This window comes from Erpetoichthys calabaricus, chromosome 10 (assembly GCF_900747795.2).
Source record: "Erpetoichthys calabaricus chromosome 10, fErpCal1.3, whole genome shotgun sequence".
Lineage (NCBI taxonomy): Eukaryota > Metazoa > Chordata > Cladistia > Polypteriformes > Polypteridae > Erpetoichthys > Erpetoichthys calabaricus.
Window position 1 is genome coordinate 69,881,899 of NC_041403.2, and position 144,179 is coordinate 70,026,077.

A 144,179-nucleotide genomic window follows, 5' to 3' on the forward strand; every position below is an offset into this window, starting at 1 on the left:
CAAATAAATTTTTATTATATAACCACAGCATTTGGATTTCTGTTACTATTAAATGAATTTTAAAATATAGCCAAGGCATTACTACTGTGTATAATTGCTATTGCTGTCTGAAATTACTGATTTTTAATTTATTATTTACACGCTAAATGGTTATCAGAGAAACCTTTCTAAATGTATTAGCACTGCTGAAACCTGTTACTCTGTTCACTGGCATGGCTAAACTTCAGTGCTGGATTCAAAAATTGCCAAAATGACATGTTAGTTAATTTTTTTTTTGCAGAATAAAGGTTATTCCTTGTGACAGATTGCCAAAAAAACTGAAGATTTCATACAACAGTGTCTTCTCTTGAGAGAAGTTGGTGACCTCGATCAGACCAGTAGAGAAAAAGAGGAGGAAGGCCCAGATGGGCAGCTGCATGAGAGGATAAGGACATGAGAGTCTGTAGTTTGAGAAACAAATACCTTACAGGTCCCCCATTGTCTTCTTCACTAAATCCACACCAAATACCAGTGTCATCAGTAACAGAGGAAAGATGACTTCAGGATGCTGAGCATAATACACATTTCCAGTCATAATGCCTCTATATCCTGTGAATCTAGCTAATCCCAATCTACATGACAGAAACAGTAGTCAATAGCAGAATTTAGGACAGTTGCATTTTCACCATTACGTCTGTTTCTGGAAAACAGGACATTTCTTATACGTAGTCTAAAACCAGCCATTTTAGGTGTATATTCTAAGAGTCTTGGGATGGCGCAGTTGTAAATGACCACCAGTGAGTAAAACAAACGTCTACAGTGCACAAAAGCATGGCACACTTGATATTTCTAACCGCAGCTTCAAGTGTCTTGATTGAAAACTCCCTCATGTAGGATTATCTTGCCATCATTAGATGCCTGGCTGCAATAAGGTGTTTAGTAGCAGCTGACATAGCCGAATATTTTGCCTTTTTTGTTTCTGTCTCTCAATATGCAGTATTTTGACCTGCTTTAGTTGTGACATAAATTCAGAAAGTTCAGGTTCTACACTGGGTGTTTCAAGAGTTGATGTGAACTCACTGAAGCATTTTTACAACTCTCTTTCTCTAAGATCTGTACTTTTAAAGCACCAGGCAAAGATAACAAAAGATAATTGTAGGGCAGCTATCCTTTAGTGTGAAAGGATCCTTCGCATTACTTTGCTTTCTCAGTTAGAAAAAGTGCAGCATTGGGGTGGGGTGGTCTGGGGATGGGAGAATGACCATGGGGGTGTTTTCAAATATATAATATGTGAAAATGTTTTCCTTTGCTTTGTCTTGTTTTCTTCCTTTCACTGAAATCCAATAAACAAATGATCTAAAAAGAAAAGAGTGCAAAATTTAGACTTACAATATTTAAGAAGGTGCAGAAGGTGTGCCATCCGCCTTAGTAACTTCCAGGCTCAATAACCAAGCAAAGCCTTCATGAAGTGACTTCAAAATAATCTGCTGAAGAGGCTTTGGTTTCTGTAAGGACTGTAATTGTGCTTCTAAATAAGACAAACATGATACAGCCTCAGACAGGTACTAAAGGTTCCAGCAACTTCAAATAATGCTCTGGTTTGGACTAAAATATTCTGCACAGGTAGTCAAGCCCATCCAAAAACTGCTTCAAAAGACTGTAATATCATAATTTTATTTATCTTATTCCAACATGAAACCCAGTCTGTAAACAACTGTATAGTCTATGTGGCCACTGAGGATTTATATAGTGTCCCAAGGATAGTACTGCAGTGTTTTGGTTGCATGTTAGCTATTTTGAATGTGAACATGTTCATAATGAAATTTTCCTTTAATCAAAATTACTCTTCCATTCATCCCCCTTGAGGTTGTATAAGTGAAATAGGTTGTATGTGTGAGTTTGTTATGTGACTCACAATTTGGGGTAAGGCACCTGCCTTAGGTCCAGTGCTACTGTAACAAGTGCTGGCTTGTGACCCTGAACTGGATAGGTTCATTAGAAAATGGATGGATAGACGGAGATGGATGGACAGCTGCAGCCTGACCTAGCATTACATGTCATTAAACCACCAAGAAGATGTTAAGAGTAATGAGGATAAAACACACAGGGAACTGTGCTAATCCAGATCATATTTTCAGAAGAACTAGAATAAAATCAGAATGGTACAGTACAATAGACTCCCAATTGCGTATTCCATTCTGTACATTAAAGTTAAAAGTTAGTGTTGACCACTGTTCTCATGGTTTATTTTTGGAAAGAATGGTTGAGTCATAACGAAAGTAGCAGATGCTCTCATCCTTTGCCAATAGAGGATTTTGAGACACACCTTCTAAAATAATGTGGCATACCTGGCTATAACCAAAATGCACTAGCTACTTTCCCAGCAGAAGTTTTGAGATACACCTTAGTAATGTGGCTACCTCAGTATGCATGGGTTATCTTGTCAATTACCAGATTTTGCAAAAATCATCTACCTGTATGTGCATGTACTGCAATGAGTAGGTCTCTGTTTTAAGACTTATTGACTGCACATAATATGGACATCTGCTTGCAGGTGCCTACACACTGCCTGCAACTCAAGTAGGTTTCAAGTTACAATTTTGCTTTTCATTTCCAAGAATAATAAGAAAAAAAAGCAAGTCTGAACTCTTACCAAAGTTAATAGCTGAATATGACTTAACCTTTAATACATTGATAATTGCAGACTTTTGAAACAAATTCCAGCTTTTAACATTTTCTTTTACATGATAGTGCACACCAGCAAGCTGAAGTAAGTTTGTAAAACGTGGATGAATGACTTGTTCTATTAAATGTTTAAATTTTAGCTGCCTCTTTTATATTCTGTTTAGGAACTCAGCCAGCAAGTTACTTATAAATGAATTCTCCCCACACACTAAATGCAAGAAAACTTTTCTGAAATACTCCTTCATTTTAGCACATTCGGCTATCATTAAAATACTTTGTTTTATAACCTCTGCATTCAAATGCACACTTTACTCTGGTCTATTCTGCTTTCGAGTCACCAAAGACCTGTGGTCTCCATTTCTCTTTCAGAAATTCTCAGATGAAAGATCATATTTTATGCTTTTCCATGTTCAAATTTGTTTCTTTAATATGTTTTAGTTTATGTTTTCTTTCATTTCAGCATTTATACTGTTCATTTATTATTTCATTTTTTGCTGTGCCAGCCAATATGTTCAGAAAAAAATATTTAATAATTTAAATAATATTTAATTTTTTAAAGCTCCCTTACTATATGAGTACTCTCCCATACCACTTCTTAAACAGACATACTGTGGCCAAATTCAAGAGCTAAGATGAAGTATGGCTTGGATGGAACCTGTGGTCAATAAATGGCATCTCTTTTTAAAGTAAGCCACAATCATGGCATTATATATTGAGTATCTACTCCTTTCCACAAAATAAACCACCCATTTGATGACAAAATTAAATATACAGACAAAGCATCCAGACAGAAAAACAGTGTGTGTGTGTAATTGAAAGGAAGAACAAACAAATCTAAAGATTCATTTACTTTGAAAACAATGCAATAGGAACTGCAACTCTGCTATGGTTTTCACACATGAGAGTATCACAAATGTGCTAAGAATGAGATACCATGCTGTGACAGACGGCTGGGGCGTTTGCGTAGCCAGGATGCCTGGAAGGTTGAAGGACTGGGAGATGACCAATACCTCCCCTGGGACATGAGAGGGAAACTTCCCTGGTTCGCAGGTGGGCCACCTGTTCGGAGCTGGGAAGCTCCACCCGATCAGGGCACTTTGCCACCACCAGGATCTGCCCAGACATTCCCGGAGACATGGACTGCAGCACTTCCGCCACAACAGGGAGTGCTGCTAGGCCAGGAGGCAAATACACCCGGTGTGCTTTCGGGTGCTCAGGCAGCACTTCCGCCACACCCAGAAGTGCTGCAGGAAGATCGTCAAGAAACACCTGGAGCACATCCGGGTACTGTGTAAAAGGGGCCGCCTCACTCCACTCGGGGAGCCGGAGTTGGGAGGGAGTGAGACGAAGCTTACGATAGAGGAGTGGAGGTGGCAAGAAAAGAATAAGAGAGAAGGAAGGACTTTGAGTTTGCTGCACTGTATTGGATAAAGGTAAAATAAAATGTGTGTTTTGGATGTAAGCTGTCTTGGTGTTTGACCCCGTCAAGGCTGGTTCTCACAGTGGCATCCGAGATGGGACTCTCTTCCTGCTAAAAAGCAGGGACCCCATATTAAATAATTTTGTGGGCAGCCCAACGCGGCAGAACCAGACACACACATGCTGCTAGATTGCGGCTTACACACACAGGAAGACCCTACCTGAGCAAATGGGGAGGAAGAAGTCCAGGCAGATCCTGAGAGCGGCTGTTTCCCAGGCTCGCACCGTCGCTGAAGACGTCTGGGTCGGCATGGCTGTGAAAGAGGCCACCCTGAGGGGAGACATTCCGGAGGATGGGATTGTGGAGGTAAGGTGGAGTTCCAGTGGCAGTCGGCCCTGGGCAGATTACCTTGCTGTCCCCTATTCGTACTTTTTGGATGGGGACTGTCCACGTCTCAGGCCGAAGCATGCCGACCCATGGAGCGATAGCAAGATGGGGGCGGAGGAGAACGGCAAGGAAGAACAACAATCGCCGCAGGAGGACGAGCACCTGGACTCCTTTCCCAGCTCGAGTGCCATGACAAAGGAAGGGTCTTGTGAGGATCGGAAAGCCCTCCCTGGAGCAGGCAGGGGATTGGACGATGTGTGTGGTGCCCCCACTGCTTATTGGTTGCAGGTGAGGTCCACGAACGTCCATTCTAAGCCCCACGAGGTCTTGACTGAACCTATCCAGAGGCTCTGCAGCTCCCAGCCGGAAGGTAAGGACGATCGCTTCACGAGTCCGCCACCGGCTGGTTCACAGAAGTTTATTATGGCCGTATCTAGGTTGGAGGAGATCCTTTCACCTATACTGTCACTTGTACAGGCTTTAGGCACCCTTCGGAAGACAATTGAGCAGCTGGAGGAGAAGGCGGGCGTACTCCTGAAGGAGATACAGGAATGGCTGCAGCAGTGCGACGCTGGATTCTCCAGCTGGAGGGATGTGGCAGTGCAGGTGAGTGATGCCTGTACCGTACATAATAAAGGAGGGCTGAGCGAAGGGGTTCCGGTAATGTATCATTCCGGTGGCCAAGTAGCCACACCTCCAACAGTGGATGCAGCGGTGGGTGCTGATTGTGCAGCAGGGGTGCTGAAGGTACAAGACGCCGGCTGGTGAGTGGCGGGTGTCAAAACACGGCGCTACCTGAACTGACAACAGCCTCTCGCTGCTTTACAGAGACGCAGATGGCACGGGGTCTCTTCTTCTCCCGTAGGGAGACCCAGACCATCAAGGGGCTCCAGATTAAGAAAAGAAGAAACCGGAAAAGAAAGGCTGGGACTCCTGACAGTGAGAGACAGGGGTTCGTGTACTCCCGTATGTTAAATAGCCGCTCTCCACAGGAAAAGAGAGAAGCCCAGAACCTAGTTAAGGTAACGATAGGGCAGAGGTACCCGCCTGGCTTTAATGTCCTGAGGGCACGGACACGGGTTGGGGGACAACCGGTGTTATGAGTGCCACAGCTTTGATCACGTGTGGAGACGGTGTCCGTACTGTAATCCGGAGGATGCCAGGGAGTGGCGTTGGTACATTTCCGCACCCTTGTCCTGATTTTCACGTGCAGGAAAAGACTGTGGACGACGATATACCGGCACCCCCGCTGTGGAGGAAACCAGCCCTAGCGGGGTGGGCCACTTCGCTCTACTTGCCTCAGCTGGGGGAGGGGCAGTGTGACAGACGGATGGGGCGTCTGCACAGCCGGGATGCCTGGAAGGTGGAAGGACCGGTAGAGGACCAGTACCTTCCCTGGGAAACGAGAGGGCAACCACCCTGGTTCGAAGGTGGGCCATCCATTTGGAGCTCTACCCGATTGGGGCACTTGGCCACCACCAGGATCTGCCCAGACGTTCCCGGTGACATCGACTGTAGCACTTCCGCCACCACAGGGAGTGTTGCTAGGCCAGGAGGCAAATACACCCGGTGTGCTTCCGGGTACTCAGGCAAAGTGTTCTTTATTATATATTATATAATTATAATATAATTCATATATATAAAGCATTTATTTATATATATATATATTTATTTATTTAATTTATCACGCTGGAGGGACTATGTCTCCCAGCTGGCCTGGGAACGCCTTGGGATTTCCCCGGAAGAGCTAGAAGAAGTGGCCAGGGAGAGGGAAGTCTGGGCATCTCTGCTCAAGCTGCTGCCCCCGCGACCCGACCTTGGATAAGCGGAAGAGGATGGATGGATGGATGGATGGATGGATGGATGGATGGATGGATGGATGGATGGATGGATGGATGGATGGATATTTAATTTATTTATAATGCACTTTAAAAACAACCTCAAGGCTGACCAAAGTGCTGTACAAAGAAAAACAACACATAAAACGCATAAGAACTGAAGAGATTCTTAATAGAAAGTATAAAAAGTATACAAATAGCCAACATATTATACAGGGTTAAAAGCCAGAGAGTAAAAATGTGTTTTTAAATAGGATTTAAAGGCAGCTAGTGAAGGAGCCTACCTAACATGCAACGGCAAATCGTTCCACAGTTTTAGGGCTGCAACTGAAAAAGCTTGATCACCTCGGAGTTTGAATAGTGCCTTGGGAACGCGTAAAAGCATCTGGTCTGCTGACCTGAGAGAGCGAGACAGTACGTAAGGGTGCAGCAGTTCCGACAAATAAAGAGGGGCACACCCATTAAGAGATTTAAAAACAAATACAAGGATCTTAAAATGGATTCGAAAATGAATTGGAAGCCAGTGGAGGGAAGCCAAAATCGTGGTAACATGCTCATGCTTTCTTGTGCCAGTTAAAAATCGAGCAGCAGCGTTTTGCACCAGCTGTAGGCGAGCCATGGAGGCCTGGCTAATTCCAAAAAGAAGCGCATTGCAGTAATCTAGACGAGATGTTATACAAGCATGTATCACTGTTTCAAGGTTGCGCTTAGACAACACAGGCTTGATTTTTGACAGCCGCCTCAACTGGAAAAAGCAAGATTTTACCACTGTGTTCACATGGCTATCAAGTTTTAAAGTGGAATCCATTTTTACACCTAAATTTGTGATCATGGATTTCTCAAATTGAGCCACAGTGGAAAGGTCGATGCAGGGGGTCCCGCTGGTGCTATTGGGCCTAAATAGCATGACTTCTGTTTTGTTCTCATTAAAATTTAGAAAGTTTAATGCCATCCAACTCCTTATATCAATAAGGCAATCAAGCAGGGGCTGGACAGAACATGGACCTTGGCGCTTCAGAGGGAAATACACCTGACAGTCATCTGCATAAAGATGAAAGGAAATACTGTGTTTCCGAAAAATAGTGCCGAGTGGCAGCAGGTACAAGGAGAACAGAAGAGGTCCCAGGATGGAGCCCTGTGGTACCCCCCAGGGGAGGGCAACAGAGGTGGAAGTAAAATCATCAATACTGACACAAAAACTTCTATCTGAAAGATAGGACCTAAACCTAAACCACTGGAGAGCTAAACCTGTGATGCCCACCCACTGCTCCAGCCTAGAGATGAGGATCTCATGGTCTATCGTGTCAAATGCAGCTGTTAAATCCAAAAGCATAAGTAGTACACAGTCACCAGAGTCCACTGTCACAAGAATATCATTAAAAACCCTTAACAGAGAGGACTCAGTGCTGTGGTGAGTTTTAAACCTAGACTGGAACACTTCCAGAATTGCATGTTCGTCCAGAAAGGACTTCAGTTGGGTATAGATGACTTTTTCCAAGAGTTTGGACAAAAAAGGTAGCTTGGAAATAGGCCTAAAGTTAAACATAACAGAGTGGTCCAGACCAGTTTTTTTCAGCAGTGGTTGCACGACAGCATGTTTAAAATTTTTAGGCACCACACTAGAGGTTAAACTACTATTAATAATAGTAAGAATAGAAGGACCCAAGGTAGAAAAGACCTCCTTAAGAAGTCGAGGAGGAACAACATCAAGTTTCAAAACTTTCTGATAACACAACCAACTTTCTCTCAATATTTCAAATGAAACCTGCAACCTGTCCTTTTTCCACCTCCGCTCAGCTCTCCTGCACTCCCATCTATATGCACGGGTATTAGCATTTAACCACGGCTCAGAGCAGGGCTTTAGTTTCCTGTTTTTTAATGGTTCCACAAGGTCCAAAGCAGTTTGGCAAGCAGAATTAAATTGAAGTGTTAGCTCCTCAGTATTGGAAGACACCGAGGACTGTGTTAATAACAGCAGAAAACTGAGCAGTAATGGAAGATTTAAGAGCACGGCAGCGCCGAACAGGTGCATACGGTTTAGTAAATTGACAGAGAGGAACAAAATCAAATAAAACGGGCATATGGTCTGAAAATACTGCATCACCAATTTCCAGATTAAGAACAGATACACCACGAGAAAAGACAAGATCCAGCGTATGCCCACATTCCTGAGTGGGACCAGTTACAGACTGAATTAGACTAAAAGAATCCATTAAATCTAAAAAGTCCTTCACCAAAGGCTTCTCAGTACAACAGACATGAATATTAAAATCCCCAACAATTAAAACTTGGTCATATTTTGGTATAAATTCTGCCAAGAAGTCAGAAAAGTCACTTATAAAATCCTTATTATACTTTGGTGGACGATAAACCACAGCGCAAAGCAGCACAGGAGAACGACCCAACTCAAAAAGACTCAGTTCAAAGCTGGAGAAAGAAACAGCTAGAAACCGCTGTTTACAATCAAAATTGGGTTTGAAGACAGTCGCTAAACCTCCACCACAACCTGAGGACTGCGGGGAATTAAAATATGAGCAGCCACATGGCAACAATTCAGAGAGGGCACTGGACTCACCTGGAGACAACCAGGTTTCAGTTATACAGAAGAAATCCAATCCATGAGATACAAAGAAATCCTTTAAGTTAAAAGTTTTGTTCGTTACAGATCTAGCATTCACTAGACCCATCCTGATGGGAGCCGGGTCCGAAGCCGCAATAGCGAGCAGAGCGCGCGCCAGAGGCCGCAAATTCTGGAGATTCACTCCTCACCAGCGCAGGTGAAGTGGACAGGGGCGCAGGGGTGGCATCGCCTGATCCGAACCAAAAACAAGCCAGGAGTCCGCAGGGTCCTGGGAGCGCCATGACGCAAAAAGGTGAGGAGCCGATCTATGTTGAGCTAGAAAAACTTTGGGAGATCGAGCCAAACAGGCCTTTAACTTCACCAACCTCCCGCTGCGTTTACCTCGGCGTTTGTGACGCTTCCTCCAACGAGGTGAACCTGGAGCAAGGTAGAGGAATGTTGGTATTCCAGATAGAAACTGGGGAGGAGGAGGATAATCTCGTCCTCTGTTTTCGGACTGAACAAGTTTTACAGCAGACAAGCAAAAATCCAGAAGTGTTTGGCGATCATACATCAGTAGAGAGTTGACATTTTGCATGACACATACAAAAATAACAACATAAGCATAAGCAAAAACAGAGAGCGGTAGACGACATGCCACACAAAGTGGCGCCATCTTTCATAGATTATATACTATAATACATTACAAAACATATAATACATTATATACTATAATATTGTTATAATTATAATTAATATATACAAAGTATTCTAAAGCTTCTGACAAAGTATTATTTCCTTACATCTACTTTATGTATTCATGTTTTGCAAATTATAATAAACTTTGTTAATAAACTTGAATAATGTGATAATTTTTTAGCATTCCTACCAAGGATTTGGGGACATTTAGTAATTGTTGTATCTTATGGTTAGGGTGCCACTTCATTCTAAGCGTAAGCAGCCCTTAGAAGAGAATTATAACAACATCCATTGGGGATTATGTGGTTAGAAGCAGACTGTCATTGAAAAGGGATAATCGAGGCTGACATGACTTGTGCCAATTAATTGAACACCTAGACCGACTCAAATAAGAGTTGAGACTCTAGATGAAGATCTTGTAGTCAGATCCCTAAAATGGTGAAGCGGGCAGCAGCCCTGGGCCCTATGCTGGCCAAAACCCCCTCAACTCCTCAGTCTGTAATCTCTCTTCCTACATGCATAAAAATACAGTAAATACATTTATGTTTAAATATTTTAATAAAGTGACACACAAAACACTTTTTTAATAATGGTAAAATCTACTTCCTGATGCCACCTTTCCTCAGACGCTGGATACACAAGACTTTAATTTTTACTCACAATGAAATCTACTCCGTCTGATCACACACTGGAACACTGGTCTCAACCAGGAACCTACTCACCCATTTAACATCCCAGTCTGTAATGCATTAAGCAAACTTATTAGGTTTATACAGGTCAAGTCACCAAATTACAACTAAGTTAGCAGCTCCAGAAGCTGTGCAGAGAAGAAGACCACATGCACTCTTGCATTAAATGTTATGTTCTGTTTTGATAAGCAGTGAGAATTAAACAGGGCTAAGTCTCAGTACTTGAGCAGAAAAACCTAATCCAGATATTTCAGTGCTCAAAGGTTTCAATAAAGTTGACCTATAATATCAATAGTGAACCACATACTCTAGGACAGCAGTAAAAATAAGTGGAAATCATTCAAGACAGAAGAAGGACGCATCTCTCCATAATAAGGGTCATCAACATCTGGAACAGATATATACCCAATACTTAAATCCTTACAATCTAACTGGATAGAATAGTGGGAAATTTGTTCCTCAGGGTGCTTCATTTGTGGCAAATAACACATTCAAAATGAACAACTTATTTGTTTTGTATGTTTTAATGGCACCAATTTAGTTCAATTGATACAAGCAATGCAACATCTGAAAGGTACAGGATATGTCAACATTATTGCTAAACATGTACAGAATGTATCCATCTATGAACGGTACTAGAATGGTTCTGTTAAGTTTTGATAGGCTAAGACAGAGTGTCCTGTTGGAGAGATTTCATTTTTTGGAGAAGTAGAGAATAGAAAACAAATAGAAAACACTACGTATTAGCGTGACAGAGGTTAGTTAGAGCTGTAATGGTGGTTAACAGAGTAGAAAATCATTGTATGCATTTACAATAATATCAGGAATAATTAAAGGTAATGGAGTAAACCAAAGAATAATTAAAACAAGAACTAATTTTTTAAATAATTAAGTTTGGATATATGCTTTAATTGAGCAGCTATCTTATACTATAAATTGTGGTAGTTAGCCCCGGACACAGACAGACAGACACTGAATGTTCCAAAATACACGGTTTATTTACAACAGTCCAGCACACAACACAGTGCTCTTGCACCAAACTTTATAAGAGTCCTTTACTCTCCCTCCAGACTTCTCCTGCCGCCTTTTCTCCACTCCTCCCAAGAGTTGACTTCTTCCTCCCGACTCTGGCTCTCCGACTCGAGGGAGGCAACCTCTTTTATAATCACTCGGATGTGCTCCAGGTGCAATCTGATGACCTTTCGGTGGCACTTCTTGGTGTGGCATAAGTGATACATGAGCACTCCGGGTGTCTCTGGTATTCCTTCCGGCAATACTTCCGGGTGTGGCGGAAGTGCTGACATTCAGGGCTCCTCAATCCTCAGGTGCCCCCTTGTGGTGGCCACGGGCCCCAATAGGGTTGAGCTTCCATGCTCGGTTCCCATGGCCCCCATACAGACCAGGGCGGTCACCCTCTTGTGGAAAGGGGAAGGTATACTTGCTCTTCCGGTCCTTCCAGGCGTCCCGATTGGGCATGGGTCCCATCCGTCCGCCACAATATTATAGCCTCCATGACATCATGTGTCATGTAGCATGTGCATCACCTTTCCAGCATCCATGCAGCATCATAGCAACCAGACACACAAAATGGTGGTGCCCATCCAAACAAATACAGAAATGATGATGTGATAGTGTCACCCGAATAACTCTAAAAACATACAAAAGTGTTAAATGCTTTGTAACAATTAACAAACATTAATGTTTCAAAGTTATTGACATGATTCCGGCAGTTTCTAGGCACACTATGGTAAAATCATTTTAATACAGCTGTCTCCTGAAACAATTATAGAACAAAGTAGAATGGACATGGACCAAAGTTTTTTTTGTCTTGGTGAGTCCACTTCTCGACCAATTCTGGTTGTTCTGAAGGAAAGAAAAGTGACAAAATCTGTCCTTTGCATGTATTTAAAATTGCATTAAAACTATTGAACAGATTCTTTTTTAAGGGGTGAATTAAATTAAATAAATTCAATACAAGACTTCATGCCCTGACATAGTTATTGAATCTGAGTTTTTGTTAATAATTCTCAACGCTATAGTGTGACTATGAAAATGACTAAAAGGGTTATACAGTGACAATTCAGTGAATTGAAATAAGCAAGAAAAAAGTAAAATATTGGTATGCAATCCATTGCTCTTAAGAGGCAGCAAGCTTGATGTAGATGTGATGGATGAGAAAAGAATTACACACTTTCTGTCAGTTTTTGAAGAAGTTCTTGAGCTACTGAAAACGCTTACACATTCTGAAATAGCAATGCAGCTTAGATTTTAGCCACCAGGTGGCATAATCACAGTAGTAAGACAGACCCTTTTTCTAATGTAACAGTAGAGTGGTGTAACGTGTTACCCATTTATGGATGAAAAACAAAGTGAAGTAAAGTGACACCTTTTATTGGCTAAATAAGTAGATTACAATATGCAAGCTTTCAATACAGCTCAGGCCGCTTCTTTAGGTAAGATATAATACAGAAACTGGTGGCACCTGTGTTTATATACACAATAGGAAAGAAACATGATTCTAAAACCCTTATGTGAGACATCTTTTGTGTCAAACATTAACAGACCTCTCCATCCCAAGATTCATCTAGCAAGAGAGGAAAACAATGTATGACCAAGATCTTATCATAAGATAACTGTCCAACAAAGTCATTTGAAAGTTTTTGATGAGTTTTCCTTACAATATGGATCTGTAATTAAATCTCCTGGGTCAATCAGAGTGATATAAATAGTCCTCATATCTGGTCAAAAACTCTTGGAGAGGACTTTAAATCAGATACCGAGATAGCAGCAGCTTATCACATACGTGGATCAAATACCTTTAGAACTAGGTGTTTTATTATTCGCTTTGAGAGATTATTATGTAAGCTAGATGTGATGGCACTCCTCAGACGCAAGCAAGAGATTATATTTGAAAATAACCACATTCGTATTTTCCCTAATTTCTCTCCCGCAACAGCTGCTAAACGTGCAGCCTTCTACAACATTAAACAGCGGTTACGGCAAGCCAATATGAAATACAGCTTCTTGTACCCTGCCAAACTGAAAGTGGATGTTCAAGGCCAATACCACGTCTTTTCAAGCAAGGAAGAAGCAGAAAAGGAATTAAGAAAGCTGATCCTGACACTTTTCTGAAACACAATAGTGACTTTGTGAGCTGGAATGTTAAAGGCCTGAATCACGAATTAAAGAGAAAGAAAGTACTTTCTCACCTAACAGGTTTAAACGCTAAAATAGTATTTTTACAGGAGACCCATTTACTAAGCAAGGATCAGTTCCGTCTGCAAAAGGACTGGACTGGCCAAATGTTCCATTCTAGCTTTACAAAGAAAACTAGAGGGGGGGAATTCTCATACATAGAACAGTCCCATTTGTGGCATCAGATGTAGTATATGATCCGGAAGGGAGATATGTGATGGTCATGGGCAATTTATTTAACTGTAAAATGATTTTGATAAATGTTTATGCACCTAATGTTGATGATAAGGAATTCATACAAAACGTATTTGCATCCATCCCCAATGTGAACACTCAAACAATTATAATGGCCGGGGACTTTAATTGTGTTTTAAATCCACTCTTAGATAGGACTCCTGTCACGGGGGGATGGCATCTAACAGTGCAAAGATAATTACACAGTTTGTAACTGACCACAACTTATCAGACCCCTGGAGGTTTCTAAACCAAAACTCAAGAACATATTTTTTCTACTCACCAGTACATCATTGCTACTCAAGAATAGATTATTTCTTTATAGATAATAATTTCTTGCCTTCGATTAAATCTTGCAAGTACGATGCTATTGTTATTTTCAACCATGCACCTCTGATCTTGGAGCTAAAATCACTATGCCCCACACACTCACCTCATAGATGGCATTTTAACTCGCTTCTATTAGCAGATGAGAACTGTACAGAATTTATATCGAAACAAATCAGTTTCTTCCTAGAGACTAACACATCCTCAGAGGTCTCCGCAGGAATACTCTGGGAAACTCTAAAGGCCTTCTTAAGTGGACAGATTATTTCATATCTTTCCTACAGGAATAAATTAGAAACCAAGAAAGTATCAGAACTAAAAAGTGAACTTACTAGAATAGATGAAGAACGTGCTAGGCTTCCAAGCGAGGCTCTACATAGGAAAAGGCAGGCTCTGCATTCAGAACTCAACCTCTTGACAACTAAAGAAACTGAACAACTAATTTATAAATCCAGACATCATTACTATGAACACAGAGAGAAAGCTAATAAGCTTTTAGCTCAACAAATCCACAAGCAAGAAGTTCGCAATGCAATCCTAGTAATCACCAACACGAACAGAGATGAAATCATTGACCATAAAAATATAATGCACACATTTAGAAACTACTATAAATCCTTATATTCTACTGAGTTCAAAGAAGACAACACACAATCTAATGCATTTCTGGATACATTACAGTTACCACAAATAGATACTTTTAGTGCAGAGGAACTGGATAAACCTATGGCGCTATCAGAATTACTAGATGCTATAAAGTCACTTCAAGGCAGGAAAGCAGCAGGCCCTGATGGCTACCCTGCAGAATTATATAAGAAATTCTCCGCTCAGCTAGCTTCCCTTCCTATTAGCAACATTTACAGAAGCTAGAGACAATCAAATTCTACCTCAAACTTTTTGCCAAGCATTAATCACCGTCTTCCCTAAACAAAATAAGGACTTATTACAATGTGCATCATACAGACCAATTTCACTTCTGAATAAAAAAATCAAAAATCATAGCTAGAAGGATGGAGAAAGTGCTGCCTTCGGTAATATCACAAGATCAAACTGGATTTATCAAGGGTCGACACTTATCCTCCAATCTTCGATGCTTGTTTAATGTAATATACTCATCAACAAAGTCAAACTCCCCAGAAATATTATTATCATTGGATGCAGAAAAAGCATTTGACATGATTGAATGGAAATACCTTTTCATTACATTAGAGAAATTTGGGTTTGGCCCAAACATTTGTGCATGGATCAAACTACTGTATACCAATCCAGAAGCTTCAGTTTGTATTAACAGCATTTGTTCAAACTACTTTAAATTAGAACGTGGTACCAGACAAGGATGCCCCTTGTCACCACTGCTATTTGCAATTGCCATTGAACCACTGGCAGTTCACTGTCGAAATGCTTCTCAGATAAATGGGATTATCAGAGAAGGACTGGAACAAAAAATTTCTCTATATGCAGATGATATCGTACTGTATATATCAGACCTACAAAATTCTGTGCCTGCAGTCTTAATAGCACTTACAGAATTTCAAAAGATCTCTGGTCTCAGAATTAATTTGAATAAAAGTGTACTCTTTCCAGTGAATTCTCAAACACACAATATTAGATTGAACACCTTCCCTTTTATCATTGCAGATCAGTTTAAATACCTAGGGGTAAACATCACAAGTAAACACAAAGCTCTTTATCAACAAAATTTCACCATCTGTATGGAAAAAATTAAGCAAGACTTGTATAGATGGTCAACCCTTCATCTTACTCTAGCTGGAAGAATTAACGTTGTTAAGATGAATATTCTTCCTAAGCTTCTTTTTTATTTCAAAACATTCCAATATACATCAATAAATAATTTTTTAAGCAATTAGATTCAACTATAACCTCATTTATTTGGAACTCGAAACACTCACGTAGCCGAAGAGCGACCCTACAAAGACCTCAGGCAGAAGGTGGCATGGCTCTACCTAACTTTCAGTTTTATTACTGGGCAGCAAACATACACGCTATAAAAACCTGGACACAAATAGATGAACATACACAGGCCTGGTCCGCAATACAAGTAAAATCCTGCAGTACTTCTTTATATTCCTTGCTTTGTGCCCCAATAAATGCAAGATATCAGCAATATACTAATAACCCAATTGTGCTTCATTCACTCAGAATATGGAACCAATGTAGAAAGCATTTTAAGATGGAGAAGCTTTTATCTGTGGCACCTCTGCAAGAGAACCACCTCTTTCAACCCTTGCAAACATATGCAGTTTTTAATATCTGGAAAAGATTTGGGATTAAATTGCTCGGAGATCTGTATATAGACAACATCTTTGCATCCAATGAACAATTACATTCCAAATTTAACTTTCCAGCTACACATTTCTTTCACTATCTTCAAATTAGGATCTTTGTTAAACAGAACCTGCCCGATTTTCCTCATCTTGCACCCTCGTCTACGCTGGAAAAAATATTGCTCAATTTCAGGACTTAGACACCATCTCTGCAATATATAAAATTATTTTACAGTCCCTCCCTTTCAAAGATCCAAGAGGACAATGGGAAAAAGATATCTTAATCAATATATCAGAAAAGGAGTGGAAAACAGCAATGAAGAGACTCCACTCGAGCTCCATATGCGCAAAGCATACAATTATTCAACTCAAAATTATATATCGAGCACATCTGTCTCGCCTAAAACTGTCCAAAATGTTTCCAGGGCAAGATCCAACCTGCGAACACTGCAATCAAGTCCCAGCCTCACTGGGTCACATGTTTTGGGCATGCACCAAATTAACATAATTTTGGACCAAAATTTTTAAGTGCCTTTCAGACAGCCTTGGTGTCACAATCCCTCCTAACCCATTAACAGCTGTGTTCGGTGTTCTTCCAGATGGGTTTAAAGTGGAGAAGGACAAACAAACTGTGATTGCATTCACTACACTTTTGGCAAACAGACTTATTTTGCTAAACTGGAAGAATCGTAACGCTCCTCTTTTAAGTCAGTGGGTAACTGATGTTTTATACTATTTGAAATTGGAAAAAAATCAAATATACAGTTAGAGGTTCTGTACAGAATTTTTTAAAAACCTGGCAGGATATAATCAATAAAATTTTAGAATAAGCTCTTAAAGCACAGAGGAAACAATTATCTCCGCATCTCTTTTCCTCTCCATTCATCTCTACTGGCCTATTAAACTCATCAATCTAGGTATGTCTACAACCCTTAATTTTTACTTTGTTGGCCATGCTCTCTCTCTCAGGGGTGGGGGTCGACTTTTTTCTTTTTTTTCAATCCTATTATTTGTAAAAATTGATTGACGTGTATGAATGATTACAATAAAATTAATTTAAAAAAAAACTCTTGTTTCTATTCAAACCATGTTGTAGTGTGTTAAATTTTACTTCCCCTCCTGTTGGGTCTTGAAATTGCCTATAAGCACTGAGACTTTACAGTATATAAACATTCTTGCAGTGCCCATTGCTGTGTGAAGTGAGCTCTTACAGAAACATCTCTGTTGTCACGCTTAATGTGAGACCTGTGTAAATTCATTCTTTGGTGCAATGTGTGTCCAGTTTCTCCCACACAGTCTAGTGTTGGGACATTTTGTGTAGAGATCTAGGAAGACCACATTAGATGATATGCAGGAAAATGCTCCATTCATCTGATGTTCATCTGATCTCAACTTGTTTATCTTATTAGCATTTATAAAGTATTTTTTCCTCTCCCTTTATTGGTTAAATGGGTGTATATCAGTACCAAATCAAGTCCTAACATGTCTTGATTAGGCAATATGACTGTGTATCCCCACATTTAATGTCATGCATGCAAATTTTCATTATATTTGCCTACCTAATATGGAAATTACTTCAGTAAAATGAAGATACTGATAAAAACCTGATGACGTTTGTGAGTAGTAGTTCTTTAACAGTGAAAATGAATTTTAAAATTATATGGCCTAGTGGACCCTGGCCTAATTATATAACCTTTGTGACAGTTTAAGGTCTCCGTGACCCCTTGAACCCTCAGACCAGACGTCAGACACCAGATAAAAGTCCAAAGATGAATATTTATTATAATAATAATGTGCACAAAGCACCACTACTCCACATTACTCTAATAATTAATAAACAATAATCAATCAATACAATAATCCTCCACACTCCCAGATGCGTTGCCACCCTTCAACCCAGCTCAGCTCAACGTCTGGGCTTTCCCATGGTCCTTTTATATTCCCTGACCCAGAGGTGTTCCTGTCCAACAATCCACAAGTCCTTATGACTTCCGGGTCAGGGTAAAAGTCCTCTTCCTCAACCTGGAAGCACGTCGTTTCTTCTTGTCATGTGATCATGACGCACTTCCGGGTTATAGGGCACGTAGGAGTTCTTGAGCTTCCCTGCAGCGTCCTCTGGTGGGCCCCACGGTGTCCAGCAGGGTTGGGAATAAAAACTCCATTGTCCATAATTCCCTGCTGGTCTTCAGGGCACTTCCATGCTACAGGGAGGGCTCCATCTAGCGGCCTGGGGGTATTGGCCAGGGTAAATGGCCGGCCATCCCTCACACCTTCCAGGTGTCAAGTTTAGGACTATATTAAAACATTTAAATGTGTAAACCACTTACACTAAAAGGGTAACATAAAGAATCATAAAATATCCTGATAATTAAGTAAATGCAAAGTATATAAACTTTTTTGTGAGTTTTCTGTGAGAAACAGAAAGATAGAGAGAGATGAGGAATCAGAAGAGACAAAGACAACTGCAAAAAAACTGAACTCCTGCAAACTGGCACTAAAGTGCTACTTAAGAAAATGAGCTCCTTTTCAGTCACTCTTGACGGTGATCTCATCAGACCTTCTTCTGATGCAAGGAAACTTGGTGTCATTTTTGATTCCTCCCTTTCTTATTCCGCCCACGTAAACTACATTAAGAAACTTTCTTACTTTCACCTCCGTAACATATCCCATGTTCGCTCATTCCTCTCCTTTTCTAATGCTGAGAAACTTGTCCATGCTTTTATCACATCCCGCATCGATTATTGTAACTCGCTGCTGGCAGGTGCCCCTTCTAATCTTATCTCACAGCTCCAGTTGATTCAAAACTCTGCTGCAAGAGTCCTTACATGGACCAGCAGCAGCGAGAACATAACACTCATCCTGCTTCGCCTTCACTGGCTCCCTGTGTCATACAGGATTGAATATAAAATTCTAATAATGACCTATTATTGGCTAACTAAAAAGATTACAACATGCAAGCTTTCGAGGCAACTCAGGCCCCTTCTTCAGGCAATACATCTTGAATGAATGAATCTATTAATTTTTTACATTTAAAGTTTCTCATTTAAAGATTTACCAATGTTGTTTCTTGTCCTAGAGTGGGCATATAAACACAGGGAACTCCAGTTTCTGTATTACATCTTGCCTTATGAAGGGGCCTGAGTTGCCTCGAAAGCTTGCATATTGTAATCTTTTTAGTTAGCCAATAAAAGGTGTCATTTTGCTTGGCTTTTCTCTACATTCATAATGGCTAACACTGTACAACACCCTAGTACTAAAGGTTTCTAGTAAACTAAGCTTCTCCACAATATTGTCATTCTGCATTCAGAACCATTATTAGCACTGTATTTATGCTCTTTTACAGCAACTGTTCAGCAAATGTAAATTTTTCAAACTGAGTAATATTGTCAAATTACTGGTGTAATCTACAGTAACCACTGCCACTAAGTTTAATTGAAGGTTACAACACAATTAACAACAGTATATGGCTCAAAGTATGTGGACACTTCTACATATTATTGAGTTTCAGTCCCATTCATTGTTAGCAGATGCATAAAGCCAAGCACATAGCTATAAATATTGGCAGTAGAATAGGTCATACTGAAGAGATCAGTGACTTTAAATGCAGCACAGTCACAGCTTAATTTCCCGCGCATCTTAAGCACTGCTTAATATGATAAAGAAACTAATTGAAAAAAAAAACATATGAGCAAAATGTATCAGAGAATCAAGTAGGTTTCAGAAAGGGAAAAGGAAAAACAGATACAATTTTCCAAATATGAATGATCTGTGAAAGAACTTTAGAAAGAAGTACAGCCTCACACTGATGCTAAATCAATTATAGAAAAGCTTTTGATAACATAAAATATAATAAATTACTGGAGGTTATGCAATAGGCTGACATATCAGAAATTAAAAGAAAATTAATCAAAGCCATATATTGGAATGAGGAGGCTTGTGTTAAAACTTCAAATGGAAACTCAACATACTTTGCAATGAACAAAAAGGAGCAAGGAGTTTATTGTTCAATTTATATAAAGAACATGTAATAGCATCTGCACTGCAGGAGGATAAAGGAATAAACATTGGGGGACACAAAGTAAACAAAATAAGATATGCAGATGACACAGTACTGATCACAGAGAACAAATTTGACCAACAGAAACAAATCAACAACATAATTAATTTAAAAAGAAATGGAATTTAACCTAAACAAGACCAAAGTAATCATAATCTCTAAGATGGCAGGAAAAACCTGTGAGATACTGGACAAAGGTACTGTATGAAACTGGAGAAGAATAAAGAGCATAAATATGTGGGAAGCTGATAAAAGATACTAGATAAAATATAAAAGAAGTAAAAACACAAACAGGAATGGCTAAAAATGCCTGTTAGAAACATAAATGACTAATGAAAGGAAGTTTAAAACTTGATCTCAAAAAGAAATGGTTAAAGTGTAACACTCTGAATTTCGAGCTATGGGTGTGAAACATGGACACTAAGTAAAGATGGAAAAACAAGGTAAATAACAAAGAGATATTATTAATCAGAATGAAAACAAAGAGACATCTACAAATAGATTTAACGCAAAGAAAGATGAAGTATGCTGGTATGTGATGAGAGAATTGGCTGAAAGACTGAAATTGAATATCTTAGAGGCAAACACAGATATTAAAAAACAAAACAAAAGAAGACCAACAAATATCTGATTAGATGGAATCAGGGAAAGATCATGGGAAAAAAGAGACACTAGCTGAAAATAGAGTAAGATGGAGAACCATGACAGTCAGCTCTCTGATAGAGGATGACCCCTGATGACGATGATGACTGCTAAAAGATGCCACCTTTGCCACAAGTCAGTATGTGACATTTATGCTCTGCTAGATATGCCCTGGTCAACTGTAAGTGCTATTATTGTGAAGTGGAGAGGGGCTGCCAAGTACTAAAATACAAAGCGCCAAACTGTCTCTGGCAGCAACATCACAGCAAGAACTGTGCTTTGGGAGCTTCCCTCAGCTGCACACAAACCTAAAATCATTATGTGCGATGCGCCGCGTAGGGTAAAATGGAGTAAAGCACAACATCATTTGACTCTGGAGGAGAGAAAACATGCAGTCTGGAGTGTGTGACAGATTAAGGTCTCCGTGACCCCTTGAACCCTCAGACTAGACGTCAGACACCAGGTAAAAATCCAAATAATGATTTATTAATAATAATAATTGTGCACAAAGCACCCTCCTCTCCACAATACTCAATAATAATAATAATAACAGCAATAAACAATAATCCTCCACACTCCCAGACGCGTTGCCACCCTTCCACCCAGCTCAGCTCAACGTCTGGGATTTCCCATCGTCCTTTTACACACCCTGACCCGGAGGTGTTCCCGTTCAACAGTCCACAGTTCCTTTTCCCTTCCGGGTCAGGGTAAACAGTCCTTTTCTTCAACCCGGGAGCACGTCGTTTCTTCCTGTCACGTGACCGTGACGTACTCCCGGGTTATAGGGCACATGCGAGCCTACGAGACCCCCTACAGCGACGCCTGGTGGCCCCCAAGGTATCCAGCAGGGCTGTGTATAAAAACTACATAGTCCATGAGGCCCTGCTGGAACTCGGGGCATGTCCACGCTGTTGGGAGAGCTCCTCCTGGTGGCCTGGGGGTGAGGGCCAGAGAAAGAAGCCGGCAATCCACCACAAGTGACAAATGTGATGTTTAATGAACTCACATGGGTGTGATGCTCAGGTGTCCACCAACATTTGGTCTTATACTGTACATTGTGACTTTTGGTCACAGCAGATTATGGTAGCAGTTTATGAGGTGAACACTTCCTACATTATATACTGTATAAAAAGAATATCATCTAAATATTAGAAAAGTTGCCATTGTTTTTAGAGAGTGAAGGGCAGCTCACAACATTTAAAGGATAAGAACAATCATTTTGTAATTTTCTAATCTGCCTAATCCAGATAAGGGCCGCGTTGGGGTTAAGGATGGTGTTTAATGGGAATAGTCTGGAGCATGTCCCAGCTGGCATAGTGTGCAATGCATGAACATACACTCGAATGGGCACCAGAGGATAAGAACAGTTACAAATAAAATTCCCAAAGCATTTTGTATTCCTAACACATTTCAGAAAAATATGAAAATGCTGCCATCTGCTGGTATTAACTAGAGAACTTTTTCAGGTTCAGTAAAATACAAGTTATTTTACATTTACTTTTACTTTTATTTGCAGATGCTTTTATCCAAAGCGACTGAGTAACTGAGTAACTTCCATCTGGGGACTTGTCTGATAACAAGTGTTACAGGACAAGGCTGTAAAATTAATCACCACAAGTGCAGAGCTGGGAACAAAATACAAGCGGGTTACAATTCCAAGATTGCAAAAACCCTAACAACAAAAATTCGCCAAACAAGACAGTCTTCAAACACTTCTTTTTCTTTTTTAACAAAACAATGCTTGTTATAAATTTATTATTAGGTAATCAGCTCACTGACACATATATTCTGCTTCTCAATTGTGTTTGAAATTTAAAATATCAACCATGCAAAAATGTTGTTGCTTGACCAAACGATAGAATGGGCAAGACCAGAGGCATAGCCAGGAAATAATTTCAAAAATGTACATGAATCATAATTCCATCTATAATTAATCAGCTTGTGCTAACCCTAACCCTAACCCTAAAATGATGATCTAAGTGACTTAGGCCAGGATATGATTGTAGGGCTAGATACATTTGTTACACAAACTCATAAACAGTAACCTTACTGGGATTTTCACATAACACAGTCAGAGACAGAAACCACTTCTTAATGAGGGGGATCAGAGAAAAAAAATGTCAGAATGCATTAAAAACAGCAGAAATAACGAAAATACTTTATAATAATAATAATAATTCATTACATTTATATAGCGCTTCTCTCAGTACTCAAAGCGCTATCCACAGATCTTTAAAATAGTGATGTGCACAATGGCATCTCAAAATGCATGTGTCAGACCTTAAATCGGGTTCACTCCTGTCAGCTAAGAATAGGAAGGTGACGCTAAAGTGGGTATATGATCATGAGAATTGCAAGACTGAACATTGTAAAAATATTACCTGGTCTGATAAATGTCAAATTTTGGAACAAAAATTGTGGTCAGAATTAGGTTATATCCATGAATTCATTCTGTTTATACTAGTCATGTAATTACATTTTGCCTGAAGAAGGGGCCTGAGTTGCCTCGAAAGCTTGCATATTGTAATCTTTTTAGTTAGCCAATGAAAGGTGTTATTTCGCTTATGGCTAAACAGAAAGCATATAAAAGTGGAAATAAGCCTGTATGTAAAACAATAGAAAATTACTACACCTGCTATATAGTTTGTGAATTCTCTATTTCAAAGTCTGCTTCCATAAATATTTGTATATATGGAAAGAAGAAAAGAAAAACAGTTACTAGTTAAAAGAAATTGAGCACAAAAATTATTGTCAAAAATGTTGTGCTTTCACACACGTGCGATTAGGAGGCAAAGAGCCTAAAGGTGAGTGAACTATCGCGAGATATGGGTTTGTCACATGGTACTTACCTGAATCTCTTCTTTCCACAGAAAACCAGAAGGAAAATAATTACCTCCACTTCCAGGTATCAAAATGTCCGCGACAACGTCACTTCTGGCCATCATCAATGACATCACTTCCGGCTCTTTCAGATCACGTCACTACCGGCTCACTACGATGACGTTGGTTCCGGTTCCTATCTCTAACATCACTTCATGCCAACCATTTCCTGTTCCCATAATCCTTCTTGTATAAAACCACCATTTTCTCAAAAGTAAAACTGTCAATTGTGCTTTAAAAATAAGACTTTTGACCTGTTTTTTTCATATTGTCTGAGTACAATATACGGGGACAGTCCCCAAACCTTTTTCTTGTTTCAAGACTTGTTTTTTCACAGGGATAAACTCCCACAATTGGCATAGTCGGTAGGATTGTTTTTTTCAAATTTTACAATGTCAGAAGAACAGGACCTGAATGTGCTGACTACTATCATGGGTGAGCTTCGCACCCTAAAAGATAGATAGATAGATAGATAGATAGATAGATAGATAGATAGATAGATAGATAGATAGATAGATAGATAGATAGATAGATAGATAGATACTTTATTAATCCCAAGGGGAAATTCACATACTCCAGCAGCAGCATACTGATACAAAAACAATAATAAATTAAAGAGTAATAAAAATGCAGGTAAAAACAGACAATAACTTTGAATAATGTTAACGTTTACCCCCCCGGGTGGAATTGAGGAGTCGCATAGTTTGGGGGAGGAACGATCTCCTCAGTCTGTCAATGGAGCAGGACAGTTACAGCAGTCTGTCGCTGAAGCTGTTCTCCTGTCTGGAGATGACACTGTTAAGTGGATGCATTGGATTCTCCATAATTGAAAGGAGCCTTTTGAGCGCCCGTCGCTCTGCCACAGATGTCAAACTGTCCAGCTCCATGCCTACAATAGAGCCTGCCTTCCTCACCAGTTTGTCCAGGCGTGACGCGTCCTTCTTCTTAATGCTGCCTCCCCAGCACATCACGGCGTAGAAGAGGGCACTCACCACAACCGTCTGATAGAACATCTGCAGCATCTTATTGCAGATGTTGAAGGACGCCAGTCTTCTAAGGAAGTATAGCCGGCTCTGTCCTCTCTTGCACAGAGAATCAGTATGGCAGTCCAGTCCAATTTATCATCCAGCTGCACCTCCCAGGTATTTATAGGTCTGTACCCTCTGCACACAGTCACCTCTGATGATCACGGGGTCCAAGAGGGGTCTAGGCCTCCTAAAATCCACCACCAGCTCCTTGGTTTTGCTGGTGTTCAAGTGTAGGTGGTTTGAGTTGCACCATTTAACAAAGTCCTTGATGAGGTTCCTATACTCCTCCTCCTGCCCACTCCTGATGCAGCCCACGATAGCAGTGTCGTCAGCAAACATTTCCACATGGCAGGACTCCGAGTTGTATTGGAAGTCCGATGTATATAGGCTGAACAGGACCAGAGAAAGTACAGTACCCTGTGGCGCTCCTGTGTTGCTGACCACAATGTCAGACCTGCAGTTCCCGAGACGCACATACTGAGGTCTGTTTGTAAGATAGTCCACGATCCATGCCACCAGGTATGAATCTACTCCCATCTCTGTCAGCTTGTCCCTAAGGAGCAGAGGTTGGATGGTATTGAAGGCACTACAGAAGTCCAGAAACATAATTCTTACAGCACCACTGCCTCTGTCCAAGTGGGAGAGGGATCGGTGTAGCATATAGATGATGGCATCCTCTGCTCCCACCTTCTCCTGGTATGCGAACTGCAGAGGGTTGAGGGCGTGGCGTACCTGTGGCCTCAGGTGGTGAAGCAGCATCCGCTGCATGGTCTTCATCACATGTGACGTCAGAGCGACAGGCCAGAAGTCGTTCAGCTCACTAGGACATGATACCTTTGGGACTGGGGTGATACAAGATGTTTTACAAAGCCTCGGGACTCTCCCCTGTTCCAGGCTCAGGTTGAAGATGCGCTGTAGAGGACTCCCCAGCACCAGCGCACAGGCCTTCAGCAGTCTTGGCGATACTCCATCTGGACCTGCTGCTTTTCTGGCACGAAGTTTCCTCAGCTCTCTGCTCACCTGCGCTGCTGTAATTGTGGGTGGACAATATACGGGGTAAATATAAATATATAAATTGTACAGTAAATCAATAGTCTTATTTCCCCAGGTGTTACAGTCCACATACTGGGAGAAGGCAGGTAATGTTTTGTCCAGCATCACATAGTTAAAATCTCCAACGATTAGCACAAGTGCCTCAGGGTGCTGCGTTTGTAACTTAGTAACAGCAGAATGGATGATGTCACTCGCTATCTCCACGTCCCCCCAAGGAGGGATGTAAACAATAACAACAATGACATGTCCAAACTCTCTGGGCAAGTAGTAGGGACGCAGACTTATGGCCAACAGTTCGATGTCCCTGCAGCAAGTGGAGATTTTGACGTTCTGGACATCAAACATGGACGTTAACATGTCCAGAGTTGCACCATCTTGTAGTGACATAGAGAGCTAGACCTCCTCCTTTGTGCTTCCCACAGGTACTTGCGTCTCTGTCAGCTCTAACTGTGCTAAACCTGGGTAGCTCCACGTTAGCATCTGGGATGTTAGTTGTTAGCCACGTTTCACAAAAACACAACAAACTGCATTCACTGTAGGTCCTGACATTTTTCACCAGCGTAGCTAGTTCATCGATCTTATTTGATACTGATTTCACATTTCCCAGGATCACAGAAGGCACCGAAGGCTTAAAACTCCACTTTGTCGCAAGCCGCTTCATTTTTAGCTTAGTGCCGGCTCTGCTGCCACGATACCGCCTTCTTACCTCGTCGGATAAATAGGGAACCACACCGACACTGGCATTTGTTCTCAGCGCTTGAAGTTGACTACTTGAATAGACGAGTCTCGGCGTGTAAAAATCCATGTCCACGTTATAAAAGTAAAAGTGTCCAGGGGATGAATTCACATAAAAGAAAGTGATAGGAGTGATCAATTAAAAATAAAAAAGAGAAAAAAGGTAGAAATATAAAGTCGTACACAGAGTTACTGAAAAGGCTGCCACTCTCGGCGGCGCCTGAGTCATAAGATACAGAAAAGTAAAAAGAAAAGTACAGATGGGCAAGACCAGGACACATTAATCAAGATTGCGGAGCGTCACTGGGCGGCTTGTAAATTGGGGCGATCAGAATGGTTTTCTCGTCGCACCCAACAGGCACGTGGGGCAGCCCCTGAGCCCACCCAGCAAGCTCCCGTGCCTACCGTCCGAAAACGGGACAGACAGGTCAACCTCCCTCGCTGTTTCAAGTGTGGGGAGATTGGACATCTGTCCCCTAACTGTAATTCGGAGCCCATGGATTGTTCTTTGGTGAAGGGGGAAAGGTATTGTGCCACTGTGACTAACCCTTTATCTCTTCCATATACAGGTGCAGTTATTATAAATGGCAGGAAAGTAAGGGCAATGTTTGATTCTGGGAGTAACATTTCTATTGTTTGCTGCCCGTTTCATTTAACTGCAACAATGGACTAAAATAAAAACTAGTCTGAAATGTATTCTTGGGGACATCCGGTATTATTAAACAGCTTGATGTGTGGTATCAATGAATCACAACGTAGTAGGAATGGCCATGGCTGTATTACCGGATCCCCCTTTTCCAGTCATATTGAGTAGAGATTGGAATAAAATCAACAGTGGTAATAACGTAACTGTACCAAAAAAGAATTTAGGTTTAGTCATGGAGAATGATGCTCCGACTGCCTCCACGCCGTGTCCCTCAGTAGCACGGACCCATACGGGTACTCAGTGTGAAGAATTTGATGTCCCATCGTCCTCTGCTGGAACTAGTACAGCTAACGTGGAGGCAGATACTCCGACCCGTTGAGGTCGGTAAAGACCCAATACAAGATTTACCTTCTCAATTTCTGTTAACACCTTCCTCATTTAAACGAGAACAGTGAAATGATGATTCCTTAAAATTTGCAAGGAATGCTATAGTATCTGCCGAGGGTTATACAACCCTAGATCCCATGCCATCGATGCCGTTCTTTGTAATTAATTACAAATTATTATGTAGAGTGGCAGAACACGGGGGTGAAGTGCGAGCATTGCTGCTAGTCCCACGCACTTTTCGGCGACAAGTGTGTGAGTTAGCGCATGCTCACCTTCTGGGAGCCCATTTAGGCTCTGAGAAAACATTGGAGAGAATAAAGCTTTTATTGGCCAGGAATTAATGAGGAGGTCCGACGATTTTGCGCTTCATGCCCGGAGTGTCAACTTCGCCAGATTCCAAGATGGACTCGAGCTCTTCTTGTTCCCCTTTCCCTTATTGATATCTCGTTTGAGTTGGAGTTGATCTCATAGGACCTTTAGAACCCTCAGTAAAGGGCTTTAAATATATTTTAGTCCTAGTAGATTATGCCACTCGATTCCCCGAAACTGTTCCTTTGCGCTCAGCTAATACAAAAAATATTGCACGGGAACTAGTAGGGATATTCGCTCATGTTGGGATCCCCAAAGAGATTCTAATGGATTAAGGGACTCCCTTCACTTCGGAGATGTTCAGGGTGGTGGCTAAATTACTCCGAATAAAACATCTGAAAACGTCAGTCTATCATCCGCAAACTGACGGATTGTTAGAACGTTTTGATCAAACATTAAAACAGATGTTACGCAAAGTAGTTAACGAGGATGGGAGAAACTGGGATCAGTTACTTCCTCTCATTTTGTTTGCATACCGGGAAGTCCCACAGGCCTCTATGGGTTTCTCTCCTTATGAATTATTATATGGAAGACAACCCAGGGGTTTATTGGATATGTTAAAAGAAGGTTGGGAAGAGGAGGTCCTTCCTACTTCAAATATTCTCGAATATATTGTGCAATTACGCGATAGATTAGAGAAAATTAGGCCTATTCTAAAAGAGAATTTGGAAAAAGCACAAGCAGTGCAGTTGCGTTATTATAACCGTAACACCACCATCCGGGAGTTTGTCCCGGGTGATCGTGTAATGGTACTCGTCCCAACTTCACATTCTAAATTATTAGCCCATTGGCAGGGTCCCTATGAAATTAAGGAAAGAAAAGGACTCGTCAATTATTTGGTTCAACCCAATCGTCGACCAAGTGAACATGTGTATCATATTAATTTGCTGAAACCGTGGAAGGATAGGGAACTTGATCCCTCCTCCGGCCAGCCTTGTTCTCTGTTTACGTCTCAACCCAACCTTAATTTCGGTCCTGACTTGACGTCAGAACAATGACAAGATCTCAAACAGGCTATCTTGTCTGTACCCAAAGTTGTGGATGAGATTCCTGGACGTACTGTGCTGATTGTTCATGACATCATTACTGACACTGGAGTGATTGTCAGGGACAAGCCCTATAGGCTCCCAGAGACAAAGAAAGCAGAAATAGAGTTGGAAATTAGGCGAATGCTAGAATTAGGGGTTATTGAAGTAAGCTATAGCTCTTGGTCTAGTCCAATTGTCCTAGTTCCTAAGCCTGATGGGTCATGGAGGTTTTGCAACGACTTCCGTCGTCTTAATCAGGTCTCTAAATTTGATGCGTATCCCATGCCACGAGTAGATGATTTACTCGATCGACTGGGGAACACACAATTCCTAACTACTCTTGACATGATGAAAGGGCATTGGCAAATTCCTTTAACAGCCTCCGCTAAAGAAAAAAACGCATTTAGTACCCCAAGTGGACATTGGCAATACAGGGTCCTTCCTTTTGGTTTACACGGGGCACCAGCTACCTTCCAATGTCTGGTAGACACACTGCTATGGCCCACAATTCATTTAGTGCCGCTTACCTGGATGATGTAGTCATTTATTCCGGCACATGGAAGGACCATGTAGTGTAGGTTAAAACAGTACTCTCCACACTAGCGTCACGAGGGCTTCGTATTAATCCAAAGAAATGTTTTTTTGGATTATGTGAAGCCAAATATTTAGGCTACCTGGTGGGTGGAGGTATTGTTAAATCACAATGTAGTAAAGTTGATGCCATCATTAATTGGCCCCGCCCAATAAATAAGAGGCAAGTTCAAGCATTTTTTGGGGTTGGCAGGTTACTATCGCCATTTTGTACCTCATTTCTCAGAAATTGCTGCGCCCTTATCTAATCTCACAAGGAAACGAGCACCTTCGAAAGTGGTATGGGATGATTTGGCTGATAAAGCTTTCGGTGACTTAAAGCTGGCCTTTACCTCAGCACCTATTTTGAGATCTCCTAATTTTTCTCTTCCGTTCATCCTCTAGACCGTCGCATCGGCCACAGGATTGGGTGCCGTGCTGAGCCAATGCGTCGATGGTGCTGAACACCCCATTATGTACCTCAGCCGGAAACTGCTGGGTCGGGAGACCAAGTATGCCGCGGTGGAGAGGGAAGCCTTGGAGATTAAGAGGGCTATAATGTCCTTAAGGTACTATCTGTTGGGGCATGAATTTACTCTGGTGACGGATCATGCCGCTTTACAGTGGATGTCCCTTCATCGGGAGTCAAATCCATGCATCACTAGGTGGTTTTTAGATCTTCAACCTTATCGTTTTAGTGTCATTTATTGTAGAGGTTCCTTACCTCTAAAGTAAAAGTTTATAAATAGCACTGCAACCAAAATAGGTAAAGATATAGCATAAGGTAGCAAATGACAGTTTGTAAGGAAATAAAAACAGATTCAAACAACCCTCTTCAAAAATCCTACAAAATACCATTACATAGTTGAAACCTTTTAAAAACCACAAAGAATAAACAGAGATGAAATGTACTCAGAAAGGCCTATATGAGTTCTTTGGCCTAACAGCTTTACATAGGGCAATGGTTAATTGTGCTTGGGATTACCAATAGGCAATATTCTTACACTTTCACCTTCACATTCATTTACACATACTGTGATTTGGCAGGATGTCTTGTTGACCTAGGGTGGGGACACAACAGGGTAGAGCATCTCACCATTTAGCATTGTTACATTGGTTACCTGTGTCCTTCAGCAGTGCTCCGCAACCGGTGTGCCACGGCACACTGGTGTGCCTTGAGCCGATACAGGTGTGACGCGGTCAAATAAGACAATTTTCTAACTAAATAATATTTCAACGGTCCTCCTTAGAAACACAATAACGAGAATACGTGCAATGAAATATTCGCGTAAATAGCCTTTTAAAGGTTTCATAATTTTATGTGTCATTTCTCTGAAATAATAAATCCCATCGCCTGGCGCCTGTCGCCTAAGACGTAGGCCCTACGTAGTCGCAAGACAACTCCGTAGTACGCTTTGATAGGCAGAGCGCTCCGTACCCTCACATAGATTCAATTCAAGCCGACGTATTAGTCGTGCTACGTCGCATTCACTTGTCTTGCGTCAGTAGTTATCATTCATTACTATTAGTTGTGTTGCTGAATGTGTACGGTTAATGTTCTTCGTGTGATTCATATTTAGTTTTATACCCCTTTAAATATGGATACATTTTTACGTGGAAAAGATTCGTCTTCACGTACAGATGATGAAGAACCCAGCACAAGTGTTGCAAAAAAAAAAAAAAAAAATTGTGAAAAGGAAGTACAACGAAGACTACATTCGATATGGATTCTCTTGGGTGTTGTGACGAAACGGCTGCAAAGCCACAATGCATCATTTGCGGCGATCAGCTATCAAACGAGAAATGGCACCCAGTAAACTAAATCGCCATCTAAATCAAGCCATCCCAGTTACGCCAAAAAAGACAAACAACTCTTGTGTTAATTAAAAATGATAAGCGTCATGCTTAAAAGATCTTGACCAAGAACTTCGGGTTGCGCTGTCAAATATTGAGCCGAATATAAAACTTTGTGTTCATTGAAACAAGCTAAGGTATCACATTAATCAGTCATTATGTTATAATTATTAAGATTGCATAAAAGTAAATATAGTATAGTTTTTTATGTATGTATACTTATAATAAATGTATACATATAATAAAAAATGAAAATTATTGTAAAAATTCGTATATTAAATTAATATCTATATATCAGTGGCGTAGCTGGAGTTCATGTTGTCCAGGGGGGTGAAAAATTGTGACACCCCCAACGCTGAAAGAAATTTTTTTTGCGCCTCCTCAAGGAACAAAAAAAAAAGGAAAGTACCGTAGTTTGGACGCCCCTAAATAGCTGGAGCTCGGAGCGGACCAAGCCAACAACCCAACCCCCCCCCCCCCCCCCCCCCCCCCCACCCATAGCTACGGCACTGATATATATTTTGGCTTTTGAAGTGCCGCGGAATTCTAGAAAGAACTTTGGTGTGTCGTAGGTGAGAAAAGGTTGCGGAGCACTGTCCTTCAGAACTGATTTTAAAGCACTACTGATGGAATGTAAAAAGCCATAAATAATCTTGCTCCTTCCTCTATTTTGGAGTAGCTGTACTCTTATATTTCCAGTCATTAAGTTAGAACTTCTAAGCGGTCTACTTATTATGCCAAGAACTAAAAATAAAAGAAGTAATGAGGTGGCCTTTTGCTGTTATGCACCAAAAATATGGAATATTTTTCCAAAAGATATACACCAGACTAACACCATGGAACATTTTAAAAAATTAATAAAAACCCACATTGTTAAATTTCCTTTTTCATGGGTACATTTTAGTACTACTCCTAATACATATTTGATCCATATCATATTTGATCCATATTTCATGTATTACACATATTATTCATCTCTTTCTGGTTTTTCTGTGGTGGCATATTGTGCCACTACCACCTGAAGAAAACACTGTGCAGCCACTGTTGATGCTCAGAAGAATATGGGTGCTCCAACTGTCCATGGGACCCACTTCATCTTCCGGGACGAAGCCTTAAAAACAATAAGGAACAACATAAGTACATTTAGGTTAGGTAGAATGTCCAGAGGGGGCTGGGTGGTCTTTTGGCCATGAAACTACTCCAGATTTTCTCTTTCTCTCCAGCTTCTAGAGTTTTCTAGAGTTTTTTTTTTTTCTGTTTTCTCTGGTCATCTGAAATTATCATCAGACTCATCTTTAGAGACTTAAAAAATGCTTCTATAGATAAGGAGTCTAATTTTCCATTAATTATGTATTTTATCTGTGTGTATTGATTTATTTTTTCCATATTACTTATTCTAATTGTGTAATTGTGCTAATGTATCTAATTACATACAGCAAATAAAACTTGGGCTATTTCCAAATATAATGACCTTCATCAGAAACTCTAGAAGCTACACCTGTAAGACTCTGTTCCTTTAAAGTGTACAGTAAGCCTCCATGGCTGCACTCTGAGCTGCCTGCCCTTTCTTTCTCTGAGTAGAACCCCTCCAGTCCCCTGGTGCACTTACCTGCCGTCATTTAAGGTACTGGATGGATAATTCAATCTTATTTCCAGTATACTAAAACCTTTCTGTTGCTCCTAGAAAAATCCCTTCTAGAATGTTCTATACTATCATAATGCTTGCTGCATCATAAGTGAACAATGTATACACTACCATGTAACGGTGCTTTGCTTCTAGCAGTCAGGTTTTGTCATGCTAGTTGAGAATTAACATAACTCCTAAGGACAAGTCACAGCCAGACCATCTTGTTTACCCAAGGACTTGTTTCCCGGTTGAGGGTACTAAAATGTGGAATATGCTTATGAAACAGGCAATTTATGAGGCTGTCAAGAATGCAAATGCTGGTGGGGATCACTTTACACCAGGGTCCCCAGCTCCAGTTCAGGAGGGCCCCAGTGGCTGCATGTTTTCATGCTAACCCTTTTCTTAATTAGTGGTCTGATTTTGCTCCTAATTAACTTCTTTTGAATTAATTTTATTTGACTTGCTCTTGAAGACTCAGACCCCTTAATTGTTTATTTTTTCTTAATTAGCTACCAAGAAATAATGAGATACAAAATGAACCAAAATATGACTAGTAAACTGTGTCGATCATACAATATCTGAAAATAAAGAAAGGTGAAGGTCTCAGTAATGCTGATCTGCTCAGATCTCCAAAACATTTTAACAGTGTACTTAGAAAAGAGAAAATCAAAAATTTTGGAAATGTATGCATCGTATGGAACCTTCACATCAGTACACATACATCATTTCATCTTTTTGACCATCAATATAGAAGTGATTTTTAATCGATTGAATGTTCTATGCCTATTTCAGTATCCCTCATGACTCTGCAATCATTGTTGTTACTCCCTGACTCTGAGACATCTTTGTACAAAATGTCAGGCACTTGGGTGATAATTTTGCAATAGTCTGATGAATAGTCTACTGTACAGAGCAGTGATATTAAGAGTGACATTATTACATCCATTGGTAAATATGTGTTATTGTTATTATTTTATGCCCTACAGCCTTGATTAAGCAGGCTTGATTATAAAAGGATGTATACAAATAATTTGTATGTGTTTTTGCAAACAAAAATTACACAAGCTTCCAAATAGAAGACAATAGCAAAATCATGAAACTGCTCACATTGAAATAATAACTACTTGATCAAATGTAATGCAGTATGACACACACTGGCTTACATATTCAAGTCGGGCATCGTTTTGCTGTTCTATGAGGCAAACTGAGACACCAAAAGAGACATACAGTTAGGAGATTAAAGTAAAACTCTGCAATGGGAATAATTTACCAAATATGAGATAACAAAATAATAAAAAAAAATGTATGAGCTTGCTGCTAATCCTTTCTATACAGTCCCACATTTTTCTTTTTTTTTACATGCTGTGTGCCTCAGTCTGTCATCTTTTGCAATCTGTGATATCACATTCTGTACTAGTGTCCCCACTGAACAAGAACAAACATACTTTTTTTCAGTGAGACTGAAAATCATATTCACTTAAACTGAAAAAATAATAAATCATTGTGTTAACACAGTATATTACCATAATTGCATCTGTGGCTTGTTGTTTTCTCCTTATTAGTAATCAATATGATTAGAAGTACATTATGCAACTTAAACAACTGAATCTAATATATTGTTTAAGACTTGTAGCATGTACTTTAAGTCAGAAGCTTGGACACTGCTTGCCTTTTTCTTTTCCCTTTTCCTTTTGTATTAGGAAATTTGATTTTGGCTTTATTTAATAAAAGACTGCCCTCTGGCAGTCATAAAGAGAGTGTAGTTGCAAATTCAGGCTATCCAGATTTTTTAAAACCCTCAAGTCATTTTCCAAGAGTGAACAAGTAAACAATTTGTAAATAAGTGTGCATAAAAAGATAATATTTAGTATTATTCATTACATTTACAATAAGCTATCTTTATCTGAATGATTAACACATTTATCAATGTTTTTTAAACCACCATCATGAAATTCAGCAAATTAGTTGGTTACCTTCAGCTTTTATGTCTCATACACTAGATGTCTTGAAGGATATAGGTGTTGTTTAATGCTTATCTGATATAGGAAGTTCAAGTTATATTTCAGTAGCTGCACTTAACATGCAATCAGAAATCAAAGATACTATTATTGCCCATGGTTGTTTTCTGCATTGCACACAGAACTGTTGGGATTGGTTTAGGTCCTCCTTGACCCTGAACTTGATTAAGCAGGTTTAGAATGTTATGTCATGTTACATGACAATGAGACAAATTACTGCGGTGGGTTGGCACCCTGCCCAGGATTGGTTCCTGCCTTGTGCCCTGTGTTGGCTGGGATTGGCTCCAGCAGACCCCCGTGACCCTGTGTTCGGATTCAGCGGGTTAGAAAATGGATGGATGGATGGATGGATGAGACAAATTATAATTGTCAGGTCCCTCCTTTCAAATGCTGACTGCCACTCCTCACATGCTGTCTGAACTTTCATCTGCCTTTAGGACTAAAAAACTATTTGTATTAGTTTCCTCCCATCTTTATTTGTCTTCCTTATCTTATGTTGGCCTCTAAATTTTTCCTTTTAAATCTACCCTTTTTGCACTACTTGTGCAACCAGCTAACTTGAAATGGAGGCTGGCCTGCTCACTGAGCAAGTTTCACACGGGTTGGTTTAACAGCAAACAGAAGTGTAGACAATATAGACTAAACAATCAGATGAAAAATATGAGCCCAGCAAGCTGCCATATTTTTCAATTTTAAGCACAGTTCTCCAGAATCCATCACAGCTTCTCAGTTCTAATGATATGAAATTTCCTTTTGATTATTTTATTTTAAGGACATCAGGAGGGTCATTTATAGTTAAATCTTTGTCCGTATAAAACAGGATTATTTTCCTTTAGGTCAGGGGTGGCGAACTCCAGGCCTAGAGTGCCGCAGTGGCTGCAGGTTTTCATTCTTACCATCTTCTTAATTAGTGACCAGTTTTTCCTGCTGATTACTTCTTTTAATTAACTTGACTCAGGCCCAAGAGTTGTTTCTTTTTCTTTAATTAGCAGCCAAACAATGATGAGACACAAAACAAGCTACCACATTACCAGCTCCCCTGTGCCCATTACACAATATCTGAAATTAAAGAGAGGTGATGGTCTTGGTAAAGTTGATCTCTCAGGTCACCAAAACATTTTGATGGTGCTCTTAGAAAGAACAGAAAAACAACAGTTTTCGAAATGTGTGCTGTGGCAGAATGAGAGCAGCAACAAGCCATGGAATTAAATAACGGGTTTAATTAACAGCAAGAATTAGCTTCTCATTAAGAAAGTGATTGAAGTGAAATTGGTTGGAGTTTGAAGCCCCAGTTTAGCTAGTCATCTGTTAGATCATTTCACATCTCATTTCTGCTTGGCTGTCATTTAATGAAGAAAGGAATCAATTCAGACGGCTGAACTCTTCTAACAGGGCTATTAAAGTGATGGGGAAAAAGTTAATTAGCAGTGAAAACTGGTCACTGATTAGGAAAAGGGTTAGAATGAAAATCTTTAGCCACTGCAGCACTCCAGGCCTGGAGTTCGCCACCCCTGCTTTAGGTGAATAAAGATATTTAAATTTTCGATTAACAAATAATAGTAGAGGACAAAAAAGTTTAAAGAACATATAGAGAAACAAATTTGGTAAATAAAGGATATTTAAAAGTCTGGAATTACCAATATTAAACTGTTAACTAAATATATATTGTAGAATATGAATTACGGTTGGAGAAATATCTGTTAAAGTGACCAACCCAGTAACCCTGCATAATTGGATCGCAAGCAAATTGAAAAAAAAAGCAGATAATTGCAGAGAGGTCTTTTCAACATATGTTCAGGTCAGAACTGGCAATGATGGCAGAGCTTCTTGTTTTCAGTCCTCTCAGCAGGAAGAGGCGGGTCCAGGTGGATGGACACTGGACGTGACCTCGGAGATGTTGTAGCCGTAAATCATTTGGTCTGCAGAGGAAGGAAGTGAGAAAGGCATTTAGACACAGCACCAACCCCATAGTGTGGCGGTAGAATTACAGTCACTATAGCCCTTCAGCTGTCCCCTATGTGCACGCATGTGACAATATATATACTACCAAGTAGATGTGTTACCAAGGTTAATGATAGGCATTTTGATTTACTTTGCTGTTTTGATTCTTTTGAACTACCTGTTTAAGTAAATAAATTCTTTATATAGGAAGTCTGAGGTAGGGGATATCATTTAATAATTATTACATTATTTTAATATATGTGTGTATATTTAAATAATATCATTGTTTACTAATTTATGTATAACAACAACACCATTAATTTCTATAAAACATTTTTATACAAACGATGTAGCTCAAAGTGCTTTACAAGATGTCAGAGAAGTAGATGCATGCAAAAAAAAAATTAGATGAGAAATAAAACTGCATAAATAGTATACAAAAAATAAATAATGCACACTTACATAAGATAAATATATGTAATTTAGAGAAATAGAGTCCTTACATATAGAATTGTCTTTTAAGTCTTTAAATAACAGTCTGATGAGTTGGCCATGATGGACAGAAAACATTAAAAAAACATTCAAGTTAAGATGGAAAAAAAAAAAAAAAAAATCTGTAGGGGTTACAGGCCCAAAAGATTACCCATCCCTCATTGGGTATTCTGCCTGACATAAATGTTCTTAAGTCATACTTTATTGTTTTTCTTTTTTTTTTAAGGCTTTGTCTCAGAGGGTTCAATGCAGTGGTATTGTGGCAGATTGGGTATCCAGTTTCATTCAGACTTAACAGGCAGCTGCACAGGACTTTGATCAGATGTTGGCAGCACAAAATGCTACCACATTACAATTGGAATAGAAAAACTTTATTGTGAGGAAATTACTATTCATCTATTCAGAAATACAAGACAGACATTAGGTCGGAGAGCCTATAGCATCTGGGTCATCAGTTGCTATAGATAGATAAAGCTACATGTCATCTGCATATCTGTGGTAGTCCACCTTGAGCTTTGAGATAATCTGGCCTAATCTGAGCATATATATTGAAAATAACAGTACGCCCAGAAGAGATCCTTGTGGTACACTGTACACTATATCATGGATCTCTGAAGTACAATCACCACAACTAACCAAGAATTTTCAGCCTGTTGAATAAGACTGAAACCCATTTAAGGCATTGGCTAAGATGACTGATTAGAATATTGTGATCTATATTTTCAAATTCTTCACTCAGGTTTAATAGAAAAGATACGTGACCTCTGTCAGTATTAACCTGCAAGTCATTTACTACCTTAACCAGTGCAGTTTACGTACTACAATTTATTCTAAATCTTGACTGAAATTTATAACCAATAGAATATTTGATTAAATTATCATTTAACTGCTGAAAAACATCTTTTTCTAGAATTTTACTAAAAAATGGCAGGTTAGAAAAAGGTCTAATGTTGTCAAATACAGAGGATTTGAGATTATTTTTTCATGAGCAGCACTTTAACTACTGCAGTCATTAGACAACCTGGAAAGACCCTTGTATATAATGACAAGCTAAAAATGTTGAGTACACTATCAATGAGCATGTTTGAGACTTGCTCCAGTTGGGACTGGATCAAGGACACAAGTGGATGGTTTAAGTTGAGAAATTATTCTACAGAGTTCAGGTAAATCTATTTCAGTAAATGAATTTTGGTCTGCAAAAAGAGGAATCTGGAGTTCAAAAGGATTCATTTTGGACAGATGTATTATCCATCCATCCATTGTTCTTACCTGCTATATCATATAACACAGGGTCACAGGGGTCTGCTGGAGCCAATCACAGCCAGCACAGGGCGCCAGGCAGGAACAAATCCCTGGGCAGGGCGCCAGCCCACCACAGGGCACACACACACACGAAGCACACACTAGGGACAATTTAGTATCGGCAATGCACCTAACTTGCATGTCTTTGGACGGTGGGAGGAAATTCACACAGACATGGGGAGAACATGCAAACTCCACTCAGGAAGCAAAGCAAACCCAGGTCTCCTAACTGCGAGCCAGCAGCACTACCACTGCACCACCATGCCGCCCCAGTATTATGCTACTTCTAATATTTATTTTGCGTTTTAAAAAGGTGGCAAAAGCCTTCCCAGTTTTGCTAGAAGTAACACGAGTTTTGCTAGAAGTATTCATGAGACATTTCATTGGTTGAACAGGGTTTAGAAGATGTCCAATAGTTGAAAATATGACCATTTATAATTTTAGAAAAACAGGAATGCCTCTCAAGATGAACTACTTTATTGTATTCAGATTTATTTCGTAGTGTATTATTAATGTTTTTTTTTCTCCATTTACACTCAGCCCTACAAAATTTTCTCTTGAAAAATATGTATATCAAGCATATCAGAATAAAAAAATAGCAGCCATACCACATGCACTTCAGAACAGGTCATCCACCTGAAGCTAAGCATGTTTGGGCCACACCAGTACTTGGATGAGAGGACCTTCTAGGAAAAGCTTGGGTTGCTGCTGGTAGAGGTGTTGGTGAGACCAGCAGGGAGCGTTTACCCTGTGTCTGTGAGTGGATCCAAATGCCACAGTGCAGTGATGGGAAATGTGCTGTAAATATGGCACCATCCTTTGGATTAGATGTAAAACCGAGGTCCTGACACTCTGTGGTCATTACAGATCCCTGGGCATCTTTCGAAAAAAGTAGGGTTTATCCCGATGCCCTGCGTGGGTTTTCTTCCAGACCATCCAGGTTTTCTACAACACCTAAAAAATATTCAGAATAAGCAAACTGGCAACCCTAAGTGTCATCTGGTGTGAATGAATGTGGGTGTGAGTGAGTGTACCTGCGATGGGCTGGCACCCTGTCCAGGAACAGCATTCAGTGCTGGTGGGATAGGTTCTCAATCCCCTCCACCTCCTGAATGACTGATTTACAGTAAGTGGGCCTGTGCATATTAGGGGTAATCTTTTTTTAAGTGTAATTATTTATTGACAAAAATTTACTCTTGCATTTGAAACAGCATAGCACTAACTGTTCTCTAAACAGACATACCATATATAATGTTATCTTCGTCTCTTGCTATGAGTTTATATGTAGAATATTATACAGTACAAGTAATAATTCTAAGAGCACCAGAAAATAATAATTAATGATTTATACTAGTGAATCCATTGTACATTTACTACAAATGTCATTTAGCCAACCCATTATAGCATTTAGAAATCAATTATTGCTTACTGGGAGACAATTTAGAGAATCATATATTTTGAAAGTTGCCAGGCTATAGAGGATGTAATGTGTCTAGTATCTGGGTCTAGTTTTCATTTAATAATGATTTAATTGTTTGATCATTTTATTTAAAAATGTTATGGATGAGGAAGGTGTGATGGTTTCAATTGCAATACCCAAGTAATCTGAGGCCAAATATATTAGTTTTTGTTGAGATATTTACTGTAAGTGATGTGAAAAATTTTATTTAATCAATAGCGTTTATAATTAATAGATTCTGATGTTAATGAAAATACACTGCAATTGACTCAACCAGAGTATAAGGGTTTATAAATCAGATATTCAAATCAAATTACAAATAAAGCAAGTGATAGTCTCCAAAACATGGTGTGTTACTTTATATACAATGGGTTTTGAATGATTTTCCTGACAGCATGGTCTTTGGAATGTCGTCTACTTAGCAGGCTTTAATTTAGCCCTGGAATTTCTCACTTGTATCTTAAAATTTTTAAATTATCTTGAGAAAGAACGTTTGTTAATGCAATGCTACTAACAGTAAACAAATACATTATTTAACTTCTAGGTATCAAAAATAAGGGTAGTGTGAAGCAAAACAAAATACTGTACATCTTTTTTGTTTATCACTATTACTACTACATTTCATTTAAAATCTGTTACTGTATTCTTAAAAAAAGCAAAACAATTTGATTATATTGACCAAATTATCTTTGCCATGATTCTGTAAAATAATAAGGTAGGCAAACTTTGTTTTTTTACAACCTGGTTTTCCCATTAAAAGGTGGGTATTCCATTTGCATTGGAACGTTCTTTTCCATTTCAAATTTTTGTGTTATAATTCATTAAAAAACTAATCAAAACTGATATTTGGTCTTTACTTTCACAAAAATATAAAACTGCATATTCAATCATACTCTGTTATGCTCAAGCATCTAAGGGCATAATCAGATATTTTCGAATTGCAACTTAATAAAGAAAGGGGGGACAATCTTCACCAGTGTAGACCTATTTCTTTAAAGATGGTAATATGGAATGTGCATGACCATCAGAAGTTCAGATGCCAGTTTTCCAGCTATTTAGCTCTTCTCCGGCTTGAGGCAGTAGAACACATTCAACAGGAGTTTTTATCTATGTAAACTACTTGGGACTAATAAAAGCCAAATTGATGAGCAGATACTGCTATTTTTCTTTAAAAATATGACATTCATGCTTTACTGGAAACATTTAATTTTCTGCCATTTCTCTCACTTTCACAAGGATGGATGTTGTGCATGGCTTCACAATGCTGATTATTTTTACAATAATTATTTCAGTGGATGCTGATGCCATATTTGCAGTGTTTTTAGTAATGATTTTTCCAAATACATAATAAAAATAACAATAATGTTCCATAGAGAAAAGCACCCATTTTAATTTTTAACTCCTCCACAAAGTAGCCTAGATGTTTAGGGAGATCACAGGAAATGCAATTTGTTAATTAGTCAGCTACAAAATAACTATAAGGCTGTGCCTAAGCACTGGACATTTTAGTACCAGGATGTCATTGGGAATATCAGGGTTAACAATAGAAAGCAACATGTCAATATTTACCAGACAAGGACATTTTCAAGAGTCTTGTCTCCAGAAGGGAGCAAAAAATGCAACAAAGCACAATGCCTTATTAACTCTTTTAGGGCTAATTTTTTTTTTGTTTCTTTTCTCCCAGGGCTGAATATTTTTCCAAAAACTAACATTTTTTAAAAAAGAACACAAAGCAATTGTTTAACATATCAAATCAACAATATTTACTTTTGACAAATGTTACTGTATTGCATGTTGTATGAGCCTGAATTCTCTATGTGTTGTTTTGATGCCTATTTTTCAATTGTCTGTTGCTGCATTTTCTCACATATATTGTTAGTGTGTACTGTAGAGAGACAAGTCACCCATTTGCCATCGTGCCATGCCACTGCCACCAAGTTTTCTGCCTGCATGAAAACCGTATTGTCACCTCTTTTCATCTTCTGAAACTTTATGAACTTTATGTATGGCATTATAGCCTGGCTCACCCCATGGGATTTGCTTCTGTTTATTACAGAAGTGAATAAAACTTTGCAGCAGCACGTACCTAAGCCACCAGGGGACAAAACACGTTTGGACCAATGCTCCCTGAAGTTATCTCACCAGTTCTGTCCCATCTCTATTTGTAATGCCACAGCGCACTTCATCTCGTCTTTCGTTGTGGGTTTCCACTTTGAATAACGAGAATGCGATGCAAAGGCAGCCCGCGATTCAAAAAAAAATGTCTGCCTACCTGTTTGTCTCGTCTGACAGTAGCTGAAAAGCAGCATCAGGAGAGAGCAGCCTGAAGTACAGTAGCTGGTGATCTGTCGTGTCCAAAAACAAGCCATGCCGTCTTGTAAACTCCGGTAGCCATATCGGCTCTCAACGGATCAATGTATGTGTATTTATCCCATGCGAACCTTGCCGTACATGCATCGGCTGCGCGAAGGCACTCAACTGGCAGCAGATCCGCTCGCGCGGCATCGGCTGGTGTCTGATCAGCTGATGCCTGCTTCCAACTCTCTTGCTCGATCTCCTGATCACTGCCAATAAAGTCCGATTCTGAAAAATCAAGAGTCCGACTCCGCGGTAATGCGCAAAACAACGTCTGCCAAGTGTTTTCTTTTCTGCACTTGCTTCGCTGCCTTTTCACATGTCGGTGCCATCTTGCCATTGTTTACATTTCGCAACTCACGCACACGCAATGTTTATTTGCCGAGTCAACGAGTCTAGCATTCCTCCAAGCACAGAGGGAATGCCTGTGACGTGACAGTGAGATTTGTCGCCATTAACAGCTGATTGTCGCCCTTTATCCCTGGATGTCGACTTTTGTCGACATTCGCCTTCAACCCCTCCTGTCGACAAAAGTCGACATCCGCCCTAAAAGAGTTAATTGACAGATAATAATGACTGGTCAGGGACTGTGGAAATAGTCACCCAGAAAAGCCAAGCATGGACACAATCAAATTAGAAAACTACACACAGTTGCTTTAAGTGTGTGTAAAATAGAAAGAAACAAGACAGCATGGAAAAGCTATAAAGACAGAAACAAGCTAAGGACTGAAAGTAACTGATGCCATAAGGAAAATCTGTTGGTTGTTTCAAAACTTTGTGATCTATCAGGGAAAAAACATGATGACAATGCCTGTTCAAAACGTTTTTCAAAAAAAAAAAAATTAATGTAAGAGAGAAACTATCCGGGCAGCACAGTGGCGCAATGGGTAGCGCTGCTGCCTCGCAGTTAGGAGACCCGGGTTTGCTTCCCGGGTCCTCCCTGCACGGAATTTGCATGTTCTCCCTGTGTCTGCGTGGGTTTCCTCCAGGTGCTCCGGTTTCCTCCCACAGTCCAAAGACATGCAGGTTAGGTGCATTGGCGATCCTAAATTGTCCCTAGTGTGTGCACGTGCGCCTTTGCGGTGGGCTGGCGCTCTGCCCAGGGTTTGTTTCCTGCCTTGCGCCCTGGGATTGGCTCTAGCAGACCCCCGTGACCGTGTAGTTAGGATATAGTGGGTTGGATAATGGATGGATGGAGAAACTATCCAAAAAGCAAATATTTTTAAAGACTATCATCGAAAAGGGTGCGAGGAACATTAATCTTGACCATAGCATATAAAACATATAGGTTTATACTTCCTGGACTGTTCAGAAAAAATACCACTTGCAACATGATTGAAAATAGAGATCAGATATCATGGGCTGAACTGTATAGGTTTATTAATAATAGATAGGTAAACTGCTGATATTTATTTCTTCCCTGTACTTTAAATCACTATGGCCTGAATAATTAATGCTGACACAGAAGAAACAATTTCCATTAACTAATATCCACCCTTAAGTATTAAGTTATAAAGAGGTTCTTCAATTTGCCAAGACTGTTCACAAAAATTTCTTCCATTGTTCAAAACATGTTGAGAAATTAATAAAAAAATACCATACATATTTTACGCCCAACCGTTTTCATAAATTATTTTTGAAAGATTGTGCCTTAAAAAAGCAATGGGACAATGCTATAGACAGTAAAAAGTTTCACTGAGGAAAATATAAAAATGTAAGATTCACAAATTAAACCATACATGTAACAATTAAAATATTTAACAAGCACTTAATATTTTTAATCTGTATGTCATTGCAGAATTTGGGATAATATTATTTTTTTTTTCTAATCAAGTCACGAGAGTTAGTTTTGTTTTATTCTCCTGAGACCCCAACTTTATTTCTGTAAGCAATTTTAATTTCTCCCAGCTATTTGTAACTAATAGCACCCAGTAACAATGTAAACTAAGCAGTATCTTCAAACAAAAAAAAAACACAATGTCCTGAAATGTCCTCCATATAATCTTCTACAGCAAACAAAAAAATATGTATTCGTTCCAAATTATGGTCAAAATATTAAAAGTTCTAAACTTGCATGTAAAGAAAACTGATAACATCGTTCAAATGTACAACCACAATGTAAACATTCACAAACTTATAGTGTAAACAAGAACTTAAGACATCATTCAAAAATTCATTTTGGAACAGCTTGGGACAGAACCCATCCAACTAGACAACTAACATACAACATGTTCCCCTGCATCTCCAATGTTTCCTAGCTCACTGCCACTATCATCACTGATATGATATTCAGGTTCCGGGGAATCTGCTGGACAGCAGTCATCTGTTGACAATTTAAATTGTAATAATCTACTGGCTCAACATCACCATCCATCGATCTTTCAAACCCACTTATCCACAGCAGGGTCATGGGGAAGCAGGAGCAAGGTAGAAACAATTCTTGAATATTGTACCAGTCCATTGCACGGTGAACACACACATACACACAGGCTCACTAAACATCACAATCCATCTATCCATCTTTCTAACCCACTTATCCAGGGCAAAGGTGCAGGGAAGCTGGAGCCTATCCCAGCAAGATCCAACATCAGGCCTTGATGTAGCTTCTTACCATGACAACTTCTGTTTGCACTCTGTCTATGAAAAGTGTTTACTGACATCAACACCATTCTTCTTGCTCACCTTACAGCATAGGTATAGTCCTGGAAGTCGCACAACTTTATAAGCTAATACCACAGATCCATTACAATCTGAGATACAGAATAAAACAAAAAAATAAAACAAAAAAAAGTTTGTGTTACTTTACTGAAATCTGTTACTGAAAACTAGGCAATTATTTTTGATTCTGGGTTGGCGTATTGGCTTTAGCAAAAGTTATAGTGACTTTCTGGTTAATAACTAATTTCTGTCTTGTGACTTAGATTAATTTCCTACTCCATTTAAACAATTAGATACCTCACAGTTTGCTGTTAGTACAATACCTAAATAGGCTAATGATGAATGCAAAGCACACATTTATATGACTAGGTAATTATAATGAGTACACCTGATGTGTTTCTCTGTTTTGTGGTGTTTTTGGCTTCATCTCCATATATTCACTGACAGTTCTTTAAACTATAACATAAAACCTGCTCTCCTACTTTCTTCACCCACTATCTTTACTGGCAACCTAATGTGCTATTGACTCCATCACTCTTGCATACATTCTCTGGCTATAATCTTTGTGAACAATACTTTCAGCCTTAAGATCACTTTCTCTCTCTTCCTAAAATATTCTTTCTTAGCTCTCTAACATATTATTCTTTTTTCATGACAGTTGTCACTAGGCTAAATAATACCTTTTATTCACATATCCATTGGCGTTTTAATTGTGATTTCACAAAGAGGCACAGACAGTAGTCAAGGGTCAAGGTTAGTTTCATATCACTGTACTGTATATTGTAAAAGATCTGTAGTTCAACATTCTTACAAATATGGCATACTAGGGGGCTTCGCTCCCTGCTTGTTTTGCTCGCCAATCCCCCTGGCCTGCGCTTCGCGCCAGCCACTTCAAGTCTCTGCCACTCGCGTATGTGGATTTCACTTTCACCAAACAATAAATCTTTTAATTCTTGCAGATACGGCTCTTCATTGGGAACAAACACTACTTTTCCCTGATGACTACACGAATTAGATGATCTACAAGTCTCTGACTATAAAGTTTAAATCTGAACAATATATTTGATCTCTCTTCGCTGTTCCGTTATTTCACAGAGTAATAATTTCCGTTTGTTTGCGCTAATGCAATCTTTACTATCATTTTTTGAGACTTTCGAATTTTAGTACTTTCATTATCTCTAACCAGCTCTGCATGTGTATTGTGCCAATGCTTTTTAATTCTTTATGACGTTCTACTTTGTCATCTACTCTTTGTCTTTTATTTCCGGCCCCAGGCATGGTTAAATCTCTTGGCACAAAGTCTCATCTCGCGGGAGATAAAAGTATCTCTCTGAAAAAGTCACGTCTTGTCCCAGGATTTTTTTATTTTAATAGAGAGATAGTTTACTTTGTATATATGTTACACCCATAACCAGAAATCGGCCAAAGCGGGAAGTGTCCGGCCAAATCGGGAAATGGCCAATGTCGATGTAAATTGACCGGCCAGTGTCCGGTCTTTTCCTTGATTTCGGGATTTGGCCAGCCAGTTTGCGAAATGGCATGGGGCGATTGGCCAAAGTCGGAAGAAAAAGGGCATGAGCAGTGATTTGTTGCACACTTAGTACTGCAATTGCATCGAGTGTAGCTTGACGGTTCTTGTTCAGAAAGCAGACGCCACTTGGTTGTTTCACAATAATTAAGATTAGGTATATAAGTAGGTTTCACATTTCTGTTATCATTTTAGCCGTAAAATAGTGACTTAACATCAGGGACCTATTTTATTGACCTTAAGGTTAGTGTTTGGGCAAGGGGAAGGCCATCTCAAGTGACCGCCTTGAGCAGTTTCTCATGCAGAATGGAAAACTCACTTCTGAATCTGCATCTAAAATTTTTAAGTTCTCGCCACTTTGCGAAATGGCCGGCCAAAGTAGCATATACACTGGTCATTTCTAGTAATTCGGACTTTGGCCAAAATGTGAAACGGCCGGCCAATTCGGGAACTGGCCGAACTTCGGGTTTTGGCCGTAACACACACATATATAGTAACAAGAAAGGCAAAGAGGGAGAGAATAAAGTGTTGGAGACCCCCTTTTACCCCATTTAGTATAACCTAAAAACTGGGAAGAAGAAAACAAAAGCTCCAAAAGAATTATTGCAGATGTTGAGTATCTTCGGATGTCCTACTTCAGGTGTTTCTTTTTTGTGGAGCTCAGTGCTCTCTGTTCTCTGGTTCATAATACACACTGACGTTTAGCAACATGGTTCTAAAGAACTATGATTTAAATTATTTAAAAATAGGCCACAGGGCAGAAAAGGCGGGACCTCCAGGCCCAAGCCAAAAGTGAAGTAAATGAGCTTTCTCCTCCTGGTGAAAGAAGAGGATGTTAGAAATCATGTTTCTTCCAACACTGGCATTTGTCTCCTTACCTCCATATTGCCACATGGAAAGGCCTGACTTACTCCCATGCAAATATATATATATATGTATTGTTTTTAATGTAGATGGTTGAGCCACATTGTACCATCAGACATGCCTTTTAACCCTTTGTGATGCTGTCCTTGTCTTTCTGTTTTGTGTCAACTATAGCAATTTAACAATTACTTGAGACTGTTCACCCTGATTTGTGATGTTTAAATAGGCTCCTTGCATGTATTCCATACTCCATTATTAACCTGCTTGTTGTTTCTTGATTAATCTTTATGTTGTTTTATGCTTTGGACCTTTAGCCTTCATCTGACTAGTTGTTTGTTAATTCCTATTGCATATACCAGATACCAAATTCACAAATAAGAATTTGGATTTACATCAAATATTTCCACTTTCCCCAAACTGCCTATTGTGCAGTGAAAACCTATCACTTATGTAATACTGCTTCATCTTTATATTGAGAGCATTAAGCATTAAGAGAGCATTAATATCAGCTCTGGTAATAGCATAATTTATTCTACACAGGCAATATAAGGCCAACATTTCTGGCATTGATATAAATATGTATACAAATAGACAAAAGAGATATGATTTGATAATACTGATATCAAGTTTAAGTAACTCTGAGGCTTGCGAAAGTATTTTATTCAAGTCGAGTCAAGTTGGGGAGCATGCACTGGTACAGTGCGTTGCCGCACCCACTACACGACGAAACAACTCGGGATCCCGGTTTGCAATCCCCCAGGCAGACACGCCAGTCCAGTCCCACCCTCCGGAAATGACCCTCTATCTGCCGCAGCTAGGTGTTACGTGGGCAACCCCTTGTCCTGGTCCAGCCACTCGGGTCCCCAACAATGAGGATCTTACGAGCTGGATCACCCTCAGGGAAAAGCGTCAAATGGCCGTAGTGCCGTAACTGATGCTCCCTCACATTGCAGGTAATGTGCCTCATTCGGGACTCCATGAGCAAACGCTCATTCGACACAAAGTCAAACCAACAGTACCCAAGGATTTTCCGGAGAGACACAGTACCAAAGGAGTCCAGTCTTCGTCTCAGGTCACTGGATAGCTTCCATGTCTCACAACCATATAGTAAGACAGGAGGCGCCAGGACTCTAAAGACTTGGACCTTCGTCCTTTTGCATAGATATCGGGAGCGCCACACACTCCTTTCCAGCGACCTCATGACCCCCCCATGCTCTCCCAATCCGTCTGCTGACTTCATAGGAAGAGTCACCAGAGACATGAATGTCACTGCCAAGGTAAGTAAACCTCTCAACAAGGTCAACACTCTCTATACAAACAGACACACTGCTGATGGCTGTGCCCAAGAGGCCTGGATCTTGGTTTTTATCCAGGACACTCGCAAGCCCAGACACTCAGACTCCTCGCTCAGTCTCTCGAGCCCCCTGATCAGAGCCTCCATTGATTCCACGAAAATCACAGCATCGTCAGCAAAGTCAAGATCCGTAAATCTTTCTTCACCAACAGATGTCCCACAGCCGCTGGACCCTATGACCTTGCCCAACACCCAGTCCATACAAGCATTGAACAGAGTAGGAGCAAGAACACACCCCTGACGAACCCCAGAATCAACTGGGAAAAACGCAGAGGTCCTGCCTCCACTCTGCAAAGCACTCACAGTACCAGTGTACAGGCCGGCAATGATATCTGGCAACCTCGAGGGGATCCCGCAAACCCTCAAGATGTCCCACATGACAGATCGATCAACTCAGTTGAACACTTTATGAAAATCGACAAAGGCTGCAAAGAAACCCTGCCAATATTCGCGTTTGCATTCCATGAGAACCCTCAGAGCCAGGATGCGGTCAATGGTAGACTTCTTAGGCGTAAAACCAGACTGTTCCGGTTGCTGGTGGGTGAGCAAGTGATCACGGATCCTACTGAGGACGACCCTAGCAAGGACCTTGCCCGGCACCAAGAGCAGTGTAATCCAGGCGATCACCCTTCCCTTTCCAGATAGGGATGACAAGTCCCATTTTCCAGTCAGTTGGGATGATGCCAGTCTCCCAAATGGAAGCAAAGATTGCTTGCAATGCCAGGAGGACAGCCTTACCACCAGCCTGGAGAAGTTCACCCCGGATATCACAGATCTTTGCAGCCTTTCCCCCCTCAGATGGTTCACCACCTGTGCAATCTTAGTGAGACTGGGTGGTTCACAGCTAATTGGAGGAACCGTGGACCCAGAGATATCCAACGTCCTAGCCAGAGGATCAGCTTTGAACAACTGCTCAAAGTAGCCAGCCAGGTGGGTCACAACTGCAGTGTCATCCGTAAGGACTGTTCCATCAGCTGCCCTGACTGCGACTCTTCGAGGAACAGATTCAGATGTGCATAATGCTTTGATTAATCTGTAAGCAGGATGTGGGTCGCTAGACCACAGATGGTGTATCACTTGATCACAGATTCCTGTAGCAAACGCCTCTTTATCTGCCCTCAGAGCTTCTCAGTTCCTGGTACAGACCAGAGTTGCCATTGAGCTGTGCGCTGTGACTCCTCTCGATAATATCCAGGGTGCCCTGCGAGATGAAACGCCTCCTTCTGGGAACACCAGTAACACCAACACAACCCTCAGCAACCTTCAGGGTCTTGTCACGGAAGGTCTCCCACATCACATTAAGATTGTTATTTTTGGGTATTTTATTGAATAAAAATAAATCCAGGAACCTCACCTTTTTCTGGAATTTTATTCCCTATTGTTTACTGAATGATGTAAGTCACAAACAGTTCTTTTTTAGATAACTTATCCCTTCCAATGCATTTAGTGGATGATGCCCCCAATTACATCATCAGAACTTAAGGAGGCTCTAGACACTGTGTGTTCTGGAAAATCACCACAATGTTATGGTTTGCCTCCTGAGGTCCTCACTGTCTTTTGGAATCAACTATCACCCTCTTACATGCAGATGCTAAACTCTGCTATTTCCTTCTATAATTTGAAGACCTCAATTAACTCTGCATTGATTACTCTCATCTTAAAACAGGGCAAAAAGCCACCTGACTACTGTAATTACTATCCAATCTTCCTGGTGAATTCTGAAGCAAATGTGTTAGCAAAGCTATCAGCATACTGTCTGCAGATGGTTATTCATTAATTAATGCAATCAGATCAAACTGGTATAATCTACTCCTGCCAGCTAGCAGATAACATGTGTTGTCTTCTACATATTATAGATATTGCAACCACTCTATCCCATCCTGCACCTCTGATAGCTCTTCATGCAAAGAAGGCTATACCAGTTTGATCCAGATATACTCCTCCTTCATGCCATTTATGTTCACTAACTAAAGAATATCTGAACCCTTTCAGATTTAAAAAGGTACCAGACCCTGCTGTTCATTGTTACCATAACTTTTTAATATCTCAGTTGAACCACTTGCTACAGTATTGCGTTTACAGTCTTGATTTGACTGAACCTATTGTAGGGGACAGGGGTGAAGCATTGCACTAACAAACTTGGCTCATATTATAAAATCTCTTCATATCGTTTTTTCACCATATGCCCCTTTGGCTAACTCATTGAAATATTAAAATATTTATGCATCATCATTTCTGCGTCACTGTAGGACATTGGTTTATTGAATTTCTGTTGTATCTTTAGAAGTGTCAAAAAATGCTCCTTTCTCTCTCTTTCCATTATATATTTTCAAAATGGACAGTCTAGTATTTCAATTTTCTTACTGCCATGTTCCACCTCTCTCCCCCTATAGAATTTTGGTCAGGAGTTAGAAATTTCACTAAGCACTGCACATTGATTCGTGATAAGTCTAAAGGGGGATGTCTGTACCATCTCTTATATAACACGCTACTGTGGCTGTCCGTTTGTCTGTCCAGGATTTTAAATCACCTGTAGCTCACAAACTGTTTGAACTATTGACCTGAAATTTGGTACACATATACTGCGTGACGTCTACTATCCACTTTAGGGGTTATGACTGACATCCAAAGTTATTAATCTTTTTATTTTTATTTTATTTTATTGTACAATCAACTATCGGCAGTGTTCTCATCCCTACCACCTTCGCCGTCACTTCCCCTACCTCTTCATATCTTAAATCATTATTGAAGCAGATTGAAGACTTAAGTGCCAGCTTAAGTAAAAAATTAAGGAAAACGCACTAAGTACAAACACTGACTTAATCAGTTTTAATGCGAAAAGATGCCGATGAAAGAAGAGAAGAAGCGGGGTGCTAGGGTGGAGAAAAGAAGAGCTGCTCAGGAAGTAGCAAGTGCATCAACCTCTGAGCAAACAAATGTACAGAGAAAGAGTGTGAAAACTATGAATGCTCAAGTCAAATGTATTCACTGCATGTTATCGTGCAGTGTGCCATTACTGGTATCTAAAGATTTATCATTGGGCTTTTACCCATAAATCAGTATGGAACTTGTTAAATCCTCGCAAAAGCCTACACTCCTGGTTCCCGACAGATTCCAACCTAATCTCTCCTATTTTATATTGCTTTCTGCAATTTCTTTCACTTCCTTGAAACTAAAGTCCAGTTCCTCTACTTTAAGTTGTTAGTCTTATATGTTCTCCAGATTTTGCAGAAAGTCGAGATACACCTTCTCAGTTGTTACAACTATAACCCCATCTTCCAGAATCTTGTCCTTTGTAATGGTGGCAAGCGCATCTCTTTTTTAGCTCTTATGCCTGAATGAGGCACAGGTGTTTGAGAGTAAGTTTGGAAAAGAGGCATAGATCCAATCCTATTTTTCACCAAAACCAAATCAGGAAAACAAAAATTGTAATGTTTGAAGCAAATGGTCTATAATAAAGAAACTAGCCAAGTAAGCTCACACTAACAAAAAGCATTTTTTTGGTTTTCAACCGCAAACTTGGATGACCAGGACGTTTACATAGCATACGCCACCATGTAGAAGCATCAAACAATATGTACGGCTGGTCATCTGTCCTAGTAAGATTGCAGGAACAGAAGTCAAGATCGCTGTGTCCATGAATAATAAACATGACATTGTAAAAAAAAAAGTGAAAATATTTCTCAACCGGAGTTAAGTTCTGAAAATAAATGTCAGACCTGAATTATTTACAAAAGAAACCCCCCAAAACAAAATTTATCAAAGACTAATGATAATAAAGCCATAAATAAAAACAATGCACACATAGTACAACATCAGCCATGGGTTGGTTGAGGCATCAAGACACATTAATGATGAATCTGGACTTAAAACGTTCCATTTACTGAGGTCCCGGTTTTCTGTTCTTCCTTCGATTTAAAATTAAGTTTGTCCATAAAGCAAACTATGTCCCAATATCCTCTGCACTTCCTTCCAATCCCCGTCTAACTTTTTCTTTTTATCTTCAAAATTTAGTTGCATCCCTATTTGGAAGTCTACATAAGACATCTACTAGACCTTTACTTTCAGACTGGCATCATGCCCTCCCTTCTTTTATCCCCATCTCACGAAAAGTGATACTTAACATTATCTTTGCATACTCAAAAACCCAAATTATCAGCATACTCATTTTATCTTTATTCATTGCCTGTACCACCTAACTCATTAACTTAATGCTGTGCATTTTGTCATGGATCCCATCTGTAACTTGTGTACTTTAAAAGTCCCTGGCAGCTTATTTAATACGTATTGAGGTTGTCCTCCAGTATTTTCTTTCTAGAATGATGTGTGTAAATGCTTATCTTCTATTTTTTCTGTTCCAATTGTGTCTTATATATTGTATTTCTTTTCATGGACTTCTCTACTCTTTCAATGATTTTTATCTGGCAGAGGTCAAAATCAATGCTAAAGGAACCTTAGGCCCTTGCTGAAAATCCCCAAACTCTCTCTCTCTGTACACTTCTGGAAATCTTCTTTCTTTAATCTAGTTTTACTGTAACCTTTGGCAATGCAGGTCAATAAATAATCTGGCTCCAAAATAGGGAACACATTTTCTGTAAATTTTAGTATCAAAGTAACATATGTAGCAAGTAGCTGTAATAGTAAACATTGCATTGTAATTGCTCCAAAATCAAATATTCTAAATTTATTTCTACAAAAAGAAAGTAAAACAGGGGTGATTTAAAATAATTCTGGATAGGTTATGTCAACTTGACAGTAATTCAGGATGTCCAATACTGGCATTATTTAATATTTTTTATAATGATTAATAATTGTTTATATAGTGATTTTCTCACTGCACAAAGCCTTTTACAGAGTTGGTGGGGAGCCACTTCAGCTGCCACTAATGTGCAGCATCCACCTGGATGATGCAACGGCATTCACTTTGTGCCAGTATGCTCACCACATATTAGCTGTTAGGTGGTGAAGGGATGAGAGATAATTAGCCAATTAGAGACAGGGTATGATTAGGTGCCCAGAATGACTAGTCCATGGTGGGCAACTTAGCCAGGACATCAGGATACACCCTATATTTGCCTTTTACAGAGTTGGTGGGGAGCCACTTCAGCTGCCACTAATGTGCAGCATTCACCTGGATGATGCAACGGCATTCACTTTGTGCCAGTATGCTCACCACATATTAGCTGTTAGGTGGTGAAGGGATGAGAGATAATTAGCCAATTAGAGACAGGGTATGATTAGGTGCCCAGAATGACTAGTCCATGGTGGGCAACTTAGCCAGGACATCAGGATACACCCTATATTTGCCTTTTACAGAGTTGGTGGGGAGCCACTTCAGCTGCCACTAATGTGCAGCATTCACCTGGATGATGCAACGGCATTCACTTTGTGCCAGTATGCTCACCACATATTAGCTGTTAGGTGGTGAAGGGATGAGAGATAATTAGCCAATTAGAGACAGGGTATGATTAGGTGCCCAGAATGACTAGTCCATGGTGGGAAACTTAGCCAGGACATCAGGATACACCCTATATTTACAAAGGATGCCCAGGGATCTTTTATGACAGAAAGTCAGGTCCTTAATTTTACAACTCATCTGAAGGATGGTGCCATGTTTACAGCACAGTGTTCAACTCCTCTCGCCAACATCTATTCCAGCAGCAACATAAGCTTTTATAGGTTTGTCTTCCATCAAAATACTGGCCAGGTCAGACCATGTTTAGCTTCAGGCAGACGGCCCATTCTGAAGGCATGAGTTAATGTCTATTTCTGTATTCTGTAGTAAACTGCAGAAAATTCCATCCAGTTTCTTTCACAATCAAGCCAATTTGTGCTTTAACTATATAGTTATTTTGTATTACATTTACCACAGATAGCTTTGCGACCTGGTGCTGGATTAAGTAAGTTCATACAGCTGTATGGATGTCATATATATTGGCCAAACTGTGTTTTTGGAATTTGTTGTTTCCTGATATGTCTGGAGGCGTTATTCCAACATTTACGTTAAAGAGTTTCACTTTTAGTCTTAATGGGACACGCTCTCCCCCTCTTGCTTACCCACACGAAAGTCCAGTTTAGTTCGCTGCAAATATTTGCACATTTGGAGCAATTTCAATTACTCCTAAATAAAACTGTCTTCATTTCAATATGTAGACACCGACTTAATTAATTGTATCCATCCGCAATAGTGAACAAAATAAAAAAAAAGGTGTCACCCCTACCGTTTTCGCTTTCTCTTTTAAGGTAAACAGAAAGTGTGTGCTTAAGAATTTAAAAGCGCAGACATCTGGACAGTGCGGAGTTTATGTGAAACGCACAAGTCTTGAGCAGCCCCATGACGTCATTTCCTATTATGCCTTCGTAATTAAGGTGGCGCGTTAGACCGCTCCCAGAATTTACTTTAGTTAGCCATGGTTCCTCCTTTTCCTGTCGTGGTTACAGTTTAATAGACGCGTACAGTTTTGTGGGTTGTGTAGGTTTTGTTGAATGTACGGATGTACTGTATGATCACTGATTCTAAAACGGAAAAGCGTGGGACAGAAAACAAGAAAAAAATACAACCAGCAACACAGTGTTATCTTAATGGATCGGCTTTAGTTAAATTCTTATTATGAACGTCATGGACTTCAACGTCAAGAGGTTTGCTGCCGACGCCGGTACTTTCCTTAGCCGAGCAGTGCAGGTAAATAAATGGGGTAATTCAGTACATTACTTGGGACATTGTAAAAGTTGTTTCAACACCTTTGAAATCGGTGCAGGTTCTTTTGTCGCTGACAGTAGCCTCGTGACAATGTCTAAATTTTTACTAGAAAATTCAGTGTTTCTTGTCTAGGCCCGCGATTCTTGTAATGTTGACCGTATTTTAGAGGAAGCGGGCCCCAGGGCGTTGTTTTTATTGTTCCTGTGAGTATTGTGCTTGTGTGTGACAATATGATAAAGTCAAATTAGGGCAGCATTTTCCCACAATTCGGTTGTATCTGTGAGAGGGAAACGGTCTGAAATCGTATTATGTCTCATATATACATTTTCATATCACAGACGAATGATTTGATTATTTAAGGAACTATACATTTTTAAGTTCAACGAGGAAAAGTACAGGCAAACGTGAAAGTCGCATACGTGACGTATTCATTTGAAGCACAAGTTCGGTTTGAAGAGGACACATCGACGCCCCTCTTTCTTTTCTGGTTGTCTAAAGGGGCCTTTATGAACGGGGATTATTGTGCTTTGACGCAGTGTCCCAACACGAGTCCATGAATGAGTACCTGGCTGTCATTAATGCCTTTTGAAAGAATGCTGAACCCAGCCTATATACAGCATAACTGTCCTCCACAGCCTCAAGTCCGATGAATTTAGATCAGCTTTTTGAATACATTAAAACCATCCCATATAACAAACGTGGACCTCGCCTAGTTTTTAAGATTTGCAGATCCTACTTTCAGTTTTTCTCTTCAGTCTCGTATAATTTGAATGAATCCACAAAGTTGTTAATGATAAAGAAACTTGCATTTGTTATCCCCAGATGAAACTCGCGTGTATTAACTCCATCTGGCTGTAAGTAAGCGGGATATTTTCTGCTCTCCCTCAAGTGACCTTGCAGCGTCAAAAAAAAAAAAAAAAAAATTGAATGGTAAACCCTGGGGAGACTGCATTAAGACAAGTATTTCACTGACATTTGATCTGTTGCAGAAAGCAAAAGTAAATGTAACCTTGCGTTAAAACTGAACCAAGAATATTGTATTAAATTGTATTACCTTCCTTTAGACTATACTTAAGATTCTTCTTTTTCAGAATATGTGTATTACAGGTGATTTTTGTGACTTTTAATTTCGTAGATGGATATATTCAGAACTATTTACATTGACATTTCTTGCCTTGGCTCGGGGTCATATGTCATCAAGCAAATTCCAACTGTTTATTTCATCTGTGGATTCATGAATGTTATTGCCAAGTTACTTTCTTAGATAGATACTTTATTAATCCCAAGGGGAAATTCACATACTCCAACAGCAGCATACTGATACAAAAAACAATATTAAATTAAATATTGATAACAATGCAGGTAAAAACAGACAATAACTTTGTATAATGTTAATGTTTACCCCACCCCCACCCCCCGGGGTGGAATTGAAGAGTCGCATAGTTAGGGGGAGGAACGATCTTCTCAGTCTGTCAGTGGAGCAGGACAGTGTCAGTAGTCTGTCGCTGAAGCTGCTCTTCTGTCTGGAGATGACACTGTTTGGTGGATGCAGTGGATTCTCCATAATTGATAGGAGCCTGCTAAGCGCCCGTCGCTCTACCACAGATTTCAAGCTGTCCAGCTCCATGCCAACAATAGAGCCTGCCTTCCTCACCAGTTTTTCCAGGCGTGAGGTGTCCTTCTTCTTAATGCTGCTTCCCCAGCACACCACCGCGTAGAAGAGGGCGCTCGCCACAACCGTCTGATAGAACATCTGCAGCATCTTATTGCAGATGTTGAAGGACGCCAGCCTTCTAAGGAAGTATAACCGGCTCTGTCCTTTTTTACACAGAGCATCAGTATTGGCAGTCCAGTCTAATTTATCATCCAGCTGCACTCCCAAGTATTTATAGGTCTGCACACAGTCACCTCTGATGATCATGAGGTCCATGAGGGGTCTGGGCCTCCTAAAATCCACCATCAGCTCCTTGGTTTTGCTGGTGTTCAGTTCTTGTTAGAATACTTGGAGCACTGACAAATGAGGTGTAATACTGAGAGGTTTCATATCTCATTAGAGAAGGGGGGAGAATCTGTAAGAACTCTGTCTTGTAGATCTATGTTATGTATGTATTGATTTTTCTTGTTTACTATTTTTGGTATGCCATTTATTAATTCCTTTTCTTATTTGTTTTATGGAAAGATTTTTATCCCCCCTTGATTTCTTGCAAAGCATTTTGATCTACATTGTCTGTATGAATACATGCTATAAAAATATAAATGGTGTTGTTCGGTCATGTAATGAGCCTCTAGTAGGAATGGCACAGGCAATCAGTGTGGGATTTAGCCTAAATGCTTTAGCTGCCGAGCACAATGTGTTTTGAGTGTTTGTTTCCATGATTGCATTTTCTGTGTCATTTTAAACAAGCAGCTAATGTTCACTGACTGTGCACTATTACGCATCAATCCATTGAACTTTTGTCAAAAATATTAAGCTGGTTTTTAAAAGACTAGTCTACATAAGTATCCACATACTACATTTTCTATTCATTTTTTCTCACAGTTTACAGAAGAAAAACTTGGTCAGGCTGAAAAGACTGAATTGGATGCTAATCTGGAAAACCTTTTAACCAAAGCTGAAAACACCAAAATATGGACAGAAAAAATAATGAAGCAGACAGAAGTGCTTCTGCAGCCAAATCCAAGTAAGCAAGCATAATTTTTGTTTCAACTGATTTAATTACACATATACTGCATAAAGCTGCTTATATAGTGTTAATAGCCAGACTTTATAGATCTGCTCCTGACACTGGAAATAGACCTGGTGTTGTATTTAAAGGTTTTTAAAAGTATTTAAAAGTCACCTCTTCTTGGAATAAAAAGGCATTGCAGTCATAACTTAAACTGGAACAAGTGTTCGATTGCAATAGGTGAAGGTACCAGCAAACTTCAAGGTTGGCGTGGATTTACTATATGAATTATATTGGTTAGCCAACCACAGTGCCTTTTTTGTGATTCTTGAGACCATTACTTCCTGATCTCAGTTTTTTCACAAATGAGACAGGCTGGTCCATACAATTAGCCCAGGCCTCTTACCATTTAGAAATGGGTAATTGATTCACATAGGAACAGTAGTGGCTCAAAGTGGCTTATGCGGATTGTGTCAGTCTTTGTCATGACCACAATTTCTGTGTCCTTCACTGGTGTCCCTGTAAGTCTAACATTTGGGCAGCAAACACACCTATTCTCCCTACTGCTTTCTGATTTTCCTCCATTGAGGTACAGTGATATACTCATTATGGGTTACACAATGAAGTACATATTCCAATGTTTTGATTTGTTTGTGTGAGCCCCAAAAAGAGACTGTTTAGTAGTTTATTATACTTTGTTTTTTATTTGTGACACTTGGCTAGGTTTAAATTGTTCAAAAATGTTATTAATATTAATAACTTATTGAGACGCTAAATCTTATTGTGCATGGGGAATTAACTTGTGTGTCATCCATAGCTGGATCTATCCTTTGTTCTTTAAATCCGAGAATGGTTCCAAGTCCCATTATTTTCATAAGTAAGACAAGACCATAATTATTGTTTTACATTAATGCTAGAATCCTACCATGATGTATTATGCATAGCATGTATGTGGATATATGGCACACACACTGGAAGATAAAGTGAGAGTAGGCTAGGTGTTTCTGGGAAATATCCGTTTTACAAAGAAATACGGTGACTGTTTTTTGAAATTGGTAACCTACTTAGCTATTTATTTCCCCGCTTCAGATGACTTATTTTGCTCAGTATTCATTGTGTTAATACAGCAATTTTTTTTTTTTTTGTGTGTGTGTGTGTGGCCCTGAATTATGCTTAGAATGGACTTAAAAGACTTTAGAGAGTATGTAGAATTAACATATCATTTGTCTTGAACCAAAAATGTAGCCATAAATTATATATTTTTATATTAACTACTTGTTCTTTTTTCCCCCTCAATGTGTTTCTCATTTTGTTACTCTTTTTTTTTCTTCCTGTTCATAACAGTCTTCATTCATTCCCATTTAAAAGCTACCTGTATTTTTGATTTGTTCTTAATTACTGTGTATGCATGTTTACTACTAGCGGTTGTGTGGTGTTTACTGGCAGTCGGAAGAACCGCAAAATGGTTTTATATCAATTTATTGAGATAGAGTAAAGAGGCTGAAAATTATCCAACAGTGTAATGACTCCGTCATAAATTCATTTACATATCCATTTGTCTTGCAGAGTTGATATGTTTACAAAACTTGTGATCACCTTTGTGCACAAACTGATTGCAGCTGCAATATGTGTGTATCACTTGAAGGCAGACCTTTCAGGGTAATGTCTGTCTCCCCACTGACCTTAGTTTGTCTATGCAACAGTCCCTTTGTTTCTCATAAGCCATTTCGGTGATATAGTACAATTATTGATGACATTAACGGTGCTTATATTATGTTTGCAAATTCTGTACAGGGAACAATATAACCCAGTGTGTCTAATACATAGTGTTGTAAAGGTAATTTCTTACCTCATGCTGCTCTTCCAGTCCACTATAAGTCAAGCTTTTCTTGGATCCTATATTGAGGGTCTTAAACAGTGTAATTATTACATTAAAATATTATATCATATTTCCTTTTTGTGTTTAATTGAGCCTCTGCAATTTTGGTATAGGAGATTGATTTTCTATATAATAAGTAACAATAAATGCTATATCAGGTCTTGTTCCATAAGCGGCACCATTCATAAACTTCCTAATGACTGTGGCCTTGCTTTCTAATTAATAAATAACAGTAAGCAAACACTGTAATTGTCTTTTCTAAATTAAAAAAGTTAACCATAAAAAATAATCGGCTTTATTTGCTCAAATGACAATTGGATATATACACATAAAATTAGCACTGTAAATAATAAAACAATAAAATAATAAAAGTAAATGTCTGTGTGAAAGTGGTGTCTCTTCAGCTTATGATTGGATAAGATTATCCTGAAAACATAAGAAATCTATGTGCCCCAGTGAATACAAACTGTGTCTAAAAGTCTACATCATCTGAGAAAAGCGCCGGTCACTTGGCATATGTTTTCCCTAATATAGCCAATTAATTTCCAAAAGGTGCTGTTGAGATTCAACTAAATAATAGGAGAAAGCAGACATTTCCAGTACTGAACTTGCTGCACTTTCCAGTTCATGAAAGAAATAAAACCTATTGAAAGACTTTTCAATAAAGTTTCATTCAAAGATAGTTCTGAGTTTTCTTGTTTATTGTTCTAACCTGTTAGTATGTTGGTGTGATGTAAATTGACTGTTGTGATTTTTACTCGGTGATGATGTGCATTTCCTTCGTTAACCCCCTTTTTTCTTGACTTCAGTAGTTTTCTTTTTTAAGCTCCTTTTGAAGTTGTAATAAAGATTAGGTGCAACACAAATTTAGTCTGAATTGTTTTAAACACCAAAAAGGACAATTTTTATATTTAATTGCATCCGGGATCTGTTGCAGTTTATATAATGGGTGACCAGGGGGGTATTTTTCGTACGTGGATTACTCATTCAGCCGGATGTAATTGTTGATGATTTGGCATGATCCTGGATCTGTCGGTTTTTCGAAAACTTGCTGGAAGTGTTGTCATAGCAACACATCCTAATCCTCAAACCTGCTTGGAGCAGGTTTGTTTTCTGTAAACAAGGATTAGCGCACATACTTAATCAGTGTCCGTGCATGGAATTCATTAAGACATGGCTTCACCGTTCATGAATGAGCAACCAATTGATATCGGTGCGCAAATTATAAGAAGAGAATTTCATATAGAGAGGGTTTTGCGCGATCGGCAAAACAGAATAAAGATCCTTTATTGCTCTCAGAGGAAATTCTTTTCGAAAGATACCGCTTTAGCCGAGGGGGAATATTGTGCCTCAAAGATTTATTAGCACCTTATATTCAAAGTCAAACTAGGCAAAGTCGGGCTCTCACAACCACACAGACGGTATGCATTGTTTTGAGGTTTTTTGCAAGCGGAACTTTTTTTATATACTGTAGGCGATGTGGAAAATCTATCTGAAAGTGCAGTTTGCCAGGCAATTCGTAAAGTCTGTTTGGCTCTGAAATATTTCCTTCGGGTTTTCATAGTGTTTCATGGACACCTGTGTGTGCAGACAATAAAAGAGGCGTTTCATGCCAAAAACATCCATAGTTCCATAAAGAATCTCACAATCAGCCTAACATTCTCATTACCCAGGATTTCCAAATGTGATTGGAGCACTGGATTGTACGCAGATCCGAATAATCAGACACAGTGTCTTAATCAAATATTTGACCTTCGTCAATATCTCGTTGGTCAGACACAGGTTCTAGGGATATGACATTATCTGCAACTAACCCAACAAAAAAGAGGGCTTTATGGAACATACCTATGGCACACATTGATGACAGATATATGCAATGACCATCCTTTACCTGAAATGAAGTGACCACTGCATCCTGCCACTGGTTCTGAGGAGGAGCTTTGCCCTGGAATGCCCTCAGAAACAGGGCGATGGGCATTTTGCTGGATAGCCAACTCTTCTGCAGGGGTTAGGTCTGGACCGCGTGGACCTCCACCTGTTTTTTGCTTGTCTGCCTTATTATTAGCTTTAGAATTAATTATGATTCTTTATGTCAACAATTCTTTAAATAGTTATATACCAATATTTACCAGTTTGAAGTATATTCTTGTACTTCACTTTAACCTGTTCCCATGTTCTCCTTGTGCTCACGTTTGATCTGGAATTATGACATATTAAATATGAATTTACATGCATATTTAATATATTAAATGTGAATTTCCCCTTGGGATTCATAAAGTATCTATCTAGCTATCTAATTAATCTGACACATAGGAAATGAAACGCAGCATTCAGTAAGTACAATGCACACTACTTAGCGTTTAATTTTTTGGCCACATTTTGCCAGCCGTCTTTTCTGGTTTGGGCTGCTTTTGCAGTGTTACTTACCCCTTGTGTATATTAAATCTTGAAATTCTTCATGTCCTTCGAATAAAAGGTCTTGCTCCGCTTGTGTGAAAAAAAAAATGTGCCCGTTCTTTCGTCATTTTGTTGCAGCCTATCAAAGACTTGCTGATCATGTTTTCTAGACGCCGTATATATTGGCTTTTCAATCAGCGCGGGCATGCGCATTCATCTCGAATGATTAGATCCAGCTAGACTAATCTACTACACGGCTACGTTTGAAAAACCGACATATCCATGATGAGTTTCACTGGCATTAACTCATCCAAGATGAGGCATCTGATCTCGGATGATTTAAGCGACGTACGGAAAATAACCCCCAGGTCTAAGCCAAGCTGTGTTTACTTTTAAAATGGCATGAAACCTCCCATAATAGCTGTTGCTTGTGCTCAATACATGCTTCAGAAAAATGACTGCATGGATCATTCTAAGCACTTCCTGCTTCCCATTGACTGGAGTGTCAGGATAACTGGCTGGGAATATAATTGGATAATTTAACCATCATCTACTTTTGACTGAGGCTCCTCTTGTTGTCTGAGATGTTATGGCTAATTATGATCACCCAATAGAGTGCATTATCGAATACTGCTTTACAAAATAAATGACAGTTTATGTTAACATTCACAGAGTTAGTCTGGAGTCTCAAGGGAGTACAGGCAACCAGGATGAAAGAAGGAGCACCCAAGGGGAATGAAGCTAAAGCTCTTAGTTCATTGCCATGCAAGTTAAAGGTCATGATACATGTACATGTGTATATTATACATGTATTGTTTTGTGATGGTTCCAAAGTATATATTTGCATGTAAATGCCTTTTTCCTTTCTGTAACAGTCTGTGTGATGTATGCAGATGTTTATTTTTTTTAACAGCAGCATAGTAAGTACTGTATTTGCATCTGGGCAACTTGTTTTTTACATCCAGTGATCTTTACAGCTTATTGAACTCTTACATCTCTACAGTGTAGATAGGTAATTCACACAGCAGGCACTAGGGAAGAGTCTGTAATAGGGCGCTTGAAATACTGAGAGGTTTGGTGGTCCTCTTATTTCGGTGGACACAGAGCCATTTGAACTATCTGAAAGTTTGATTTTCAGTCCCAATGAATGGTGAAGTAACATTATCTCTATTAAAATTTGACCTGATAAAAATCACATAGATTTATTTCATATTTAGATCACTAGGACAATGTATTTTATAAATATTAAACCAAAATGAATACACTGTACCTTGTAATATGTTTTATCTTTTAGATGCCGTACTTCTTGAACTGCCATCCCAGGGAAAACCAAACTCTTTCTAAACAGCAGAGCTAACCCTACCTGTGTTAAACTCCTCATCTTCTAATCCTCCCTCTATTTTTTTTTCCTCTCATAAAAGGCAAAAGCAGCATTGGTGGTGTTGACACAAACATGCTTAGAAAGAGCTGTGAAGACTGTGAATTTTATTTAATGTTCAGAACAATTCGTAAAGAAATGCTGAATATAGTAATATTGGTGTTTGCATATTTTGTTCTTAAGTATCAGATTGAAACACAAATTTGATAAAGTGCTCAGCCCTAACTGTACTTACATGATTTTAATATGCTCCTTGAGTGTTTTTTTTTTTTTTTGGTTCCTTCAGATGCCTAGGCTGACTTGCATCTGTTGGTGGATTGAATCCACCCAATTTGACTATTCTTTTGGAGAATCATGCTAAGGTACAATCCAGATGTAAATGGTGTTGGGAAAATGTTCTTTCCTTGTAGCCTCTGTTAAGTTGCTTAAAACAGGCCTATTGCAACTGATTAAGGTGCTCTGCCTCATCGTGCAACACAAGCAAAAGGTGTTGAGAAGCACTAGTAAATGCACCATCCTAAGTGGAGTGATTTTAGATTTTTGTTTTTTCATATCCAAATCAGTTAGGCCACCTAGCATAATGAAGAGTTGACAGATATGTGCAGAAAATATTATCTTTCATTTTTATTCAAAACCGCTGCATTATCTATTTTTTTCTTTCCTTTTTATAGTGTATTACAAATTTTGCTAGCTATGTTGTTCATTTTTGACTGTCTTTTATCAGGCTTTATTTTTGCTTAGTGTGATGCAAATTATTTTAACAACAAGATTGTTTGATAGATGATATTTTTGACCAATAGTTTCCTTTGTTGAGTAAGCAGTATGATTATCTTTAGCTTGCTTTGTGTTCTAATCATCAGACTGTATGTATTTCCTGCTGACAGTGGTGTTTGCCAGATTTTTTTCCTCCTTCATTGAGCTGTGGTAACCCCATGAGCTATACACACTGCTGTTATTGCATCTGAGAGGGTATAAAAATTTATGTTTTTCCACAACATTGATAAAATGGTGTTTGTTCTGAAGTGTTCTTAGTCATTGCAAACCATATACTACAGTGTGTCTTGAGCCTGCTAATTTAATGTTGATGATAAACTTTCCATTCTTTATCTTCTGGTTGTGGACTGTGAATTACCTGCATGAGCACTTGCTCATCACACAAAAATTAAGCGAAAGATAATTTTAAATCCTTTTGTTTTAGGGAACAAGTCTGCTTAATATACAGTACATTTTTTTTGTCTGTTGTATCCATTAATTGTTTTTTGTTTTTAAATTGTTTTATTTTTGTTTAAGATTGTTTGTGCTATAGGGGTTATTGAAATCTGCACTAATGCAAGCTACATATTTACAATATTTTGATGCATGGCCTTTTGCTCATGTTACTCTTAACATATGGTTCTTCTCGATTTATCTGCTGCCTTCGACACAATCGACCACGACATCATGATCTCCCGACTCGAATCCTGGGCTGGTGTATCTGGCTTAGCCCTCGACTGGTTCAGGTCATATTTCTGCAACAGGACTCTTAGAGTCATGCTAGACGATTTTTCGTCTGAATCAGTCCCACTCCCATGTGGTGTCCCCCAGGGTTCCATTTTGGGGCCACTACTTTTTTCAATTTACATCCTGCCTTTAGGTGCAATTTTTAGAAAACATGCAATCTCGTATCACCTATATGCTGATGAATGCCAAATTTATTTCTCCCTCAAGTCAACTGACTCCACTAAACCTCTTCTCGACTTCTTATCTGACATTAAGGACTGGCTGGCTGTAAACTTCCTTCACCTGAACGATTCAAAACCCGAGGTCATTGTTTTTAGTCCTGACCGCAAACAGACCTTACCCCTTGGCCTCGACTTTCTTCCCATTCCAGTAACTTCATCTGTTTCCAATCTTGGAATCAAAATGGATATGGTCCTGAAAATGGATGCTCAAGTCAACAGCACAGTAAAATCCTGCTTTTTCCATCTCAGGCGAATTGCCAAACTCAAACCAATTCTGTCTTACCACCTCCTGGAATCAGTAATCCATGCATTCATTACGTCCCGGCTCGACTATTCTAATTCCTGCCTATATGGTATTAGTAAAGCCACTCTTTCTAGACTCCAATTGGTTCAAAATGCGGCTGCAAGGCTTTTAACTGGAAGCAGCAGAAGCCGACACATTACACCGATTTTAAAAACCCTACACTGGCTGCCGGTTAGATTCAGAATTGATTTTAAGATACTCCTCTTAACCTATAAGGCACTAAATGGTCTAGCCCCTGCCTATTTGAGTGTCTTCCTCCATCGTCACAATCCCCCTCGTGTTCTTAGATCCGCAGATCAGCTGCTCCTAACCGTTCCCAAGGCACGTTTTAAAGTTCGTGGTGAAAGGGCTTTTTCCGTCTGTGCACCTAGGCTCTGGAACTCCTTACCTTTAGTGGTTAGGCAAGCCGCTTCAGTCGCCACATTCAAATCACACCTAAAAACGCACTTCTTCACATTGGCTTTTAATTCTTAACCTGTCTTATTTCCACTTGCTTTTTGCTATTTCTCTATTTTATTGGGTCCCCTGACCTGTTTTTAGTGTCTCTGTTTTAATTCTCTCTTAATGTTTGTTTTTAATATTTTGCTTTTAGTCTTGCTTGTTTTAACTGTACAGGGCTTCGGTCAGTTGTAATGCTGTGTTTTTAAGCGCTTAACAAATAAAAATGGTATGGTATGGTATAAGTATTTAAGTTCAACAACTTAAAAAAAGAAACTGCAGATAAGTTATCTAAAAAATATGCATTAACAAAAGTTTTAATTAAAATTGGCATAATTGCAATATACAGATATTACTTAAGGTGGCAGTAGGTAGTACTGCTTCACACCTCCCAGAGACTCTGTATCTAAGACCTGGTCACTGCTACGTGAGGTTTCTTCCCATACCTCTGTGGATTTTTCTCTAGGTACTCGGTCTCCCTTTGATATTCCATGAAGTGCATTTTACACTAACTATTGTGTGTGGTGTGTGTGATAGACTGGCTTAATTCTGGACAATGAAATGGGTACAAGTAATAAGGGTGATATACATCACTTTGGGATAGATCCCATTTTTTGCATTCTTCCAAATTATTTCATGAAACTGTCAGCATAAAATGTCAAAACAGTGCTTATCAAGCAATTATGTGTAATTTCATTAAAAGTAAATTGATGAACACTTTTAGCATATTTGTTGATGTTAAATAAGTGTTCACGGTAGCATATACACAAAGCAAAAAGTATTTATGAAAAGATTTTCTGTTCATTAGGTATTTTCACAAGTACATTGCCTTTCATTAGTTACTATTGCAATTTTTTTTTACAAAGCAAGGGATTTGTAAAGTATGGATCAAAATGGGTGAAAGTGCTTAATTTGTAATCTCTTTTATGTTGAACACCTTTTAAAGTAGAATTCATCTTTCACTGTGTTCTTCATAGTATCATTTGGCAATTGAGTTTTTGGTGATTTCAAGCTGTAGAAAAGTGTTTTGCTGCTTCTGTGAACTATTTTACCTATTCAGAATTCATATGTCTTATACCTTGCATATGTGCTTTCTTATCCATGATGGTTCATAATATAAATGTATAATATGGAATAAGGTGCCTGTGACGGTGTGGGTCGGCTCCTGGCTCCCTCTTCTGTTATAGGAGCCTCTTGAACCTGACACAGTCAGTACCGTAACCGAAGTGAGCTTGGCAAATGAGGACAAACCACACTTGGAGCAAGGAGATGGTGTAAAAGGGATCAGTGCTTTTATTTAAAAAAAAAAAAAAAGAACAAGTGTTCAAAAAGTGCAGTGCTTAAAAATAGTTCAGTAAATAAATCCATAAAAATGTGTATATATGGAGGTTAAAATCAGAATAAATAAATCCATTAAAAACAAGGAAACTGTCTTTACAAAAAAAGAACACCACAGTGACTGCTTTCTCACTGGCGGTTCCTCTGCTTATCCCATACGGGCCTTGCAGCAGAGTAGTCTCCCTACTGACAAACACAGTTGACCTTCCACAGGTTAATGAGACCTTCCAAATGCAATTCAAAGGTATCATATCTGGCAGGAGAGTGGGAAAGGTAGCTCAGCATGTAAATCAGCTAAACCCTCCCAAAGGAGGAGAGTAAATCCAATAAAAACAGGAACTTGGGATGTGAGGACATTACTAAGTGCAGAAAGTGCAGGGATATTAGAAGTGAAGTGGAACTCCAACTTATTGGGCCTGTGTGAAACTTGATGGCAAGGAAATGGAGATCTCTGGGTTGAGGTTTACAGGTTGATGTATGCAGGAGGAGAAGAATTGAGTATACTGCTGCAGGGAACAGCAGCTAGAAGCATCATAAGGAAGATAGCAATTTAAGGATAGACTACTGGCGCTGAAACTTAAAGGAGAACCAGTAGACGTCATTGTTATACAAGTGTATACAGTGATCCCTCGCTATATCGCGCTTCGCCTTTCGCGGCTTCACTCCATCGCGGATTTTATATGTAAGCATATTTAAATATATATCGCGGATTTTTCGCTGCTTCGCGGGTTTCTGCGGACAATAGGTCTTTTAATTTCTGGTACATGCTTCCTCAGTTGGTTTGCCCAGTTGATTTCATACAAGGGACGCTATTGGCAGATGGCTGAGTAGCTATCCAGCTTACTTTCTCTCTTTCTCTCTCTCTCTCTCTCTCTCTTGCGCTGACGTAGGGGGGTGTGAGCAGGGGGGCTGTGTGCAGCTGCTTCCTGAAGGACATGCTGCACGGAGCTTCGCATACTTAAAAGCTCAAAGGGCACGTATTGATTTTTTTTATCTGTCTCTCGCTATCTCTCTCTATCTCTCTCTCTCTGTCTTCCTGCTCCTGACAGAGGGGGTGTGAGCTGCCGCCTTCAACAGCTTTGTTCCGGCGGTGCTTCGCATACTTAAAAGCCAAAAAGCCGTATTGATTTTTTTTTTGACTGCTTGCTTTGCACTCCTTTGAAAAGGAAGATATGTTTGCATTCTTTTAATTGTGAGACAGAACTGTCATCTCTGTCTTGTCATGGAGCACAGTTTAAACTTTTGAAAAAGAGACAAATGTTTGTTTGCAGTGTTTGAATAACGTTCCTGTCTCTCTACAACCTCCTGTGTTTCTGCGCAAATCTGTGACCCAAGCATGACATTCTAAAAATAACCATATAAACATATGGTTTCTACTTCGCGGATTTTCCTATTTCGCGGGTGGCTCTGGAACGCAACCCCCGCGATGGAGGAGGGATTACTGTATGCCGATCAGAGGGCAGGAAGATGAAGAAGTAGAGAAGGCATATGACAAAGTAGATTGTATTTTGGACCACGAAAAGGGATGATTATAGAATTGTAATAGGAGATTGGGATGAGGTGGAAAGGATGTGGGATTTTTGGACTAGGAAGAAGGAATAAAAGGGGAGAGAGGCTTGTTGATTTCTATAGAGGAAATAAATACTTAATGTTTGCTAATACATGGTTTAAGCATGGGGGAAAAAGATACACTTAGGAAGTGCAATGAGATGCAGGATGATTTCAAATTGGCTATATTTTGGTAACCCAGAATTATAGAAATATTATAAAGAATGCTGGTATTCTAGTAGGGGCAGATGTAGACATGCACCATAATCTAGCTGTAATAATTCTAAGATTAATACTCGAGAAATGTAAAGTAAATAATAAACATGAGATGGGACCTTAAAGTTGAAAAGATAAATGTTGGAGAAATTCATATTAGAGATGGATAAATACCTAGAAGATACAAAAGACACCCAAACAGAGAGGACCAATAAGAAATGTACCCAAATAAAAACAGCAATAATTATAGTTGGATGGAACAATATAGGAAGAAGGTTAAGAAACCATATATTACATAGGATATGATTAAAAAAAATAGATTAAAGAAAAAGGTGGAAGAATTGAGGAACAGAAGAAGGAGTAAGGAATTTATAACCAAGAAAAAAATGAAACTGAGAAGAATCATTGATGAAGTAAGAACTAAATGGTGAGATAAACAGTGCAAAGAACTTGAATCCCTGGAGGAACAGGGGAAAAAGTGATTTGATGTGTGCAAACGTAAGAGACATCACAAAAACCTATAGCAATAGTACACAATGTAAAAGGACAACAGTAAATGGTTAAAGTCAAGAACCACTAACTGAACCAGTAAAAGTGAAGGAACGATGGATCTGTAGAAGAATTGTATGATGCTAATAATTCAACAAAAGAAGAGAAGGCGCTGTAAGAGGCAAAAAAAGTAAAAAAAAAAGACGAGATTGGATTAGAATTGAGGAAAGAAGTAGAACATGGGATAAAAGAACTGAAAATGGTAAAACAGACAACATACCAGCAGAAATGATTAATAATTTTGGTGACACAAGAACTGAAAAGATTGCATAAGAACAATTATGAATAAGGAGAATGCCCAGATTACACCAGGGTAAATGGTATTAATACCAATACCAAAAACACATGCAACAAATAGTGAAGACTATCGAGCAATAAACTCACTGTCACATGTGTCAAAGGTAATTTTAAAGTTGATACCAAAAAGATTAGAAACAAAGTCATAAAGCAATATGGAAGAAGATTCATTTGGATTCAGGAAAGTTTAGGCAATGAGAGATGCTTTTGGAGTGCTGAAGATGCCGAGTGAAGAGGTCTAGATTATATGTCAGTTTGTTGCTGCACCGTCCACAAAACAATCAGTGCATGCTCCCAACCGCTCTCTCTTTGTAGACCTGGAGAAAACATTTGACCGAATTAACTGGGTTAAACTGCTGGAATATTGAGAGACATAGGAGTACATTGGCATGACTTAAGACTAATTAGGAACTTATACATGAACCAGTCAGCAAAGATAAGAACCATATGTGGAATAACAGAGCCATGTCAAATAGGAAGAAGTAATAAACAGGGCTGCTCACTCTTGCCAATCCTGTTTAACATTTGTGAGAGAGTAATTAAAGAAGCACTGACAAAACAGCGAGTCAGGGGTGAGAGTTGGATGAAGAGGGATTACATTGGTAAGATTTGCAGGCGATAAAACGATAATATCAGGCAATGAAGAAGGACTACAGAAACTAATGAACAAATTAAATTTACGGTTGTAAGATGTATAGGATGAAAATCTTTATAAAGAAAACAAAAATGTTGTGTGTACCAAAGGAAAGAACAACAAAACCAGTAGTATTATTTGTAGAACACATTTTTGAAGACGTGGGCAGCTTTAAGTATTTGGGAAGTATGTTGTCATGGGATGGGTGAAGTGAAAATGAATTAAAATATGTATAGCAATGGGAAAAGCAGCCTTCAATGCAAAAGATAGTTAACAAATAGAATGAATAGAACATTGAAGAAAAGAATAATAAAAACAATCTGAAGTGTTGCATTGTATAGAGCAGGCACATGGACAATGAGGAAAAGGGATAAAAATAGACTGGAAGTGTGTGAAATGTGGCTATTGAGAAGGGTGGAAAAGATTGGTTAAACAGAAAAATTATCTTAATGAAAAAGTGCTGGAAAGGACTGGTATAGAAAGGAGCATGCTTGAAAGATTGAGAAGAAAGCAGCAAAACTGGATGGGACATGTACTAAAAGGAGACAGATTGTTGAAAATAGTGCTGGAGGTTAAACTGGAGGGAAAGAAACCGAGCAGTGCAAGGCAAGGCAAGAAGGTAACTCGTACCAAAAAATGTAACGAAGAGCAGAAGATGGAGTACAATGGAGGAACTGATGGCCAAAAGGCTTGCCTTATGACTGATAACTAAAGAAGAAGATTATCTTTATTAATTTGTTCATTGATCCCTTATTTTTTTGTTTTGTAACGGATCCTGGTTGAATTACAAATAGGCCCTGTAGTTGCATTGTAATATGATGTTTAAATGTGAAGGTAAGTAGATAATAGGCTAAAGAATGCAGGAAAAAGTGAAATGGAGCCCATTGTACAGTGTTGCAGTGGAAAGCCTCTTAGCATAACATAACATTGTTTGCAGTAATGTTAGGAAAAAGATTTAGAGCCAGTGGATTGTTTTAAACATTTGATGTCATGGTATTAATGTGATATTTGCTTGTTGCTGTGCCTGTAAGTGTTCCAATTATAGCAGTATCAAAGAACCCCAAGATAAGTTCTTAAATGATTGTGAAAATTTGATTTGCTGTATGGTGCAGTTTTAAACAAAGAATGACTTGCAGTAAATAAATTACAGTTTGTCAGTTATCACTAGAGTTCATATGTATCTGCCCTTTAGGCATATCCTTTAGAAATGAGAGGACTTTTAGTTGTCTAATGCCTTGTTTACACCTTACTTGGAGAGCACAATTGTTGATATTGTTCAGCAGCTCAAGCTCAGTTTTGCTGTATTCTTGGAATAGTTCACTGGACTGCACTGCTCATAAGAACTGGATAAACAGGTCCATATGCCCTTTAGGGAGATAATACACTCCCCAAATGTTTATATAAAATATTTCTGTGGAAGGGGAACATTTATATGTGATACAGATTGTTTATATTGTGTTTATATGCTTATTTATACTTGTAGATGTAAGAATAGAAGAATTTCTGTATGAAAAACTGGAAAAAAAGGCTCCAACACGAATGAACAACCATGAACTTTTGGGACAGTACATGATCGATTCTGCAACTGATTTTGGACCAGGCACTGCCTATGGTAAGCTTCAGTACCAGAACATTTCTCAGATTTTATTTATACTTTTAGTACGGTATTTCTCGCAGGTATATGCAATGCTTTATTTTCTATATGATTTGTATTATTAGTTTTATCAAATGTATCACCAGTCTTACAGCTGGCATCACTTTAATCGGCATGAAAGTTTACAGATCTGCTGATATTTTTGCTCAATGTATACGATAATGGTAAGAAGAAAATAATTTTTTTCCCCAAGGTGATATGCTCAAAATGGTACAACTGGTTTTTCTTCCTTTGAATATATGTCATTATGTTTGGGAACAAAACAGAACTGTACAAGTTAGGTGAGACATGTCTGCTGAACCTCAGAGACATAGGAGTCGATTGGAACGACATAAAACTAATTAGGAACCTATACATGAACCAGTCAGTAAAGATAAGAACCATATGTGGAATAACCGAGCCATTTCAAATAGGAATAGGAAAGCTTACAGTACATATGTTTTCTCCACAAGTACATTACTCCCCAATAGCCTTCCAATAAGTAGGTCATGTATGCTGGAAGACTCTTCCAATATGTTTTATACAATCCTGGTTAACTACTGATTTCATTATAGTAAAGTAAACTTATACTGTTGTATCTCAGATAACAACACCCCAAAGCCCAAACTCTTTAGCTTGGATATATGCTCATTCTCTCAGTGACTACAGTATATTGGATTTCTCCTACATCCCAAGTTAAGTTGATTGGTAACTGTAAACTGACCCAGTACGAGTGATCTTGGATGTAAGTATACCCTGCAGTGGTCTGGTGCTCTGTTCAGGGCTTTTTCATGGTTTGCCCCAAGTATCACCAGAATACTATAGTCTTACTATCACTCCCCTTTCCAAAACCACCAACCCCTCCTCAGTGTAACAGTGTGACAGCCTGTGGTAAGCATATTTGGAAATTGAAGACATTTTCAGTATATTAAACTAGCAGTCAACCAACTCTCTGATGCTGATTTATGAAGGCAGTGAGTAAAATTTAAAACGGCAAGTGTTCTTTATCAAACTACTAAGGAATAGACTAAAGGCGATGTCAATATTAACTAAAAGCAAAAAAAAGATATTTGATTGCGGTATTGTGATGCATATTGTATTATTATTCTCAAGCCCGATTTAATTCAATGTTAGGGTTGTAAGGGGCATCTCAGCAGCACTGGACACAAGGCACGAAAACAGCCTTGGACAAAGTGCTATTCCGTTGCAGGGCCCACATACACACACTTAGGTTCTCACACACAGGAGTCAATTTATAATCTCCGAATTACTCGGAAGGGAAAACAGAAACCATGGGGACATTGACAGAATATACAAGATCCACCCACAGAATGTCAGGGTATAACATTTGAACCTAGTATGTTAGATCCATGAACAGGCTGCATTAACCACTGTATCACCATGTCACTTTTTACAAAACAGAAATAAATCTGTTAACACAGAGAAAACAATTTTAATTATTTTTTTTCCATTGATAAATGTTGTATGTTGTGTTATTTTACTATTAACTTAATCAAGAACTAGGTTGACTAATAAAGGAAAGTTTTTGTCCTTTTGAATTCAGTTACAATGTGCTTGTTATAATGTGAATATCACCTTTATTGACAGAGATTCTATCTTTGCTGTAACATGGATGTCCCTTTCTTTTATGGCCAATATGTAAAATATGGTTGTGCTTTGTTTTGTTTGTTTTTTTATGTGTGTGAATAAAGGAAATGCTCTTGCAAAATGTGGTGAAACTCAGAAGCAAATTGGAAGTGGGGAAAGAGAATTTATACAGAGTACTGCGATTAATTTTCTGACTCCATTTCGAAACTTCCTGGAAGGGGATTTCAAAACAATTTCTGTAAGTTTTCTAAACTGATAGTTACATTTTAATTTCTAGCAGATTCAAGAAAATTTGTACAATAAATTTAAACAGGAATTTAAACTTCTGAGCTATAGTTTTAGGTATACAGCAACTTGACTGCATGTAAAACTTTCTATTGGTCTAATTTGCTGTTCTCAACTGGCATGTTACTGCCAACTTTAAATCATAATTCCTTATGGATTGTTTTGGTTGTAAATGTTTGGATGTAGAATTGTCATATTAAAACATAACACTTGATATTTTAAAAAACTTTTGAATTGTCGGACTTGCCTATCTTTTCAGACAACAGCTGCCATGTTTTTGGTTGTTTATCTTGGTGCTTTCAGACTGTTTTACTTGTAAATTTGCAGATAACACTACATGTAGATAAATATTTTGTTTTAATATTTACTTAATTGTACTTAAGAAAAAATTCTTCAGTTTTAGAGAAGATTGTATGTCTTGTTTTTAACAATTAATTGCAACAAATAAAGACTTTGTTTTAAGTATCAATAACTCCTTCTTGAGTTTATACTCGACGGTACTTTATGTTTAGTTTTTAATTTTTCTACACCATTTAATATACATGAAACATAAGAATGAATGAAACTGACCTTATGTTGCTAGAGTAGCTGATTTTCATATAATATTTCTTAGAAATTGCATTTTTATTTGTCATATTCCTTCTCCAAAATGCTCTCAAATGTTGAGTTGTTGGTGAGCGTTTTGTGTCAGTTTCTGCAATTATACCAATATTACTGGTTGCCATTGCTCTCTTTCTACAATTAAGTAAAAAATGTTCATTGCGGTTTCTAAACCCACAAAAAGTAAAAGAGTTTAGTATATCTTTTTAAGAGATTTTAGAAACAATGCCTTTTGTAATGCAAGTACCAAAAGCATACACAATATGGGAAATTGTGTTTTACTGTGAAATAAACACATGTTAAATTGTAAATTATATTAGAGTTTGGAGTTATCCAAAAATTAGCAGATGACACTGGTACATGGTGCATAATGTTCATTGAGCAGCCAACTAAGAACTTTTGAAGGTGTCTGCTTTTCAAACTATGGACTCTTTTATACCTTTGTGTTTGGGCCTTTCGTTCCGTTTTCTATCCTGGTTAGATCTGGTTTGCTCTCTTCTCTCAAGATATAGTGGACATATGAAATCTTTGTTTTCTTGGTAATCTATTGCATGAAATAACCTTCATTTTACTCAATAGACTGATGTGTTTAACGAGAAAGCTGTTTTGTTTTGGCTATTTTTCATTCCGAAATTAAGCTTTACGAATGCTAGTACCTTGCAATTCAAGGAAATTCAGTTTACCTTATTCATTGAATGGAATAATTGGTTTTGTCTTTGTTAACACAATTGTAAAGGTTTCTTTAATAACCAAGTAGCATTTACACATGATCGATTTAAGGATTAGCTAAGATTGTGTACTATTGTGACAATGGAGTAATGGCAATTGAAAGTGCAGTTTTGCAATAATATGTGAATAATTTATAACTCCATTTGCAACTCCATCTTTAAAACAATTTTAATGGTACCTTGATTTAAAAAAAATAAATAAAAAAAAACCAGTATCAATAACTATCAAAAGCATGAACATTTTTGGGCGATTCCAACCTCTTTAACATTAGTATATGCAATGGAAGATTATTTGCAGCAAAAAGTGTTAATCTATACAATACAAGCCAGTTTCTGTCTGTCTGGCAGTTACAATATGTATGTAGTATTCAGTGTTAATGTTTACAATGCGCCTTCCATTGGAATATACTTAGTAATGTATGTACTGTAGTAATACAATGCAATGCATTTTTCACTGCAACAAATACAACAACAACAACATTTATTTATATAGCACATTTTCATACAAAAAGTAGCTCAAAGTGCTTTACATAATGGAGAGAAGAAAAATAAAAGACAAAATAAGAAATTAAAATAAGACAACATTAATTAACATAGAAAGGAGTAAGGTCCAATGGCCAGGGTGGACAGAAAAAACAAAAAAAAACTCCAGAAGGCTGGAGAAAAAAATAAAATCTGTAGGGGTTCCAGGCCACGAGACCGCCCAGTCCCCTTTGGGCATTCTACCTAACATAAATGAAATAGTCCTCTTTGTAGTTCGGGTTTTTCACGGAGTCACTTGATGCTGATGGTCATACAGATTTCTGGCTTTTAATCCATCCATCATTGTTGGAACATCATGGTGCTTTGGGTAGATGGTGGTGGCACACGCCACAAATAGTGCATCACAAAAATTATCACTTCTATTTAGAATCATATAACAAATGTCATACATTTGAGGCAGTTGACAAATTGACTCTGTAAAGAGTACTAATGTCATTCGAGTCCATTAACCTTATTGGTGTTAACCCCAAGTGTTACTCAGGATCAGAATTTTATGTAAATATGGTTAAGCCCGAGTCAGATTCGGGGTGATCTGTAATGGTCTATTTTACAGTGTTAAGACCAAGTAACTCTCAGGACAGTATTCTGCTGCCAATTAGTGTATAAAGTAACATTATGCTGCAAAAAATGTTGAATATTTCTGTTAACTCCTCAATATTCACAACTGGGGCAAAGCCTTCAGTCAAAACACAATTCCATGTAAACAAGAAGCTGTAAAGCCAGTTTTAGAACAAACTGAAACCGAACCATTAGTTGAATCAACCGATAGTGATGACAATGTGAATTGGTCAACAGGTGTTAACATGGATAGTAAAAGTGATATCAATATACAATATACAGTCACCTTGATATACCTGGTGAATTTGGTTGTTTGAAGATTAATCGTGGTGCAAGTAGGTGCATGGCAAAAAGGCTAAATTATTGTTATCAAGAAGAAAGACATTAGCCCCCTAAGCACTTTTCAGTAAGCCTTGTGCCATGTTAGCCTACAAAAACACGAGGTGCATCGATTGCGTGGATCTTGCATTGTCATTCAAACCTCTCATGCTCAAGCAACAGAAAAAATATATGAAAAATGTGCAAAGAACGATTGCAACATTGGGCTGTATGATGTTGTTGTTGACCATTTCAAAACATGTCACATGAAGAATGTGTACTAAATCTGCATCAGTACAGCAGTTAACAATAGACCTACTTTACATGTTTGTGTTACATGTAATATGTTTTCTTGTTGAAAAAAATTCTATGTTTTAACTTGTTCTTCCTGGGGTAAACGTATACAGTAATGCTGAGGAAGTTCTGGTAATCTGTCCTTATTGATGTAGCAAAATAAGAGAAAGAATAGATCATGTAAATAAATTAATGAAATTCTTTTAGTTGCTATAAAAGAGAGGCACGGTAGCCTGCAAAGACCCAGGTTTGACATTCCCTCAGTCATACCATCAGCTACTTCCCTCTGTGTGATAGTGGAATTTGTACTTCCTCTCCCCAGTCTTTTTTTCATTTTACACAATTTTTTTTTTTTTTTTATTATTATTATGTTACGGTGTCAGTTGTGTACAGCATCTGCTGGAATAAAAAATTGCAGTTGTATTAATACACTTGACGGGCACGTTGGGTGTGTCAGGAATGACACCCTTGAGTGAATGTATCACTAGTGACATTGTATGTATTGTGAAATGCAGTTAGGCTCCGTTGAATTCATTTCAATATGATGACGCTTCCATTTACAGATTTAAGCGCTGGACTAACAGTCCCAGTTAGTATTGTACAGTATATATTGTTTTTCATGCAGGGCATTCTAAAATGTCCAGAACAAGTAGAAAGTTGCCAAGACAAGTATTCAGGGATGGTAAAAGTGCAAAATCAGTATTTCTAAAAAATGTATGAAAATAATTGCCAATTTTAAATATCCAAGATTTTGCTGGATTTAGCTTTTTGGTGAAGTTATTTATGATATTACTAACAGAGATACAAATCTAATTTCCTTTAATTAAATGTTCATTCTTTGTCACAATTTTATTTCTCGCACTAAAATAATCTGACGTAGACTTATTTTCAAGCACAATTGTATTTTTATCCATTTTTAAAATTAAGTCCTGTTCAGGATATATGAAGCAGCTTTGGTGCATGTTAGGAACTTGACCTCTGTAATACATTGATTCATTCCAGCAACATGCAAAAGTACAGCCACATTCACACTTGCTTTTGTATATTATAAGCACACTAGTTGATGAGATGTTTATAATGTGCATAAAAAACCTATATGAAAACTCTGTAGAGTTGTTTAAATCTTAGAAATGAATCCATCCACAAGACAAAACAAAATTTAGTAGTAATTCCTAGCAGGCACACCTAGCAGTTAAAGTCATGTTTGTTTCCAATCTTAAATAACTTGTTTTACAAGTACCATTTTAGGTATAAAATTCTAATTTAATGAGGCAAGTTGCAACTTGTATAGATTACAGTATTTTTTTTACTAAAATACTTTTTAAAATGTTGTGTGACAATATTGACAATTTGGAACTGAAAGAGTACAAGAAAACTAAAATCTAATTTTATTTATTATCACCTGATTGTGTTTTCTCCTTCTACTCTTTTTAGAAAGAACGCAAACTTTTACAAAACAAACGCCTGGATCTTGATGCTGCCAAGACGAGGTTGAAAAAAGCTAGAGTTGCAGAGGCCAAAGCAGCAGTAAGTAAGATTCACAAACTTTAACATGTTTTTGTAACTGTGATGATGTTGTTGTTTATAATATTCTGCTAATTTTGTATGCAGTATTTGAAATAACATTAAGATCCATTCTTTGATTCATAAAAGCAAGAAGAATGTGTAAACAAAACTATAGGTCACTTTATTCTTATAAAACACATTTATATTTAATAGTATAATGAAAACACCAAATGATGTGCAACTAAAACATAAAACATAATGAAGTATATACAATGAACACCAGATAGATGCATTTCATCACTCCCAGAAGACCTTACAAGGTAACCGGCTCAGGCAACAAAAAACTTCCCCATATTGGATAAGCAGAGGAGGTTCCACTCATGTTGGTGACGTTCAAAGCCTCAGAAGAATTAATGTATATTTGAATAACCATGGTGGATGTCTACTACCCAGAATCCAGTTCCAATGAAAACAAGCCATGACTGTCTATTTACATATTTGATGGAACTTGACAGTGCAGAAGTATAGGTGCATATTTCCAGGATCATAAATCCGGTGCAGAATCCCCAGAAGTGGATGTGGCTTCAGGTTGAGGTTATAAAGCCACCCCATTTCGACCAGTTAAATGAGCCTGGAGTTATTGCCACATTTACGTAGTACAGTGAAATTTTTACCTGCATGTGACTAATCAATATGCAACACATATTCTCTAGTGCCAGGATTAGTGATTATAACTACCTTAACTTATATAAAGCATGTAGTGATTTCAACCGAAGAACAAAGACATGAAACTTGTCCCCCAGTGTTCTTTAAAATCACCAGTTTTGTTGAAGTCTGTTTCAGTCCTATTTGCATGTCTTAGTTGTTGATAAAACAATAGCAAGAAAAATTAAATCCATAGAAAGCACATTTATAGTTTGCAGATGACAGTAGAACAAAACTTCTTATTCAATATAATTACTGCATATGTGAGGACACTTGGGTGTATTATGTCTGTTTTAAAAATTGGTTGCACAGTTTTACCACAGGTGTCTTATGGCTACTCTGGACCTGGGTTTGTTTCCCCCTCCAGCTACTGTGAATGCAGAGTTAGCACATTCTCCTCATACCTCCCACTTTACAATCCAAGTTTACTAACAATTTTAAATTGGTGAAAGTGAGTGTGTCCTGCAATTGACTGGCATCCAGTCCGGTGTTGGTTTCCACTTTATCAACAGTACTGTCGTTGTAAACATCTGTACTCCATTTCTTTGTGATTTAAAAAAAAAATGGATGGATAGAAGTGTTGAAGTGTCTTGATATTTGCCAAGTCAATAAAAAACAAGTGGAACAATTAGTGAGATGATAGGTAAGAACAAAGTGTGTTGGATAATTGGTTTAGCTAACTCACAAGGTGGTCAGATTCTTTGCCATATATATGCAGACCCCTAGTGGCACTGTTTTTATTGTTTTTACATCTTTACCTTACTACATGTGTCATTGACCTTCACCTATAATAAAATGTATTATAATACAATGTGTTTTTTAACTGGAAGCAAAGGCAGCTTAAGTGACTTGTTTAGAGTCGCACAGTGGTTCAAATGGGGAAACTGAGTAGGCAACTGCCCATATAAATTCTAGTTCATTAGTTCCTGCAGTCCATGTAATGCTGAAATTATTAACCTCTATGAACAAAAATAATAGTCTGTTTCTGATACCATTCAGTAGTATTTTCACAGGGTTTTTTAATTGTCTTAAATGATCTCATTTTTGGTGGTGGAATGGAGAAGTACAATAGAGTATACAGAGAAAGAGGTTGTCGAAAAAGAAGTGGCATAGATGCAGAAAGTAGACAGGAGTACAAGGAGATATGGCATAAGGTGAAGAGAGAGGTGGTGAAGGCTAAAGAAAAGGTGTTTGATATGTTGTATTAGAGGTTGGATACTAAGGAGGGAGAAAAGGACTTGTACCGATTGGCTGGATAGAGGGACCAAGCTGGGAAAGATGTGCAGCAGGTTAGGGTGATAAAGGATAAAGATGGAAACATACTCGCAAGTGAGGAGAGGGTGTTGAGCAGATGAAAAGAGTACTTTGAGATGCTCAGGAAGTGCAACAAATTAACAAGGAGAAAGTAGGGACAACTATGAAGAATGGCGAAGGCTGTTGGTCCAGGTGATATCCCTGTGGAAGTATGGAGGTGTTTAGGAGAGATGGCAATGAAGGTTTTAACCAGATTTTTTAATGCAGTCTTGGAAAATGAGAAGATTCCTGAGGAGTGGAGAAGAAGTGTACTAGTACTGATTTTTTAAGAATAAGGGGGATGTGCAGGACTGCAGTAACTACAGGGGAATAAAATTGAGCCACAGCATGAAGTTATGGAAAAGAGTAGTGGAAGCTAGGTTAAGAAAGGAGATGATGATTAGTGAACAGCAGTATGATTTCATGCTGGGGAAGAGCACACTGCAGTGTTTGCTCTGAGGGTGTTGATGGAGGAGTATAGAATAGGCCAGAAGGATTTAATTGTGTTTTTGTGGAGCATATGACAGGGTGTCTAGAGAGGAGTTGTGGTACTGCATGAGGAAGTTGAGAGTGGCAGAGAAGTATGCAAAAGTGATACAGGATATGTGCAAGGGAAGTGGGACAGTGGTGAGGTCTGCTGTAGGAGTGACGGATACATTCAAGGTAGAGGTGTGAATACATCAGCGATCAGCTTTGAGCCCTTTCTTATTTGCAGTGGTGATGGACAGGTTGACAGACGAGATCAGACAGGAGTCCCAATGGACTGTGATGTTTGCCGATGACATTGTGATCTGTAGCAAGAGTAGGGAGCAGGTTGAAGAGACCCCAGAGAGGTGGAGATATGCTCTAGAGAGGAGAGGAATGAAGGTCAGCAGGATGAAGACAGAATTCATTTGTAAGAATGAGAGGGAGGTCAGAGGAATGGTAAGGATGCAGGGACTAGAGTTGGCAAAGGTGGATGAGTTTAAATACTTGAGATCAACAGTACAGAGTAACAGGGAGTGTGGAATAGAGGAAAAGGGAAGGTCTACAAGACTATAGTGAGACCAGCTATATTATATGGGTTAGAGACTGTGGCACTGACCAGAAAACAATAGAAAGAGTTGGAAGTGGCAGAGTTAAAGATGTTAAGATTTCCATTTGGGTGTGACAAGGATGGATAGGATTGTAAATGAATAAATTAGAGGGTCAGCTCAGGTTGGATGGTTGGGAGACAAAGTCAGAGAGGCTAGATTGTGTTGGTTTGGACAGGTGTAAAGGAGAGACACTGGAAATATTAGGAGAAGGATGCTGATAGAGCTGCCAGGCAAGAGGAAGGCCTAAGAGAAGGTTTATGGATGTGGTGAGAGAGGACATGAAGGTGTTTGGTATAATCGAGCAAAATGCAGAGAACTGGAAGATATGGAAGATTATGGTCCCCTGTGGCAACCCATAACCGAAGCAGCTGAAAGAAGATGATCTCATTTTTTCCAAAGCCTTAAACATAAATCCAGAAACCTAAATAAATTTACCACAATGCATCTCTGTCTGACAAAAGTGAACAATTGACTCAAAATCATGTTAACTTTGCTCATAATGAAACATTGCCTGCTAAACACACTCAAATCCATTAGTGCAGTCAGTTGAAAACAGTGCCTTCAGAGATGAGATGACCTGCACAAGGACAAAAGCATACATTTTATACGAGTCCATGTAAAAAAAACTAAGTGCAGGAAGAACGACACAATTGATATAGATATATATCTAAACTGTTAACTTTTAATTTTGGAGGCGCATAGGTGTTTTTGGGAGAAATAAGTAAAAATCAGACTCTCTATAAAGTTCTATATGAAGGAGACATCCATAAAACAGAAATGGAAAAAGTGTAATTATTCAGCCTGGTTCTCCAGTCTCTGGGCTGGAGCAGGCCATAATACATTATCTACATCACATGCAATATCTTTCCTGTGCATATGGCTTAGAAAATACCGCTTGCTGTGGTGAATCCACAGCTGTCATCACTCACAACTATCTCATCACAAACCTTTAGCATAGGGTATAGAAGATTTTCCTTTCCATAGATAATGAAACTGTGCCTGCAAAACACAAACAAATCCTCTAGTGCAATTAATCCTGAGAAAAATTATTCCAAAGGGCAAGGAAATGGGGAGTAATGAGGAAAGAAGATTTTTGAAAATTGTATAATTTCACTGAATTTGAATACCACAATAAAAAACATGACTTTGTCCCAAGTAATAGTGTAAGAAAGATGCTCTGGTTGTTCCTACTCTCTATGCTCTTATTCGATTAGAGCATCTTGAAGACCAGGAGAAATGTCATTAGACACGCTGGTCCTAGAGTGGCACGGCCATGGAGGACTCCATGAAGTTGCCTTTACACATGCTAGGCATATCCACAGTGGCATGGTGGCCAAATATTTTCCATCTTCTACTCATTCTCTTTGAGTCTCTAAAGCCTGCTTCATCAATAGATATTAATTCCTTTGGAGTGTCAGTAGCTCAAATATTCCCTAGAATAAGTTTGTGATAACAAATGTAATTGCAATTAATGCAATGTTTTACAATATAATAGAGTGAAACCTAGCAGTTGTCAGTGAACACTATACAGCACAATAATGTCATTGATGCACTTTAGATGACTCTGATTTTTTTTAAATAGGTCTGTCTTGTATTTTTTTTTCTGGCAGCATTGGAGTGGGACACAATAAACTTGCTTCATTTGCACTATGTTGCGGTAAAGAACGTAATTGAAAGGTACTCTGTCTGTCCGTTTCAGTACCTTGGAACATGTTGTTATCCTTAGCTATAAGAGCTTGTCTGTCTCTTAACCTCAGACAATTTCTGGCATGGGCAGCGTCTGCAGTAACATTCTCCTGATCTTGTGATGATGTGGTCTGCCACCATCGGCTGGCTGCCTTTCTAGCCTGTAAAAAATAAAAATGTGTGCGTCTTTTTATAAGGTTTTCTTGTATTTTCTGTTCATACCTACTCTTAATTAGTAACATTGAAATGGTAGTGAAATGCATCCTTATAACTGGATGCTAAGGATTTTTTCCAGTAAAGTCTTCCTGCAGCAGTGTTTTTAAAGTAGGCATCCTTATTGTGAAGGATGCATTTTTATCTTTATGTGCATCCGGCACTGTACTGTCTGTCACAGTTGAGTGATTTCCTTGCGTTTTAAATTATAAAATAGTTTCTTTGAGATTTAAAATCATAGAGGGGCCTCTTTGCCTCACCAGTACAAATGAAAGAGTCAACAGACCTAAGAACAATGTTGCACTCATTGGAAAGTCACATGATCGCTAACCACAGACGCTCTGAGAGGTGGAGGCCCCTTGAGTCGTGCATGTTTGCCTGCTGTGATCGTGCATGTTTGCCTGCCACAGCAGCTGTGACTGGAGAATTGTCTATGGAGGGAGCTTTACAAATGTCAGACATGCATTCAGTTGCAAAGGTATATACGTACCTCTGAAAAATGCAAAAGTGGAATTGTTTTTTTTTTGCTTTCTTTCCTGTATGGTTAACTGTAGTAATACAATGTCTGTTATTTTATGTCATTGTACTGCCAAATTCTTTAATTATTTTTTAAACATCAATACTTACTAAGGTGGTCTGAATTAGAGTAGAAAACTACAAAAGAAAATGGAATAGTCTTCAGCAACCTAAACACAGAGTTCTAATAAATAATAATTGCTTATTATTTTTCATTGTCATAATGAATACTTGAGTAGGCTTTTCTTTAGCAAAATATATTACAAATAAACAATTGATAGTGTCACATAGAAAATTTAAATAGGTAGCAAGGATAATTTGGTGAATACTGGTGGTGTCACACATTTTCAGAGACTAGGACTTAGTTGCTGCTTCTAGTCATGATCTATGACGAGTTTCCGTGTTCTCCCTATGTCCCATGAATGTTCTTTACGTAATCCCATATAACAATTTATGTATTTTAGTTTAGTCGTTAATTTTAACTTGGCTTGGTATTAGTGCATGTGGCAACCCATCCCATTTAAGTTTGGTTCCTGACTTGCATACTATGCTGTTGATATATGCCTCACCTCAGTACTCTCCTAAAAATATAAATACCCTCTGTAAATGGATGAATAAGCGATTTGTTTTTATCTTGTTATAGCTGGGTGCTAAATAAATGTAAACACTGTTTTGACTGGATATTCTGTAATAACATAAATAGAATACAGTGGTTGTGGAACCATTAAGAAATGGCTATCCAAATGTAAAAATTTGGTATATTGTTTGCCAAAAGAGAAACTACTTCCAAAAATTATAATTATTAATTTTGAAAAAATTATGAACTGATATGAGAGAGCTTTAAGAAATAGAACTGGATGAATGTAACCAGGCTAAAAAAAAACATTGAAGTAAAGTTGAATTCTGTATTTGAAAAGAGTGAATTATGTAACAAAATTTTATTTAAAAAATACTGAAGAAAGGATACCTTTGAAATCTGTACCAGTAGTTTTTAGCCAGTTGCTGCTTTTTATTTAGGACAGTGACTTTAGCATGTAATTATGAGCACACATATGATGTTCCCGGTTAAAAGCAAAATAAGAACTGCTATAATTCAATCAGCATAGCATTATTCATAGGATAAGTATTATAACAGAAGTGTGCAGGACTAGATAAAATGTGCTAAAGTAGGCTGCAGAGGTGTGATACAATTACTTGTTTGTTATAACCAGTTTTAATTTTGTACATACATAACATAAGAACATATTGTCCTAACCCATGTTTGACCTTCCAAACCCGCTATTTGAGCACTGCATGACAAGCAAATCCTTAAACCTTAGCACTGTTATTCTTTTAACAAAGGATATGGTATTTTTTCATTAATCATTGAATAGTATGTATTTATTTAGTTTTAGTAATAATCTGTATTAAAGTGTTTGGAAGAACATGAGTTACAGGATTAACCATCTGTGATGAATATTATAGTTACATCATAGATGTTACAGGAGTACAAATGCTCAGGACCAGTTGTTCTAATTTCACACTGAATGAATTATTAAATAAGTGACCTTTTATTGACAACTAAGAGTTTCAAGGAGATCTAAACTGTTTACTGGAAACGTTCAATTAAAATAGGTTAGATAATACACAATATGGTCCCTATCCAGAGATATTCCTCCATGCAGCCATCCGTTCCTAATACACTTGGACTGCCAAGTGTTAGGCTATAGAGTTGTTTGACAGGGTTGAAGAGGATCACGATGGGGAACACGTCTATGATATAAAACTCTATAGGGTCTTATTAGTATGCAATGAAAGTTTCTGTCTTAAATGTTAGAGACCTATACAAAAGCAAAACAGGCAGCATTTTTTTTCTTTCATAATTGTAGATAACAGCCTGGTACAGCAGTTGATAGATATCTTTATTTATAAATGTGTATTTTTTAATCCATGCTTTTGCTTTGTATTAGGGAACACAACCTCATTGTTTTGATCATTTTATACAATCCCTCTGCAGTTTTACAGTGTTAATTTTTAATTAAGCCAGTTTAAACCCTTTATTATCTTTTATATACCTTTTTAGCACAAACTGCAGTACAAACTGTTCTGTATGTAAGCAAGTATGTTTTGTTTGTGTATGCACTTTCCTTACACTTAAAGTAACTACATTGCAGGAAATTAAATATTGTTATTTGCAAAGTCAGATGTGGGATTGCGTTTGTTTGGACATGTGCAGAGGAGAGATCCTGGGTATATTGGGAAAAGGATGTTAAAGATAGAGCTGCCAGGCAAAAGGAAAAGAGGAAGGCCTAAGAGAAGATTTATGGATGTGGTGAAAGAGGACATCCAGGTGATGGGTGTAACAGAGCAACATACAGAGGACAGGAAGATATGGAAAAAGATGATCTGCTGTGGCAACCCCTGACTGGAGCAGCCAAAAGAAGATGATGATCCGCAAAAATGGGGAGTTTCATTCTTAGATCAGTGAAATAGGACACTTATTAATTAATCATAACCAGACAACAGGGAATTTTAGGATTTTGTTGTTGTTAACTTCCACCTTGAATCTTTACGTTTGACATTTGTGACATTGTGGTAAACAGTAAAATTAATAATAATTGATCACTTTGTTACTACTTTGAATCTCCTTTTTTACATGTTAATTCTCTTTGTTTCAAGCTACAGTATTGCTTTTAGATAGTTGTTTACTATGTAAGTGCTTTTACTTTGTTTTCAGAAGTTCTGATCCAAAACCTGGTTAGGTGTAATTAAGAATTTCATACTCCACATGGGAAGATATATTTTGTACTTTTTGTACTACACCAAAACCTACAATCAGCATATTGTACAGTATTTAGGTTTAACTTGCAGAAATAAATAAAACTGTTCATAAAATAATTGCTCATTGATGACCTTTGTTTATTCTGTGACAAAAGTGCTTTACCTAGATCATATCCATCCTAAAATATTAACATTTTTAAATTTGTCTCTCTTGTATGACCTTTTTTATATGTTGTAGCAATTAAACCAATGTCAGCCAAGTGGGGAAAACCCAATGGTAAATTTCTCTTACATGCTCAACTACCTGCATGTAAAATGGCTAAAGGTTTGTTGGCCTTGTTCTGCATTTTCCTGTTCCATTGAAATGCTATCTCTTGCTATTATGTTATTTGGCTGATTTTTCTTTTGGATGGATTTAATCTACAATTTCTAGAGTATGTTAATTTGGTTACTTTAGTATAGCCACAAAGTTGAAAGTAAAGTTAGATTTTGTTTATACTAGAGACAAATTATTTAAAATTTGACATGTTTGAATTGTATATATTACATATTATCTTGCATTATTGAAAATTATATTCTAATAAGTAGTATTCAAGTGTAAAATTATAGCAAGAGAAAGTGTCTCCTCTTCTCACCTATTTCATTGTAGCTTTTTTGTCATCCTTGTGTGTGTCTTGTGGTATGTGGATAAAATGCATAGCTAGAACTTTTTTTTTTTTGCAATGTGAATCAAAAGGAAGGTTGTAGAGTAATTTCTATGAGATGTGTAATGCCAGAATTACAACAAGAAAGTAATGAGAACAAATTTAAGTTGTGATATCTTATTTTTTGAGCATAATTTACTATGGATGATGGTCTTGTTTCAGATGTAACCATTTTATTTATGCATTTAATTTATACTAAAGTGTTATGATTCCAGAATAGAGTATTTGTGAAAAACACATTTTAAACAAAAGAGACTAATAGAAAATTGTATTTTTAAATAACAGATACCATCTATTTTAAATATAGCGAACCTAAATGAAGATGAGTTGAGCCACTTTAGCGCATTAATATTTATAAAGCTGCTCAATCAAGTTGTATTAAAATGCAAAATGTAGACCTTGTTTCTTTCCTGATGATAAAACAATTGTGGTAATTTGTTCCAGTACTGTACAGTTTTTCTCATGTCTTTATACTGAAAATCTATATGTAGTAGTGTATTTGAAACATTCAAAAAAGCAGTCTTCATTATATGGTGTTAAGTATTTAATAACCATGAAATATTCCGATCAAATTCCACAAGGGAGCACATTTTTTTGAAAAAGAATATTTGCATTTATCAATTTTACTGTAGATGCTTCCATCTTTTAATTTTTAGAATTTGTGTCCTGCTTCATGATGGGTCATTTGAATTACTTTTCATAATTGTAATGAACACACAAAAAATTACTTTTTTTTTATTTTTAAACTATTGCTTTGTTCTAAATATTATCACTTTGCCTCTTCTGCTGTCAAGATGTGGGCTGAAGAGGTGACCAAAGTAAGTAGGCTGTTTGCAAAATGTATTTTAAAAATGTTTTTTATAGTTAAGTAGGTATCTACTTAAGAACTACTGTTCTTACCTTTAATACAAAATAAAGTTAAAATGTCTTTTGTCTTTTATTAAAAAAAAAAAAAACAGTAATTTGGAGATTCAGAAATATCACAGCATTATCATTGTTGTTCCTTTTTCACTAAAACCTCACTAAATTGAAAAAAAAGTTGTGCTATTTTGTTTTTCCCTTTTTTCTGCCTTTCTATCCGCGAGGATTTTATTCCAAATATTTAGGATTTTGGATATTAAGCTCATTTGCACATTGTTTTTCGCCATTGTTATTTGCTAAAAACATTTTTTAATGAATTTGATATGCAACATGTGATACACAACCAGTGCAGTTATTAATGTAATAACTTAAAATAGGAAATGCAGTGCCACAGATTTTGTCATTAAGTGTGCTATATGCTATTTTGATCCTTTCCTTTATGTCAACTTTTGCAGTGTTTCCAATTCATTGATATTTTCAGGAAAGTTACCTTTTCACTTGTGATACTTATTCTTTTTTCGTTTTAAATATAATGTATGTTGAATATTGCATGCATAATAGTGCAAAACAAAGCTGCACAAACATTATGCCTACTCGTCAAGTGTTGGCTGACTGTAAATGGAATATTTAATATCTCAAGGATAAAGAAATGACACAGTTTAAAAGTTTGTAACTTTAGCAATCAGAGTTTAAATTTTCCCCATATAGTAAACTTCTTTGATTTAAAAAAACAAAATAAGATTGCACAGTAATAAGACATTCATGTTGCTTGTCAATATATTTCACTAGAACTAACCAAACTCGGTTGTTCTTTACTCTTTACACCTTCATGAACAACATACACAGCCTTTGGACTGAAGTCCCAATGTTTAAAAAAAAAAAAAAAAAAATCTTGTCTAAATCCTTCATCCATAAGCAAAATCTCGCAGCTCAGATTAATTTTAGTACAGTTGGTTCAGGGATTTTATGTTGTTACCTCTCATTTATTTTCATTTAATTTGTGTGTCGTGTGTTTTGGAAAGCTACAAATGCACTCTTTAGTGTATTTACAGGGAAGTGAATACTAGGGTCAGTATAAACATGAGCATGTACCTTACTCTTTCTGTCTAAAGTTTGTTTCAGTTAGAAGTACCATTTCTAAAGACAGGCTTAAAGTATATCATAATACACAGCACTTGGTGTCACAAAAACCACCCCTGTGAGTTGTTTAAACAGCTGCAAGAAAAGTACTACACTGCAAAAATGTATATGCAGAAACTAGAAGAAAAAAACCTTAAAAACAAGAGTTGTTTTGCCTTTATTTAATAAAAATATCTGTCAGTAGAGTAAGCAAACCATTCTTGATAGGATTTTTTAAAATAAACTCAATATTAAATACAAAATGTTTTTGTAAGTCAGTAAATCTTACAGTAAGGAAGACAAGCTTTAATGACTATATATAAATAAAAAAACTTTTCACTTGCTTAGATTTCATTTTTTGCAGGGAGCTGTTTTTTTCCCAGGCTAAAACTGAATGGTTTATTTCTGTGAAAAAGCACATTAACATGAAGATTATGGTTAATGAGATATATATGATATAAATATTTGGTAGTGGCTGAAATTTAATTACTAAATTTGAAGATATTTGGTCAGACACCTTGATAGTATTTACTTTAAAGTTCTTTGGAAGGTTGAATGTTATGAATTTGGTATTAATGCTGCGTTACATTTTTTTCTAGGCTGAGCAGGAGCTAAGAATAACTCAAAGTGAGTTTGATCGGCAGGCTGAAATAACCAGACTTCTCTTGGAAGGAATTAGCGGTACCCATGTAAGCTGTTTCCTAGACATTTTCACAGCTCTTTATAAACCTGGAGACCATAATGTTGTATGTCTGTGTGTGGTGTTGTCAGGGGTGGATCTAGAGAATTTTAAATGGGGTGGCAGGAAGATTTTTAAGAGGGTCGCAATAGGAAAACATTCTTTCAGATGTACATACTGTATATGGCTTACATGTTCGAGGTAGGTGTATTTATGAGGTAAATAAATCAATAATTACAAAGATAAGTCCAGCCTCACAGTACCAATCAGCAGTTTGTTTGATTAGCATATTTTACAATTCTCACCCAAAAGAAACTACAGAAAAATGTGTTCAACAATGTTCATGTACAATTTTAAAATTAAGTGTCATGTTGTTTTTGAAACTATTTAGATGTAAAGTATTTTCAGCAAAAGACCTTTCTCAAGAACAGTGTTCCTTTTCATCTGATAATTACAGCTACAGAAACTTCAACTATAAGATCCTGAATATGACAATTACCATGTTATCCAGCAAAAAAAAAAAAAATATTTACTGCATTTGGACTCAAGGCTTAGTATAGCTAAATTTGATAAATCTACTTTCTGTCATAGTAGATTGCAAATGATTCTTTTTTAGCTTTAGGGCTGAAAAACATAATTCACAAGAAGCACTGCTGACTGGTAATACTACAGCTATCTTATACAACTGTAACATCTCAAAGAACACATCCCAGTATGGGTCCTGAAAATGTACAAGTTCCAATAGAGAGGCAGGATTTTGTTCACCATTCATTTTTTGTCTGTCTAAGACATGTTTCACGTCTTCAATGTGGGACTCCTAAACATTTGCCAAAAAATAGAACAGCCTCCTCTCTTAGAAAGCTAGAACTAGATGGATTTAGAGCCGGAATACCAATCATGATACGGCAGTTGGTATTACAAAAACACCTGTTCATTTCCTCAGTCATGCTATCAATAACTGGGTAGTATGCTTTTACTTGAGAGGGATATTTGTTGTCTGGTTGTCCTTGCTGTCCAAGGCTGGTGGTGACAACATAATCTTTGAGTTTTCCTGTTACCTTCATGAAGTGCTTTGAGAAGTACTGGGTTGTAGAAATACCACTTCTTTCACATGTGTCAACTATCTCATTCCAGAGCTCATCAAAATCAGTGATTGAATTAAGTCAACAGCCTTAGAAACATCGTTTTTGACTGCAGCATGTCTGACAAAAATTTAGAATCGCCTAAAACCTTTCAGAACACTGCAAGACACCCTATAGTATTTGAATCAAGTTGACCCAGTATTCTTCGAGCTTCAATAGTTCTCTGTGGATTGTACTCGCATTGAATTTCCTCAAGCACTTTAAAAATAGCAGGCAGTCTGTCCATTACATTGTGACATGCTACATGTCTGCAAGCCCAGTGTGTATCGCTAAGGTGCTGAAGATACCTTGGCGCCCCTATAAACATACCACACATCTACACACTTGCCAAAAAGGTGAGGTATGTAAGACTCAACACACTGTTTCCACAGTTATGTCTGTATCACAAGTTTATTTACAAAAGTACAATAAAACAATGCTTTCAGTACTGTATTACCCATGCAATTTATTTTCAGCACCTTACGGGCTTTATATGCATAACTTTAACCAATTTATAAACATTAGTTCTTATATTTTATCCTTCATCTCTGTCTCTTAAACTTTATAATTATTCCACACTTCCTCTTATTTATTTATTTCAGGCCTCTTTCCTATTTATCACAAACAGTAGTATGTATTATTATGCATAACAAAGCCATAATAGGAATGTAAGAAATTCTGCATATACAAATCATACATAGAAATATACTTACATTAAGACATATAAATACATATACACAAACATGAGCATAAAGAAATACTAAGGGCATTCTGTCGTTGTTATATCTTTAAAAACAGACTGCCACTTTTATTTTACTTAATAAATTGCTCAGTTTTGCTGTCACAATATTATCACAATATTACAACAGTAGATCTTTAAAACCAACCCACTGCTTTCATAACAGGCTGAACAGGTTCATCTCCCATACAAACTGAAGTAACTTTACGAGCACCCATGTACAAACAATGCACATTCTGGAAACTTCTAAATTCCTGACTGGTAGCGTTACAGACTCACTTGACATTCTTTTTTTTTTTTTTCCTTTACAAAAGTGGAAGTTTACACTTTTTCCTATATTACAACTAAAAGTGTTCCATGGCAGCATGTATAATAACAGCAGTGTTATCAAACAAGAAACAAAAGTTGCTGTTATATTTATAGCCACACCAATAACAACAAATGTATAAAAAATGCAATGTGCAATGTATAAAAATAAAGTATATAAAGCTGTAAACATAAAACATGGAATTATAATGGATTTAATTCTTTTTTGAGTATACAACAGTCTTTAATGCTAACTTTAGCTAAGCACCTAGCAAATGTGAAGGAGAGAATTTAAGAATTATTTCTAACATTACTTCATTCTTTCACCCAAGACAGATGATCTCAGTCTCACAAATTGCACACCGTTAAATTCTTGGACAGAAATAAAGGATGAAGAGACAAAAGTCATATGTGGAATATAATATATATAATATAAAACTTATTTATTATCATGGGAGTTTGTTAAACCAACTGTATGTACAGTAGATCCACCCCTGGGTGATTTGTTGTTGGGTTTTTTTCTTTTTTTTTTTTTTTTAAACCAACAGAAAGGTGAAATATGCTACATTTAAATCAATACTTTGCTGGATATTTGAATTTTATTTATTAGTGTAGCATTCACTTAACCTTCTTAATGTTTTCTCTGTTAAGGAGAGAATTAATTATTTAGCATCTATATATATAATTCACTAAGCCGGAAAACAAGTATCCACCCATGGAAAGCACGCCGGAAGGGGCATGGATTCACTAAGCCGCCGACAAGTAAGCCGCCAATGGCGCACGCAGGAAGGAACCACGCCCACCAACTCTAAGACCATTGGATTACGACGACAACTCGCAGAGCCGCGCCCACCAATTCGGACGCGTCGACTGGGAAAAAACGCCGTCATTTATCTTCATCTGGGCTACAGTACACGTGCACCTCTGAACCACGTTGACTTTTCGCTTACAATGCACGACCGCGTGCACCATAGCAAACTGTTTTACACGCTACATGCAGCAATTCGTTTCCGCGACAAACATGCATCTTCTTAGATGGTCCTGCAGGAACAGGGAAAACGTTTCCCGCCCACCAATGCAGGACCATGTAAAAAGAGGCATGTTTGTCGCGGATGTCAATTGCTTAATGCAGCGTCTAAAACAGTTAATAGGCTGTACGAAAGTCTGGGCGCATTTTTTCACACAAGCTGTGTGTGGGTGGGTTGGTGTTAGTTAATTAGTTCCTCGAAGGATTTCAACATTTAATATGCACAAGCGGTAATACTACAAAAGCAGCCCAAACCAGAAAAGACGACTGGCAAAAAATGGCCGACAAATTAAACGCGTGTGCATTGTACTTACTGAAAGCAGCGTTACGGATTTTGCAAATGTTCATTTTTTTCCCTCTGCTTAAAAACATTTAAAAAGCGGCGTGATTATGCAACGTATACTACGCCTCGGCTTGGTATGCAGCATTTATAACAGTTTGTTTGTCGCGGATAATTTACCTTTTACTATATAAACGCGTGTGCATTGTACTTACTGAAAGCAGTGTTATGGATTTTGCAAATGTTCATCATATATAATCCACCAAGTCGTCCGACCGTGCGGGCACATTTTTTCACACAAGCTGTGTGGGTGGGTTGGTGTTAGTTAGTTAATTAGTTCCTTGAAGGATTTCAACATTTAATATGCACAAGCGGGGTTGGTGTTAGTTAATTAGTTCCTCGAAGGATGTTAACATTTAATCATCATCATATATAATCCACCAAGTCGTCCGACCGTGTGATACAAACGACAGAGCACCGCCCAAGAACTCGAACCGCTAGAGAGACACGCCCACCAATTCTATACGCCTGCCCGCCTGACTGTTACCAGCGTTCACCGCAATGTGCTGGAGTGTAGAACCATCACAACTATGATAGTTGTATCATCAGTTGAACTATCAGATGCTGTCTATATCTAAGAAGATATATAGATACTCATTATATAGATATATATATTATATAGATACTCATTCATCCGGCACGCGTCCACCCACGCTCTCAAGGCATTCACAGTGCCTGCTCATATGCTTGAACACAACAACTCGCCACACACAAATCTTGCTTCATTTGACTCAACACGGGAAACCTCACCCTGCCCGGACACGGAGAGGATTGACAGATTGATAGCTCTTTCTTGAATTGTTCCCCACGAACAAGGAATACCCACTGAGTGCGGGTTATACGCTCCTTCTGAATACGTCCCTGCCCTGTGTACGCTCACAACAACTCGCCACACACAAATCTTGCTTTATTTGACTCAACACGGGAAACCTCACCCTGCCCGGACACGGAGAGGATTGATGGCTCTTTCTCGAATTGTTCCCCACGAACGAGGAATACCCACTGAGTGCGGGTTATACGCTCCCTCTGAATACGTCCCTGCCCTGTGTACGCTCCCCACCCCCCTCCTACTACTGTGGTCGGGTGACTTGGTGGATTATATATACAAAAGCAGCCGAAACCGCAAAGAACAATGAAAGGACAACGTGGCTCAGAGGTGCACAGACGACAGCGACTCAGGTGAGGAGCTGGGGGCAGCAAATCTTTGATAGGCTGCAACAAAATGATGAAAGAACCGGCGCATTTTTTTCACACAAGCTGGGTGGGTGGGTGTTAGTTAATTAGTTACTCGAAGGATTTCAAGATTTAATATGCACAAGCGGTAACACTGCAAAATAAGCCCAAACCTGAAAAGACGGCTGGCAAATTAAACGCATGTGCATTGTACTTACTGAACGCACCATTACGGATTTTGCAAATGTTCACTTTTTTCATTCAAAGCGCTATCCAGACAGGGAGGAACCAGGAAGCAAACCCAAAATCTTCCACAGTCTCCTTACTGTTAACCAGAAACACTACCACTGCGCTAACAAGGCAGAAAATGCAGTTAAACAATGCACCGGGCTCAATTTTATTTTCACTTCTGTTTAGACAACTGTGTCGTTCAGGAAGTGTTCACCCATCAATACATAATTATGCGGCGGCATACGCCGCAGGTTGGCTAGTATTATTTTAATTTGCGTCCTTTGTATTTACAGCCTGTTATTTATAATATGACGTAGAGTTACTTTACTAAACAGGGGCAGAAAGTATTTAACAGATGTTCTAAGATTATGTGCTGCTTTGGGCACTATGACAAAATGTGGTACAAAGCCAGTAATAAAGCCTTTAACTAGTAACAGATTTTTTTCCTGAAATTTTTAATTTTTTTTTTATTTTACAGCAATCTGCATTTTTTTTATTATTGTACCCCCATTTGTAAAAGTTCAGAATGTATAGTAGTAAGCATAATAATTCACGTTTCAGTGCGAGTGAAAATTTCTTCAGTTCTCTGAATACCCACACACTCCCAGCTAGATTTATCAGTGTGTAAGAACTACAGTGTGTATGCCCCCACTGTAACAGTTTCAGGTATGCTTACAGTATGATATACCATATAATAAAAGAAGAGTTCACGTCATATAATAATTTATTTTTTGGAATGTAGTAGAGAAAAGCCAAGCAAAATGACACCTTTTATTGGCTAACTAAAAAGATTACAATATGCAAGCTTTCGAGGCAACTCAGGCCCCTTCTTCAGGCAAGATGTAATCATTACATACCAGGATTTATTTTTTTTTAATTCAAAAACCAGACCTTTCTAGACGGCTAATGAATTGTTAAAATTCAGTATTTTCTATTGACATCAAGCATACTCCTCATAGCTTGATGTTTTAAGTAGTAAAAGGCAGTCTTATCAAGTAAAATGTTTTTGACTTTTGTGCAGGTAATTTTGCTTATTTCAAGCATTTTTTTTCTTATATCAGTGTTTTTCTTATTTACTTAGAAGAATGTTTTACTTTGGTAAATATTAATGTTTATAGTTTTATTCCTAAATTATTTTGGTTTTTTGACTACGTACTAATTTTTATTATATAAATTTATATTTCATAGACAGAAAACTCAACCTATATAACAGGGTGAACTTGGGCAGTGTTTGTATTGCATAGTATAAACCACATTTTTGTAAGTTAGAAACTGGTCCGAAAAAAATTCTGTAAAGAGTGTATATTCAAGATTTATAAATGATTTTACTGTATTATCATGTAATTAAATTTATTTGTACATTGTATTCTAAATAACTTTAATCAGTTTTCTCTCTGAAACAATCTATGGCAGCTCAGTAGGGAAAATATTAAAAGATCAATACTGTGAGGTTAGCACTTATTGATGGTATGCTTTGGAGTAACATCAGATGCGAGGTTAAACTTAGCTGATGAATTCTAAAGAATATAAATTAATTCTTAAATTATTATATAATATCTCTTTCAAAATATTTATGAATAAAAGCTTATTGTTACTAAAAAAAGAGAAAGGTTCTATTAGTGCTGGGCGGTATGACCAAAGTTCAATATCACGGTATTTTTCAAAATTAAACCGATTTCACGGTGTTCAACGGTAGTTTTTTCCCCATGCATGAGTGGATGTTAACCACATTTTCCACTGTAATTACTGCAGTAGACTGGCTAAGAATAACCTATTCTACTGTCATGAGAATTGTACATTGTACAAAAAAACATTTTAATTCGCACATAAGTATTAATAAGTTTTCATGGCCCCATAAAGTGATAGTTTTCAAGGGGGTGACACTAATGAAGAGAAGGAATCACACTGCATGACAGTTGTAGTCAAAATATAGAACCTTTTTATTGAACAAATTTTTCAAACTATAATTTTGACAACATATTTTCAACCATTCAAAGAGGCATTTAGACTTAGTAAAATATCCAGAGGTGCTTGTCAAAATTTATATTGCACTGAACCTATCTTAGAAAAGGAAAAAATAGTAAATATTTTTTGTAAACCAACTACACTTTCTGTTAATGTTAACAATCTCTGTCCACTGACACATTAAAGTGACTTTTTAAACAACTTTACCATCATTAAACTGCATAATATTTAAACTAATAAATAATAACAATAAAATAAATAGTGCAACTGCCAGTAATAATACTATTATAGTGCTTCAAGCCCAGGTACATTACACAGTATTCACCAAATAAAAATAAAATAAAAACAAGTGCAACTTGGTGATGACATCTTTACCAACTGAACCATCATATTGCAAATTGCATTATGGACCTTGTTTCAAGCTAAGCTATATACATAAATAATAAAAATGCAGCTTGCATTTATAATGCTATTTGTGGTATAGCGGGTCCGCGGCTTCAAAAAAAATATGGCTAGTTTTTAAGTCCAATTAGCCGTTTCCGTGGTATGGTTGCACAACCACGGGGAGTTGATGAGGTAATTGGGGTGCAGGTGCGATCATTTTCAATTGCTTCACCAGCTTCCTGCAGCATGTGATTAAAGCGCTGCGCCCACGGAGACGTATATTTATGGGCCGGCAGGATAGGGGGAAGGAAAAAAGAAAAGATAGAACAGAAGGAGGTTAAAGAAGGGAAAAGGCAGTCATGTCAGAGGATCCAGACACCAGGAAGGAGAAGGCAGCACCAGCTGGGGCTCCATGAGGGAACGCAGGCTGAGGCGCTCTTGGGGCTGGTTCGCCCTACTGACTAAGCGTGTAGAGTGGGGCGAACAAGATTTAGGACCTCCCAATGGATCCGAGGAGCGACTGAGTTAGCGTGAAGGAAGACTGGAGGTGTGCCGACTTCGGACGGTCTAGCTGCGCAGTAAGGTGGCAGCCAAGACAGGGGTCGGCAAAAAGGAGTTCATGTTACAGAGGCTCCACTGGCAACACTAGTGATGGGTGAGCCGGGAAGACAGAAGGTGGTGGGCTGCGATCGGGTGAAGAGAGAGACTGCATTTTAACCTCTACCATGTTTCACTGGTTTTATGGATTTTCTATTTATTTGGGTACTGTATTTTTTTTAACACTGCACAGTGGACACCTTTTTGGTTTTACTTTTGACTGTTTTTAATAAAAGCACTTGAGCACTTTCCACCATCCCCTGGTTTCAATGAGATTTGTCAGCTCATCTCGGTCATAACTATCGACGGTGTTGGTTCAACAGACTCCCATGCGGGAAGAAGGAGAAGTCTGTAGGGGACTGGCATCATCACACTATTACACAGTACCCAGGTACATTACACAGTATTCAAGCATTGGAAAAAAATAAATAAATAAAAGAAGTGCTACTTGGCTTGCAGTATTATCCAGAACTATCGTAACAGTATTCACACATTTGAAAATAATAGTTCACATCTGACCTTTTAAAACCAAAGTATCTCCAGGCATGACTCCTTTTGTCGGCAAAAGCGGAGTGGTGGCTCTGAGGCTAAGAATCTGTGCTGGTATCCAGAAGGTTGCCAGTTCGAATCCCCGTCACTGCCAAAAGAGATCCTACTCTGCTGGGCCCTTGAGCAAGACCCTTAACCTGTAATTGCTCCAGGGGCGCTGTACAATGGCTGACCCTGCGCTCTGACCCCAAGGGGTATGCGAAAACTAACAAATGCCTAATACAAGAAATTGTATAAGGCGAAATAAAGAACAAAAAAAAAAAAGTTCTTCTGTGTCATCATGTTCAGTTTTACCGTCTGCTACAGCTTCAGTTTCGGAATATTCTCTGTCCATTTTCACTGCACAATACCTCCACTGTTGCAGTGTTGCAGTATAAGAAAAATTCATATCATAATAAAAATAAACTGGTATACCTCTCAGCACTAGGTTTTATCTTTAAAGGAGTATCAAAATGAAATGTTTATACTGTAAATGGCATGACAAAGTCTTGCTCTGTTTTAGGCACATCATTTGCGCTGTCTGAATGATTTTGTGGAAGCCCAGGCAACTTATTATGCACAGTGTTATCAGTACCTCTTGGACCTTCAGAAGCAATTGGGAAGGTAAATTTATAAACTTCAAAATTGTTATTTTATTATGTTTTTTAGGTAAAATAGTTTAAACTAGTCCTGTTTTCAGCTTTTTCCCATATAGTCAATGGTACTGTTAAAACTCTGAAATGAAATGACACTTTAGGTTATAAGCATTTTTGTTGTTGCAGTATGGTGCTTTTGACCTACTGTAATATAAAAACAGCCTTTACTTACATAATAGTGATTTCATTAGATCAGTTAAAATGTAATTGTGTTGTTCCTGAATTTTGATGTCAATTTCTTTTAAAGAATTGACAGCTCTTCATTCATTCTTCAGTATTAAGTAAATATTAAGAATGTACTTTGTACAGTTTTCATCTGTATTTATAAATGCATGTTTTATATGGTCTTACTAGTACTATTATATTTTAAATGCTGTGTACTGTCAAGTTTTATCATCAGTAATAATATGCTGTAGTGTTCAGAGTTCATTATTTTAACATAATAGCATTAAATTATCTTTATGCATTTGTATTTCCTTTATTAAAATTTGATTAAAACTGCATAGTAAATGATCATTGGGATTTAATAATTGCTCAGATTAGTTATAAATTACTTTATCAATATGATTATGTGCGTTAGTATGTCCTTTTAAGGTATTATGGGCTTCCATGGTGGATGAATGGATGAAGCAGGCAATACTGAAAGTGAAGATTATTACTTGAACTTAGTCTTAAAGGCGCCATCTTTGGTAGAATAAAAAAATATAGTCACTGTATATGAAAAGTGTTGTAATCTTCAGTCCACAAGCCGCATTTTGTTACCAAAGACTTAGCATTTACTTTTGAATACGTAATTCACTATTAAATTGAATATTTTTTTGGAAAAACAGTGCTGCGTTTTACAGACTTTTGAATGTCTAGATTAGTTCCATATATAGCTCCAGACTAAAGAGATTTTGTTCACTGTAAGTAGTCATAGTAGGCCTGTGGTACAGTTGGTTGCTTTATTTTTTTTTTTCTGAACCATTCCTCAGTTTACTAAGTCTTTTTATTTTTAGTCCTTTAAATGTGGTCTCAGTAGCTTGTGCACAATATTCCTTCGTATCTTTTGAACAATTTTTTAAGATGCTGTTTAACATATTGCCTTGTAATACTATGCTCTCAACATTAAGTCCTAAATCCTTTTTTAGAGTTTGCTTATTTTAATTCCTTGTCTGCCGTCTTAAGTTTATAACCTTTTCCTTGCATTTAGGACATTGTTTGCCAAGTTAAAAAAGTTTCTCAGATTTTTATGTACTTTGTTATCTCATCAATATTTCCTTTGCCAGCAAATCATGGTGGCCGCAAATTTCATCTGCGAACTTGCTATATCCGAATCCATGCTTTTTCCGAAAATCAGAAAACTTATTAGGCAGGTACCAATATCTGAAATACTTCCATGATAACCTTGAAATGTGTGGATCATTCCATTATCTTTACCAATTTGTTTTCTTCTCAACTGTCTTAACATCTGCACTGGATACGAAATATTTTCCTTCCCAAACACTTTTGGGTGTTGATCACAGAAATCGCCTTTAAATTTTCCTTTCACATTCAATTTTATTGTAATCTCCTAATTTTTGTGATTTCCTCTAAGTATTACATATACAGTACAAAAGCTACAACTGGAACACTTGTGGTGATCTAAAAGTAGTGGCAGTGCTACTAGAATTTGCAGCTTGGATATTCCAAGTATTGTTGTTTCATTTGTGAATGGGAAAGCTATGCAAAGTGTCTAAACTTGATAGGAATTTAAATTCAGAACAGAAAAGTTTGGCATTTAAACTACTTGTGAACCCAACAAAGATGTTCTTGTCTCCTCTTCATATGAAGCAATGATTTTTCTATTGGGGATGTAGGAAATCACATGGAAAGGCATTCAGTAATGTTATACATTTTTTGGCAACTACAGAGCACCAAACTACATCCAACTGGTTGTCAACATGCTTCAAACATATAAAACCATGAAGTGTAACATGTTGTTACCTGCTCATCTTGGTGCAGTCACTGACAAAAATAGTGATAGTCTTTAATGGGACATTGTGAATAATGGAAAAACTATCAGGGCAAGTGGGGTCCATCATGCTGTTAGATGTTGCAGCAGGAAGCATCCATGTATATATGAAAATCAGTAGCAAACATTTTTTTTACTCAATTGTACTAATGCAATGTGTCAACATCATTAAGCGAATAAACATGCCAAGTTATGTTCATGTTTCTCCAAATTACCACATGATAAAGTAAATCTGAAATTACATTTGTGTTCCACTTGAAGCTGTATCATAACCACAAGACTGTTTTCTGGAAGCAAAACTTCTGAAATAACATATGTTGTTCAGTGCAAGTTTAAAAACAGGCTCTGTAATTTGCCTGGGGTACCTTTGATATTTTTTACAGATGGATCAATCCTGATATAAGTGTTTTTGAGGTTAAAATTTTTGCCTTTAATTATGAAGTTTTATCAGTTCTGTTTACACTTTTGTGAGCATGGGAGTCACCTTCACAACATTCCATTTATCGGATATTTCTTGCTTCTGAAAAGAGGTTTTTAGAAGTGGGTTGAACTTTAGCCCAAAACAAATGTGCCTAAAAATCCCTCTGTTAAAGTTTAATTTAAAAGTATTTACTTTGTATGTTTTGTGGCTTTCCCCAGTAAGCATTTGTTTAATATTTACCTGTTTCTGTAGTCATTGCCACTATACAATAAAAGATTGTACAGGGGAATGCGGTCTTAGGCCTAGTGTAGCTTTTATGTCTTTTTTGCAGGGCTCTATGGCTTAGAAATATTGCAGTTCATTTGCCAGACTGTCAGACTGTTATGTGTCTGGTCAATATACATCCATCCATTTTCCAACCCGCTGAATCCGAACACAGGGTCACGGGGGTCTGCTGGTGCCAATCCCAGCCAACACAGGGCACAAGGCAGGAACCAATCCCAGGCAGGGCGCCAACCCACCGCAGGACACACACAAACACACCCACACACCAAGCACACATTAGGGCCAATTTAGAATCGCCAATCCACCTAACCTGCATGTCTCGGGACTGTGGGAGGAAACCGGAGCGCCCAGAGGAAACCCATGCAGACACGGGGAGAACATGCAAACTCAACGCAGGGAGGACCCGGGAAGCGAACCCATGTCCCCAGATCTCCCAACTGCGAGGCAGCAGCGCTACCCACTGAGCCATCGTGCCGCCCGGTCAATATACAGTCATGTGAAAAACCCACGCCTCCAAATTATTAGGTTCACTGTTTTCAGCCACTCACATTGTTCACAGCTACCTAAAATCAAGCACATAGCCATTCGATCTCAATTGACAATATAATGGGTCATGCTCAAGAGCCTCAGGGCCTTTAAATGTGGCCTTGTCTTAGGATGTCACATTTGCCACCAGTCAGAAAAAGTTCTGCTCTGTTATTGTGAAGTGGAAGCATTTAGGAACTATAACAGCACAGTCATGAAGTGGTAGATCATGCTATAACTCACAATGCGGGACCATAAAGGTCTAGAATGCATAGTGTGAAAAATTGCCCATCCTGTGTTGCATCTATCATAACAAAGTTCCAAACTGCCTGTAGAAGCAGCATCACCACAAGAACCATATATAGGGAGCATCATGAATTGGGTTTCCATGGCCAAGCAGCTTCACACAAGCCAAAGATCTCTATGCACAATGCCACTCTGGAGCAGTGGAATGGTTCTCTAGAGTGAATCATAATTCACCGTTTGGCAGTCTGAGCGACAAATCTGGATTTGATGAATGCCAGGAGAATACAGTAAGCACTATGCAGTCTGGAAGGTTAACTACATATTAATGTCCATGTTTTTAAATGGAATGGTCAACAAGCTCATATAGGTGTAATGGACAGTTGTCTGCAAACTTTTGGCCATATAGTGTATTCCCAAATGTACCAAAAGATTACTGGTGAGAGTATGTTTTGGGCTAAAGTTCTGACATATGTGGTTCAGGAAAATTATTGTTAAACTGTAAAGACTTCCAGGGCCTCGTGTATAAGCGGTGCATAAGCACAAAACCACTGTGTACGCCCATTTCCATGCTCACATAGAGATTTATAATAACTAAACTTGATGTAAAGCTACACACATATTCATGGCAACCTCTGACCATGTGTATGTATGTTCCAATTTGGTTTTGTAAACGGGTGGCACCCATCCTCAAAGCAGTGGTACTGTTTCTGTGTAGTTTCCTTTTCTTCTTCTTATTTGTATCCATGACGTGGCCTTTATCAAATACACCAAAATTATCATTTACAGAATTAGAATTATCATTTACAAAATTTAAGGACCTTGACTGTAATCAATCTGTAACAATACTGTATAATGGTGCATGGAATGGCCAAACTGTTCCAACTATCATGGCTGTTTTAGCATTTTTAGAAGACATTGCAAATAGAAGAATTAGAAGAGAGTGCGTATTTACAGATCATACTGACTTCTTGTCACCTAATGATGACTGGCTTCTAAGTCGATTTAGATTTCCAAGAGCTACCCTCTTGGAGCTGTGTGCTGTTAGAATATTAGGATGTATACTTGATATCATTTTTATAATGAAATGCATTAAAGTATGTACTGTATATTACATTTTACAAATATATTGTTAAACTTCATTTAAATAATGTATACTTGTAATTAAACGTAGGGGTATGGTGACATGGCAGAAGTGCCTTGAAGTAAGGGGGTCAAGTCCTGGGTGTACCCTTCCTGGAGTTTTTATGTTTTCCTGGTGGGTTTCCTCTGCGTGCTTCGGTTTCCTTCCAATGGTATGCAGGTTAAGGGATTTTGGGATGCTAAATTGATGCTACTAGTGTATGTGTGTGCTTGTATTCACCTTGCGATGAGCAAGGTGATCATAGACACAAACACAGAATTCAATGGATGTTCTTTTGAGCGGGCTTTCTTCATTGCAACTGTATTGTTTTTATCAAACGTACCAAGCCCTAGTTCCTATCCTTCTGTTTTCTTTCCTCACATAGCCAATCACCACACAATAAACATCTTTATGACGGTAACAGAGTGTTCATAAATTTTAAGGAACATTGAAAAATCTTCGTTATACATGTTTAATTTATACCATCCAGGGTCATGCCTGTCCCAGCAAGCATCATCTGTGTTGCAGGAAGAATCCCTGGATGTGGTGTCAGCTCATTGCAAGCTGAATGTGAGCACATACATACACTAGTAGTGCCAATTTAGCATCATCAAATCCCCTAACCTGCATGACTTTGGAAGGAAACCAAAGCACACCGAGAAAATTCACCAGGCAAACATACAAACTCCAGGTAGGATACACCTGGGTTGTGACCCCCTTAATGCGAAGCAGTAGTGCTACCCACATGTTTAATACATGCTTTAATTTCATCATTAAAATGATATCAAGTATACATCTTAGTATTCTAAAATGGTTAGGGAGCTGTAATTTCATGAATGTAATGGATTCTGTGTGGCGATCTCTGCCTGTACATTCAGCAGCGTAAGTGAAAGGCTGTTCTAAGAAGAACTTAATTATTAACGACTGGGTCGGGAAACTCTTAGAATATGAATTATTTAATGTGCTACTTTAGTTACGATGGAGTTTGAGAAACTCTAGTAAGTACATCGATTTTAACATTAAGATAAAGTTTATGATCTAATTTAATGACAAAATAAACAGGTTAAAGTCGATATTTCAAGATTAAACTTGACATTTCGACTTCAGTCTTCACATAGGCCTTTTTTTTCTTTCTTTTTTTCTTCACTGTGTCCCGACTGTGTTCACTTCCTTGTGGTCCTAATATGCTTTCGTATGACACTCGGATGGTGAGGTGCAAATTGCCTTTTCAGGTTGACTTTGATATCTGACCACTCCTTTTTTTTTTTTTTTTTTTTTTTTTTTTTTCTTTATCTGAACACTTCTCATCCCGTTGTGCCTCTCCATCAATTTCATTTTGTTGCTTATACCACTGCTTAAGCCACCATATAGTAACATTTTTCTTTGCCTCCACTTCACTGAGCAAGACCTTCATTTTGCATTTGCTGAAATTTTCTTTTTACATGTGTTTTTTCCATTGTCTTTTAACAAAACACTGAACATAAGGGACTTTTTATATTGATTTGCATATTCAAATAAGTGAAATTCTGGGAGGAGTTGGGGTGGGGCTGTAGGTGTGTGCATGTGTGTTAAAATTCATGTTGATTGGAATTATAAAGGGAAAGTGCATAGAACTTATGCAGTTTTATGCATCTGATTTTTTTTTGTCTGTACATAATGGTTTAGTTTGTATTCTACGCAAGGTGTTATATGTGGTCTTTTATGTACATGGGGAAAAAATGACTTTGATAGCCATACAAGAGGACTTTTTGACCCTAAATAATTGTGGTTAATATTTGTAAGAGTTTTGTTAGACTTTCAGTGGTGCATAAGTCCTCCCCTAGAAAAGCTGCAACTCCCTGACCTGTTTTCCAAGACCACATTGAACTGGGTGTTAAAAAGATTCTGCAGCTATACAAACCTATGGTCAGTTTGGCTACTAAGTTTCATCTGATAACAAGAACTGTTAATTAAAGATGAAATGACATCTCCGCAGACTCCTTTCAGGGAAAAGAGATTATTCATCTTAAACTTTTAAATGTAAGCTGAACACATTGGAAGTGGACTCTTAATAGAATGCAGCTCGTTGCTACAGACTGGAAAATTTCTGGAAGCGAATTCACTTGCTTTGCACCCAGAATGCTGACTCTTTCTCTTGGGAAGCCAAACAAGTTTACCATTATTTCAGGGAAACTGTATTCACTTGATATCTTTGGGGCTGGAAGGTTTGGAATTCCTCTGAATACTTTTTCGACAGTGCCACTAGCTCTTGGATAATCTGTTCTAGTAACTAAGCCTAAATTGGGAAAACTGAGTACAAACCTTAATTCAAAAAGAAAATGTCATCACCTACAAAATCTTGGTAAGAAGAGTCACACTTTTCCATATGAATTTGCAAAACATACAGCAAGAAACCTAACATTCAGAGAGAGCTAAGGAAGACCATGCCATACCATGAAGACTGACAAGGTATGATGTGGCATAGACCACAAGCAAAGTTTAGCTGAACTTGGAGCCACACCATGCAACTCCGCACAGCATTGGACTTAATCCTTAAAGGCTTGTTATTGTAAACCTTTGCCAGTGCTGTGGCTGTACATTAGAGCAATAGTAGACTAATTGTGGCATCACACTAGAATTCCAAAAGAGAATAATAAACGAAAAATCTTATAAAATTAGAAAAAACAGAGAACTAGTAAATGAGTTAAGAACTGCCTCTTCTGTGTTATATATGTTCAGAGAGCACATGAGAATTCCTCAGAAGGATCTAGAGATAGAGACTTGCAGGGGAAAAAAGAAAGTCTGGTCTGTCAAGCTTATAGTCTATCAAAAATGTAACCCAGGAAACACAAAAATTGAAGGAAAGTTTCTGTTGTTTCATTATTTATTGCTAAACTTGGTATTTTTATTAGAATAAATAAAAATATTAGGCATCAATAAAAGTAAGCTCTGTATTGGATATCTTGAACTGAAAGCCATTTTATGGTATTTCTAATTCGCTACATCATCAAAAATATATTTGAAGGTATTTTATAAAAAAATTTAAAAGCTATGTTACCATAAGTGTACAGTTGTTAATCTAAATTAGACTACTTTTTTAATATATAATTTCTTTGAACATAATTAATGCATTACTGTATCTTACTCATTCTCTTGAGCGGATGATCACCACTTCTTAAAATAAATTGAGTAAACAGTTGTGTGCTGCACAGTGTCTGCATCTTCAGATTACCATCATTAATTACAATGTGAGCCAATGTTTAAATGTAGTCTGCTATTACTACAACAGGTTTCTTTTCTTCATTCAGCCATTAATTGAATGAATATGTGGCATCCCTAAATTCTGATTTGTTGCATATTAACAGAGTAACATATCATTGGACATAACCAACAACTAAGTCACAATAGAGGACAGGCACAATTGGAAAATGTTAAGTCAATTACAGCCTTTTTAGGACATGTATTTTCTTAGTCTGTTAATTTTATTACAACTATGTTATTCCCATAGGTTTAACAGCCATTTTTTGAGTGGACCTAACCAAACCATTTTCATTCATTCCTTGCACTCCTGTGCATCCTTTGGGGGGCTGAAACCTGCTTCTTTCATCATCTGACTCCAGCTTCAACAATGTCGTCTTCAGCCTCCCTCTGGTCCTCATCCACTCTATTATGGTGCTCCTCTTCACTACATCCTCATCATCTGCTTTTTCCTTAAAATACCCAAAACATCTTAGTCTGTTTCTTCTTAGTAAAACCCCTATCATATCCACACAGTCTTTCTTTTTCTCTTCCTCTCACTCCTTGACACTCCACACATCCATTGGAGAATCAACATCCATATTCTTTCTAACCATGCATACTTCATGTTCTGCCTTCATTGGCCATGTGTCACTCCCACAGAGCATACTATTTCCCACACAGTTTTCATACACCCAACTCTTTATTACCAGAGATTATCCTTTAAAAGTCAGAATGGGACACAGTTCCTAGAATTTACTCCAATACACCTCTCACCCTCTCTATCACTGCCATTCCTGCATATCTGTCTGTACTCCGTATATTACCTTAACCTGCCCTGTGACACTACACAACTTTTACAGAGATTTTTTTTTTCTTTTTTTGGTTGCAGACTTTATTTGCATAGTCTTGGCAAGTCTTAGGCAGTGGAATCATGCTCGGGTGACCTCTACTTGTGTAGTCTGACATACCAAGCAACTCAGTCCAGCCAGTCTGTGACTTGCCTCTGACAAAATCATGCAAGTTTGATGTTTAAAGTTGAAAACCATTGGGTGCTCAACAGGAAGTACAATGCATATAATGCAGCTTTGAGGAATAAGGAACACAAGTGTTTTTGGATCTCATAAACAGAAGAAAGGCTTGTCTGTCTGATGTCTCATGCTTTATACACTGCAACAGAATGGTAAAAGGTAAAAAGGGCCCAGGTTGGGGCTGACCTCCCTTGACCTAGAGAGCATTTGTACAACAATGGCTTTGTCAGGCAGAACATGATTGGCTGTCAGTAAAAAGGATGAACTCATGAAACATTGGAAATGATAAATTTGTCCTGGAATTGTCAAATTTCTCATGCCCTGCATTTTCTAGTTGTACAATCTAATTTCCAGTAGTAAGATCAACAGGTGCAGTAGTCAAGTCTGACATTCCCTACAGCTAGAAGTTCTCTAATGTGCCACAGCTGCAAGTAACAGAAATTTCCTACTTTCTCCAAAACAATTCTGTTGCTGATGCTTAAATTTACACTTGCTTAAGCAATCTCTAACTGTGGATTACCATCTTCACACTACCACATCTTTTATGTACCCACTTCTGACAGAACTTAGAATTGGATTGAGTTTCTCGCAACGCCTCTTTTGTGCTTCCTGCCCCTTCACCTGCATTAATCATCTGTGTCTCTCCTGTATTTACCTTGAAGCCTTCCACTCCTAAACACCTTTCCATTATCGGTATCTTCTCCTTTAATTCCACTTCCCTTTTTGCCATCAAAACAAAAGCATTGGAACACAAGTGCTCCCTTGGCAATCCTTCACAAACTTCTGTGGCCACCACCTATGTAGCTGTTAAAAAAAGCAACAGACTTTGAACAGACCTCCGTGCAGACCCACCATCATCTTAAAAATTTTACTACTTGATTTTTTGATTTGACCACTGTTCAGTCTTCCTCGTACTTTGACATTGCCACACACCACTACCCATATATATCTAAATTTGTCAATCCTCATCTCAGCATCTCTCATAACTTCTGTCTAATGCCTTCTCCTGATCAACAAATGCATAATGCTTTTTTCTTTACCTTAACCAATGTTTTCTCTGCATTTGCATGACTGCAAAATTCCATCTGTTCCCCTTCCAGTTGTAAAACCAAGCTAAATTGTGCCAACATTCCTCCAATCCTAAATTATTTTCTATAGCACTCTCTCAACCAATTTTATTACATGGTCCAAAAGCTAAGTAACTCCGTATGACCTGCAGTCCCAATGGATCACCTCTCCCATTCCCTGTGTATACTAGAATGAGCACACTTCTTTCCCCAGTCTTCACAAATGCTTCCTGCACACACAATCATGTTGATAGGTCTGTCAACACATTTAATACAGGACCTTCCACTGCCTTCAGCATTTTCAACACCACTCAAGTTGCTCCCACCTCTTTACCTATTTTCAACTTTGTTAGCTTTTTTATGTCCGTCAATCAAACTGGTAACATTTTTAAAAGCTATAAAAATAAAGCTGTATAAGCCAATGGCAAGCACACTACTGGAAGTATAACAATAACAATGTTCATTAAAGGGCGGCACGGTGGCGCAGTGGGGTAGCGCTGCTGCCTCGCAGTTGGGAGATCTGGGGACCTGGGTTCGCTTCCCGGGTCCTCCCTGCGTGGAGTTTGCATGTTCTCCCCGTGTCTGCGTGGGTTTCCTCCGGGCGCTCCGGTTTCCTCCCACATACCAAAGACATGCAGGTTAGGTGGATTGGTGATTCTAAATTGGCCCTAGTGTGTGCTTGGTGTGTGGGTTTGTTTGTGTGTGTCCTGCGGTGGGTTGGCACCCTGACCAGGATTGTTTCTTGCCTTGTGCCCTGTGTTGGCTGGGATTGGCTCCAGCAGACCCCCGTGACCCTGTGTTTGGATTCAGCGGGTTGGAAAATGGATGGATGTTCATTAAATATGTGCATTATATCATTTGTATTATCTCCTAGAATATATATGTGTGCACTACTTCATGTTTCAATTCATTAATCCCTTAAAAATTATTTTATCATGTAATCATCAATGAGAGAGCAGAACATTATATTTAATTCTACACAGTCTATTTTATTATCCTTTTTAGCATCAGTTTAATTAGAGGTGTATGCTCACACCACCTGCAGTGCACCCTTAAAAGAGGGTGACAAAGTTTTGTCTTTTGTGCTTTGGGTTCATTACCCCCAAAAAATGTAATTTAACCTGTTTGAATGTTGGATTATAATATGTTCATGTGAAACATCATAAATGTAATATTTTTTCTTTTCATTTACATTTTTTTTCCAGGAAAACTTCATACTTAAATACTTATTGGTAATATTTACTGCACAGGTATAACTATATTATTATATGTCTCAATATTTATAAAAAGTTACATTTTATTAGAAGTCAGTCAGATTTTCCTCTCTTAGGCCTTGTTTTGGAAAGTATGGATGTGGCACATTTGGTATCTGATTGTTGGTTGATTATTTTCCTTTTTTTTTTTTTAATTTCTCCCAAATTATGTATTCTACAATTTGAAACTCAAGAAATACAGGAAGCATTTGCTCAGTTTCCATAATGGGGATGTTAATGGCCCAATTGAAGTTTATAGTGACAATATAGGTAAAATTATTCAATATAGAAACTGTAATGAATGGTAGGTGAGCCATACCAGCTGGAAACTGATGAATTGTGACAGTATTAACAGGCCATATAATGCCCGTGATGATCAAACACTAGAAGCTCTGCAGTCTTTTTCTTTGAAAGACATGCATGTGGCAGATTGACTGGCAGGACAATGCCCAACCTGTTGCTGCATCCAAACGGTGCCATCTTTTGCCTTTACGTCTGGTGCAGCAACGTTGTTCTTATGTGTGAGTGGGTCGGGGTTAATGGGATAGCAGGCTGCTTGCTGCTTGTGCTGATCGACACATTTACAAAACAAAAGACGCTGATGGAGAAGAGCGAATGAGTTTAAGGTGGGCCAGGATTACAAGTTATTTCGTACGCTTCAGGGATTCAAGTGTTAAAAGGAAGTCTTTCATTATGTTTGCATTATGTATTTATTAGGGGCTGAAAACAATATTACCAGCTTAAAAAGAAACTCTTGTTTTACATGTATATTATATGTCTATGATATCATGCTACTTCTGAGATAATAATTATGAAAAAGGTGAAAATGGTACAAGGAGAAGCATCAAACTCCCACCACTGACAAATACAATATTATCAAAATATATATATTTTATGTATAAAAAAGTCAATTTCCATTCTGAAACAATAAGCAAAAAATAGTTGGAGAATCAAGGTTTTCGCTGTATAGCGTTCAACAGCTGCTAATAGTTGCATTGGTGTATGTGTTGGAAACAGCTTGAAGAAATGCTTAGGAGCCAAGTTAAATAAACCCATTGGTTTCCAAACGCATTGAAATAAAGTAACCTCTTTCACTTTAATAGTACCAACATTACCACCCAACATTTATTTAACAAGTTGTATAGACAATTCATAATGTAAATTAACTAGTAAATCAAGTCAAGTTTTGAAAGTCTCCAACTTTTTACTGTCTACCACACTACTTGTGGATGTGAATGTCATGGCTCAGAAGTCCTTGGCATACTGTGTGAAAGTGGATCGAGCCCTTACAGTAGCAGTTTGAAGAATTACAGTATTAACAGAATCACACGTTCTTTTAAGTACTATTCAATATATAAGCCAGCCTAAAATTTAAAAATATATTTTTTGTTTTGCAGTTTATTTAAAAAATTAAAGAGCGTAACTTATTTGAACAAAGATTTCTTGGTAATGTGTTTTGTCTTATTTGCACTGCGAAAGCAAACTTACTTAAATATTTGAATTATGAACTATGTGATGCATGAATGTTGTACAAAATAGTACAAATAATTGGTACAAGTTTATTAAATAATACAATTTAGTCTTGTACTTTTAACATACTCCTGTAATGCTCCCAAATAAGAGTAGTAACCCTAAATAGTCTGGACTTGAGCTTATGCTTATTGCCTTGTCATCCTTTTTAACACTGTATTGTTTTTTTGTTTGGTGTTCTAGCTTTCCATCCACCTTTTCCTCAAACAACAATCAGACCTCCACAAGTTCGCTTCCCAGCATTTCTGTACCCTCCATTCCAATTTCTACTTCTCTTCCCACTCAAGCAAATTCTGTTGTCACCTCAGGCTTCAGTGAACTGAGAGCTTCAAGTGGCAGCAGAAAGGCTAGGGTGTTATATGACTATGATGCGGCAGACAGCAGTGAACTGTCCCTGCTTGCAGATGAGGTGGGTACATGTGAAATGTGGTTATGGTTTAAAGATAAAATAGGAATTAGTATTATTTTTATCCTGTCATCCAGAGATGAGAACCTGATGATTTTAACTTCCTGTGGTAGAGATTTTATGTAGTAATACGATTATGTACAATATTCAGTATTTAATGAAATACCTTAAACTTTTGTAAAATTTCTTAGAGAAAATGATGTTTGCAATTTGCTAGCATTGGGCATTGATCACTATTATGCAAGTTTTATGAGTTCTATCCCATTTTATGTGCATAGGATGACATTTTATTTGCTTGTATTAATGTCAAGTTTCTCATAAAACCCTCAAAATATCAACATTTGATCTTATTTTAAATTAATTCAAATTTGGCCTGTAAACAAGTAATGTTAAGAAATGTTTTGTTTCAACATTAAAATAATCTTGTTCTTTTATGTTATTCTTTTCTTAGGTTATAACAGTGTACAGTGTTCCTGGAATGGATTCTGATTGGCTGATGGGCCAGAGAGGAAACCAGAAGGGCAGAGTGCCTATTACCTACTTGGAACTGTTAAATTGATCAGGCAAGAAAAAAGGCAGATATCTATTACAGCTGTGATTTCATATTTATAAGCATTTTCTTTCATCTAAACCAAGTTAGATGTCTTCCACATTTATATGATGTTATTGATGCCACAGCACAAGTGCCCGTAATGATGGAAATATCATTATAAATATCAGACTTCTGTGTAATTCTGATTTGCATTTTGTTAAACGTTTTTACAGTCTCTGTGCCAATAAGACTTCATGAATTTATTTTCTTCTAAATTTTTCAACAACTTCAAGCATCAGCTTTTATGTACCCTAGTGCCTAAAATAAATTTTTTTGCCATATCATTCTTGTTTATGTTTTTTAATGATGGCTGCAATTGTAAATAAATCCATTTAATAAAACAGACTTTAGAAAAATGGTGCTTTAAATATGCATTTAAGAGTAAGTATTAAAGTTTATATTCTTGTTTAACACTGTCATTTTTTGTTTCTACTATACATAAAATGTTTTTTTGTTTTTTTTTTGTCATTCAAGAGAATTACTCGTCTTCTTGGTATATATTGTGAGAATAGTTATTGGATCTATGTACTCTGTGTGTGTGTGTGTGTGTGTGTGTGTGTGTGTGTGTGTGTGTGTGTGTGTAGATATATATAAAAGACCTGGGAAAGTTAATGGGTTCATTTTTATAAATAACGTGGCCTGTTTAACGTGTTAAGAACTATTATCGCATCCAGGTCGGGCAATGAGTCGATTTTAGGCAGATCTTTGGTCAGGGCGGTATTTTCATGTACATTTTTTTTAATAGTACAAAATAATATAAAAAATTTAAGTCTGTACATAAAGAATAACATACAACATCCAGTACCGTGTGTGTATATATATATATATGTTTTTGTAACCCAGAAAATTCCAAGGCGCACTACGATTCTGCCAACCACAAAAGCATTCTTTACACTTGCTGAACCGAAAGTGACGTTCTTGGGGCCGGAACCAGAAGTGACATCATCAGGCCTGAATCAGGCAGAATTTCCCGTGTCCGGCCTGCAGAAATTAAAAAGAAAGAAGGTTTAGTGCACCCTGCCACCCCCTGGCCTGGCATGGAATTGTCATCTTTTGGTCCATTTAGCTGCCTCCCATGCACGTGTGTGTGTGTGTGTGTGTGTGTGTGTATGTATATATGTACTGTATATACATACAGTATAGAGTTTAGAAATTAGAAGATATGGCCAGATGACTGGGTCAGAACATTTCCAAAACAGCAAGGCTTGAGGAGAGGTCAAAGTCCTCTGTGGTGAGTACCAATGAACAGTGGTCTGTGTAGTGGAAAAAACTACAAATGTACAACAGGGTATTGGAAGGTCAAGATTTATCGATGCAAGAGGTCAACAAAGGCTATCCTGTCTGGTGAAAACTAACAGGAGGGCTACTGTGGCACAAATAACATTAATTAGGGTTATGAGAGTAATATGTCATAACACACAGTGCATCAGGATCAGTGGAAGAAGGTCGCCTGCTCCAGTGATTTCCCTTTTTCTGTTGCATCACGTAATGAGTGTGTCATTTACCTGGGGAAGAGATGGTAACAGAACGCACCGTGTAAAGAAGACAAACCAGTGGAGGGATTTTGATGCATTTGTCAATATTCTGCTGGGAAACCCTGGACTTTAATTTGATCCATACTACCTACCTAAATATCATTGCACACCACAAGTAGGTATACCTGGATAAAAGTGGTGACTTTGTGCAGTGTTGCAGGGTGCATTATCCTGCTGAAATTGTTTGGTAGCCATCGCCATAGCTCTTCACACGGCCCTGAACCATCTGGAGCACAGTGGGACATATGTGAGGATGCTTTTTGTTGATTACAGCTCAGCATTTAACACAATCATCCCAGACATCCTTGTCAAAAAGTTATGTGATCTCGGCCTATCCTCTCCTATCTACTGCTGGATTAGGGACTTTTTGACTAACCTCAGACTTCTTAGGAAATGCAACTTGTGCTCAAGTCTGCTGGTGTATTTCTATCGTTCGACCATAGAGAGCATCCTGATGTACGGTGTGAATGTGTGGTATGCTGGTTGCTCTTCAGCAGATAGAAAAGCAATACAGAGTGTGATTAACACTGCCCAAAAGATTTTCGGCTGTCCTCTCCCCTCTCTAGAGGAGATTGTCAACTCTAGACTGCTCTCTAGAGCAATTAAGATCACACAAGATCGCTCTCATTCTGGATGCTTACTGTTTGAACTTTTACCTCAAGAAGGCATTACAGATGTCTCAAAACAAGGACCAGTAGATTCAGGAATAGTTTTTTTCCTAAAGCAACAGCAAACCTAAATGCTGCTAAACTTTCTGATTACAAAGTACAGTATATACTGAATCCTAGCACACTATCCATATTATTTATAGTGTTTTTGTTTTATGGTATGTGTGTGTTCCAATAGGATGTATGAGTGGTATAATTAGGTGTGAGGTGTCTTTATGTTAGTATGGGTCTGTGGGTGGCTTTGATGGGTGGGTGTATTTGCATTGTATAATGTGGGAAGTGTGGTTTTATTAAACTTAGGTGTTGTGCAATGAGGCACCATACGGAAGAGGCCTTCCAATTTCGTTGTATGTGAATATAGTGACAATAAAGGCATTCTTATTCTTCTTATTCCACCTCTTTCAGCCTTTTTTCCTAAAATACATGATTATACGACATATTGATGTATTTTGTATAATGTGAAACAAATCTTATTATGATCATCACCCTGTCTTTATTACCAAATCCAAGAGAGATCTAAAAGTATTTAATATGCGTGTCAGTCAGAGAATTTCTTATGTGAATGTCAGCATTGATGCCAAACCTGGGAAACGAGCCAAGCGCCATGTCTCCATTTCCCAGCACTCGCATTTTGTCAAAATACTGTAAGGGATATTTAAACGGGCTAAAATATGCACGTAATCCCATACAGGGAGTAATGGTGTAATACCAAATATTCACAGCTTTTTATATATTGTCCTTTTGTAGATGAAACAATCACAAGTGCCCCTTCTAATCTTATATCACAGCTCCAGCTTATTCAAAACTCAGCTGCAAGAGTCCTTACTCGAACCAGCAGCAGCGAGCACATCACACCCATCCTGCTCTGTCTTCACTGGCTCCCTGTGTCTTACAGAATCGAATATAAAATCCTACTAATAACCTACAAAGCCTTAAATAACCTTGCGCCAAAGTACATCAGTGACCTTCTCCATCATTATGTGCCTGCCCGCCCACTAAGGTCCTCCGATTCTGGCAATCTTGTTGTGCCCCTCACTGATCTACACTCCATGGGTGACAGGGCCTTCAGCTGTATAGCGCCCAGACTCTGGAATGACCTACCGAAATTAATTGGATCAGCTGACTCCATGAATTCTTTTAAAAAAAAAACAACTCAAAACTCATCTGTTCAGGAAGGCTTATAGCTCTACTTGACTTTATTACCCTTCTCTCAGTGTACCTCTCTGTCAAGATGCTCATGTAACCTGTATGTGTGTGTGCTGGACCATCAATTGTGTAGTCTGTTAGGCTTTTTCTCTGAATTCATTGTCGTAATCTTCTTTATTTATCTGGTTTGTACAACGCTATATACTGTATATTCTGCCATTCTTTCTTACATTCTGTAAGTGCCTTGAGCATGGGAAAGGCGCTATATAAATAAAATGTATTATTATTATGATTAAGAAAATAGCACAAAGAAACAGTGCAGTGGTTTTGTGAAAAGATGCTTTAAGGCCCTTAGAAAATGTGTGCTAGTATTTCAGAAAAGTAAAATAAAAAGACCCAAAAAAAACTTCAGGGATGGACATTCATTGGATATTGCTGTTCGTCAATCAATTAGAGCATACAACCTTTTGTTATCTTTCAAATATCTGTCATTTAATTTATTTTATTGGCGTGTCTTGAAATAAAGCAGTTGTGGAGATCGTGAGTGAATCTCGGCTGCATTATCTTTTGGAAGCCGTCCTCATTTCTAATGAACAAAGGTGTTTAAAAAGCACCTGGGGATGGCTGACTCCATTGGCTGCGAATGCCCTTAAAGGCCAGTACACAAAGACAGAATGTTTTCTCGCCTTTGTGATAATAAAACAAACATATCTAATGATGCCAAGGCCAAGAATCCCTGTACAGCCTGTGCTGATTGTCTGCCCTGTAATTCAATGGAATTCCCAATCGTGGATGTTTGCAAAGTGCTGCTAAATGCAAAAACATTCCATAACATTAGACAGCCTACCATGCTTTACTTCCAAATTTCAGAGTTACGCTTAAAAAAACCACAGCTGAATAACAGATGTAAACAAAACACCATGAAAGCAATGAATACCTGAACATTTGACCGTTTTACTCAAATCTCCAAATGTTAAATCCACGAATAGAGAGCCGTGTTGCTTTTGTTTGTGTGATTACGATTTTCAAACTTATGAAAATGATTGTTTTGTAATAATGGAATAATCTTAACAGCTATAACAACTGCAAAAAAAGTGACACTTCATATAGAGTGATATGCATAAATGAGATGAATTAGGTTAATTGGTCCATAGGGAATACAATATGTAAAGAAAATATAAACTAGAAGATTAAAGAATTAAGCTTGCCTTTACAGAAGTGGAGAACGTGGAATCGGTGTTTGTGCGCAGTGATATTTTCATAATAAAAAAACGAGAACTAGAAATAAATATTGTTTTTCGAGTGAGAGCTGAAATTAAGGCAGAGAAACTAAATAAAAATAAAAATTAGTGATATGTGAACAAACAATAACGAGAACGAAAATTGAGTAAAAACGAAAAAAAAGCAATAGCATTTTCGTTCAATCCGGTTCAGTCGTGCAAGGGAGTTGTTTGTAGGTTGCCCCGAGCCTTTAGTTACATTGCACTGTTCACTATGTGGTGATCTTGTAACTTGAGCTTACTAGAGTCACGTGGTGCAACATCCGCAAATGACCGTTGTTTGTTTGTTGAACACATTTGGCTCGTCGGGTTGAAGCAATAAGCACTTGAGGTTGACGATGGCAAGTTTTGCACAGATGTTTGCAGGAAGAAAGCGAGAAAGTAACGTATGGAAATACTTCAGTTACAGTGCAGCTGATAATAAAAGCAAATGTAGCGTGCGAGAAGAACAAACGAGTTTCAGTGCAGGGCCAGCTGGATCAGCACTTAGTGGAAGTCCAGCACTTCTCTGGCACCATGACTGCACTTCATACGGGGACATGCGGTCTCACCTGTCATCATGAAAAGTAAAAAAAACTAATAATGATACCATAAAATAAATTTGTCCACTGGTCTGTGCGATAAATTTGTTTTCTGTATGATTACAGTAATTTTGATCATTTTTATGGTCAAAATCTCTGAATTTGCGCATTACCTGATCAAATATATAGGAGAAACGCGAGGTGTGGCAGCGGCAAGACTCACTTCAGACTGTGCCGTCCCACACACACTGGGTTGATGGATGCGATTGGTGCTGTCTCTCTCTATGTTGCCAATATAATGTTTGCAGACACGTTTATATAGACCCTGACTTTCCACATTCTGGCTAATATCTTTAATGAATGTGTGTGACATATTTAGTCTTGCTGATCGGACATAGAACCGCAGTGAAAAGGCACACGGTGAGGCAGATGGTACCGTGCTGCACTGAAGGGGGTAGATGTGAGCCCAACGGGTGCTTGTTGCTGCTGCTGTTCTACGCAGAGGCTCTCGGCGCCAATAACTTAGTGATATCAGAAAGTCAAGTGCACTGCAGAGGTCTGTTTATTTTTATTTTTTGTTCCGAATGACTGCCAAAATGGAAGATTAAGACTTTAAAAACTAATGAAATCAAGGAGGACTTTTACAAGAAAGTGACAAGAGATTTTCGTGGAGAAGGATAGGCGCATGGGCTTCATTTACAAAGAAAGGTAAGACCATAAATGGTTTTCAATTTTATGAAAAATGGGATCAGACTAAGAAAAAAGTAACAACAAGCACTTATCCTCCTCTCTTCCACCACCACTCCTCCTCCTCCTCCTCCTCAGCAAGCTTTGTCCAACTTCGCCCAACTCTGGCCGCTGAGTGGTGGTCACTGGCTCCCTTTTATTGGGTACCCGGAAGTGATCCAGGTGGTTGATTGCCGACATCTGGCTGCACTTCCGGCTAAGGCGAAACCAGTGCCCAAAAGTGGCCAGCAGCTCCTGTTGCAGCACTCCCTGGTGGTACCTGTGGAACCCCACAGAACTGCACAGAACTACATCCCCCATGAAGCCCCGGGGGAGTCCGAGGCACCACTGCAACCCAGGGAGGCTGCCATCTAGCATCCACGGGGAGATTCTGGGCTTCCCACCCTTGTCCCCCTGGCAGATGTGGTGAAGGGGCGTCCCGGCCAGGCATGGGCACTGGCCATCCGTCACAATATATATATATATAATTATATATATAAATATAAATATGGTTGAAATAGTTTTACTGTCAAATAATGCAAAGAGTACGCAACATGTGTTTCGCCCTAATTCTGGGCTCATCAGGCGTACACACTCAGTGGAACCTCCTGTTTTACAAGACAAGCTAAAATTTTTAATAAATTTTGACTTGATAAACGAGCGAGGTCTTGCAATACAAGTAGTATGTATACGCTTTGTCTGCTGAGCGTCATGTGATCACAACTGAGCTGATGGTTCTTCTCTCTCTCTCGCTGCGGGATTGTGGGCAATCGTCTCCTATTCTCCGTCTGAGTCGGTGTGCCTCAATCATATAGTCAACATCCGTACAAGTGTATACTGTTTACTACAGCATTGTGACTGTGTGTGTGCGCGGTGACGTGCGAGTCTCCGTCTTGCACCCCAAAACACAAAGCTGAGTCTCAGTACTTTAGCAGCACCAGCTTTATTCAGCTTGAAACAGCAACAGCGTGGTTATTTATTGTAGCGGGATCTGCCACTCTCCTATACACAGGCACAGCAGTCAGGTAGGGTCGTGGCCAAGCAGTACTATGCTCTGCGCGTTTATAATGTTCCTTTTTCCTTGTATCACCCATTGACGGCAGTTATGTATTTTTACTTTATATTTTGTATTAATCATTTTTATATGAATAGTTTTGGGTTGTGGAACGAATCATCTGAGTTTCCATTATTTCTTATGGGGAAATTCACTTTGATATACGAGTGCTTTGGACTGCGAGCATGTTTCCGGAACGAATTATGCTTGCAAACCGAGGTTCCACTGTATATATATATATATATATGTGTGTGTGTGTGTGTGTGTGTGTGTGTGTGTGTGTACAGAATGCTGATGAGATATGAAACATAACCAGCAGAGCAGACAATGTGCATGCTGCCAGTTGAATAGTGAATAAGCTACCCTTTTGGCTTCTTGTATTTGTAACTCTGACTCTAAAGGAGTCAGTGCCTAACCAGCCATGAACCTCACTGCACGTCACTGGTTCAGTACTGGCAGCAGAAATCATCAACATACAGTCTGCTGGTGCCAGTGACCGAGGACCTTGTCTGTGCCACCTGCATTACAGGCGCACGTCAAGTGAATATTTTCACTGTGTGGCGTCACTCTGCATTTAACGACATTATGAACTGTGAGAGTATTTTGTTGACTGAAACATAACTTGCATTGAAATATGTGTAGGCCAGCATTCGTGGTCTTGCAACAAAAAAAAAAACTAAAATTGTACTAATATTATGTAAAAAAGCCAGAACTAAATAAAATAAAAACTAAAATTTTAAACACATAACTAAATAAAAATAAAAAATAGTTGACTCCACTGAAAACTAGAACAAAATAAAAATTAATTTTATAAAATAAAAAGTAAAACTACAATTAATATCAGAACTGAAATCTCACTGGCTGTAGAATGCTGACTGGGTTTGGGAGTCTGGTTGACAATGAAATGCTAACTAATCCATGCATGATACATGTGCTCTGTATGAGAAGGGGCTGTTAGGGCTGCTGCCTTATCATTCCACAGTTGTGAGGTCATCTCCTAACCCATCCTGTTCTTTCCGTGTCCATGAGAGCTTTCTTTGACTACTCTCGGTTTCCTCCTGTTTCCCATAACTATGCATGTCATTTTAGCTGGCGTCTCAAAGCTGGTCAGTGTGAGAGTGGCACCCCATCCAGGGTTGGTTTCTGCCTTACACCTAGTTCTCCTCAGATAGGCTAAAAGAATTTTAAAAAGTTTCACATTTACGAGACATGAGGCTTCACAAGCTGCCATGTTCTTTCTGCCAGTATCAGTTTTCTCTGCTGGTGTCAATATGTTTGCTCCAATCCAAGGATGACTGCCGAGCAGTTTATCTCTGAGACGGAACTAACAGCAAGAAGCCTAGAGGTAAGTGTCCAAATTAGGAGCAAATAACTGGCTGTTAAATTCTTATCCTGTATTTTTAAGTGGTATGGTGGCACACCAGTTAGCAGTCCTGACACTAAACTCCATGGGCATGGGTTCTGTTCACAGCCCAGTTACTGTATATGTACAGTTTGCATGTTGACTTGGTTTCTGTAATGTCTTTTCAGACATGCTGGATTTTTCTCACACACATGTTAGGCTGATTGGCTACTTTAAATTGGCCCAGTTTTGGCTGATGCTTGTTTATCACCTGACAACTTCCCACATCCTTGTACTATAAGAAAAAAAATGTTAAAAATAAATGAATTTGCATGAATTTTGTAAACTTTGAGCCATCATTCATTCATTCATTTTTAATATCTGCTTAATCCAACACAGTATCACAATGACTTATGTTGTCATTTTGTTTATTTTCTTGATACTCTGAAGTAATGGTCCTGCTGTTTAAAACTGGTAATTGCATTAATTTCATCAACAGTGCTATGTCACACCCTACAAACTGTTTCCATCCAGTCCCTAAGTGAATTCTTGCTGGGAGCAATTATTTGTAGTGTGCCGTATGCTTTATGATCACCAGAGGGCAGCATCAGCACTGTGAACTCTTCACATCCACTCACTCAGAAACATTCAAGTTCCATGCTGTTCACCATCCTGTCAGAAGATCGAAGGGGGTATGTCACATCAGATTCAATCCATGTCAAGTTTGTTTTTTAGCATCTTATACAAGGTAGGGCAAAAGTAGGTTTACAGTTGTTCATATGAAAAAGACATTCAGGTATTATTACAGTAATGTTATTAACTCAAAAGAATGTCAGTGCACTTAGGTACAATCTCGGAAGTGCTCAAATTACTGGCCTTCATTATTTACACATTCTTGTAGTCTACTTGCTACACCCAAACACACTTTAGCAATAAAAATAAGATAACAAATAATACAATAATTAATAACTAAATAAAAAAATAATAAATGAATAAACTGTTTTGTGTACTCACAAATGTTAATTTACTTTTGCTCACACCTGTATATATGCAATTTATTAAAAAAAAATCAAATTCAATATCAATGTCAAAGTCAAATTCACAAATAGAGTTCAGGATGAGTAGAATGCCGTTATTTGAACACGTGCAGAAGGAGCTGACTGAATTACAGCTGTTGGTTACACTTCTTAAATGCACTGTTAATTACGGAAGTACATGATTAGCTTCATTTCTCATGTCCTTGCAAGTTACTGATAAATGGACCCTCAGAGTCAGAATTCTGCTACACTAGATTATACTGGTTCTCTTATCAAGACTTAACCTTGTAGAGAAATAGCAGCGGGACTGGGTCACACATCAAGAGGCTTTAATTAAAATGCCTTCTATGAGTGCCTAAGGCAAAGGTTAAATCAGTCAATTAACAACTACAGGTATCAGAAATATAAGTCATGCTATGTGATCAATATATAATCAAAGAGTAATAATCATATTTAACAGTAAAAATCATCTCTAACTGTGGTTCAAGCATCGTTTACAATTGGTATAAAAATTTAACTCAAAAAACTGGCACACCTTAAGAATTATGCTCAGCCCTTCTTTCAGAAGACATGGTGTCCACTTCGGCATACAAATCCTCTTCAATTTTCATCTCTTCATTTTATAAATTGGAATAAATGGTGACTGATTGTTGGATCCAATTCTGGCAACACTGGATGCAAGGCAGGACTCAACCTTGAATCTACAGTAGTGCCAGTCCACTGCAGATCACACTGCTGAATACACGCACAGTCACTCACACAAGCCAGCGTGGAGCTGGCTATTTGGGATGCACAAGCAAATTAGGGTCTTTTCCATGAAAAAAGTTAAAATAGCAGTGAGGTTGTTTTCTTAACATTCTTTTGCAGGATCCATAAAAAAAAAATAACAAAAGAGTGCAACCAACAATGACAAAGAGAGGACTGCGGCTCCACTTGCAAGTATAGGACAGCAGGGGACAACAAATGGTTATGGTGTGAAGAATGTTTCAGAATGTAGTGATGTTAAAAGTAGTGTCCTTCAGGGTTCAGCATCAGGACTGCTACTCTTTTTATAATATATTTAAATAATCTTAATAAGAACGTAAATAACAAGCTAGTTTAGTCTGTAGATAATCTAGAATCAGCCTCCTTAATGTAGAGGGACCTGGATAGAAGACAGACTTGATCAGATATGTGGCAGATGTAATTTCATATAAATAAATGTAAAGTATCCATACAGAAAGTAAAAATACCAGATTTGAGTGGTCTGAATCTTGAAAGTACACATTATCAGAAGGAGGTGGGTGTCACAGTGGAGTCTCCACTTTCAATATCCAGACAGTGCAGAGAAGCCATTAAGAAAAGCTATAGGATATTAGGTTATGTAGCAGGATGTGTGGGGTTCAAATCAAAGGGGGTTATGTTTAAGATAATGTATGCTGTATAATGAGGTGGTGAGGCCTCACCTGGAGTACTGTTGTGCAGTTGTGATCTCCGTATTACAAAAAGACATTATAGTTCTAGAGTAAGTCCAGAGGGGGGAGAGACTAGAGTAGTTCATGGACTTTGGTGAATGAGCTTTGAAACATGATTGAAGGAGTTGAACATTTTCAGTTTAAACAAATGCAGATTAATAGATGATGGGATTGAATTGCTTAAAATTATGAAGGGAAATGACACAGTAAATCCCATCTGTTACTTTAAAATTAATTTATCAACAAGAGCACCAGGATACAGTTGGAAACTTAAGGACAAATTTTGTAGTTTTTTTTCTTCTCACACAAAGAATTATAGACACATGGAATAAATTTATCAAGTAGATTAGGTCTTTAGGAACCTTCAATTCTTGACTTGATGTTATTTTGGAGAAATTGCATGTATAGGTTTGACAAGCTTTTTGATCTGAATGGCCTTTTTTGTCAAAATTGTCCTAATGTTTTAAATGGCAGTAGTATTGCAGTGCAATCTTCCACCCAGTTTTGAAATTTGGTGGCATCAAAATAACAAGAATAACCCATTGTCTTCATTCACTCAGTTTTCCCATAGCACATTTTTTGAACTTAGTGCTGAAAATTCCTGAAGATCATTTTCAGCAGATGGCTCAATTGCTTTTGTCATTTGTTTCCTAGATGACAGTAATTAGCCAAATGCAGTGATCATCATTTATTTGGAAAATAGAAACCAAGGTTTGTGAAGGTCTCTTTTAGTGTGAAGGTCACAAAGCCTGAGGCTCCAGGCCCTTTCAATACTTTTATTCATGGTGAATAAAACAAATCACTGTATTTCTGATGTATTTACATGTAAGCATGCTTCCAACCTCTCCCTAATTCTATAAGAGTCCTCAATCCATCATTGTAACATTTTACAGGCTACATTAACTGATATGAAAATTATTGCATTTCATTGATCATCCACTAAGGGATTGATGTTCATTTAAAACAAATACATTGACAGTGTATAGTAACTCTTCATCACTATTAGGTTTTTATGGGACTGATTGTGGAACAAAGATATGAACATAAAGAAACTAAAAGGCATAAGGCAATCTAACTAAGTGAGTACTTTTACCAACAATGTAAAGTCTGAATTAACTAGAGAAAGCGGTCTGTAACTAACTGTTCATCCTCGAATCCTTATTCCATTTAAGAAGGAGAAAGATCGTTGACATTAGGTGGGCCCGTAAGAGTTATTTGGAGACCATGGTCTCGAGCATTACAAACAAGGTGGGGAATTTCGTTCCAAGTGGCTAATAGGAACTATGAAGGGAGATTATCCCAACCCCCAAGATTTACCATTATTTGAATATTTTAGGGCACCAAAGAGCTCAAGCATATCCACTTACTGAGCCTAGTAAAACAACATATTAATTTCAACCAAGGGCATCATCTTTGGCTACAGAGAGCTGATTTCAGATTATGAAGAAACAAACCGTGGTGAGAAATTTTTCTACGTCTATTTTTGTACATTATGGTGTGGAGTATTTAGAGAAGTGTTTCTTTAACTTTATTTTTCTATCAACCTAGTCTTGCCCTTCTTACAATCCATGCTGACCATTATATCAGGTGGGGGTCTCCTTTGGAGAATCTCCGCCAACAGTCAAAATGGAGCAGTGTCGATTGCTTAAACTGCCAATGGCGACACATCGCAAGACACTTTACAAATTGTCTGAATGAATACAACAGTGAGTCACGACCCAGAAGGTGGCAACCTTTTACGGAATTGTAGTTTAGATAGCTTAGCTGTGACCCACAGCTAAGCTTATTTGGAATAGAAAATGTTGAATGTGCAAAATACAGACTGACCAAACCTGTTTTTAAAATAGATAACAATTTCCACATTTTGATCAGGTTTTGTAGTTTACAAAAACAATCAAGGCTTGTCAATTTCTAGACATTTGTAGACTTCATTTAAATAAACCACTGGAAATAAAAGTATGTCACCTATGCCAGAGAAACTCCACAAATTGAATTTTCATATGACAGGGCCAAGGTAGGTGGCTCTATGGTGTCCTGCATTTTACTGATCAATAAAAAAGGTAATAAAAGCAGAGACATAGTGTTGAGGCACAGCTCATAAAGAAATGTATTAACATTTAGATTCGGAGATCTTAATAAAAAATTCCTAGCAGAGTTGTGGATGTTCCCACTTAAGTGGGACATTTTGGTGTCACATTAATGGTAATAACGGGTTGGGGGGGGGGGGGGGGGGGGGGGTTTGACACCCAAAAATTCCCAGAATTAGTCAATAGCACAGGAGTTGGGTGTAGTTATCAAATATGTTGCTAGGTATCATATGCCCACAAGTCTGGTTAATCAGTCCACCAAGTGGCATCATGCTGCGTTGATCGAGTGTGTGTTTCTGGCATTTAACTTATAATCATGCAGGTGACTTGAGCAAGTTTTTTTTTTTCCTCCGAGCCACCATGGCAGGTTTTTTAAGAGAAAATAATGAGCCTGCTCTTCACCATTGGCAGACATTTTTGTATCCTGTGATCAGACTGTTAATCAATAATATGATGAACTGCAAAGGTGTCTAGAAGAAAGCATCAGGGAACAAATGTCCGGAGATGTGGTGTACCTAAAAGTACCTTCACACAACACAGTGCCAGTTACAGGAGTTTTTCACAAATATACAATATGGTGATTTTCCCACCTCTGTATTTAACAGATCTTGCTCCCTGTGACTTATTTTTATTCCGGAAATTAAAATTAAGACTTGAGTGAAAAAGATTTGCTGCTATGGAAGAAATCCAGAAAAAAAGCACAAGAAGCAGCTCTATTTGTGATAGCGAAAGGTGAATGTCGGAAATGTTTCCAGGAATGGGAGAGGTGCTAGGACAAGTGTGTTGCATTTCAAAGTGAGTATTTTGAAGGTGAATAAAATAGAAATACTGTAAGTTTTATTATTTGTTTTAACAATTCCAGGGATTTTTGGAACCCCGGATGTATAGATAGTTAAGAAATCATTTTTACTGATGAATGGCACTTGAGAAAAAGAAATATATAGTTTCAAATGGCTCTGTGAAGATTTATGACAGTTGATAACATACATTTTTAGTAATGTCTTCACTTCTTAGACCTAAACTAAGAATATTATTTCTGTCCCAAAGCATTTTTCAGAAGAATCGTCATGATCAGATTATCACGGTTCCCTTTAAATAGTTTGTGCTCAAAGTGCCAACAATTTACTCAGAATACGCTCAGAATTTTGGTTCTTGAATCTTCAACCAAGACAAGCACCATAATCACTTTGCCCTCACTGCCACTAGATTTATTAGAATATTTGATCAGTCTGGACGAGAACAGGCCATTCAGCCCAACAAAGCTCGCCAGTCCTACCCACTTAATTCTTCTAAGATAGCATCAAGTCTAGTTTTGAAAGCCCCTAAAGCCTTACTGTCTATCACACTACTTGGTAGTTTATTCCAAGTGTCTATCGTTCTTTGTGTAAAGAAAATCTTTCAAGGTTTATGCAAAATTTACCCTTAACAAATTTCCAACTGTTGATTAACTCATTTTAAAATAAGTCTCAAACCATTGCACTAATTCCCTTCATAATTTTGAACACTTCAATCATGTCGTTTCTTAATCTCCTTTTGTGTTAGCTAGAAAGGCTCAGCTCTTTTAATCTTTCCTCATAATTCATCCCCTGTAGCCCTGGAATCAGCCTAGTCGCTCTTCTCTTGATCTTTTCTAGCACTGCTGTGTCCTTTTTGTAGCCTGGAGACCAAAACTGCACACAGTAGTCCAGATGAGGCCTCACCGGTGTATTATAAAGCTTCAGCATGACCTCCTTGGACTTGTACTTCACACATTAGCTGCTTTATAGCCTAAAATTCTGTTAGTCTTCTTAATGGCTTCTGAACATTGCCTGAACGTTAATACCGTAGAGTCCACTTTGACTCCTATATCCTTCTCATAAGGTGTCTTTCAATCTTCAGACCTTCTATTGTGTATACATTTTTACTTTATATTTACTGACACTAAATTTCATTTGCCACAAATCTGCTCAAGCCTGTATGCAGTCCAAGGCCTTCTGTAAAAGATTCAATAGATTCAAGATTATATGCCAATCTACCTTGCTTGGTATTATCTGCAAATTATCACATCCAAATTCTTTATATATATTAAAAATAGCAGTGACCCCAGCACTGACCCCTGAGGAACACCACTCTTAACATCCCCCAGTTGTGATTCCTGTGTGATTGAGATGTATCTTTAAAACTCTGCCACCGATTAAAAAAGCTGCTTGCCTCACGTGCCTTGGCCCAACTGCAGCACAGATCTGTTGAGCAACTGTCTAACAGCTGAGCCCTTGTAACACTGGCTTGGTCACAAAACTCTTGACAAGTGCTTATTCAGCTTTGTGGCACCCCCCTGTCGAGGTCAGTTCATGACCGACCCTCAAATCCACAGTGAAAAGCCGCCCACACATTCCCACTGCTGTTAGAGACTCTCCCTTTTCCCCCGTTATAATGACACCATTGTCTTGTATAATGCTATCCTTGAAAGATTACCGTAAGTGCATCTGTTTTTATTACTGTGATTGACTTCTAAAGTTCTTTTTGCTATTACAATTCCTCAAGTGTCCCTACCCTCTCTCTTCATGTTAACTTTCCGCATTGTTCATTTCAAAGAGCAGATAAGATTATCATACATACAAACTAATAATTACAAAAATGTCCAGAGTAAATTTGCCTTGTGATGGTATTTATTCTCTAATGGTGCCTGACTGACTGCTACCAGGACACAGATCGCCATCCCCTTTCCGGCAAATCTTTGCCATCAGCTGCTTTTAAATTACTTTTCTAATGATTTTTTTCAGTTAAGTTAAGCACCTCAGGACAACCTTGGGCAATCCAGGAGAGTGAAGCTGACCCGAGCTGTTGTGTCTCGCAATGATGAGTTCAACTATTAGTATCTTCTTCTTCTTAAGTGTCTTCTTCAAGACAAACCACATTTCAAGAGCATTAAGTAATAATAATGAAAAATAAAATGTGTGCATTACTTTTGTGAAAATGATGAGCTGGATTATTTCACCATTTCTTTAGTTTTTAGACTCATTATGCACTCGCCTTCACTCTCGTATCTAAGACTAATAGCCGTAACGTATAGCAGGTCGACGCTGAAGCAATTACTCAGGCCAAATGTTAAAGTCCCCCGCTCGGCATTAGAATGTTACATGATTACTATGCAGGAGACAACGTGTGTAGGTCTGGCAGGTTAGCTTTAGAAAATAAATCACTGCAATTTTGTGGGCATTGCCTCAAGGAGAGGCACTCTTCTCGGAGGCATGTTTTTCACCTGCAGTGAAGAAGCATCCATCCATTTTCTGAAAAGGTTCCCAGGCAAACAGCTGAAAAAAAAGACAATTAACTCCAATGAAGCTGATTTTATTAGTTAAAACCTGAAACAGGGCTGGATCAATCTCAGTAAAATACTTGCTTTCCATGAACTTAGTATGCATGTCCTATAGGAGTCTCAGCGACACTCTAATTTCATAGACAGGCAAGAAGCCGGATTTAAAACTCAACTGGGCACATTCGTATTCTGTCATGGGACAGCCATGAGCGAGACAAGTTAACCTGCTTAAATGTGTCCTACTGTACATGGAGAGCATGTAGCAGTGGTGCTCCATAGTGTGTGTCGACATGCTGTCAAATCCCTCTCAGTACAGTTCAAAGCCACTGCTCGCCAACTAAGAGAAAAACCTAGTATGTCACATCTTTCAAGCTTTCGGCAAATTGAGAAAATAACATCACCCCTATAATTAACGATCTCTAGGTTTCATTTTTCCTGAGCTTCACGCACACAATGTTATTTTTTTCATGAATCAACAACACCTGCCATTTAAATCACTCAGTCGCAGTATTTATATCATGTGATCGTAATCCGACGTTTTCATTGGTAGGCGGTCTTTCCTCATTGGTCAGTGGAGTTGCTAGATTTTTGTCTTGCAGTATGTAAAATACTGTGTGCATACTAGCTTCTTCCATCATGCTATGACCGGAATGAAGACATATCCGGCCGTCACCACTACCTTATCACATCAGGAAAGACATAACAACTCCAGAAACTAAAAATAAAAAAAACAATTTTGAACAAAATGGCACTTACTAGGTTTTTCCATTGCACATGAGATTGGGGCTAGAGCATCTGGCACAGGACAAGGGTGCCAGTCCATTGCATGGCACACTAATGCCCACACCCTCAGAACTGCCAATTAACTTAATATGCTCATGGTTTTAGGGTCCTAGATGACTTTATTTTCCGCTTTATACTCTTTATTGTGTAGACAAAATGCCCCAAACCCAAATCCCATGCACTTGCCACTCTGGGGTTAGGTTCTGTATTTTAGCACTTCTTCCCTCCTTCCCTTCTACATCTCTAGATAGATAGATAGATAGATAGATAGATAGATAGATAGATAGATAGATAGATAGATAGATAGATAGATAGATACTTTATTAATCCCAAGGGGAAATTCACTTACTCCAGCAGCACCTTACTGATACAAAAAAACAATATTAAATTAAAGATTGATAATAATGCAGGTAAAAACAGACAATAACTTTGTATAATATTAAATGTTAACGTTTACCCCCCCCCCCCCCCCCCCCCCACACACAAACCCCCAGGGTGGAATTAAGAGTCGCATAGTTTGGGGGAGGAACGATCTCCTCAATCTGTCAGTGGAGCAGGGCAGTGACAGCAGTCTGTCGCTGAAGCTGCTCCTCTGTCTGGAGATAACACTGTTTAGTGAATGTAGTGGATTTTCCATAATTGATAGGAGCCTGCTGAGCGCCCTTCGCTCTGCCACAGATGTCAAACTGTCTAGCTCCATGCCTACAATAGAGCCTCTAAGGCTTATAGTTAGAATGAAAGAACTTTCAGCCTTCATATGTTGCACTGCCTTTTATAATTTTGTCCTCAAGCAACAATATAGAGCAATAGAAAAGACCGAGTTACATGTTAAATAAATTGTATTATAGATAACTAGAGGGCTTTGCCCCCTGCTCGCTTTGCTCACCAACCCCCATGTTTGGTTTTCCGGACACACTTTTAAGATTTTTTTTTTCTTTGAATTGTTGCTATTTCATTAGTTTCACTTTTATTTCAGAACTTCTGTAAAAACAATATTTGGAATCTTTCAAGTCCAAATATGCTGAATCTTTTAAATGAGGTCAGTGAGACATGTGTTTAATGACTTTGTCAGGTTAGAGATAATGAAACTTGGAATTCAAAAGACCCCAAAAAAACGTAGGCGCGAAACACATGCAGAGCAAGATACAGAATATGAAAGCAGAAAAAAACGACAGTGTCAAAAAAAAGAAAATAAAGATCGCATTAGCGCAAACAAAGAGAAATTATTACTCGGAGGAATAACTAAAAGGCGAATCGAGATCGAATATATGGACACAGGTGATATGTCAGAAGTATGTAAATATTGTAAGGCTTTGAAGTTTAAATCAGAGAATTTCAAAAACGTGTTTACCTCGCATGCATTTATTGGTTACTTTGCAAAAAAAATGATTAACTGCTGATGATGTCGATCGCTTTGTCTGTGCTGAAATTCCAAACAGAGAAACCTATCCTGAATTATCTCTAACCTGCTCTGCTGGTGTTTGGCCCTTTTGTTTTGTAACCTCTTTATGACGTTTTACTTTGTTTTCTACTCTGTCTTTTATCTCTGACCTTGCTTTGTCCTGCTTTTTTTTCAATGACACCTGGTCCATGGTGATTATTTTCCCTTTTTCGAGTATTAATTTCCATTTGTTTGCGCTACTGCGATCTTTACTTTCTTTTTTTATACTTTCTAATTTTCCTACTTTCATATTCTTTAACTTTTTTCACATTTGAATCGCGCCTACGTTTTTTTTTTTAGCATTTCGAATGCTCTGCTTTCATAATCTGCTCTGCATGTGTATAGCACCAACGTTTGTGAACATCTTTATGAAGTTCTACTTTGTCTGTTACTCTGTCTTTTAATTCTGAGCCCGATTGGGTGTGCTTTGTTTCATTTCCACTTGTTACGGGCTGATAATTACTTGCCTTATTTTCTGAATTTGCACCTAGATTATTTTTTCTTTTTCCTTTCCAACATTTTTGAGTCTCTTTTCTCCGCGCTGATTTCTTCTTCGCTTATTCGTCGACGTTTCATTTATAATGTTTGTCCTTATATGCTTTATATGTACTGAGACCCTGCATCTGTGTGTGTTGAAAGCCTTGACACAGCTGAGTGTGTTGCTGCCCATGCTCTTATTTGGTTGTAAGTACGGCGTCTCTTGCAAGAATCTCATGTTCTACGTCATCGTGAGATGGTCCTGGGTCAATCTCTTGGCACAATGTCTCACGTTTACGGTGGCAAGTCTCTTTGGTCTTGCGAGTCTTTTAAATGTCTTCCGAGAAGATCACGTATCGTAGCCTTGCTTTTGTTTTCCAGGACAGGATGTCTTTTTATAATAGAGAGATATGCCCAAATTATTAAACAAAATAAATAAATGATCCCACCTTGGAGAATCTCCACCGACGGTGTCGCAGAAAATCTTTACGTAACAATTTCTTTCTGTTAATCTTTTTAGTTGTATTGCCTTTTGTCTAACTGTTGTAAGCAGGACAAGTCCATTTTAGTGTGCATAGATTCAAGGTCACTCCAGATTTGAAATGAACAACAACAACAATTTATTTCTTGTATAGTCCAAAACCACACAAGGAAGGTAGGCTGGGTGTGCAATGGCTGTCAAAAAATGGGATAAATACAAAACACAAAACAGAACACAAGTGATGAAGTATCAAGTGTCTCTGTGTAACCGAATATACTGTAGAATGATCTAATTTTCCCAATATGGATCTGTTTGTAATAGATTAAAATGTTATCAGCTATATACTAAATATTCAGTTAGATATTCCTATTCTATAAAGCCTTTGTCTAACAAAAGATTATCATATCACAATTTGAATAATCTTGTATTGGTGTGCTTGAAAGATGTCATTGTCAAAAATAAATTTCTTATACACTGATGAAGTCTAAAAAACATTTTATGTAGTGTGATAAGCTGCCCGGACACAGACAGACGGACACCATATTCAAGTCCACCACACGTTTATTTACACTAATATACAGTTCAATAAAGTGCACCAACCCAGTGCCAAAGCACCAATCTCCCCCAAAGTCCAGGCTCTCACTCTCTCTGCCTGCTCGTCAGGCCGCCTCCTCTCTCCTGCCTCCAAAACCTTTTCCACTCCTCACCCGACGCCAGTCCTTCTTTGCAGGGAGGCGGCCCCTTTTATAAGTGCCCGGATGGGCTCCAGGTGATCCCCGACACTCCCTAGACACTTCCCTGTGTGGCGGAAGTGCCGGCTGTGTTCCCGGAAGCCCTCCGGGTGTTCCCAATCTTCTTCCCCCCAGTACTTCCTGGTGTGGCAGAAGTGTTGGGGTTCCGGGTCCTTCAGGCATAGGGGCGCCCCCTGGCGGAGACCACGGGCCCCTACAGGGTTGGGCTTCCAAGCCCTGCACCTGTGTCCCTCAAAGGAACCAGGGCGGCCGCCCCCTCGTGGTCCAGAGGAGGAATAAGCCCTCCTCCTGTCCTCCTGGGCATCCCGGCTGGGCACCACCCCCAGCCACGTGCCACAGTACCCCACCGCAAGCTGAGACCCCTAGGCCCAGCGGCCAATCCCACGAGGGCAGGTTTTCCTCGGCGGGAAGCCGACACACTTCGTTCCAGGGTCCGGTCCTATAAAAAATAAGACAGAACAAGGGGCGGAGACGCTGCCCTGACGCCGCCACTCGGCATCTCTCTGACGTCTATACGGGCAACGCTCCCCCCTTTGACCGGCACCCCGGTGCTTGCCAGCTCGGCCCCCCTTTCGTGGCACCCTTGCCCCTCGTGGTGGGACACTGGATGGGACCGCACGCGCGCCCGTCTCCTCAGCCTTCCATGGGTTTGCCCTCTGCACCCGCAGAGGGCGGCCCTTCTCCAAACGTGAGCATCCTGCCTCACGTTTGCCCTTATCGGAGGAACCGGCATTCTTCCCTTGGCTCCCCCTTTTACTCTTGGACGCGGTGACGGACTGAGTCTCCTTATAGCGTAAAAAGAGACCCCGTCGCGTCTGCGTCCCTTTAATTCGCCTCGAGGCTGCGGCTGGCTTAGGGCAGAGGGCGTTAGGACCCAGGGCACTTAACAGCCTAAGTCCTGCTAGCCCCCTCACCCTGCACGCAGCACTCACCACCACATCTTCTGTAGGAGATCCCCCTTTTGGACTCCGGTCACGGGGTTCACGGATCCTGTCAGTGGGACCTCCAACATGCTGTACGGGATCCAGTAAACTTACCGTTCCCGCCGTACCTCTCCGGCCGAAGGTTTGCTCGCCGCGCTGGTCCGTCCGCTCTTCCAGCGCTTCCTCTCATGCGACTGGCTTCCCCTCCAGCATCTGCTCCCCAGCACGGAGGGCACCTAGCACTTGTGGATGCGACTCCACAGAACACTGATCAACCGCCAGCGCCTGTAGAGCCGCAGACATGGACAAAAGTACAGCCAGCAGTGAGCCTTCCTTATTGTCAGCTACAGCTGCTGGCTGCTCTTTAGGGCACTTTGAAGAACGCGCACACCCAGCTGCACGTCCTCCCTTATCGGAGGAACTGGCTTCCCCAAGCCGCTTCCTCCGTTTACTGTGGGATGCCGCGACAGTTCGGATCTGCCCATTGTAAGAGGGCAGACCCAGCCCCGCTGGCGTCCGGAGCTTCACGGGGTCGGTCTCCCTTACCTTCCCCGCTGTGCCTCTCCGTCCAGGAGCTCCTGCAGGACGCCGATCCCCTCCTGCCTGCGGCTCTTGATCCGACGCCACTGCCATTCCTCCTGAGTCCAGCGTCTCCGCCCGGAGGGCACATCGCTCGGCCAGCAGCAACAGCACGAGCTGGATCTCGCTCTGCAGCTCCTGCAGTATCGCTGCCAAAGAGGAAGAGACAGTCGGCGGTGTTGTGTTTACCTTCCAGGCGGCGCCACTCGCCGACTGCTCTCCGTGGGCTCTTTCCTGCAGCCCACTCGGGTGTCTTTGGAGCACAGGACAGACATTCCCTGCTCTCGCCTCCGACCAATCGCTGGCTCCCGTGCCTGTTATGAGGAGGGACTCCTGGTCTGCCGCCATTTTGGCTCTACTGCCCCTGGTGCGGCGCCATTCTGGCTCTTGGAGTTGCAGCTCCATACTTTCTGCAGCTCTCCCGATTGCCGCCTCCGTGCTGCCGACGGCCCGTGGACCAGCACGCCTCTGCCACAGACGTGGATCCAGGCATACCCTGCCGGTAACAAAAGAGGGGAGTCCTACCCCGCAGGGCAGACCGCTGTTATGCAGGGCACTCACCTCCCGGATCCCGTCATCCAGCCGTATCTGCTGCACACTGGTCTTTCCTTCAGCGATACCGTCCTGGCCGCCGTTTCCGACAGCACGTCGGTCGGAGTCTGCTGCACTCCAGCCACGCCCGTTGGTGCTCCTCCGCACCCAGGGATCAGAGCCTTTTGGCAGACCACTGGCAGTCCCAGGGGAGAATCGCTCCCGCGGAGTTGTGCATGCGTCGCTCCCGCGGTGCGTGTGGGGGTTCCGCTGCTGCGCTGGGCTGCTCACAGAACATTTTTTCTCTACAGGTTCCTGCCTTGAACCAGGCAGACCCTCCTGCCGACTACGCCACTGTGATAAGCTGCCCGGACACAGACAGACGGACACCATATTCAAGTCCACCACACGTTTATTTACACTAATATACAGTTCAATAAAGTGCACCAACCCAGTGCCAAAGCACCAATCTCCCCCAAAGTCCAGGCTCTCACTCTCTCTGCCTGCTCGTCAGGCCGCCTCCTCTCTCCTGCCTCCAAAACCTTTTCCACTCCTCACCCGACGCCAGTCCTTCTTTGCAGGGAGGCGGCCCCTTTTATAAGTGCCCGGATGGGCTCCAGGTGATCCCCGACACTCCCTAGACACTCCCCTGTGTGGCGGAAGTGCCGGCTGTGTTCCCGGAAGCCCTCCGGGTGTTCCCAATCTTCTTCCCCCCAGTACTTCCTGGTGTGGCAGAAGTGTTGGGGTTCCGGGTCCTTCAGGCATAGGGGCGCCCCCTGGCGGAGACCACGGGCCCCTACAGGGTTGGGCTTCCAAGCCCTGCACCTGTGTCCCTCAAAGGAACCAGGGCGGCCGCCCCCTCGTGGTCCAGAGGAGGAATAAGCCCTCCTCCTGTCCTCCTGGGCGTCCCGGCTGGGCACCACCCCCAGCCACGTGCCACAGTAGGTTGAACTTCACTCAAACGATTTTCCCTGTCAACAGTGATAACATGGAGGGGAGGTATCTCTTTAGGACAATCGCTGCCAATGTCAATTTCTTAAACAATCCACGGCAACTGTATGCGACCAATTCCCACTCAACACGATGGTGAATTGTGACCCAACAGCGTAACCCACAGTTTAAAAAACTGTGCTCTAGAGCAATGGTTCACCTAGTCCTATTTCAGCCACGATCCAATTCCTGTGGCGGACAGAATCCATCTAATTGTCTCTACCTAGGCCATTCACCAATGAAAGCGCTCAGGTACATCTCATTCTCCAGTTGCTTTGTTAAGTTGCAGCCTGTCCTTCCTAGCTAGGCAGTTTATGGCCTTCCTGGGAGAATGTGCTTATAGAATGTCCTGTACACACCATTTTTTTTTCTCAATGCACTGGCATGCCATTTAGATTTGGTTTCTAACTTATACACATTTTCAAAATAAGACAATAAGCCACAGAGTCATTAAGTGTTGGAGATCCATTTTGAAATTCCCAGACGATTTCCAAGAAAGCAGTTGTAATGGTAAACAACCAAATAGATGGGTGTTTTGTCTTGGTAGAGTAATATTTTACTCTACTTTCCCCTTTGTATTATTAATATGTAGCCTCTGTCAGAACGCCTCAAATCCCACAGACTTACCACTGTTTATAAGGTATTATAGTATATAACTTACCCCACCTTCCCTTCTATATCTATAACCTCAGGCAATTAGGTGTAGTAAAAGACAAGCAGGAGTTAAATTACAATTTAAACAATGTATTATTGTTAATATTCATAAATAATAACAATATCCAAAGTACTTTTGAATATTGGCAACCATACAACCTGATTAAATGGTGATGTGTAGTTTCAGGCAGCACATAGACTTGTTAGTTATTTAAAAAGTCTCTAGTTAAGACATCATTGGTGCTCAGCTTTCTTCAGAATAGGCTGCATGCCTGTTTCAATATGGCTGCCAAGCTGTGCTCTCCATTGTGTTGTCCTTTCAGTTCATCAGTTTTGTCTTCATCAGATGTTAGTAAGAGAGAGAGAGTGTGAGGTTAAGCAAGCAGATTTATAGATTCTCTGTCCAACCCCTAGAGCCAATAAGACATCATGGTACTTAAAGGCTTCTGATAGAAGCCAATTCCAAACAGCCATACTTCAGACCAATGGGGAAATAGAACAGCTTAACACCTGCCACCCCTCAAGACCAAATGTTAAGGTAAAGCTTGGCAGTTAGGCAGCCTGGCTGTCTTGCGGGGGTTGAAAGACTTTAGCAGAGAAACACTTGTCAAACTGGTTTAAGGCACTTCCTCCCCAAACTCTGTCGTAACATTCAAAGAGATCCATTCCTAAAGTGGGGGGGCGGCTGGGATAAACATAAATGCTTCTCACTAATGTAACACTACATTACATTGCTTTGCCTAATTAAGAAATAAAGACATACAAAATATTTATCAAGATATATGTAAAATCTTACATCACAACAGTGAGCTTGAGCTTCAGCCCCCATGATTCATTAGTCCAAGTAGCCAACTTCTTGGCCTTTCTTTGGGGCTCAAGAACGGTTGGAACTTTTAGTCTGATGTGGGTTCAGTGGTATGAAGAATACAGAAGGTTATTCTGAGGAGTAAATTCAGTATCCTTCTCTGGTGTCCCTTTTATGTCTGCCCCTGTAAGGTCCATGACACCACTGGTGTTGGAAAAGATTCTAGCTCTGTATGACTATCAGCAGAAAATGTGCCAGTAAGACAGAATGCTTTATCCTCAAGTAGGAAAAATAAAACTGAACCCTGTCCTGGACCACAGGCCATGTAGTTCAATTTTTGCTGTACTTTAAAGAGAATAGCACTTTGCTTATCAAAACAGATTGTATCAAAATCATTTCACTGTGTCTAAACATTACACTTGAAAAAAACACACATATGTATATCTAAAACAGTGTAGTTGGTAAAGTTAAAATGCCAGATGCCAATGAACATCATGAGTGATGACTTTTTAAATTTCTTTTATGAACATGTTTATCAGAGCATACTATTCAAAACTCTTAGATAAAGTAACAAATACATTGACATTAAGAAATTATGCTTTCATGCATTTGGACAGTATAGTACTCTGGAAAATCTCTCTATATATAAAATCCATCATCCGTCTGTCTGTCTGTCTGTCTGTCCGCTTTTTCACGATAGAAATACTTAATGGATTTAGATTTTTTTTTTTTATAATTTGCTTAAACATTCCAGTTGATTTTGCAACTTCTCTCATTGCGGTAAATATCATAGTTAGTTTGCAGGAGCGATGTATTTGTGATAATCCGAGACAGAGGTTGTGGAGTGAGGGAAGGACGAAGTGTGACATCAGGAGTGGAGAGCCATGTGAGGCCCTCCTTATTCACACGTCAGCCTCTGTTCAAGTTGGTGTACCTCTCACCATGGTTTAGAGCGTACCTTGCCTCCACTTAGCTACCGATACCTGTTTGTTTATTGATTTTTAAAGTTTCTCCTGTTTCACTACTATGCGGGCAAAGCCACGGGGGACAGCTAGTTAAATATAAAACACAACTGATGATTAAGTTCTAATTGAAGGAATACTCCACCCAAAAATTATAATTTTTGTTGCTTACTACATGTAACTTGTAGTGGTGGCTGAGAACAATTTTTAATCTCATGTTTTCATACAGAACAAAAGAAAATTTTTTATAATGGAACCTAATGGTGACCCATATCATAGAACAGCAAATGATGTGAAAAATGGCCATGGAAAAAAGAGAAAATCCTCATGTTACTCATGAAGCGTAATTTACATGTCTGTTATCCAGTTGTATGTTGAAAATGTGCAAAATGCATGAATTTTTGCTAAAATATTATCAATAGTTACTTCCGGAAACAGCAGTGTACATCATGAATGGGAAAACAGATTCCCGTTATTCTGTGCTTTTGAACTGAAGTCCCACCTCTCCCTTCATTCACTGGGCAACAGTCCTGTCTTCAATTTAAAAGCACTCTGTCAGTCATTGTCCAACCCACTATATCCTAACACAGGGTCACGAGGGTCTGCTGGAGCCAATCCTGGGCAGGGCACCAGCCCACTGCAGGGCACACACACCCACACACCAAGCACACACTAGGGACAATTTAGGATTGCCAACGCATCTAACCTGCATGTCTTTGGACTGTGGGAGGAAACCGGAGTACCCGGAGGAAACCCACGCAGACACAGGAAGAACATGCAAACTCCACGCAAGGAGGACCTGGGAAGCCAACTCAGGTCTCCTAACTGCAAGGCAGCAGCGCCTTCACTGCACCATCATTTAAAAGCCCTGAATTATGGAAATGCAGTTTCCTATTCACAATATACACTGCACTTTGCAGAAGTAATTGTTAATATATGTTAACAAATAATGCATGCGTTTTTCATTTCATGAGCATACAACAGGATAACTGACATGTGGATTATGCAACATGAGTAATGTGAGAATTATTTTCTTTTTTCCCCCCAAAGATGTTTTTCACATCATTTGCCATTGTACACCATGGGTTGCCATTAGCTTTCAGTATTTGATAAACTTTATTCTCTCGTTCTGCAAGAAAGCATGAGATTACAATTTTTTCTCAGCCATCACTACAAACTAAAAGGGGTAAGTAACATGTGAAAAACATTACTATTACGTGGAATATCCTTTTAAATAAAACACTGCCTGCTGGCACATACTGTATAGGAGCTTAATTAGATATTTTATAAATGGTGGAACAAACAAAACCCGCAGGTTGTTTTCCTACAAACATCCGTCCATCTGTTTATTTTAGCAAGGAGCATTTTCAAAATTTGTGGATATCCTTAGTTAATCCCTGCAATGTGTAGACTCAGGGTCAGGGAAAGGGACAAAGTATTAATTCTGGATAGGTTGGCAAATGATGTGAAATACGCACTTCAAATACAAACTCTTCTCTATGAAGTAAGAGCACATGCTAAGATATTTGGGGTAAAGAGCCTCATATATTAATAATCTCAACCTCACTTAATCCATTTCAGGGTCATGGGGGGCCAGAGCCTACCACAGCAACGTCAAAGGCCAGGTAAGGGCCAGACGTGGACAGCCATATACATCGTAGTATGGATAAGAATGACTGTTTGATTAACACATCGGTCATCCCAATGTTCAAGTCAGGTCAGAATAATCAAAGAAATGATTTGGAATCTAATGCAATATTTGAACCAGTCAGGACCATACACCAGGGCTACCTTAATTTGTTGATGTGATGGAGAGATGTTTCTACACCTTGTTTGGAGTCAATTGAATGGACATGATTTGGATGGGCACACCCCTATCTACAAGGGATGTTCAAAAAGTTTCTTCACTTTTTTTAACTCTATTTATTAAGAATTTCAAAAACAAATTGCATCACCTGTGATGGGTTGGCACCTACCCGGGATTGGTTCCCTGCCTTGCGCCCTGTGTTGGCTGGGATTGGCTCCAGCAGACCCCCATGACCCTGTGTTCGGATTCAGGGGGTTGGAAAATGGATGGATGGATCACTTTTCTACATAGTCACCTTCGTTTGCGGTGCAGTTTTCCCAGTGTCATAACAATTTTTTACTGCTCAATTACTACTCCTCCCACCTTCACCGTTTCCAATGAAAATATAAAAGTGCTGAAACTTTTTGAATGTTCCTCGTATATAGGATTTCCCAGATGACAAGTTATATCTGAGAAGAAAACAAGCCATGAGGTCAAAGGAAGTGTCTACAGAGCTTAGAGAAATTATTGTGTCCAGGAACAGATCTGGGGAAGGCTACAAACAATTCCTGCAGCATTGAAGGTTTGCAAGAGCACAGTTACGTTCATAATTTTTAGATGGAAAAAGTTTGAAATACCCATGACCCTTCTTAGAGCCGGTCAACCTGAGCAATAGTGTGCAAAGAGTCTTGGTATGAGAGGTGACCAAGAACCTGATGTTCCCTCTGGCTGTGCTCCAGAGAACTTGTGTGAAAATGTAAAACATTTCCAAAAGGACACCCATCACTACAACATTTCACTGATCTTGCCTTTATGACGGTGTGACCAAACAACATATGAAAGCCCACTTGGAGTTTGCAAAAAGACACCAAAAGTAGTCTGAAACCCTGAGAAACAAGATTCTCTGATCTGATGAATCCAAGATCAGCATCATGTCTGAAAGGAAGAAGGTACCACATGTCCTCTGCACGATACCATTCCACCTTGAACCATGTTGGTGTGCAGCATTGTGCTGTAGGATTGTTTTTCAATGCAAGGATCTCTGCGACTAGACAATGTTGAGAGAAAGCTGAGCAGAGCAAAGCACGGAGATATCCTTAATGAAAACCTGCTTCACAGAGCTCTGGACTTCAAACTGAGCCAAAATTCCACCTTCCAACAGGATAATGACAAAACACAAAGCAAATTCAACACCAGAGTTGATTAGGTACAAGTCTCTGAATGTCCTCTAATGTCCTAGCCAGAGGTGGGACTTGATCCCAATCAAACACCTCTGGGGAGACCTTAAAATAGCTGACCACTGAAAGTCTCCATCCAACCTGACAGAGCTTGAGAAGATCTACAGAGAAGAATGGCCCCCAAATCCAGGTGTGTTAGGCTTGTTGCATCATACCCAAGAAGACTCCATGCTGTAATCATTGTTATCACCAAAGTACTGAGAAAAGGGTCTAAATACTTCCGTCAATGGGATATTTCAGTCATTTATTTTTAATCAATTTGCAAAAACTCCTAAAGTCCACATTGCCATTTTTAGTGTACTGGGTGTTACTTGATGTGGGGAAATATGAATTTAAATGATTTTCGCACAAGGCTGCAACGTAGCAAAATGTGATAAAAGTGAAGGGATCTGAATACGTTCTGAATCGGCTGTAGGTGTTTATTACATTTAGCAGCTGTCATGGTGGCCACGTCTAAGATTGTCATGTGGGCAGTTGGCCCACTATTTATCATTTATTCCACTAATTCACACCCCAAGTTTCCTAATTGTATGACCACTTTGAATGCTGATAGAAACTTTTTTCAAGTCAAGAGTTTAGACCTGTGTGGACTTCATTGGAGAAAAAACAAAAGAGTGCAACAAATAAGTTGAATATGTTTGTGGGTCCAGACAAAAGTCACTTTTTTCCTCACAAAACCCCATGAATGAGATGATGTGGGGTCTTGAAGTTTTTGCTCTACAGCCCCTTCACCATTTTATCCCCCTGAGCAACAAATGGATTCTCAGCTTCAAATGTTTCTGATTATCCATTCATGATGGTTTTAAACTCTAGTGAAGGAGAGGTCCACAAGTGAAAGCCCTGACAAGAAAGAATTCAGAAAAGTGCTAAATAAAAAGTACATCTCACTTGAGGCCTTCCGAGATCTAAATTACATCCTACACCTTGCCAAGACCTAACAGTAGGATATTTCAAGCATTACTTTTCTGTCGTTCTTCTTCCTGCGGCACACATGTAAAATTTTCCTAAATGCCAACTCTGCGGGTTGGTTTGAGATAGACTGCTTACTTGCGCCGTGTCTTCAGACTGTGCCACTTAACAGCCTGCCATGCCAACAACTGACAACCTTTTAATCTGTGCATAATTGCTACATCCGATGCTTAAATGGAGGCAGCCCACTGGGGAGATTTCCAGTATCATTTGAGCACTCCCCCCCCACCCCCATACCTTTATGTCTTAGGAACACAAGAACGCCGCTTCCTGTTGTTATATGAAAGCATTGGAAATGGCATGGAGGCCAAGGGGCTCCACTCTGGCGCTATAACCTTTTAATGCAATCAGACAAACCGAAGCTGTGCAGACCTTTGCCATAATTGGAAATCTGAACAAAACTTGGACTTTTTTTTCTCATTTGAGAGCTGTCAGGTGCTGTGCTCTCCTCAGATTTCACACAGTTTTGTTCAGCAACTATTAACTAACATGAAGTGCTTCTTCATAAATCGTCAGTCATGAGCCCAGCTGTGATAATAAAGACAAGTGGAAGTGGCATTCTTTTTTTTTAAGTATCCTCTTAAATTTATTTCTCACAATACATTCCTGAGGCAGCACGGTTAATTTATTACATCTTTTTTAATACTCTGCATTTAATTGCAGAAATTTGCATGTTTCTCCTCTTCGTGTGGGTTTCCTATAGTGTAAAGACGCACTCTTAGGCATGCTGTATAGAATGGTTCCCAAAAGGCACAGTGAATGAGACACTTGATTGAATTTTTCCAGGAGCTCTCCCTCTTTTCTTTGCTTTTTTTTACTTTAGTAAAAACTTTTTTTGTTATTAATGTTAAGATTTGGCCTCTGGCTTGTTGCTGTAAGTTACTTTTTTATTTGTTAATAGATTTTTAAATTGAGGACACACTGCGGTTAATGTCTGACCTGAGCTTCGTCTCATCTCAAGAGATGTCACACGATGAATGCCGAGGATTGTAAGGCTACCTTACATCTAAAAC

At 38.8% G+C, this 144,179-nt stretch overlaps 1 protein-coding gene across 4 annotated transcripts; it reads left to right on the forward strand.

The window, feature by feature from the left end:
* The first annotated feature begins 55,564 nt into the window (after window positions 1-55,564).
* On the forward strand, window positions 55,565-113,928 carry LOC114659134 (endophilin-B1). 4 transcript variants are annotated; one of them, XM_028811397.2, is made up of 11 exons: window positions 55,565-55,827; window positions 58,385-58,526; window positions 72,694-72,822; window positions 74,556-74,689; window positions 79,212-79,304; window positions 87,771-87,857; window positions 89,031-89,054; window positions 90,816-90,905; window positions 99,830-99,930; window positions 112,833-113,058; window positions 113,507-113,928. In XM_028811397.2, exons 1-11 carry the CDS (start codon window positions 55,756-55,758, stop codon window positions 113,612-113,614), a joined length of 1,206 nt encoding a protein of 401 aa, XP_028667230.1. In that variant the 5' UTR covers window positions 55,565-55,755; the 3' UTR covers window positions 113,615-113,928. The 4 variants fall into 4 exon arrangements, with proteins under 4 accessions (XP_028667230.1, XP_051789032.1, XP_051789031.1 ...); XM_051933072.1 differs by having other exon boundaries at window positions 55,566-55,827; window positions 87,771-87,809; XM_051933071.1 differs by lacking the exon at window positions 87,771-87,857 and having other exon boundaries at window positions 55,566-55,827.
* The last annotated feature ends 30,251 nt before the right edge of the window (window positions 113,929-144,179 follow it).

Coding starts and splice junctions, on each gene's coding strand:
- LOC114659134 (XM_028811397.2), top strand. CDS start 55,756: ATGAACGTCATGGACTTCAACGTCAAGAGGTTTGCTGCCGACGCCGGT. Junction 89,055..90,815: donor GGGCTGAAGAGGTGACCAAA/GTAAGTAGGCTG, acceptor ATTTTTTTCTAG/GCTGAGCAGGAGCTAAGAAT. Junction 90,906..99,829: donor AAGGAATTAGCGGTACCCAT/GTAAGCTGTTTC, acceptor GCTCTGTTTTAG/GCACATCATTTGCGCTGTCT.